At 40.3% G+C, this 104794-nt stretch overlaps 3 protein-coding genes across 12 annotated transcripts; 1 reads left to right on the forward strand and 2 right to left on the reverse strand.

The window, feature by feature from the left end:
* Positions 1 to 1042: 1042 nt before the first annotated feature.
* Tpmt (thiopurine S-methyltransferase) lies at positions 1043 to 19731 on the reverse strand. Of its 3 annotated transcripts, none has more exons than XM_026402192.2 (10): positions 19699 to 19731; positions 17235 to 17419; positions 15881 to 15973; positions 11304 to 11436; positions 7749 to 7801; positions 7053 to 7127; positions 4900 to 4998; positions 3687 to 3772; positions 2253 to 2297; positions 1043 to 1398 (listed from the first exon to the last, which is right to left on the reverse strand). In XM_026402192.2, the coding sequence occupies exons 2-10, from the start codon at positions 17372 to 17374 to the stop codon at positions 1286 to 1288; spliced, it is 837 nt and encodes a 278-aa protein (XP_026257977.2). In that variant the 5' UTR covers positions 17375 to 17419; positions 19699 to 19731; the 3' UTR covers positions 1043 to 1285. The 3 variants fall into 3 exon arrangements, with proteins under 3 accessions (XP_026257977.2, XP_026257978.2, XP_026257979.2); XM_026402193.2 differs by lacking the exon at positions 19699 to 19731 and adding an exon at positions 19474 to 19686; XM_026402194.2 differs by lacking the exon at positions 4900 to 4998.
* A 381-nt stretch (positions 19732 to 20112) lies between these two features.
* Kdm1b (lysine demethylase 1B) lies at positions 20113 to 65828 on the forward strand. Of its 3 annotated transcripts, XM_026402186.2 has the most exons (22): positions 20115 to 20193; positions 22966 to 23100; positions 23464 to 23560; positions 24309 to 24436; positions 25693 to 25782; positions 27107 to 27218; positions 30588 to 30704; positions 39138 to 39176; positions 41950 to 42160; positions 44085 to 44269; positions 47993 to 48169; positions 48470 to 48544; positions 50258 to 50395; positions 51591 to 51762; positions 54422 to 54549; positions 55452 to 55583; positions 56105 to 56179; positions 59137 to 59253; positions 59879 to 60004; positions 60824 to 60946; positions 62100 to 62252; positions 64095 to 65828. In XM_026402186.2, exons 3-22 carry the CDS (start codon positions 23477 to 23479, stop codon positions 64176 to 64178), a joined length of 2466 nt encoding a protein of 821 aa, XP_026257971.1. In that variant the 5' UTR covers positions 20115 to 20193; positions 22966 to 23100; positions 23464 to 23476; the 3' UTR covers positions 64179 to 65828. The 3 variants fall into 3 exon arrangements, with proteins under 3 accessions (XP_026257969.1, XP_026257971.1, XP_026257970.1); XM_026402184.2 differs by lacking the exon at positions 22966 to 23100 and having other exon boundaries at positions 20113 to 20193; XM_026402185.2 differs by lacking the exons at positions 20115 to 20193; positions 22966 to 23100 and adding an exon at positions 20267 to 20360.
* Positions 65829 to 66077: 249 nt separating this feature from the next.
* Positions 66078 to 96267, reverse strand: Dek (DEK proto-oncogene). 6 transcript variants are annotated; one of them, XR_013344137.1, is made up of 12 exons: positions 96063 to 96265; positions 95699 to 95850; positions 92672 to 92773; positions 92302 to 92411; positions 90610 to 90704; positions 89663 to 89783; positions 85199 to 85387; positions 72566 to 72701; positions 72085 to 72233; positions 68207 to 68275; positions 67640 to 67766; positions 66078 to 67127 (listed from the first exon to the last, which is right to left on the reverse strand). XR_013344137.1 is itself a non-coding variant. In XM_026402196.2 (11 exons), exons 2-11 carry the CDS (start codon positions 95841 to 95843, stop codon positions 67755 to 67757), a joined length of 1128 nt encoding a protein of 375 aa, XP_026257981.2. In that variant the 5' UTR covers positions 95844 to 95850; positions 96063 to 96265; the 3' UTR covers positions 66078 to 67754. The 6 variants fall into 6 exon arrangements, 5 of the variants coding, with proteins under 5 accessions (XP_026257981.2, XP_077657797.1, XP_026257982.2 ...); XM_026402196.2 differs by having other exon boundaries at positions 66078 to 67766; XM_077801671.1 differs by lacking the exon at positions 85199 to 85387 and having other exon boundaries at positions 66078 to 67766; positions 96063 to 96267.
* Between the last annotated feature and the right edge of the window lie 8527 nt (positions 96268 to 104794).

Below are 104794 nucleotides of genomic sequence, written 5' to 3' on the forward strand. Positions count from 1 at the left end.
CAGGTGAGCGCGCTTCTGCTTGAGCCACATCCCCAACCCTATATCTTCTATCTTGAGACTTTTAAAAAAGTTCTTCCAATGAGGACACATATTACATGAAAGATTGACTATATAAGATTATCTCATTTAAGATTCTTTGGGTACAAGTTACAGAAACCAACTCCAGCTCCTGCAGGAGAAGCGGGCATTATCACATGGCAGGACACTCTTCCACACCTCCTGGGAAGGTGAAAACAGGGACACAAGACACCTGTGGTCTCTCTCCTATTTGCGTCTCTGCTTTTTTTTTTTTTTTTCCATGTTACAGTTTCACCCTCTCTGCATTCAGCTTACTGTTTCAGCCCCAAGTCCAAAAAAATCTCAAAAGAGAATCAGATTGGCCCAGCTTGGGTCAGTGGTCCACTCTTGTTTCCCTCAACTGGCTGTGGTATGTGTGGGTATGTGTGGCTTCTGAGCCCACACTGTGGCCTGGGGGCAGGGCTCGGGGAAATGAGAATTTTTTTTTTTTTTTTTTTTTTGATACTGGGGATTGAATCCAGGGACACTTAACCTGTGATCCACATCCCCAGCCCTTTTTGTATTTTACTTAGAGACTGGGTCTTACTGAGTTGCTTAGGGCTTCACTGAGTTGTTTAGGGCCTCGGTAAGTTGCTAAGGCTGGCTTTGAACTTGCAATCCTCCTATCTCAGCCTCTGGAGCCACTGGATTATAGGCATGTGTCACTGTGCCAGCTCTTTTATAGTTTGGGGAAAGAAAACATTTGTCCCATATAGGTTGGTTTAATTAAGTTTTTAAAAAAATCTATTTCTTGATTTTGTTACATGTAGAGAAAAATGTTACAGTGAATTCTAGGATTTCAGGATAAGATAGGAGCTTAGAGTAAAAGCTCATCTTTTGCATAAGCTTTGTACTACTTTGAACCCTATTAAATCATTACATTTCTTCCATGATTCTAAATTTCATAAAAATGCAAAATTTTCTGTCAGTAGGTTATATGCATTATTTATTTTATTTTTTAATTATACAAGAAATACATGCTGGCTACAAAAAATATTCTTAAAATCTTTAAGACTCACAGGTTAACATTTTGCCCCCAGTTATATACTCCTCTGTAAAGGAGCTACTTTAACATTTAAGTACGAGTTTTCCTCTAAAAATTTATATGCACTTTTAGAGCAATGATCTATGATTTGGCTTATGAGAAATTTAAAAAATTTTAAAACATCTATTTTTAAGGCTTAGCATGATTTTCAAAAACATATGACTTATTTTAGTTATATTTCATTTACTTTTCGGTAAGTAGATACAATTTTTCAAAGATGTAGTCAATTCCCCAAGTTTTATGTCTTTCTTCAAAAGTGTCCACCTTCTCAAGGCAATGAAGATTGCATTTTGTACCTAAAACGAGAAAGGGTCACAGTCAAAATTCTGTGAAGCAATAGTTAAACTATAGAACCAGCCCAGGTGTCCATCAATGGACGGATGAATGAAGAAACTGTGATACATACACACATGGAGCTTATTCGGCCATAATGAAAAGAGAAATCACGCCATTTGCAGGGAAATGGATGGAACCTGAGAATATTATATTAAGTGAGATAAGCCAAACTCAGAAGGTCAAGGGTCGCGTGTTTTCTCATATGTGGAAGCTGGAGAGGAAAAAGGAGAAGAAAGGTGGTGGTGGGGGGATCTCATAAAATCAAAGGGAGATCAGCAGAGGAAAGGGACCGAGGGGAAGGAGGAGGAGAGGAAAGGGGACATGCTGGGGAGTGACGCTGGACAAATTACACTGACACATTGTGTGCACACACACGTGTGAATATGTAAGAGCAAGTCCCGCTCTTACATACAACTATATAAAAAAACGTGGGGAAAAACTGAAGAATGTCATGAGGGTGCTTCTAAAAACACTTCACATGATTTTAAAGGGAGTGTGCACTGAGGCTCTTTCTCTTCTGTTTAATGCAAAATAGGAAATGCTAAGGACAAACTCTGGGCTCTGAATTGTTATCAATCAAAACTCCCAGGAGCAACAGTGAACATACATCTCTGTGGAAGAGTTCAACTGTTTTAACACCAAGCATATAGCCAAAAAGCCATGTTATAGAGATTGGTTCCTTTTCTAGGAGACAACGGTTTTCAATAAAATGGTCTCTGTCTTTTAAATTTCATAGGCTTTAATCACGTACTAATAGTTTACTAACAGCTCAAAACAGTTAACCATGGACTTAAAAAGTTAGAGCCTAACTTACCAAACAACTTTTGAATTTCAGTATCTGGAACATAAAATGGTGGGCCTAGGAAAAAGAGAAACAGGGTGAAGAACGATTCCTATAAACAGGACTCTGAAGAGCAATGAGCGCCCCAGGCCTACCTCCACCTGTTCCCAGTGGCCCAGTTGTACCTGCTCTATACATAACTCCGTCATCCAAATAGGCGAAGATGTGCATGTTCTGTTTTTGTTGTTGTTGTTGTTGTTATTGTTGTTTTTTATATGTTTTTTTTTTTGCATATCTCATACAAAGAAGAAAGCTGAATTATTGTGGGAATGACCTTGTTACACATCCATTTGAGTGTATTTAAAATAGAGGCTGAGCCAGCATGGATCTTGAGAACATGGAAATCAGGGTGGAGTCCATTAGTAAATTCCTTTGGGGTTTCTTGTTTTCTGGGCACTGATTTTCTACCTCCTGCACCCACTCACTTTCTGTATGCTCCTCCTTCTCCGCTGTGGGGCACAGAGTTTACTAGGAACCTTCCCTTTGCCTTTTAAGAGAGGCTCCACCCCCAGACAGAGCCCGCTGTGTCTCCTTCCCACGGGCCCTTCTGAGGCCTCTGTTCATGAATGGAATTCAGATCAGATTAGCAGAACTAACTTCTGCCTCCAATAGCTTCTATTTCCATCCAACTGTCTCAGACTTAATTAGGGGCACTGGATCTCATCTCTTAATGAGTTTTTTTAGACCTAATTTATTAGGACAGAAAAAAAGACTAACATATGCAAATATTTATATAACAAGGCTCTTTTTAAAAAGCTCAACTAAAAATCTAAAAGGGGATTCTTAAAAATTAAAAGCCTGTGGATTTGGTCTCACTTCTCCCTGAAAATTAAAGCCCAGACAAGACAAATGTTAAGTTTCAGTGTCCAGACAAAATGCGTCTAGGAGAAAACATCCCGTTCAGAGATTCAAAACAAAGGGAGCCACAATGGGATGCAATAGATAAATTGTAAACTTTGGGTTGAGATTTTTCTTCCTGCCTGCTCTCCCCTAGGATCACTTCTTCCCCAGCTGGTCCTATGAGGGGGCACCTGTGTGTGTGCATAAGCACCTGCCTGGCAAACTACTACACCATGATGATATGGCTATATAATATCCATGGCAGGGTGACCAGGTCTCCCCTTCCTTCCAGTGCGTATGAGGTTTCTCTTGTATACGAGGATCATCCATTTTCCTTTCCCTAGTTTGAGTATGAATAGTAAACAAAATGGGAAAGGAATATATAAAAGCAATGTACAGTGTGGGAATAGAAAGAAAACATTCATCATTCCCATTAGCCCAAAATAGAATTATCTTCATGCATATAAGTAATACGTTTCCCATGAAATAAATAAGACCAAAAAATTCTTATTCATGTCAGAGAATTAAATCAGAATATTAGGGGGGAAAAAATAAAACCAGCTTTACCTGCATGTTTTGTTGGATCATAAGAAAGAACAGCCAGGAGGTACTGAAACTTTTCTCTCAGTAGGGACAACATGACATCCACATAGCTAAAGAGGACACAGAAAGGTTTAGGATACACTCCTCTGGGGACCTGAGGCAGGGCAGGAAGCCTGTGCTCATTTCCATCAACACACCCAAGTTAGTTCTCATTCTAAACGCAGGAAATGGGTCCAGCAAATTATGGCCCTGTCTAAAGTGGACGAGGAGAAAGAGCCAAGTTGCAGGCTGCTCCAAAGGACTGCGCTGCCTCAGTGCTCAAGGAGGTGGCTCCCAGGCCAGGTCAGGGCTCAGCACTCACTGAAAGGACAGATGCTGAGCTCTGTCCACAGGTTGACTCAGCAGGTTTGCTGTGAGGCCGAGGGTGCTGCAGTTTAACAAGTGTCCTGGGTGCCTGGCCCCTCCTCCAGGGCATATGTAGGAGATACAAACTCAACCCCTTTCCTCTAATCTGCTGGGAGAGACAAGACCTCCATGCAGGTAAAAACTCAAGGTGGGGCTGGGAAGAGCACATGCATGAGGCCCTTGGTTTGATTTCCCAGCACTGCCAAAACAAAAGAAAAAAAGAAAAAAACATTAAAGTGGGCACGGTGGCACACACTTGAAATCCCAGGGGCTTGGGAGGCTGCGGCAGGAGGATTGCAAGTGCAAAGCCAGCCTCAGTAATGGTGAGGCCCTGAGCAACTCAGTGAGACCCTGTCTCTGAAACACAAAATAGGGCTGGGGATGGGGCTCAGTGGCTGAGTGGCCCTGAGTTCAGTCCCCAGTACCCGCCACTCCCCGCCCCCCAAAAAGCATTCAAGGTGGCATGAGATTAAAGTCCTCCAACTGTGACACAAGCCATGAGTGCTACTGGAATGGTCCTTGCTGTAGGTGCCTCAGGGAGCAGGTGACACCACTTTCCAGCTATGTCTTGGTCCAGACGGGGGACAGGACCCCAACTGGCCCATCAGTAGATGAACCAGGAGCCAGGGCTGGGCCTGGGGCAGGATGGTGAGGGGAACAACCAGGTGGCCTCACTTGGGAACGGAATTAGGAGAGGAGGAAAGCTAGGTGGTGGTGCTTGGCAAGCGTGCATTGTGCTGCTGTGCACAGTGTTCTGTTTTATCAGAGAATCTTATTCACCGTAAGAATCACACCATGCCACACTCTGGGGAAAGAGCCGCACATGCCACACCTGGTCTGCCCTTGGCTTGCCCTTGGCATCCAGTTTGTTCCCCATTGCCTTGTGGGTTTCGCCAGGCAAACCAATGCCTCAAAGAAGAGGAGGCACATCCTGCCAGAGTGGGAAGTTTTGACATTTATCAGAATTGAGTTTAGTCCCTGAGAGTGGTGTTTTATGGAGAAGAAAGCATCTCAGGTGATGCTCTGAGTTGATAAAGGACACTTGAGTCCCATGTGAAAGGCAAAGCAGACATTGGAACTGTGGTGTAGATATTTGGGGGAAAGAACAGGGCTGGAAATATAAAAATCATAAGGGCAAAGGCCAGGTACCATTTATTCATTCATTTCCCCCAACACTGGACACAGTATAAATTTAGAGCATAGTAGGAACTGAACACACATTTATTGAACACATGAATGACAGTAATAGAACTGATCCACAAGGAGTCAGTACCTGAGAGGAAGCAGGGCGGGGTGTGGCTCAGTGGAGGAGGACCTGCCTAGCAGGTGCAGGGCCCTGGGTGCCATCTCCAAAAGGGTTGGGGCTTGGGGGAAGAAGGTGGCAATAGGCCTACGCTGGTTTGCTAGACACTTGTCTTTTTTCTTTCCAAAAAAGAAATGACTGATGACCGAGAAGGAAAAGCCAGAACATGAAAGAAAATTTCTGCTATCTTATATTCTAATTTAAAAACATCAGTGGGCTGGGGATGTGGCTCAGCGGTAGCGCGCTCGCCTGGCATGCGTGCGTCCCGGGTTCGATCCTCAGCACCACATACCAACAAAGATGTTGTGTCCGCCGAGAACTAAAAAAATAAATATTAAAAAATTCTCTCTCTCTCTCTCTCTCTCTCTCTCTCTCTCTCTCCTCTCTCACTGTCTCTTTAAAAAAAAAAATAATAAAAACATCAGGTTCGGCAATCAGCCTTCTCATGAGGTCAGTTTTTAAAAATCAAATTCTTATTTCGCTGATGTGGAGCCCAAACTTTCTGGACACATGTCAAAGAGTCTGTCGCCATACAATATTGACTCACTATCCAAGTAATAAGTGGTATTATTTGCATTGGAAAGTACGAGTCATGATCACATCTTCCTCATACGCCTTCTCAAATTTTAGTTTTTTTCCCTAGTAATATTAGGTATGATAAGAAACAAAACATCAATAACAAATGCTCTGGTAAAACATCAGCCAATATTTGATATTCTTTGAAGAGTTAAATAAGGCGCTTTCTACATATTTAATTTCCGTTAACACCCACACTTTGAGGTGGTTGGATGTAGGGTGTGGATTTTAAAGCCACAACAATGAGAGTTAGAGCTCAGCTCCACTAGCTGATGAGTAATTCAGTCTCTTTGAGTTTGGTCTCCTCATCACTGTAATGGAGTAAAGACAACGCATCCCTCCCAGACCTTTAGAGGGACTCATGGTTTGATCTGGAGTGTCCCCCAAAGCTCATGTGTTGGAGTCTGGGGCTCCAATGTGGCAATGTTGGGAGGAGGGGCCTTTGGAGGTGATTGGATCGCAAGGGCTCTGACCTCGGAGGGTTTATCATGTAGGAATTCGTAGCTTAATGGGCTACTGCTGGTGGTGGGAGCTTCAGGAAGTTGGGCCGCTGTGGAGGAAGTAGTTCGTTGTGGGTGTGCCCTTGAGCTGACCTCAGCCTCTTTGTCCTCTCTGCTTTCGAGGAGGTGAGCAGTTTTCCTCCACCACATGCTTTGTCATGATGTTTGCCTTACCACAGGTGTACAGGCAATCTGGCCAAGTGACCATGAACTGAGACCTTTGTGAGCCACAGTCAATCTTTCTTCCTTTGAATTGATTTATCTCAGGCATTTTGTCCTAGCAAAAGAAACCTGGCTAATACAGGTGAATTAAATATGTCAAACAACGCCTGACAGAGGGCAAGTGTCCAAGAGGTGTTACTGGGCAATGTTAGTGAGGCAATGAGGATGGTGTGCAGCGATATTCCATGTTTGCAGAGGAGTAAACACAGAGGCCAAGAGAAGTGAGTACTTTGACCAGGGCAACACAGCATAAAAGTGACAGAGCCACAGCCTTATACCTAGGTTCCTAGAGTGAAATCCTATAGTTTCCTGAAACTCAGTGGGTTTGTAAAAAAAAAAAAAAAAAGAAACAAACAAACAAAAAACAAAATCCAAATCACTTACCGTTTGCGATCACCTGGATTAATGGCCACTAATGATCCTCTATCCCAAATCCTGTCAAATTTGCCAATATTTGCTCTACCGGAAAGACAGAGGGAGAAATTGCAACATTTTATGTATGAAAAGTCAAATCCTGAACAAGATGTACCAGTTCCCCACGGCGCACGCTGGTGCTTCACCCAGCATCAAGGGATTAGGATCTCAGGTCTGCTTTTCTTCACGGACTCCAGGGGTAGTTGATCCGGGTGTGGGGGGCTGTCCATTTCCTTATAGTTTAAGAGCCTGTGGCAGCGGTTTCCCTATTCTTTTATGACTCAGAAACACAAGGAGAAATGAAGGACAATGTCTGACAACTCTGCTCCCAGCCTCTGGCTCAGCTATCAGAAATTTCAGCTGGGATCTTGCCTGTTGGTGAACCTGGCTGTTCACTTCTGCGCAGGCCAGGAACAGGGTAGAAGACACTATCTCACTCCCCCTACCTTTTCCTATTTGCCTGGGTTTGGGAGCTATCTTCTAGTTTGGGAGCTCTCCGAGAATATTAATGGACAGATAAGGAGTCTATAAGAAAAATAACTGCAGAACAGAGATTCAAATCAGTGCCTCATGGAGTTTACACCAACAGGTAGAAGTGACAAGAAGACCCCAGTCCCCCGCCAGCACCCACTGTTTTGAAAGCATAGATGTAGAATTCAGTCTTACCTGGGAAGGTCAAAAATGCTGCAACAGTACAATGAAATATTCCCAGAAGAACTCTGTAATGAAACAATGAAAAAATTTTTTCTACTTAGTTAAGGTGTATTTGAATGCCAAGGAAGAAAAAGAAGTTCCAAAAAAAGCAAAGGTGGCAGAGAATGAAATGCATAGTAAACACAGCAATTTTATTGTAGTTTAATTTACAATTAATTAATTTAATGTACCTTATTTACTATTTTAAAACCTGTGTTGGGTTCTTTAGGACCAACTCAAAGAGGAAAATCATAGAGTACAACCCTAAAGATCAGTGAGGTATTATATTTATATATATATTTAGTTGTAGATGGACACAATGCCTTTATTTAATTTATTTATTTTTATGTTGTGCTGAGGATCAAACCCAGTGCCTCACACATGCCAGGCGAGTGCTCTACCACTGAGCCACAACCCCGGCCCTGAGGTATTATATGTTTTGAGGTTAAAATTCTAGTAATGCTTACTTGAGTAGGGTCCTGACATTTTTGCCCCGCTACAAATAAATTTGCAGCTCCATCAGGCCTGCTGATATAGACAGATTTTTTAATTGGTGCATTATGGTTGTACACAGTGATGGAATTTGAGTTACCTGTTTGTACTTGCACCTAATATAACAGTACAATTTGGCCAATATCACTCCCCAGCAGTTCTCCCTTCCCTTCCCTTCTCCCACTCCCTGCTCTGATCTCCCTCCGATTTTCATAAAATCCACCCCCCACCACAACCATTCTTTCTCTTTTTCCTCTCTAGCTTCCACATATGAAAGAAAACACAACCCTTGACCTTCTGAGTTTGGCTTATTTCACTTAACATAATGGTCTCAAGTTCCATTCACTTTCCTGCCAGTGACGTACTCTCATTTTTCTTATGGCTGAATAAATACCACATTTTCTTTATCTAGTCATCTATTGACAAATACGTAGGTTGGTTCTATAGTTTGGCTATTGTGAATTGTGCTGCTATAAACATGGGTGTGCATGTACCTCAATAGTATGATGATTTTGATTCTTCAGGATAAATACCAAAGAGGGGGATAGCTGGTCATATGGGAGTTCCATGCCTAACCTTTTGAGAAACCTCAATACTGATCTCCACAGTGGTTATATTAATGTACAGTCCTACCAACAGTGTGAAAGTGCATTTATTATTGTTTGTTCTCTTGATGACTCCACTCATACATATTTAAAAAGTTATTCAGGAAAAGTGTGTTTGTGCTGCCTCCCCCATTTCTCAATCACTCCACATGAGCACTTGCTGACTGAGCACTTGGGGGACAGACAGGGACCTATCCTGAACTCGAGGTAATGCATGTGAGTTTGACTCAGTCTCCGACTGCAGAGAAACAGGATGACAGAGAAACAGATGGCCAGTTTGGTTATGGTGTGTGCCCGAGGACAATGTGAACACAGAAGACAGAGCAAGGGGCTTTCCGGGATCCTTGGGGCAGGTTGAACAAGAGGGAGCCTCAGATGGCGTCTTGATGTATCTACTGACATCAAAATGGGGGGCTGGGGGTGCACTCCAGGAAGAGCAACACAATGCAGACCTGAGAAGTCTGGGAGCTGGGAGTGCGGGGGAGGGCCGTGTAAGAAAGGTGCATCAGGATGCGCCAGATTCGATCGGAACCCAGGCACCAGTACAGGTTCCCAAGTAGAGGAGAGAAGGTCTTGAACACCAGCTTGGAAGCTCTGTGGGGGTCATCCAGAGGGTAGGGGACGCTAGAGGCTGGAAAAACAGCCAGTGGATCTCTACTTTGGTTGCAGACTGGAATCCCTGGGCAGCTTTAACCAGTATTGACGCTCCTGCCCAAGAAGACTCCAATTTAATTGACTTGGGTGAGACTTTGGAATTTTTAAAAGACTCATGGATGATTTTAAATGTGCAGCCAGGGCTGGAAAGCACTGCCCTAAGAGGGGGTCTGGAAGCAGGCCTAGCTTCTTTGGACTAAGCAAACTCCCAGAATTCCTATATGATTGAGAACGGGTTGGAGGTGGGGTAACTTTAAAGCAAAATGTTATCAAGTCTTGTACTGAACTGAGCAATAAATTTCAATATTTAGAAGAGAATTTGTGAGAGACTAGGTATACCAATGGACAATGGCCAGGCCGTTTATGACAACATGACTCTGAACCACAACCTGGGTCTACCTGGTTAATGACTGCCAGCTTCCCTGACACCTACCACAGCAAGTCAAATACACTCCCCAACCAGCCACGCAGGATGGCCATCCTAGACACCCACCTCGCACATCCCCAGGCCAACAGCCTCCGGTCAGTACACACCAGGAGGCCTTTCCCCCACTATCGTGTTTCCCTGCTCCTCTGCAGCCTTTGAGTCTCTGCTAAACACAAGTGGCTGACTCCCTCTTAAAATCAGCCTCTGCTGTCATCTGGGTGGGTTTGTTTATTTCTCCATTATTACTGCAAGCTAGAGGCAGAGTTCCACTGGATCAGGGTGATGACAACCCCAGAGCCATCGTCTCCAGCCCTAACACCACCCCTTTCCTATCCTTCAACTCATCATCCCCAGAATAGAACTCATTTTCTCTGCTCTTCAACTTGCTGCTTTATTCTCTACCACCTGACTAGTTACCTGAGCTAGAAATGGAACCCATCACCCCCTTATCCCCGCTCAGTCTCCAAACCCTGCCAGTGACACTGCAGATGTTGCTTTAATCCATCCTGTATGCTCTCCAGGCCTCATTCTCCTCCCCAGGCTTTCGAGATCTCCTTCCTGGGCCACTGCCACACCCTCCTACCTCATCTCTTGCTGGGAGGCTACCTCCCTTCAAGTAAATTCCCATGAAGGCATAAAGGGGATCCATCTCCAGTGGAAGCCTGGCCCTGTCCTGATCCTACTTAAACCCCACTGTGCAGAAGCAGTGCTGACTTCCTGGGCTTCTGAGGTCAGGGACTCAAGCCCTGCCTTTTCCCAGGCTTGTCACCATGAGTCAGTGTGTACCCCAAGCTGGGCTGGGTCACTCCCTGTCATTCCCCTAATCCCCTAGGTCTTTAAGTTTTGTTCCATGCATTATGTAGTTTCGTTTCTGTTTCTTTTTTCTCCTAAGCTAAGAGATTTTTTTAGGGCAGGGACTATATCATCTTTTATTTCTTCAATGTCTGATACAGGTTTTGCCACCTAATAGATTCTCAGAAAAGGAATATTAATTCAAAAAGAAGGAGGAGAAGGAGAAATAGGAAAAAAAAACAAAAAAGGTTAGGGGTATAGTTCAGTGGTAGAGCATTTGCCTAGCATACATGAGGCCCTGTGTTCCAGTCCAACACCTAGTGTGTATGTGCATGTGCGCATGCGCGCGCGCGCACACACACACACACACACACACACACACACACACACACAGACCAAACCAAACTGTGCAGCTCAGTGCAGTGGAGTACAGAGAGACTTTGACCTCAGCTTTTGTATTTCTCTATGCCTATATATATATATTTCGCTAGCTACCATCTATATTTTGAGGCCCTAGCTCCTTACAGTATATAATTACTTACCAAGATCAAAACAAACCTTAAATACTTTGGTACCAGGAATTTCAGCAATTGGTTCTTCTGAGTAAGAAAGGTTTTGCTCCATAAAAAATTCCCGTATCCCAAGTTCACTGATTTCCACACCAACTACACTGTGTCCCCGGTCAGCAAACCTGCAAAAAACAACATATTTATACTTACAGTCCAAATAAAATACTAAATAAAGGCAAATACTTCAATAAACATGTTTTCTTTAATTTTAAGGGATTTTATATATATATTTAGGTTCATGAGGTTCCACAAGACTTGAAAGACAGGGGGATCTATGTATTTTCAAACCTCCTGTTAAGTAGAATTCTGCAAAGTTGACTTATAAGACGTTAGTAAAAAATAAAATTTGGAATGTTGAATATTGATTTAAACCTATGTATCTGATTGGAGGAAATGCTTTCAATTTTCCCTAAATCCATGCTTTCCATTAAAACATTGCGTGTGGAGGACAGGTCTATGTCTGTGCGGCTCAGGGCAGTGGCCATTAACTCGTTGGCTACCGAACATCGGTCTGAAGGAGGAACTGAAATTTTTTTTGGGGGGAACTGATTTTTAAATTTTATTTAAACATATAAAGCCACTGTGATGAGTAGCTACTATATTGGAGCACACAGCTCTAGAACATTAGTTTCCGTTTCTATAATTATCTCATTTCCATTTATTTATAACAAATATCCTAAATTTTTAAAAATATTTATTTATTTATTTATTTTTAGTTCTCGGCGGACACAACATCTTTGTTGGTGTGTGGTGCTGAGGATGGAACCTGGGCCGCACGCATGCCAGGCGAGCGCGCTACCGCCTGAGCCACATTCCCAGCACCTAAATTTTTTTTTTATCAGCATATGCAACTAACATTTTCCTGCAAGCTAATTATAGAAATCACAGTTTTGGGATCTTGGACACTGGAGAAAATAGTATCAACTGCCGGGTTTCTGTTCTCTCGACTAAAAGGCTCAGGGGTCACTCCAGGTAAACTGGGCTGACTGGGCTGCACAAAATAACCACACAGGAGACACAAATACCTTTTTCTTTGGGGTCGCTGTAACGGCTCCTCTGACCTTAAGGGTCCTCAGGAAGAGAGACAGCGAGAGCACGTGCTGACCCTTTTATTGAGGAGAAGCTATTCAAATGAGGCAAGGGGTCAGGTTTCAGGGGGCTGAGTCTATCTTCATGATGTCCACTGTCAGCAGGTTGACTGACACCTGGGTAGGCCACACCCAAGGGCACAGTAAGAGAAGGGGACACACACAAGGCACTTCCAAGAAAGATTCTATCCTAAACAGGGCAAGGGGTTATATAACAAAGGAACAGGTGAGCATAGCTTCACCCACGGGGCTGTAGCAGGACACACCCATGCACTAGACACGGACCCTCGCACCCAAGAAGGGTGGGGAAAGCTCTGCCACATTTCTGTGCCTGAGCGCCTCAGCACCCAGCCAGGGAGTGTGACTCAGTCATGGGTGAGGTTGGTCTCCCACAATCAACAGCATGAATACCTTGGCACAGTAATAAGGTTAGGTCCAATTACATAAGAATAGTCAGTTCTGCTGCAGTGTGACACATGCTTTCCTAAAAATCGCTACGGTATGCAAAATTGTGCAGGCCATGCAGTCACAGGGCTGATGGAAATGTGGGGGTTAGGGAATGACATTTAAAAACTGTACAGTGCCACAGTAAACAGAAACAAGACAGGAACCTGACAATAATGGGTTCACACATGTGAAATGGTTAAGAATAAATACTGCCACATGGCACTTCCCCTTGAAAAAGACCTAAAGTTTTCTTGTAGAGGTGGGATTGGCAGGGCTTCGATTGGTGAATTATTGTGAAGTGATGGAGGAGTGTTACTGGAAACCAAATGGAAAGTTGCAGCACCTGGCGAGCACAACATAGGCTCATAGCACCTGGGGTAAACTGAGGCTGCAGGTGGTGCTGGGGTGTGTGCGCAGGCATGTGCTATCTGCTCAGCACACGTTGGAGCACTCTTCTGCTTTTGCCTAACGTTTCTTGCAGACGAAATCACCAGAAAGCAAATGGAAAAATCATACGGTCCTCTAATTGTTCCCCAGAATATCAGTTGAGTTAGAACAAAATTCACATTTTCAAAACAAGAACAAGACTGACTGTTACCTGTTATCTACACAAAAGCACACCCTTTCAACCAGGGCAGAGCATGAACTGTTTGCAGTTCCAAAATGAAACATACTAACTGCTTGTCTTGTATTTCCTAGGAAATTTGTGAACTAATACACAGGGAATACTTTTTCATTTTCCATACATTTTTTGAAAGTATCCAAATTGGCTACATTTTCCCCCTGATTCAACACAGAAAAATGAAGCATGTTCTACAATAGAGTGGCATTAAAACAAAACAAAATAAAACAAAACAAAAACAAAAGCCTAAATAGCTTAAACATTTCATTTTGATGCTTATGGTCAAGTTGATCTATTCACATCTAATGTCTATATAGATTTCGAACATGGACTAGTTAAATAAATGAAAATTTCTCTAATATAATAACTTACATGTCACCACAGTAGCTCAGTTCTGATATGTCATCATTATTATATTTTGCAGTGCTGGGGATTGAACCCAGGGTTTTGTGCATGCTAGCAAGTGCTCTACCACTGAGCTACAGTCCCAGCTCCAAATGGCTTTGGATCAAAAAATATTCAACAACCACACTTTAACTGGTTTATTCCTCATATTGTTTTCCTAATGTTGCCTAAAATCCCAGCTAGAGCTACACTGTACCATTTATTACAATATCAATAAGACAATCTGTTTATAGAGTTAATATAAACTATTTGCAAATAGTTTCCAAAGTAACTCTGTCTTCTGGTTCAGTGAGGTGGTCAACACCTACGTCTAACAATAGAGGGAAATGTTCTCAAGTTCATGACCACATCAGATCTTAAGCCACAGCACCCATTTAACATATTCTCTCTCTCTCTCCCCCTCCCTTTGTGGTGCTGGGAATTGAACCCAGGACCTTGTTCATGTGAGGCAAGCACTCTGCCAACTGAGGTATGTCCCCAGCCCTTAATATACACTCTTATCTATAAGTTGAAAGAGTGAGAGCTGTCAAAATTCTGCCATCTTTATTGGAAAACCAACTATAAATACACCTTTGCTCCATGGATAGTCACTGATGATAGAGGGAACAGAACATTTTTACTCTATTTTGCCTTTACTGTATTTTTCATTTAGTAGTCTTTTTTCTTTCCTGCTTAATGATCAAATTTCTCAACATTTAAGCTTAAAAATGAAGTTGTCTTGGCAGGTAAGCTTGTGTGTGTGTGTGTGTGTGTGTGTGTGTGTGTGTGTGTGTGTTATTAAAACAGAGTTCTGTACAGAAAACAAATTCCAGGTTCCTGACTTTAGGGTAACCCACAGTAACAGTGGCTTATTAATTAATGTGACTTATCTTTGTAGGAATTACTTACAAGGAATATTTTATGCATCACTGATTTTATAACAATGATTCATGATAAAAAAAAACTCTCTTTTTTGGACGGTGTGAGGATTGGACCCCAGGACTTCATACATGGCTAAGCAAATGCTCTACCCTTAAGCTACATCCCCAGTATCTTTTCCTTTTTTTTTTTTTCCTTGGTGGTGGGGTGGTACCAGGGATTGAACTCAGGGGCACTTGGCCATTAAGGCACATCCCCAGCCCTATTTTGTGTTTTATTTAGAGATAGTGTCTCACTGAGTTGCTTAGCGCCTCGCTATTGCTGAAGCTGGCTTTGAACTTGTGATCCTCCTGTCTCAGCCTCTGGAGCCACTGAGATTTACAGGCATGTAATCAGACACTCAGCCCCTCTCCCTTTTTATTCCTTAAAGACAGGGTCTCATTAAGCAGTTACCCTGGGTAGCCTCGAACTTTCAATCTTCCTGCCTCACCCTTCTGAGTAGCTGGATTGTAGGTGTATGCCACCACGCCTTGTCATTACAAAAATTTTTATTTGCTCATAGGGAGAGGGTGAGCTGAGCTGCACAGTGGACCATAAACACTGTCCTGCCAAAAAATTATAAGACATTTTGAATTTTTCTGTTCATCTCTATTTCAAATACCTAAAGTTAATTTAGGTTAATTCCTAAACTACCTACAATAATGAAACCATGCTCAAAGATACTGGGTTTTCTCCCCTGCTGGTTCCAAACTAATTTTTTTCCTTTGAAATGTAATGCAAAACACCTGTGTCTGCTTCCTTTATTACTGCTTGAAAATACTGCCTCTAATTACAAAACTATCAATAAGAGTCTACTAAAAATAAAGAATTCCTCTGCATTTCCTGATGATGATTTTTTTTTTTTTTTTTTGGTACTGGGGATTGAACCCATGGGTGCTCTCCCACTGAGCTACATCTCCAGCCCTTTTATTTTTTGAGACAGGGTTTCACTAAATTGCCCAGGCTGGCCTTGACCATCCTCCTGCCTCAGTCTCCCAAGTAGCTGGGATTACAGACATGTGCCACTCTTTAACCTATATCGTGTTAAATAGTCACTCAAAGAATTTATCGTGAAAGACCAGTATGTTGATGGAAATCTCCTCCTACCATTTCATCTCAACAGCTTTTCCACAAAGAGGAAAAAATACTCTTAGTCCACTCTCCCCTTTAAGAAAAGTATCCAAATGTTTCTTTAACAGCCTGCAGAGAGACAAAAAAAAAAAAAAAAAAAAACAGTTATTTGAATTAGAAGAAAGGCGTGTGATGTACAACACAGAAGACCTTTTATGCATCACCTCACTTAAAATTCTCTGAAGTCTTACTGAGTAGGTAATGTTATTATAACATTCACTTTACATATGAATGAACAGGACAGTTAAGTAACTGGTTTAGTCATCCTTCTAGTAATAAATGACTTACACACTGGGTTTTCCTGATCCGTAATTAAAATTTTTTAAAAATGTTTTTCTTTCTTGGTCAATGTGTTTTGAAAATTCTGTATTAATCTTCACATGTATACTTAACAAAGAAAGTGTTGTGGAGAGGGAGCCTCTGAACCTGTGGAGTTTTCAACATCTGTTTTATGGAAATTTCTCTAAATAACTTTAACTCTTGCAGTTTAATTTCCTCTAGGGACACGTAGCTCTTCTAAGGCCACCCCTAAGACAGAGGTGATCTATAACAATGTTCTGGGATGACACCTCAATTTCTATTCACTGTGAAAAAGTGATAATAATAATGACAATGAAAACAACATCTTTTGGATAGTGGGGTGTTGACCTAGAATAAGGATTGTCTATAATGATCACTTAACTCAAATGGGTTCCATAATTTGTCATTGCTTCTACAAAGACAAATACTGCTACTAAGAAGTTGCTTGATATTCTAGCTCCCATATTTTCTCTTCCTTTCTCTTCTTCACCATACAGAAGAACAATAGAATACATGTGACTGGAAATCTGTCAAAACACCCCCACTTTGGAGTATAGAGAGATGATACTTCAGCATCTGCTTTGTATGCGCCTGCATGACCATAGATAGATGCTACCAGCAATTTGTTTTTATATGTAGTTTTAGTTGTAGGTAGACACAATACCTTTATTTTACTTTCATGTGGATGTTGAGGATCAAACTCAGTGCCTCACACGGGCCAGGTGAGTGCTCTACCACTGAGCCATAGCCCCCCAGCCTTGCTACCAGCAATTTTTATAAAGAAAGACATATCATAAATCTAAGATGCCTTCAGTTATAAGTCACATCATTATTTGTACTCTATGGGAAGAAAACACATTGCCAATTCAGTTATGACATGCCATAGATGCATTCTGATTTCAGAATTGATACGTATGACAAACTAAAAATGTGCATCTTAAAAACCAGTCTAACAACTGATATTATTATTTCTGTTTCAAAAGCAGTGTGTGATACAGAATTTCTCTTTCATAGAACAAACATATCTTACTGATGTCCTTGTTCTTGATGAAATCCAATTTTGTGGGTCACCCACTTGTCTTGCCATTCTTCCAGGGTCAGTATTCGGTTTTTCTGTACCTCCCAATCGGGGTACTCTTCAATATCAAGTGAAGTTCTTGTATCACTCATTGTGTATAATAGACACCTTTGTCTACAAGCAGATATCTCCAATTCCTAAATGGAAAATATGTGCAATGTTGTCATTTAAAGACACTGCAATTCTACTACTAAACTCAATGAAAAACCTAGTATCCTTGGGAGTATGGCTTCTAACAAATATTTCACAATTCAACAGAAAGTCATGAAAAAAATTACTTTTCAGTGAGTCTGATGGTAGAGGCATAACTCATGTTACACATTAGGAAAGATCTTTAAATAAATTGAATTATACCTTAACACTACAGTAAAAGAGCAGGATTTAAGCTTCAAAAAGGTAGGAAAAAAAATCAGACATCACACAGTAACATTCATAAACTTAGAATTTTTTCTAGCATCTTAATTTTTAAAATTTTCATATTTATGTTTTAGTTTTCATCAGTATCATAGTATACAGTATCCTGAGGAGTTTAACAGATTTGCTATGAAATAAGCAGTCCTCTTTCCCCATGAGAGGCAACCATCTTTAACTCTTTTAGCTGGGTCATGCTATCTTAAATTTGCATGTTCATTTTGTATCTTCTTAATTTGTTCATTTCTAGGTAGCATCTAGAGAAGATGAGCATTTACCTCTCTTACAAATTCCAGGCACATATTCATTCTCCCACACACACACACACACACACACACACCCCACACCATCCTTCTCATCTTTCCTATCTTTCCAATATACTCGCAACATACTTTTGTTGAAATATTTGGTGCGTACATTATAACTAGGTAGGTTCAAAGTTGAACAATATAATATTCTATGATTACTTTTCCTTTTCTTTACGACTTTTGATTCTGTACTGGTTTCTCTCATTTATAAAATTTCCATGAACTCACTAATTCAACTCCAAGCTCTGCCAATTGTCCTGGTTTCCCATCAATATACTCTGAACTCTTAATCATCAGATATGAGGATTAAATTCTGATATTGGTGGGGTTTCAAGAAGGAGGCAAAATACATGCAGGGGTTCAGTATCTCATTTGTTCATCATAATCTGTATTTTTAAATAATTTTTCTCCTAGCTTATTTTTTTGCATGGGAAAATGCACACAAAGGGAACTGAGAAAAAGAACATATACCTGTAGGTCTATCAGAATGTATGAGGAAAATGTCCTTTCAATTTTGCAATATTAAGGACAAACACCACAATTCCAAAATTCCCTTTAAATCATTATGGAAGCTAATTTGGTTTGGATTGAACTAGCATGTTATTATTGGCAGCTCAAACTTAATGATTTATTCATGAAATAGCAAATTTGCATAAAAGCAAGAATTTCAGGAAAAAGTTCCCCTTTTGTTGCACAATTTGGCTTCAGTGTGCTTAGGATTAAAGGAAAAGGCATATTTCAGGATTCACTTTTCAACAAATACTTGTTAACAAGTGGCTTTTGCAAGGCCTTGAAGACATCAGAAGGGGACAGTTTTCTGAGAGGCCCTGGGAAGTGTTGGATTATATTGGGTACACAAAAGCAAGAGAGTTGCACTTTGTCATCTCTATTTCCCAGGAACTGGACCCCTGAGTCCAGAGATCCCTCCTACAGAAGTTCTTTACTGAAACTAAATGGGAAGCACAGTCTACATCATTCACTAGAGCAATCCGGAATTACAAGACTCCATTCCTTTTCCACAGACTTGAACTATATTAATATCATAAATATCATCACTTCTTAATTCTAACAGCTTCTTAACGTGTACTTCACTTGTCTGGGTCATTTCTTAAGAAATAATGTTTCTCAACACGATGTAAACGCAAAGTACCAGAATCAGAAAAGGCAAATTTCACAATGATCCCTTCTCATAAAAGTTAATTTCAAATGTGCTCATCGGTCGCCCAGGTCCTCCTTCACCTTAAAAAAATAAACCCTATTTCTACTTTAGTTACATTTTAATATTTTGTTGGATTGAGTAGCTTCCCTAAGTCACACAAATTTTGAGTAAGAGCTTGGTGAGACTTTTTACATATGCACACGCTAGGTAACACACCACTGAGCAGGCCTTAGAATATTCACGACTCCCAGCTTTCCCTGCCACAAGGGCACAAGTCACTATTTTGGCAGTTTTCTCTTTTCTTAAAACTCACCAATATAAACAGTGCTTCGTGGGTTCTCTTGAAATCTTGGATTCAAGGACCGTGCACTACCTGACCTCGTTAGTACTACTTCTCGCTTAGGTTCCTTGACCCCATTTCAGGGCGAGGATAGCATCCGCGCTCCCGGTTCTCGAATTCGGGAAGGCTTCCAGGGGCGCAGGCACTACTCCAGGCAACACTCTCCTCCCCGCTCGCTCAGGGCGCCCCAGGACTCACCTCTCGGGTCCCCGGCTGCCAGTGTCTGCCCGTCCCTCCTCCAGCGGGAGGGCCCCTCCTACTCCCCGAGGCCCCGCCCCTCCGGATAGCCCCTCCTCCTTCCGCGCCTCCTGCACCGCCCCGTCCCCGAGTGCCCCACCCTAGAGGCCACGCCCCTGAAGGGCCCCTGTCTTCCCTCGCCCCGCCCCCGAGCGCCCCTCCTGCCGGCGCTCCGCCCACTCCTCGCCCCTCTGGGCGCTCCTCCTTCCCCCGAACTTCGCCCCGCCCGCTCCTGAGCCCCGGCCTGCGCAGCCGCGGAAATGGCAGGGGCGGGGCGCGCGGCGGCGGCGGCGGCGGCGAGGGCGGGGCCTCGCGCGCTGTTTCTCCGGCTCCTCCCACTCCGGGTCACGCCGCGGTAGGGGCGGAAGCTGTGCGGCCGCGCGGGTGCTGGGTCCTGCGCGCGGCTCAGAGGGGTGCCGGCAGCCGGGCAGCGCGCACCGCGGCTGCCGCTGCGAGGTGGGGCTCGCGGCAGGGGGCGGGCGCGGGGGCGGCGGGGTGACAGCTCGGGTCGGCGGCGGGGCGGGTCGCGAGCCCTCCCCTCCCCTCCGCGGCGCGGCTCCTGCCGCCCGGGAGCGAAGCAAGGGGGCGTCCCGGGAGCTGAATGCGCCGCCGCCGAGGGCAAGGTTTGTGGGGCGGGGGTCTCCTCAGAGCGGGGGCATTTCCGGGCCGCGGTGTCGGGACCACCGGGTTCGCGGCGGGGCGCGGGGCGGCGAGCCTCCGGGCCTGACCGCGTCTCCTTCCCCCGGCGGTGCCCCTCCCCGGCTCGCCGCGCCTCCGAGCGCAGAGGTGAGCCCGGGGCGGCTTCTCTGCCGAGGGAGGGGACGGGGCTCCCCGCCGGGGCGGCCGCGGGACCCGGTGTGGCGGGAGCGCCCTCGCTCGCCCCGGGCCGCGCAGGTGTAGCGGGGCCGCGGCGCGGCGCCGGCGGAGCCCCGAGGAGCCGCGGCGGCTGCGCTCGCGCCCGGGGCCCCGCCGCGGAGAGCCCGGTGCTCGGCGCGGCTGGCGGGACTCCCCCGGCTCCCCGCTAGGCTCGCGGCGCACGGGTCGGCCAGTTTTGTTTTTGTTTTTAAAAATATTTCAGTGGAAGAAAGGCGAGTGGGAGGGAGGTTTCTTCAGGAGGCGCGCACCGGAGAAAATGACCATCAATAATTAATTGTCTCCCCGGCGGAGAAAGTGGTCAACAAAAGACGTCCGGGCGGGTGGGGATTCAGTGTTGCATTACTGAGTGGTTCAATGTTGAATCTAGTTCTGGGTCCGTATTCCTGAGAATTTGATTAGTGTAGGAGTAGTAAGGTATTAGTCTTGCCTTATTTTAAGTGGCCCAAAGGGAAATTATTCTTTCTTTGGTCTATGAAGAAGTTTCTAGTATTAGTTTGTTCTAATTTTAGAAATTATGCTGACTCTACTGTAAATTTGGAATCCTCTTGATTAACATTTTTGTGAATTCTGTGAGTATGTTTTAAGAAACAGTTCCTGAATAAGGTGGTTCAGAAACACCTGGGAATTATTTAAGTAGAAGTCTGGGTATTGATATAGCCACTTGTATGTTTATAGAAAACACCTGCTTTTTTTCTTTTAATCACATTAAAAGCAAACCAAAGCTGTGCATTTCAAATTAGGAAGAAACGTGCTCATAAAGTATTGAACATGAAACATTGTATTTACTTAGGTGTCTTTAAAGAACCAGATGTGAAAACTTTGAGTATCCTAGTTTATTTTAATGACACTTTGGTTAGTATTTCTAAGACGGTGTTTAAAAACATAGTCCTTACAACTTCGCTTATTTTTTCTCTTTTAAGACCCAGCAACAGTGAAAATAGGGATTATGTCAAGTGCTAAAAAAAGAATGGAGGTACATAATTGTATAATTAAAGGTGAAATGTACTATTTTAAAAACCTTTGATCAAATTTAATAATGGCCTTTATAGTTAGTGTTTCCATTTCGTATTTAACTACTTCTTGAATTATATTATTTTTTATTGCATTAAGAACGTTTTCAGTGGACAATTTGATTAAAATATTTGAAATTTCTGGAAACTCTGCTTTTAGGAAACACATTCCTAGGTGACAGAGTCAAATGTTGCACGAACCTTGGCTGATTTTTGTTCCTGAACCCCCCCCCCCTTCAGATATTTTGCTACAATACTATATGTACTGCTGGAGATGTAGCTCAGTGGTAGGATTCAGGAGGCTCTAAGTTCAGTCCCTGTACAAAAAAAAAATATGTATTATGCATAAAACTATATATTTTCACATTATTTTTTGTTTTTTTATGAATAATGTGAGATTTTTAAAATAAATATGTGAAGATTTATGTGTAAGAATTCATATTTATATATTCATATTTTTATGTATAGAGAGTTTTGTCAGACTTTTTGAAAACACAAATGAGACCCAGAAAGCCTTAGAGTATAACAACGATTAGGTAGGTACTATTATTAAATTACCAGCACTTTATCTAGCAGTATAAGGATGTTATAGAACTAAATGTCAACTTATTTATTTTGGTGCTGGGGATTGAACCCAGCTTCTCATGCATGAAAAACATTCGTTTTACCACTGAGCTACACCCTCAGGCCCCTAAGCGGTTATTTAATGCTTAAAGAAGTATAGTGCACTTCAGAATATGTATGGTTCATAGGTAAAATTATATTGTTTCTAAGAAAATGAAGACTAAGTCAAAGGAAAATTGTTGATAGAAAGGCTTCTCAGAATAAGGGTAGATGCCAAAGTTTTTCCGCATGATGTTAATAATCCATGAAAAGTACTCTTAAAGATGTTATTATAATTCATAAATATGAAACAGTAGAATTACAAGATCTTCAAAGCTTTTCTCCAAGATTACGTTTGTGTATATGGGATTTGTATTTTATGGTAGTACTTTTCTACTTTGAAATTCCTATCCATAGGTATGTCCTATTTATTTTTCATTTTATTATTTCATATATGTGTGCACACGTAGTAAAAACAATGGATCAGGAAAGGGAATGAATGACAATTACAGACTCCATATATTATTAATTACTTATGCTAAGTATTTTTCTATCCTTAATTGAAAAAATTCTAATAGCTTTCAGTTTTTCATATTACTATTCATTATTTATCTTGTAGTCTTTAGTTCTTATTGTTTGTTTAATCATGTTGTTGTTATTAATAGTTTGAGAATGCTTAAAATTGATCTAGTAGAAGATACCAGTGCTTCTATGTAATCCAGATTCCTGTGTTCAGTAGTTACTACACATTGTGCCTGATACTCATCTATTGAGTTTACTAAGAAGGAATGAGTAAGTTTTTAAAGGCATCAGAATTCAGGAACTGCTAAGAAGACACAGTGAGATGGAAAAAGGGGAACACAACAAAAACTAGGTATATTTCCCTACTGAATGTTACAAACAGTAGTGTAATTTGAATATTGATCATTCATGTGATATGTTTCTCATTTTAAAAGTGTACATAGTACTAATGGGTAGTATTTATTGAGTACTTCTGCCAGTGACTGGTGCTCTAAATTATCTTGTTTAATTTTCATGCCACCGATGTGGTACACCTTTACCATGCTCATTTTATCTGAGGACACTTGGGGAGGTTAAGTAATTCCGAAGTGATGGCTTTACACCCAAGCAGTCTAGTATGCCTTCATAGATACTAACTACATAATAACTTTACTCCACACAGTTGAAAATAATAGCAGATGCTAATATTGAGTGGCTTAATTTATTTTTTTGGCAGATTTTTTAATATAATGGCAACCCCCCGGGGAAGGTCAAAGAAAAGAACAGCTTATGATGGTTCAGATAGCCTTCCTTTGAGGAGCTCTGGCAGGCAGGTATGTTCATTTGTTCACTCAACCTCTTTGAGCATACAGGAATATTACGGTTGGGACTGGAAAATTAAAAGTGGGAAGACACACCTCTAGTCCTACTGTGGAGAAAATCACAGTAGTCGTGGTACAGCATGATAAAGGGAGAGGATGTAGAAATACTGCATCTCTGGTTGGGGGAACTGCAAGGATAAAGGCATGGCGTGCAGATGGGCATCAGAGAATTGCACTACGTGATGGGGCTCTGGCCGCATTATGCACGGCTTGGATGTCATTCAGAGGAATTTGGACTTCTGCTTATAGTCAGGTATTGCTTTTTTTTGGTAGTGCTTTTCTTTTTCATGAAAAAAATTGATAGAATTATCTCTCTAGAATTTTCCTGATTTTTTTAAAAAACAAAAGTCTGTAATACTGTAAGGGTTTAAGTCTTCTAAGAAAAAACGTCTTAATTTTGAGAATGACTTGTGTTTATTCTGAGCGGTGTCACTTTTTCCTGAGAAAGGCTCAGGTGAATTTGAGTTCCTAGGTGCCTACTATTAAAGTGCTGGTTCTGTATCTCTAGCCAGCCAGTGAACTGTGTGTGCAGTGAGTCATGAGGCAGTGGTTCCTGTGGCTCAGCCTCTGGGCCACTGCCAGGATGTTGTTGACCTTCACACTTGGAACTCGTAACGCATATGGTTTCAGTAGTAACACACCTTCCACCCCATCACCCTGGTCAGCCCAGTGATCCTCACCTCAGCTGACTCTCCCACAGGCAAAGAAGAAGGCAACAGAGACAGCAGATGAGGACGAGGATGGCGTATCAGAGAAGAAGTACAGGAAGTGCGAAAAGGCGGGCTGTACGGCCACCTGTCCTGTGTGCTTTGCAAGTGCCTCTGAAAGGTCTGTTTGGAAGGCGCATCTGGCCTTGAGTTGCTGCCCATGAGAGCAGTGTGCTTTGTGGGGACATCTTCCTAGAAGGTAGTTTTCCCAAAGACAGATGCCGGTCCTGAAAATCACCTAACGAGAGAGAGACATTGCTCATTCTCTACACTCCACATCTCCACAGAGCTCCTTGGCACTCCTGGACTAATGGGAGAGAGCACACCCATGCCAGCTCCGAAGTACAGTGCCCTCATATGCCACCAATCATAGCGGCTGGCGACACAGTGGGGAAGATCCTTGACCTTCCAGAGGAGACCAGCGAGTGATCACTGGTCACTGATTTTTCTCCCTTGTGTAACATGCCACCTCTTCACACATCTATGTAAAAGTCTCACAGAAACTACGTAGTTAACTGCAGTCGTGACATTTCCAGAGGAAAATCTTTAGTTAAGGCTTAAGATTCAATAAAATCTGGAAAACACATCCTGCTTATTTTGAAACATGCAGAGGTGGTGGGGGATGTGCTCCCAGTGGCAGGATTCCTCGTTCTGGTTCTGTTGCTGTATTATCATCTCTTTGGCAAGTTACGTGGCCAGATAGCCTGCTTGATATTCAGATTACAGCTGGCCGGATCCGTCCCTGTTCCGGATTGGGCCAGATGGGCTCCTGGAGTCCTCTGCACTAGCAAATCAAGTGCAGTGGCATGGATGCGTCATGGCATAAGCATCCGTGCTCCGGGTTGGCCCCGTCTGCCAGCTAGGCATGGGACCACTGGTCTAAGGCCTTGTGTCCCTGCTGTGTACTGCAGATAGAGCATCTCTAATCTGAAAGCCAAAATGCTTTAAAATCTGAAACTTTCTGAGTGCCAACATGATTCTACACCTGACCTCATGTGATGGCCTCAGTCAAAATGCAAATGCTATTAAAATTTTGTATGAAATTACCTTCAAGATATGTGTATAAAGTACATATGAAACAAATAAATTTATACTTAAGTTTGAGTTCCATCCCCAAAATGTTTTATATGTATGCCAAGATTCTAAAATCAAATTCTGAAATTCTTCAACTTCTGGTCTGAAGCATTTCAGATAAGGAATACTTGACTTGGTTCACTTTATATACTCCTGCATTCCAGTTTCCCCTGTTGTTGGCTTATGGCCATTAGGAGTCTTATGTGGAAATAATGTCAGTAGGATACCCTTGTTGAATTTTTTTTTTAAAGGGAAAATAAATGTTTATTTTTTACCAAAGTTACATGTTTTTGCTGTTTTCAGATGTGCCAAAAATGGCTACACATCCCGATGGTATCACCTTTCCTGTGGGGAGCATTTCTGTAATGAATGCTTTGACCATTATTACAGAAGGTTTGTTTGCTAATTGAACTGTCCATGGTGGGTGAGACGGTGGCAAGGGCAAGGGAGGGGATCAGGGTTAAGGCTTACTCCCTGGGCTCACTGAATTGTTGGACTGTTTTGGTCACACCTGTGACCACTTTTACTTGACCAGGACTTTGATGTGCCAGTTTGTATGTATGTTTTTTATATGTGCACACACTCAGGGCTCAAAAAATATCTGCCACTGATCTGCACATTCTGAAAGCTCTCAGAGCCGCTCTGCTATTCTGTCATAATATGCAGAGGGTGGGGTGCAGAAGTAGGGGAGAGGGATGCTGACGGGCAGAGTGCACTGGACAGCCAGCCATTCCTTTTTACTAATTTTATTGTGTTTTTTTTTTTTTTTCCCTTTTCTCCTCTGTTAATGTGGTTGGTGGCATAGGAGTTTTACTCAAAGAACTGATTCTTTGTTTTTATTTTCAATTTTTTTGTGCTCTCATTTTTATTATTCTAGTTGATTTAGGTTTAATTTTTTCTTTATCTAGTTTCCTAAGTTGGAAGCTTTAAGGTTATTAATTTTAGGTCTTTCTTCTAAGAAATGCATTTAATGCCATAAATTTCCCTCCAAATGATTTTCTTCCACAAATCTCAATAATTTTCATTCATTTAGTTCAAAGTATTTTTAAATTTCCCTTGAGTATTTCTCTTTGATCCAAGATTATTTACGTACAAGGCTCCAGCACCGAAATAAATAACTGATTTAATTTTCAACTGCTTTTAATTTATGTGTATGTATTATTCACATTTTAAGAAATTATTGACATAGTTGGATTGAAATACATTAATTGCTGGTTGTTTTCTTTATCTTGGTTCTCTCTTTTGCCTTCTCTGATTTTAATTGCACATTTTTTGATTATGTTACTTAATCTAGTGATGTAATTTTTAAGTGGCCACCCTAAGATTTACTGTGTACATTTGAAAATAATCTTTTTTTTTTTTTTGGTGGTTCTGGGTATAGAACTCGGGGTCTTGGCCATGTAAGTGCTCAACCACTGAGCTGTACCCCCAGTTCTTATATTTTAAAATATCCTAATTTCTCCTTTAGAGAATACTTTTCCCTTATTAGATTAACTTTTTTTTTTTAGTTGGTTCTTTTTGGTTACATACGTCCACAGAATTTGTTATGCTATCGTCATCGTACAAACGTGGAATAGAGAACACCCCTCCTGACCACATGCTGTATGGGTGCCATAGTAACTTACCTCTGTGTGAAAGACTGGGTTAGTCCTTCATGTAAGATTTACTGAACTGACTTGTGTTTTGACATGTAGCTTGGTATATTTATTGTTTGCAGCCATAAAGATGGATATGATAAGTATACCTCCTGGAAAAAAATATGGACCAGCAATGGCAAAACTGAACCTAGCCCCAAAGCATTCATGGCAGACCAGCAGCTCCCCTACTGGGTAAGAAAATGCATTTATTGAGCTAAAAGGAAGAGCAATGGATGAAACACCTGACTTTTAAAAAATCTTTCTTTTATTACTTCTGTTGTTCTGATTTATTTTGGGGGGTGGGTACTGGGGAGCTTAACCACTGAGCCAAATCCCCAGCCCTTTTTAATTTTTATTTTGAGATGGGGTCTCCCTAAGTTGTTTAGGGACTTACTAATTGCTCAGGCTGATTATAGAGAACTTGGTGATCCTCCTGCCTCAAAAGTGGTTGGGATTACAGGTGCACTCCACCATGACTCTCAGTTCTTTCTGATTATTATGGCAAATAAAATTTTTTATTTTTTATAGGAAGATAATATAATATGGGAGGAAACTAACGCCTCACACCTGCTGGTGATAGCTATTGCTAAGTTTGGTATATATCCTTCTAGTCTTTATTTTATTCATATTTTTGAGTTTGTTTAAACATACTCTTGTGCTTTATATACAAATCTTAATTAGGTTAAAAAAATTTGGATTTTTTTTACAACTCGTTTTAAATTTTTGGTACGAGGGATTGAACTCATGGTTGCTTAACCACTAAGCCATATTCCAGCCCCCTTCCCACCCCCACTTTTGTTTGTTTTGAGAAAGGGTCTCACTAAGATGCCTAGAGCCTCAGCCTCCCGAGTTGCTGGGATTATAGGTGTGCACCACTGCACCTGGCTCTAACTGGTTTTTTTAAATCTTACTTTTTATGATCCTTTTTCCATTTAGCCGTTCTTTGAAAATATATTTTAGTGATTGTATATATCATAAATCACCACTTAATAAATGATTTGCTTTTTTTTTTTAATACAAGTAATTCTGAGCTGCCTTGTACACACTTACACTTTTTATTGAAGTAGAAAGTCAAACAACAAAATTAACTATTTTAATGTTGTCTAATGAGTTTTTTTTTTGGAGGGGGTGGTGGGGGATTCAATTTTTTAAAAAATATTTTTAGTTGTAGATGGAACAACACCTTTATTTTGTTTATTTAGTTTTATGTGACGCTGGGGATCCAACCCAACCAGGGTCTTACACATGCTCTACCACTGAGCTACAACCCCATCCTGGGGATTCAGTCTTGATCTCAACATGCTAAATACATGCTCTTCCCCTAAGCCAAACCCTGAGATCTAACATTAACTATTTAAGGCATACAATTCAGTGGCATTTAGCATATTAACAGTGTTGTGCAACTGCCACCTCTGTATTATTCCAACTTGCTTTCATCACCCACAAAGGAAACCTTGTACATTAGGCAGTCACCCTCTAGTTCTCCCACTTTTCAGTCCCTGGAAACTGCTAATCTGCTTTCCATCTTTATGGATTTATCCAGCTAGGGTGTTTCCTATAAATGGAATCCTACTGCATGATAGCCTAATTATCCTTTCATCTTTTGATGGACACTTAGGTTGTTTTAAACCTTTAGCTATTGTGAATAGTGTGGCTATAAACACTCTTTTATAAATATTTGTTTGAATATCTGTTTATAGTTACTTTAGGGCTATTCCTAAGGAATAGAATTGGAGGGCCATATGGTAATTCTGTATTTGATTTTTTGAGGAACCTTCACACTCTTTTCCATAGCTGCCCCACCATTTTTCATTTCTGTGTGTAGGGGCTCAGATTCTCAATGCCCTCCCCAACTTTCATTTTGTTGTATTTTTTATCTACTGGCAATCTAAGTGGGTGTGAAGTGGTATCTCATTGTGGGTTTTTTTTTTTTTTAAATTACCTATAACTGTAGTTTGTCAGTGGACCTTTATTTTATTTATTTAAATGCAGTGCTGAGAATTGAACCCAGTAACTCATACATGCTAGGCAAGCGCTCTACCAGGAGCCACAGCCCAGCCCCTCGCTGTGGTTTTGATTTTCGTTTCTGTAACTAATGGCCGTTTGCACATCTTCTTTGGAGAAGTGTCTATTCAAATGGTTTACCTGTTTTTAAGTTGAGTTGTTTGTCTTTTTATTTTTGAGTTGTAGGAATTCTTTATACATTATATAAACTAAGCCCTTATCAGATCTTGGATTTGCAGATTTTTTTTTCCTGTATGTTGTCTTTTCACTTTGCTAGTGTCCTTTGATGCATGAAAGTTTTCAGTTTTATAAAGTTCAGTTTGTCTACTTTTTTCTTGTTTGTGGTTTTGGTATCACACCTAAGAATTCACTGCCAAATTTGAGGTCATAAAGATTAATCCCTGTGTGTTTTTTTTTTTTTTTTCTTTTTGGCTTGTACTTTTTTTTTTTTTTTTTTTTTTTTTATTAACATGACCCTAGACTATATTTTGACATACATACATGGAATAAAACCCCTTCCAATTAGGATTCCATTCAGTGTGTGTATACATAATGCCCTGTTTTCTTCTAAGTATTTTATTGAATTAGCAATTACATTTAGTTGTTTAATCCATTTTGAGTTAAATTTTATGTGTGAAGTTGAATCTGACTTCATTCTTCTGCATGTGGATATCTCCACACTTTTTTATTTTTTTTATTTTTATTTATTTATTTATTTTTTAAAGAGAGAGTGAGAGAGGAGAGAGAGAGAGAGAGAGAATTTTTAATATTTATTTTTTAGTTCTCGGCGGACACAACATCTTTGTTGGTATGTGGTGCGGAGGATCGAACCCGGGACGCACGCATGCCAGGCGAGCGCACTACCATTTGAGCCACATCCCCAGCCCCTATCCACACTTTTTAAAAAAAAAAATTTATTTTAGTTGTAGTTGGACACAATACCTTTATTTTTATGTGGTGCTGAGGATTGAACCCAGGGCCTCGCACGTGCTAGGCGAGCACTCTACCACTGAGCCACAACCCAGCCCTCTCCACACTTTTTAAAAATAACTTATTTTAGAATAATTTAACATGTACAGAAGGTTGCAGAGATAGCATAGAGATTTCTCATATATCTTTCACCCAGTTTGCTTAATGTAATCATCTTATGTACCATGATTATTTGTCAGACTGAGAAATTAACATTGGCAAGTGTAAATAATGACATTACAGATTTTGTTTAGATTTCATCTGTTTTTTCATCGAGTCGGTTTACTGTTCTGGGATCCAGCCCAGGATATCACATTATTTGCATTGAGTGTACTGACTTTTTGGACCAGTGATAACAAAATTCATCTCTGATTATTTCCTTAGTCTGAGCTGGAAAATCTTTCTGACAACAGTTCTTAGCTCCTCTGTGCTCTTTGTTGTTGCCTGAGCTAGTACTGAATCAGAAATTAGCCTAATGGGATAGAAGTGGATTATGTGGGGAATGGTGACACAGGATAAGTGGTGGAGGGTGGAAAAGTAGCTCAAGATTAGCCCACCTATTGATCTTGACCTCTCTTCTTTCCCTAGGTTCAGTGTACCAAACCAGAGTGTGGTAAGTGGCGGCAGCTTACCAAGGAAATCCAGCTCACTCCACAGGTAGCAAAGACGTATCGATGTGGTATGAAACCAAATACTGCTGTTAAGGTATGATTTCTGTTGGTGTTCCTTTTGAAGTAATGGATAACATTAATTTAGTTGTCAGTAAATAGTAAGGGTATGTATTTTTCGTTTTATCTGGGTTGTGTGAATGCATGTGACAACCCCAGCTGCAGGTGGTGTACTAATTAAGAATTTCACTTTTCTCTCGTTAAAAGTGGTTTGGAAATAGGCTGTCCAGAGTTGGTCATCTTCTTTCCAGTGCGTCTAGTCTATCCTTAGTTTGTCCTCCATCCTCAAGTTCATCAGGTGGTTGCTGTACCGCCAGCCACTGTGTCTAAATTCTACCAGAGAAAGGGCAAAGGGTGCGAGAGGTGCAACAGCTGACTCTATCCTGTTATTGGGAAACAGGATAGATATCTGTTTGTATCTTATTGGCTGGAACAGAATCATGCAGCTACTCTGGATTGCACTGAAGACAAAGGAAGAAAATGTTTTTACAACTGAGCATGTTGCAACTCCAAACGAAAGCAGGATCTCACCAGTAAGGAGGGACAGATGTGTGGCTGTTAGGAATTAGCCATCATTGGTATAATGTGCCTTCTTTGAAATTTGGCAATTAAGGTTTAAAAATGTGTAATTCTTTAACGTGTTAAAGGAATTAATCCATACAAATGTCACTAATGCTTTAAATAAGTTAAATAATGTTAAAAGTCATTCTGTCATAGTGGTTCACCCCTGTAACCCCAGTGACTCAGGAGGCTGAGGTAGAAGGATCACAAGCTCCAGGCACCTCAGTAACTCAGGTCCCGTCTCAAAATAGAGCTGGGGATGTAGCTCAGTAGTAAAGTCCCTCTGGGTTCAGTTCCTGTACTTAAAACAAAACAATTTTAGGAATCAAATTCCAGATTGAAAATACTATCTTTTTCAAAAAATTCAGAAATGATTTGCATATTATTTAAAATTTACCTTTTAAATAATATAATACAGTAGTTTGTAGTATACTCACAAAAATATGCAATTATTTCCAGCAAAACACTTAAATATTCTTCTTTTAAAGAACGAATGGAAAGTTTTATAAAGTTTATAGTCAAGTTTTAAAAACCTTGGATTAACATAAAAATATTGTTAAAGCAACACATAATTATTTCAAAATATCAATTTGATGTCTGGAGCCGTAGGTCAGTGGTAGAGGCCTTGCCTAACATGATTGAAGCCCTGATTTAGTCCTCCACACCACCAAAAAACATTGGAAGATTTTTGCAAGTGACAAAATGAGAAAGAGTATGAACATTTAGGAGTTAGAGTTTTTATTTTTTCATAAATAAGTTTTACGTAAGAATTTACTCTTGGGGCTGGGGCTCAGCAGCAAAGCACACGCCTAGCGTGTGCTAAGGTGCTGGGTTTTATCCTCAGCACCACATAAAAATAAATGAAGGTATTGTGCCCAACTACAACTAAAAAAAATAAAAAAAAAAAAGAATTTACTCTTAGGATAAAGTTAATTGAAAATACGTATGTACATATATAGTATACAACTAAAAAATGAAAGTTTTTCTTATCTCTTTCCTGTTTTGATGAGTAAGCTGTTAGTTAAGCTGTTAATGATTCATTTATCCTACTGTTTTTTTGGTAGTGCTGGGAATTGAAGTCTAGGTTGGTATGTGCTTGGCAAGCACTCTAAGACTGAGTCACATTTTTAGTCCCCCCCAGCTTTTTAGAAATGCCTTTGAATGTATTTATGAGGGCACATTATTTAAGACTATTGATATGAATATGCAAATTGCATTTTAAAGATCCAAAGACCCCAACTCAGAGTCATCATTATATCAAAATATTATCTGCATCAACTGGTGGTATTTTTAATTGATATAAAGTTGCATCTTATTTTTGTTTTTGAGCTGTGATTACATACTATAGTTATAGGAATAGCTCCTAAGTGAATTTCATTGAGTTTCAGAAGATGTCTACAGAATGAATTCATTATGCCAATAAAGATATACAATATTTCCATCACTCTAAAAAATTCTGGTTATTTCTCCTCTCCCCCAGAGGGATTTCTGGTGTCTATCATCATAGCTTAATTTTCCTTGTTCTTGAACTTTGTAAAAAATGAAATCAGGGGCTGGGGCTGTGTCTCAGTGAAACTATGAGAGGAGGGACAGATGTGTGGCTGTTAGGAATTAGCCATCATTGGTATAATGTGCGTTCTACGTGTGAGGCACTGGGTTCAATCATCAGCACCATGTAAAAATATATAAAAAAATGAGTGCTGGGGATATAGCTCAGTTGGTACAGTGCTTGCCTCACATGCACAAGGCCCTTAGTTCAGTCCCCAGTTCCACCAAAAAATGAAATCAGCCATATATATTGTGTAGTGTAGTGTTTGCTTTTTTTCACTAAGTAGGATTTGAGAATCACCTCATCACTGTCGTGATCAGTAGTTTCTTTTAATTGTCAAGTAAAATTGCATTGTAGGTATGCCCTGCAGTTTGTTTAACCATTGTCCCTGTGTTTTTGCTGTGTGAGAAAAGCTGTAGTGAGCATTCTGTGTAAGTGTTCTGTGGGCCTTTTCATTTCTTACAGGCAAATACACAAGAGTGACACTGCTGAGTCACGTAGTAGTTGTTTAATGTTAAGAAACTGCCAAATGGTGTTCCATGATTCTTGTGCCATGTTCCAACATTTGGTGGTGTTTTCTTTTTGGTTTTGTTGGTATAGTGGGTATGTTTTGGCATCTCATGGAGGCGTTGGTTTGCATTCCCCTGTTAACTGGTGAGGCTGAGCACCTTTTTTTCCCTAATTTTTAAATTTTTAGTTGAACATGGATACAATATCTTTTATCAAGTTAAAGGCTTTTGATATGAGGAATAGGACAAAATTCAATTTTTTCCATATAGGTACTTAGTTTTTCAGTACTATTTGTTGAAAAGATTATTCTTTTTTTCATTGAACTAACTTGATATCATTTTTTAAAAAAATCAGTTGACTGTACATGCAGTGTGTACCACATTCCATAGTTCCCATTGTTTATCCTTGACCAAAATGGTCTTGTCTTGATAATTGTATCTTTTTTAAGTCTTAAAATTAGTTAGTGGTAAGTTCTTCTAACCTTTTCTTTTTTAAGATTACGTATTCTAGGACCGTTATGTTTCCATGTATGTTTTCCATAAGCTTGTCCGTATCTACCCTCCAGGATTTTGATTGGAATGTGTTGACTCTGTGTATCTTTTGGAGGATAATGGACATTTTTCAGTTTTCTAATCCAGTTACTGCAAGTAATGGCTCATGAGTCAAATCTGGCCCTTTGCCTGTTTTTATAAATAATGTTTTTTGTTGGTGGTGGTGGTTTGTTTTAGTTATATATAACATTAGGATTCATTTTGACATAGTTATAAAAGCATGGAATATGATTTGCTCTAATTCAGACCCCAGGAGGTCCTTTTCCTACCTATCTCCCTCCCTCTGTTCCTTTCCCTCTCCTCTACTAATCTTTCAGCTATAAAGAAAGTTTTATTGGTGCACAGCATGCACTTTAATTATGGGAGTCACGATGGAGACTGCATGATCCACAGAGCCTAAAATATTTACTGTCTAGTCTTTGCAGAAATCATTTCCCAGGATTCCTTAATTTCTCCCAGCAGTGTTTTCTAGTTTTCACTGAGGATTTTTTTGTCAAATTTGTTTCTTGATTTTTTTTTCCCTGTAATTGTAAGGAGAATTTTGTCTTTTAATTTTCAAGTTGTTTGTAGCATTTGTATAGGAATATAGTTGACTTATATGTGCTGACTTTATACCCAGAGACTTTTTTGGCTTTCCTTATTAACTTTTATAAATCCTTTTGTAGATTCCTTTAGGTTGTCTACAAACTAATCATATCAACTGATATTCTTTTTTAAAAATATTTATTCTATTTTATTTTTTTTTAGTTTTTGGCGGACACAACATCTTTGTATGTGGTGCTGAGGATCGAACCCGGGCCGCCCGCATGCCAGGCGAGCACGCTACCGCTTGAGCCACATCCCCAGCCCCTGATATTCTTTCTTTTTCTCTTTTTCTTGCCTTATTGATTTGGGCAGGACCACCATTGACATACCATACAGAGGTGGTGAAAGCCAAGCCTCCTTGTCTTACTCCTGGCCTCAATCTGACTGGAGTACTCTGCTTATTGATATAGCTTCTTGTAGATGCCCCTTTGTCAGGGTGAGGAAGAAGGTCCTTTCTTCTCCTGCTTTGCTAAGAACTTTTATTCGAAATTTTGGTTGACTTTTGCCAAATATATTTTCTTCATCTATTACGGTGAACATGTGGGTTTTTTGTCCTTTAATCTGTTAATGGGATGAATCACACTGATTTTGAAATGTTGAAACAATTGGAAAAATTTCTCCCTTTTTTTCTAGTGTACTATGCTTTTAATGTATTGCTGGGTTTTATTATGTTTTGTTAAGGATTCTGGCATCTGTGTTCATAGTGATGCTGTCACAACTCTTACAGCATCCTTGTCAGGTTCTGCTGTCAGAGCTATGCTAGTTCCCCAAGAAGCAAATGGAGAATATGCCATGCTTTGTATTTTGTTAAACAGGGTGCATAAAGTCGGTATTAGTCCTTTTTTTAGTGTTTGGTTGACTCTTCTAGTCCAGGAGTTTGGGCCAGTATGTTTTAATTCGATTTCTTTAACAGATGTGTTATGATTCGGGTGGTTTGTGACTTGGAGGTGGTTTGGAGATGCTTCAGGGCCCATGTGCTTTTCATCTACGCTGTCAAATTTGTTGAAGTTGTTTATATTGTTCACTCTTCTTCTGTTAATGTCGGTGGCCTCTGTGGTATTCTCTCTTCTGTTCTTGTTGGTAATTTGGGAGTGAGGAATGGAAAGATCAGATCTGGGCCTAGTACCAGGTTCCTGGAATCGATGACTTGTTCTAAAATCTTTTAATTTAGCCCTTAATTATTCTTTTCAAAAAGTCATTTAATTTTAATTGACAAATGAAAAATATATGTTTGTTGTATGTAAGATGTTATTTTGAAATGCATGTGCATTGTGGAGTGGCTAAATCAAGCTAATTAATTTATATTTTACCTTATATATTGATTTTTTTATGGAGAGAACATTTAGAATATACTGTCTTTCATCTTCAAGATCCTCAACCTCTGCTTTAGAGTAGAAGAGAAAAAAGTGGGAGGGGGCTGAGGAATGCAGTGTGAGATTGTGGGGCAGGGGAAGCTTGTCTGGCCCAGGGGAACAGTGCCTTGGTTGCACTGAATTAACCAGCACCATGCCCCAGGTGACTTCTCAAGTGAACAAGAGGCAGGCATTTCATTGTAACATTGAGAGGGGACTGCAGCCGATCAGCAGTCAACAATAGAAGACTGCTTCATTAGAGTCTGGTGTTTGAACCATTTTCACATGATTTATGTAGGTAGTGTTTTAAGGTTGAACAGTTCATTTAAAAAGATTTTGGGTGAATCATTTAATAGTAGGTTATTAAATACGAGGTGTGATTTTTACATTTCTTTCTATGCTTTGACTAAAGAATAATTTGGAGCCATCCATAATTGCTCCTCTATTGCTCTCTCATAATTGAATGTACGACTTCAAATTCATCCCTGCTAATTGCTTACAGTGTTTGGGTGCGTCAGTATTTTTCCCCCCTTGGGTGGCAGTTGTCATTTTCAGCTTCTCTAACAAACTTAGTTTTTGAAAACTATAGGGTTTTCTTTGGAATGACTTTTTTTGTAGACAAATGATATGTGTCCATCATTGAAAACTTCAAAAGAAATATAGAAAAGAACAGAGATGCTAGCCAAGAAAATGCAACTTCCTGTTAAGGAATAGTGCCAACAAGATTTTTCTTTCTTTCTTTCTTTTTTTGACGGGGAGAGGGGAGTACTGGGGATTGAACCCAGAGGTGCTTGACCACTGAGCCACATCCCCAGCCCACCAACATGGTTTTTGTAACATGCATTTGAAATAAGAAAAAGAAGCCAGGCTGAAATAAGAAATTGCTGAGCATGGAGTAATTATTTCCCCACCCAAAGAAATAGTGGTTTCTAAAAACTCCCTAAAAATTGAAAAATACATTATGTGACTATTGAGTTAAAATCACTCTAACCTTAAAAAAAAATTCATAGTTCTATTAGAAGATACTAATCAACACCATGCTCTGAAATCAGTAAAAGTAATTCAGATCATATCACACTTCAGTCGACCTCCTTTTCCCCCTTCTTTCAAGTTTTTTAAATATCATTCTCCCCCATAACCACGTGCCCTCTGCCTTTCTCTCTCACTGCTGTAGTTCTGTGGATCCCCCGTTCCCTGTGGTTTCTTCTACTGTAGTGCCTTCCCTTCCAGGTTCTGCACTATGGTTTGTTACCTGGTTGGATGTATCTTAACATCGAGGACTTTTTTCCAGGAGGGTCTCAGAGGTGTTGGATCCCTTATGTTTTGGAAAACTTGCTTGCTTTTACTCTTAACCTTGCCCTACAATGGAAGCCTTTTTCATCTCCTTAGGGTCCCTTACCTCCTCAGTCACTCTCCTTTGATACCTGCCATCCTATTGTTCCTGTCTACTTGATTGCCATCCATAACCTGAACCATGGAAATGTTTATTTAAACAATGTTTACTGAGTCATCTTGGTATTTAGCCTGGTAACACTATCAAGGACCACGTTGAGGGTTTATTTGTGGAACAGCAGTAAGAAGAAAGGCAGCAAATTCCACGTGTTTTTGTCGTTTCCTTTTTCAGGAGGCTTCCATCTCGGTACATAAAGAACTTTCTTAGGTGACTCTGATGTTTAGTCCACAGAACAAATGTACCATGCTAAATTCGGGACTTAAGGGGCAGTTAGGTTATTTGTAGATGTTATTGTTTTTGTCAGTACTGTAGCAAATAGCTTTCTATTGATGCCATTTTTGAGTATTTTTGTAGCATCAGTTATTTTAAATGAAATTTTGGTATCAGAGTGTATGTTCAGTTTCAATATGATATAATTTAAAAGTGCAGAAGAGGATTTATAATTGTATGTAAAGCATTAAACCGTCCCCGCCCAGTTTACGAAGTAGAGCAGTGGCTTCCCACGTCCTGGGTGCTCCTGCAGCGCATCTCCTTTTCCTTTCTCTGTAAGGGCAAATGCTCTTTTGAATTTCATTGCTTTTTGTTTTATTAACTAACCTGTTGCAGAACATTTCAGTAACAGTGTTTTGCATATTTTTATCTCATCTTGCTTGTGTTCTGCTGCAACTTGCTCTTTCCACTTGACATTGAGGTTTCTGATGTGTATCTATGTTGATACCTAAACTCTGGTGTACTCGTTTTCTCTCCTGGGCAGTATTACCTTATGTGAGTCTGTCCCAGCATTTCTGTGTTCCTGTTGGTGGATATGAGGGTTGTTTCTAATTTTTGGCTGGTACATGCAGTGCTTTGTGGCGCATTCTTGCCTGGTATTGCTAGGTGTATTTGAACACACACGTGCAAGTTTCTTTGGAATATATTCCAAAGACTAGGCTTGCCAGGCCATGTGATATGTTAGTCTTTAGTTAGGTAACTTCAGGATGCATAGCTCAATGAATTCTCATAAACTGCACATTTATCTGGCTCTTAGTATAGAAATTGAATAGCCCCTCAGAATCCATCTGGTACTCCCTGTCTGTCACGGCCTCCAACCTTTCTTCCCTGTCTACTTATTATTCTAATTTGCAAGATTGTAGATTTTTTTCCTTGTTTGAGCTTTATATAAGTGGAATCATATGGTCTGATGGGTGCGGCTCGTTCTGCTCAACATTATGTTGTGTGTACAACATGAATACATCTCACAGATGTGTATGTTGTGTGTACAACATGAATACATCTCACAGACGTGTAGTAGCCTGTGGTTGTAGTTCACGCCCATTGTTGTGTAGCTTGTCATTGTTTAAATATAATATGGTCTATTTGTCCATTCCACTACTGAGAAATTTTGGGTTGTCTTTATCATTTTTCCTATTAACAAACCATGCTCCTTTGTACTTTTTTTTTTTTTTTTTTTTTTTGGAGGTGCTGGGGATTGAACCCAGGAACTTGTGCACGCCAGGGAAGCACTCCCCTAACTGAGCTATATCCCCAGCACTCCTTTGTATATTTTTTAATCTATCTGTTAGTGCACATGTTACAAGATTCTCTCTAGAAAATATATATAGGTTAGAATTGCTGGGTGTATCCTCTTTATACTCTAATGAATTGCTGGTGGTATCCTCAGTTATGAAGTCAAGTTACTATGCATTTAAAATCTCCATATTTTGTCAAATTGCTCTCCACAGTGGTATTCCTGCATGTTTTTACTAGGACATCCTCATGAACGTACTGTCTTCTGACACCCTCGCTCATGCAGGGTCTTAGCAAACTTTTTTGTTCGTTTAATCGGTGAAAAAGAGGTATTGAAGATAAATAGACAATTAAGGCTATGTTTTATAAGTAAACTTAATTAAAACTTGGGTTTCTTTTGCAGCCTGAGACCTCAGATCATTGTTCCCTCCCTGAAGATCTAGTGAGTATTTCTGAGTATCCTGGATCAGAGTTAATGTGCTTTTGATGATAAGTAAATGACAGCAACGTTTCATGAGTTTCTCGTCTTCATTTGCTTGCTGATCAAAGCCTTTCTGATGTAGCTTGGTAACTGTGTTATGAAAATGTCATCAGTGGTGTTATATGTGACCCACTCCCAACTTAAAAATGTATACTGCTTTATATTAAAAGGAAGTAAAGGCTCCCTTGCCTTGCCATAGGGCTCAGAATTACTGAACTTGTGTTTCAGGGATGACTTTATGACCCTTTCTCCACTTGAATCCTTCCCAGAAAAGAACAGGAGGGCCATAATTTGATTTTCTTGGCCTGGATTCAGCAGCAGGAGTGTCCCATGCATTTTGACTTCAATGTGACAGCTTTGTCCTGTCCATGACTAAATGTGGAAAGGGGAGTAGTATGTCTAGCTGGCAAGGACTGGCCACATTTCGGGTGTCTTCTTGAAGCTTAGCTCCCTGAGTTGGCAAGATCCGTGCAACCAGATCCAGTTTAAAATGATGTTTCAAAATTCTGGGCTTCTGAGTTCTCAAATTCTGAGAATTCTGAGTCATTCTGATTTTTAGTAATTCAGGATTAATTTGAGGTTGTTCCAGGTATCTGAAATACAGGGACCAAAATGGAATTTTTAGCAAAGGGAGAAACTGACATCTAGCTAATCTACTTTAAATCCATTCTGTTACTTGAGGAGTGGGGTGTATGTGTGTGTGTATGTAGACATACACATATATACATACATATTTTTAATAGGCTGGACCCTCATATATTCCCTTGGTATGGCAGTGGACCATATGATTTCTGGATTTGAGGTATAGACAGTATGAGATTATAGAAAGAAAGGAAAAATAACTTTAAATATTATATAATTGTTTATCCATCTGTCCCGTAACATTGAGACTATTTTGCAACCAGAAAAATCTGAACTCTTAAGATAGAAGCTGTTTATGAGATATAAGTATGTAAAAAAAAAATGGAAGAATTCTTGGAAATTGATCTGCTGGTTTTTGTGTTCAGTTGAGAGAGTCAGGTCGAGGTTGGTAGTGATGGTCATCTGCCTTACATTTTTAATGTTCCTGGGATTCTAGGGTCACAGCAGTTTCTAAGTTTTCAGTAAGTATCTTAGGTACCTGGAGCTTCTGTAGCAAGTTACCAGGATTCGCTGGAAGGCTTAGACAGTCGAGCGTGTTCTTCCACAGTTCTGGAGCTAGAAGTCCGAATCTGGGCGTCAGCCAAGCCGTGCTCCCTTTGCAGGCTCAAGGGGGAGGGTCCTCTTGGAGGTTGCCAGAAGTTGTTAGCATTCCTTGGCATGTGGCACACTGCTCTCATCCCTGCTTGCATCATCACCACCCCTTCCCCCGGCTCTTTCTTCTCTGTTTCTGGCTTCCACTAAGGACTCTAGTCATGGTGAATTTGGGGCTCCACTATGCCAGTATGAACTCATCATAACTAAGTACATCTATAAAGACCCTGTTTCCAAATAAGGTCATGTTGTAAGGTTCCGGGTGGACATAAAATTTTGGGGAACACTAACCTAGCACAGTGAGTATTTGATGATTGAATATGCTAATAGATTGACTATATTATCAAGTACGGGTTCTTCAGTGGTATGTGTATTAAAGTGAGGGAGGGATGTTTGTTGGTTTGTTTACAAAATTATAGGGTTCCAGGGTTGGCGACTAGCCAGAGCATGTACTAAGTACGAGTCCCATTGCTCCTACACCAGCAGAGTTCGGGTTGGTGTGTCTTCAGATGGGTTTCTAGGGAAATAATAGCTGGGGGACTAGAGCAAGATGCCAAGGCCTCTAGTGGTCCTGACTCATTTTGCCCACTGAGCTGCATGACCCAGGGAACAGAAGAGAATTGGAGCAGCCTGGGTTCATGTTTTCCAAGGCACTGCATTCCACCCTCTGCATAGTCCAGCTTGAGTGCCAAGAGCTGAATCTCCATTTGCTCTTGCTTCAGGATCGGGCCAGGAAGGTGGCTGCTAGAGACAGGCTGGTGTGCTGGGAAAGGAGCTGGAGTGCCCCTGGTTTTGGTACAGCGTGGGCCTGTCAAGGATAGGTAAACCTAAAGCAGGCGCTGAGAGCAGAGGTTGCAGGTGCATGTGGCTTCAGGGGCTGGGCATAGAAGGTGACTGAAGCAGTGGAGTATACTGTTGGGAATGTTGGGGCTCGTAGACAGTGAAAAATGTTCCAGATAGCCTCTTGTTCAGGTCTACGTTTGGCATCTTATTTGATGGTACTAGTGTACATTTACCTTCCAAAAGTTTTTTTTTTAAAGTAGTCTTTGGCTAAAAGCAGTAATGATAGACTAGTACTTGGAGAATTATTTTTTTATGTCCAATTTTAACTCTTTCAAAATCTTAAGTAAAAGGGAGCTGGATGATAGATAACTATGGAGCAGAAATAAATTTCCCTTTTGAAACTTAAAGCCAGGCTTGCAGGGTAGTAAGTGGGTGGCGCTCTAAAGATTTACCTGGCATTGGTGGGACTTTGGAGGGGGGAGACTGTCACTGTACATTAAGGCTATATTTTGCCTTACGAAGCATTGTGTGTATCATAATCCATTTCTGTTTTTAAATTTGTGTGTGCAGAACTCTGGTATAGAATTGTTAAGTCTAGTGTGGGGGGGTAGAATAAAGGGCTAAGGATGAATGAAATGAAGATGGCCCTCTGTCCTTGGCACCACCCGCATGTCCGTTTCTCTCTGCTGTTCTCTCTTTCTCTGCTGGTACATTTCAGAGAGTGTCAGAAGTTTCCAACCAGTGGTGGTACTCCATGCTCATCCTACCTCCTTTGCTGAAAGACAGCGTAGCAGCACCCCTGCTGTCTGCCTACTACCCTGACTGCGTTGGCATGAGCCCTTCCTGTACCAGCACGAATCGTGCTGCCACTGCTGGGGATACCAGCCCTGGGAAGCTGGAGGCCTCCAAGGTGGCTCCCTCTGCACTTGGTAAGAGCTGGTCCTGCTACTCCCTCCTTTCCAACCCTTACCGCTGCCCCCGAAGAAAAGTAGGGGTGAGCAAAATGCAAAAGAATTCTTAGAAAACATAAGGAGGCATGATACAGGGCACATAATTATTCATGCATCTGGTTATATAGTCAGCCCTCCACATCCACAGTCCTGGATCCACAAATCCAACTAACCATGGTTAGAAAACATTTGGGGAAAAAAAATTGTGTTGAGTATGTATAGACCTTTAATTCTTGTCCTTATTCCCTAAACAATATAGAACAGCTATTTACATAGCATTTGCATTTTGGGGGGGAGTGTAAGTCACCTAGAGGTGATTTAGAGCACACAGGAGGGTGTATGTGGATTATATGTAAATATTACACCATCTTGGCGAAGGGACTTAAGTGTGCATAGATTTAGGTGTCCTGGGGTGGGGTAGGGCTTGGAACTAATACCCTGAGGATGTTGAGGGATAACTGTACTGTGGACCTGTCACACCATTAGTTTACAGTGTACAGTTAACTTTTCCCTCAGTAATTTGGGAACCCTTCACATTAATCTGAACATTGGATAGTGTGTGGAGGACATGCACTCTGAACTACCAGAAGAAAGCTCTGAACTCTGTGAGCAGTACCTTTTTCTCGTTTCTATCTTTCTCCTCTAATGATGCCATGGGTGATCCACTCTCAGAAAGGTGTAGAGCCTCAGGGTAGGCATGTTACTGACTACCGACTAGAAAGAATCTTCAAGATTCTCCATCTTTTACTGTCTGTGCACACAGACAAACTGCATATTTTATGGTGCAAATAGATGTTTACATTGTTTTTATTTTTCCATAAGTTTTTATTTTTATTTTTCCATAAGTTTTTAACTAATAACACTGATCCCTCTTAAAATGTAGATATGACGGAGATCAAACCTAAAGTGGTAATTCCCAGTGTTAATGAAGGTGTCATGAAATAGGTGCTCAAATCCTGTTGGAGGGTACATTTGTGAAGGACATGTTGGCAGTGTGCATCAAAAATCTTAAAACAGGTACCCTTAAATGCAGCAGTGCCATTTCTAGGACTTTTTTCTGAATACCTATTGTATGAGTAAGTCCAAAGATATATACAGAAAGGAATTTGTTTTGGAATTGTGTACAACAGTGAAAAATTGAATGAAATTTAAATGCTCAGAATAGGGGAATGGCTAAGTAATAGGAAAATATATAACCATTGAAGTCATGTGTAATGACATGAAAAAGTGTTCATAATATTCTAAATTCTAAAAAGCAAATTAGAAAATAGCACCTCTAGCATTTTCCCCAGCTTTGTAACAAAAGAAGTATCTGTTATATTAATATTCCTCATTTGTCAAAGCAGAATAATAGAGCATGCCCCTCAATGTAACCCCACCACTAGGACACCAACAAGGGTTAGTGATTATTCTATTTTTTTGTGTGTGTGCCAAAAAACATATCTTGAGGCTGAGGCTGTGGCTCAGTGGTAGAGTGCTTGCCTAGCACATGCGAGGCCCTGGGTTCAATCCTCAGCACCACATAAAAATAAATAAAATTAAGATATTGTGTCTAGGTACAACTAATATATATATATATATCTTTATGAGGAGTTGTTTTATGGGTATAGAGCTTCAGTCTTGCAAGATGAGAAAGTCTCGTAGCTCTGTTGCACAACAGTGTTTTTTAAAAAATCAAAATTTTCATGCCACAGACACTAGGGTTGTGAATAACTTGTGAAGTAAGAGTGGGAAACTGTTTAGTTCATGGACATTTTATCCATTGGGTGCAAGAAGCAGAAGTTGTGCGGGATAGACTGTGGGGCTCTCCCAGGTTGTGCTTTTGGGTTTGTTTTTGCTCTTTAATTCTTCTGGATTTGGAAGTGACAGCCTGCAGGAGTTGCCTGTTTGTGTCACCTGTCAGTTCCAGGCATGAACCGGTACTTCCAGCCTTTCTACCAGCCCAATGAATGTGGCAAAGCCCTCTGTGTGAGGCCTGATGTGATGGAGCTGGACGAGCTTTATGAGTTTCCAGAGTACTCCCGGGACCCCACAATGTACCTGGCTTTGAGAAACCTCATCCTTGCCCTGTGGTATACGAATTGCAAAGTAAGTAAGCATGGCCAGCTAGCAGCAAGGGGACAGAGGACCTCCTTGCAGGAGAGTGAGGCCCTCTGTGGGGATGGAAGCCTCAGACCAGGGCTTCTCAGCCTCAGCACTGTGGCGTCTTGGGCATGCCGCCATTTGGGTGCCAGGGGGTCCATCCTATGTGCTGCAGGATTCTGAACAACAGCCCTGGCCTCTGCCCACTCTGTCAGCAACACTTCCCAGTCATGACAGCCAGATACACACTGAGGATCCCTTATCCAAAATGCTTGGGACCAGATATGTTTCCAGTTTGGGTTCTTTTCAGATATTAGGATATTTACTTGAAACTTTATCGGTCAAACTCTCTGATCCAAAAGTTAGGAATGCTCCAAAATTCTTTGAGCACTGTATTAACACTCAGATTTTGAAGCATTTCGGATTCTTGAATTATAGATGCTCAGCCTGTATGTTTCTGGACATTTCCAAAAGGGAATAGAACCACCACTTAGACCATATGTACATTAGAGTGCTCAGTCTAGGAATGGGAATGAGGTGCAAGACTTGGTCCAAAGAGTTCCGGCAGCACTGCCAGGAGGGAGATAAAAACAAATCAAAGATTGGATTATAAGAGAGCAGGTCTCCTTACCTCAGTGTTTTCAACCAACCAAGATGGTGATTTTCGCTCTGATGGAACTGAATAAACGTTGGGAGCACCACACAGGACCACCTTGAAAGGCGTGAACATAAGCTGGGGGTAGGGGGAGTAAGAATGCCAGTAGTTTTGTTTTTGTTTTTAACAAAGACAAACTCTCTTGGCCCTAGTATTTTTCTGATTTATTATTTCTTCAGCACTTATTTGAGTCACTGTTAGATACAGAATGTTGTGGGAGACTGCCACAGTGGTCTTGATTAAAGAAAGATATTCTGACTTCACTCTGATCTTTCACTGGATTAGAATCTAGTGTGAAATGAGTTGACCCAGTTAAATTCTGGATTAATACAGTTTATATGAATTACACCCAGGTGAGTATGCTGGGCAAGGTAGACATTCACTAAATTATATAAAGTTGTGGTCAGAATTTTCTGTAAATAAGTAATATACATTTCAGAAACAACCTTGGATTTATTGTTTGTTACATTTCTTTGATTTTGAAATTTGATAGGGCTGGGCACGGTGGTGCACATCTGTAATCCCAGTGGCCCCAGAGGCTGGGGCAGGAAGATCACAAGTTCAAGGCCAGCCTCAGCATCTTGGCAAAGCCCTAAGCAACTTAGCGAGACATTTCTCAAAAAATAAAAAGGGCTAGGGATGTAACTTAGTAGTTAAGTGCCCCTGGGTTCTATCCCTGGTAACAAAAACCCCGAAAATTTGGTAGAGGGGAAGAATTTAATAAAAGTCCTTGGTATTTGTATGTAGTTTATGGGTTTTTATTAGGAAGGGATACTGGGATTGAACCCAGGGGCATTTAACCACTGAGCTACATTTGAGCCATTTTTATATTTTATTTAGAGACAGGGTCTTGTTAGGTTGCTTAGACCTTTGCTAAGTTGCTGAGGCTGGCTTTGAACTCAAGATCCTCCTGCCTCCACCTCCTGAACCACTGGGATTACAGGTGTGTGCCGCTGTATCTGGTTCTGTAGTTTAGGTTCTAATAAGAGTATTTATTATTTATATAGGAAATAATTTGGTTAAAACAAATTTAAAAGAATTGAAGACTTTGCAGTGCTTTTTCTAAACTTTATGAGCACAAATGTCTCTCTTCAGCAGCCCCAGCAGCGTGCTGCATGTTGTTTGAGTCTTCCAGCCACACTGTCATCCCAGTCTGATTGATAGTGGAGCCAGATGTTGGTGACAAGTAGAGGATCCTGTCCTCAGCTTCCTGTCCTGGGCTCGGGAAGTGGACCAAGGAAAGCTAGTGTCTTTTTTTTTTTTCCTTATAAGTTCATGACATCACTCATGAGCCAGCTTTTGCTGCTGGTACCAATTGCAGCCCGGGTTTCTGTAAGGTCCTCTTGAGTCAGAAGGGTAATGTGTTATGCCACCACATTCCCTCGTAGCAGTCCTTCTCAGTGAGAAGAAACGTGGATGCTCAAGTATAAACTGCTGAGTCCTCTCTCCCTTCCTCCTCTTATTCCCTCCAGCATACCCCTTCTGTCCTTCCTGTCTTGCTGATAAATGGTGGATGCAAATTATCCCTAGAGGCTTTTCTTCATTATGATAAAATAAACATAATTTACCATGTTTACCATTTTAGTCATTGTGGAATGTACAGTTCATCACCACCGTCGAGTTCCAGAACTTTCTCAGTATCCCAAGAAGAAGCCCCATACCTGGTCACTCTTTCCTGTCCCCCACCAGCCCTCAGTAATTGCTAATTTACTTTCTGTCTTTGTGGATTTGCCTGTTCTGGATGTTGCTTATAAATGGAATCATGTAATATGTGGCCTTTTGTGACTGGCTTTCACTTAGCATGGTTATTTTCAAGATTCACCAATATTGTTGCATGTATCAGAACTTCATTCCATTTTATAGTGGAAGAATAGTTCATTGTTTGAGGATATACATATGTGTGTATCTATAGATGTAGATATGTAGACAAATATGAATGGATATGTTTATTTATCCATTGATGGACATTGGTTTTCACTGCTTGGCTCTTTGAATACTTCTGCTATGAACATTGTATCTAAACATGTTTTTAATTCTAGGTCATGTAATGCTGGGTCATATGATGATTTTCTGCTTAACTCTTTGAGAAATCAAAAGATTTAAAACTTATTTTTAAATTGACAAAAATTGTATCTGCTTATGATATATAATACAATGTTTTGAAAAATGTGTACTTAAAGGGGCTGGGGTGGTAGAGCACTTGCCTAGTATGTGTGAGACACTGGGTTTGATCCTCAGCACTGCATTTAAATAAATAAAAATCCATTAGCAACTAAAAAGGAGTTAAAAAAAAAAGAAATGTGTGTACTTTTGGAATGGCTAAACCAAGCTAATTAATATCTGCAAATTTTTTTTTTGTGGTGAGAACACTTTGGCCAGTGTCTCCCCACCCCACCCCACCCCACTAGTCCCTGGTCCCTTCTACACTCTCTCGAGTTCAGCTCTTTCAGATTTCACATACACGTAGGTGAGATTGTGCCGCTTTGCTGTCTATTCATCTGTTGTCACATTTCTCAGCTCTTGTGAAAGGTGCTGCACTGAACGTGGGAGCATAGACCTTGACACTGATTTCATTCCTTTTGGAAACTGACCCAGTGGTGGGATTGCTAGATGGCATGATAGTCTGTTTTTAATTCTTAAGGAAGAACTATATCATTTTGCAGGATGGCTGTGTTGATTTCCATTCCCACCCACAGTGTGCAGAGCTCCCTTTCCTCCGCCTCTTGTCCCTCTTACTTATGCCCTTTGGTAAAGGCTGTTAGCTGGATGAGGTGATATACCGCATTATAGTTTGAATTTGTGTCTCCCTGGTGATTAATGAGCTTGAGCATTTTATCATGTACCCGTTGGCCACTGGTACATCTTTTGAGAAATGTCCCGTTAGGTCATTTTCTCATTTTTTCTGGTGCCGAGAAAGGAACAGGGCCGTGCACATATTAGCCAAAGTGCTTTACCACTGAGCCACATCCCCAGCTGCTATTTTGTCCATTTTTAAATTGGATTGTTTCTTGCTATTCATTCATTTTGAGTTCCTTGAGGTTTTTCTTAACACTTGGTCTCATTTCCAAACACAGGAAGCTCTTACTCCTCAGAAATGCATTCCTCACATCATCGTCCGGGGTCTCGTCCGCATCCGGTGCGTTCAGGAAGTGGAGAGGATACTTTATTTCATGACGAGGAAAGGTCTCATCAACACAGGCGTTCTCACAGTGGCAGCTGACCAGTACCTGCTTCCTAAAGACTACCACAACGTAGGTGCCGCTCTGCCCTGTGCTGTGGAGCCCGTGTGTCTCTGTGGGGATACCCAGCAGACCATGGCATCACCATAGAACTCACTTGAGGACTGTGTGGAGTGTTCCCCCCACGAGGAGGGTGCCCAGCTGTCCCCACACTGAGGAAGAGGGGAGGGATTGCTTCAGACAAGTAGCACCATGTGCTTGAGGAAAATAATTTTCTAAGAGAATTAAAAAAAAACAGTAGGTGAAGTCAGAAAAGTGGAACATGCATTGTTGCCGTTGCTCTAATTTGAGTTTTGTTTTGTTTTGTTAAAGAAATCCGTCGCCATTGTTGGGGCTGGTCCAGCAGGATTAGCAGCTGCTAGGCAATTGCATAACTTTGGAATTAAGGTAAGATTTCTGGGATATGTAGGTGGAAACAGATGGTTATCTGCTTCTTTGGTCTAAATTTTCTAAGACATAGAAACCAGTTCTAATTTTAGTAGAGAATCTAAATGTGTTACCTCTTTACACTAGATCCTAGAATAGTCATAGCATTTGACATTGATTCAATAAAAGAAGGGTGGAGAAAGGTAGAAATCCTCCCAGCTTTGGAGGGAGTTTCAGACCCCATTGAGCAAGTCAGGAGAAACTCTAACTTGGAGTTAAAATAGAAGCTCTTGATAGATTTCCTTCGCACAGAGGCCAAGGGGAAGCCCTTGCTTCTGTTGATAGTTTGAGACGACAAAGGACAGCCCTGCAATTCGTTTCTTGGAAGTTCCTGAAATACTCATGTAGATTTTCTTAGGCAAATAAATCAAAGGCACTCTTTGGATCTTATTCAAAAACACAAACCTTTGCTTTTGGAAGGAAGACTAAATTGATTGATTGCTTGAGGTAGAACTGTGTGATTTCCATAGTCCTGCAGGTATGTAAGGGGGCTTGCTCCCCTGAGGAGGGGTGGGCCACGTGCTGTTGCCAGACTCTTGCCTTAAACCAGTTCATATTGAGCCATAATAGAGACTGACAAAAACATCTGTGTGATTCATTGTCCGATTCCATTAAATTGGTTTTAGTGAAAAATGAGAAATTTGTAGAATTAAATTAGCCTTTTTACTCTTCTCTACTTGGCTAAAAGAAGTGACTTTTTTTTTTTTTTTCAATATCTTCTCTGGGATGATTTTTAGAAGTTCCAGAGTTTCAGAGAAAATTTTTCAAAAGCTGTGCCTAAAAGATTTTCTTCCTGGTTGGATGGAAGACCCATGTCATGGATCATTATATAGTTGGCAAAACAGAAGATTCTGAGATGGATTTATAGGACATGTGCTTGCATTTTGAAATATTTTCTGTGTGGTAGTATACTAGAAAGTATTTTAATTGATTATTTCAGCATTGGGTATTAGAGCCAGCTTTTTTGTTTGTGTTTTACTTGGGAAACCTACAGATTATATTTCAGAGAAGGTTATTAATATCCAAAGTCTAGGGAGGGGCTGTCTTTAATATTCAGCCTTCCTCTTACATTAAAAAGAAACTAAAGTGTTAAAGTCGGAGGAAGATGGTGAGTAGCATGGAGCCACACAGTGTAGCCTTCCTGGTTAGAGGAATTGAGGAATTTAGGTCTGGGGTCCCCTGCCACTTTCCTCTAATTCTTCCCAAGTGATGAAGGAGACAGCCAGGAGACCATCCATTCCCCTTGAGGTTAGAAAACTGATTCTTGTCTTAGGGAAAAGTTAAGGCCTATTTGTAGTGCTAAAGGGATTTTGCTATACATATAGACATTTCATAGGAAAATCAACTTTTTATCCTAATTTTAAATATAGGTTATGGAACTACTTAGTGATAGCTTTCAAAGTACATCTCACGTACTAACTTATCAAATCTTATTATCTGATTTGAGAGGAAACAGTGAGATCCCTTTAGCAGATCACTCAGATCGCTCTTCTCGGATATTTGGGTTGTTTGAACATCTGCTTTGCCTTCTGTTCACCCTCAACTGAAGTTGTTTCTTTAAAAGTATATAATAAATGAAATATGGAGATTCTTTATCAGTATCATTCTGTATTTTTAAAATATTGTCTGATATGACTATTCTGTCCTGTTTAGATTCCCTGGTTGTCTTTTTAGGTGACTGTTCTGGAAGCCAAAGACAGAATTGGAGGCCGGGTATGGGATGATAAATCTTTTAAAGGTGTCACAGTGGGAAGAGGACCTCAGATTGTCAATGGCTGTATTAATAACCCAGTAGCACTAATGTGTGAGCAAGTGAGTTTCTTTGAGATCTGTATTGTGAACAAAGTAAAGAAAAATGTTTCATTTCCTTATTGATAGTATTAATGTGGCTGGGGTGTAGCTCAGTGGTAGAGGACTTGTCTAGCATGTTTGAGGTCCTGGGTTTGATTCCCAAACTGAAAAAAAAAAATAGTGTTAATATGCTTCTAAAGTAAGTAATATTCAACAGTCTCCTCATCCCTTTTGCAAGGTAAATAAAACAGTTACCCTTCTGTCTTCCCAAGAAGGTATTTAAAAAGGTTTTTTTTTTTTTTTCTTTTTCCCAGATCTTTAATTTTGTATGTTATTTGCAGGCTACTTGTTCATAATCTTAGGGCAGCTGATCAGCAGTTAAGAATACAGGATTCTTATTTAAAAATTTTTTTTTAAAGAATGATTTTTTTAAGTTGTTAATATATCTTTATTTTATTTACTTATTTATATATGGTGCTGAGATTTGAACCCAGGGCTTCACATATGCCAGGCAAGTGCTCTACTGCTGAGCCACAACCCAAGCCCCTCTTATTTGACTTTCAGATAAGCAGTCATTTTTTAGTGTAGATGTGTCTCATATTACATGGAATATTTTGTCATGTTTGAGCATACTTAATTCTTTAAAAAGTTTGTTATTTATCTGGAAGTCAATTACTGGGGCATTCTATTTATTATCCGGTAACTTGCGAGGCCCAAGAATTTATCTGAAACTTTTTTGGGGGGATGGGGGGTGCTGAGGATAGAACCTAGGGCCTCACGCATGCTAGGCAAGTACTCTGCCACTGAGTTAGAGGAATTGAGGAATTTAGGTCCTCCAACATTGATTGACAGTACACTCAGTTTCAGCTTCTATGAGTGTTTGTGTGTGTTGTGTTCATTTACATGAGGGTCCAAAGGGGGGCAGAAGGGTCGATGAGGACAGGAGTCCACAGCATCTCAAAGAGTGGCAGGGGTTAGAGTTCACAGCGCAGAAACTATTGCTGTCCCCCTCACATTCTCCTAAAATTAAGGCATTCTCCAGTTCACGCTGTTTTCTCGCTACGTCACTTTGCTGCCATTGTGTGTTAAGCACGCCCAGCTTTATTTTTGCCTTTAGACCCTCTTCTCCATGAGAGGTCTGTCTGATTTCAGCTTAGAACCTGTAAATATTTTTTCCAGGGAAGATTTTCACCTTCTTATTCTTATTATTTTGAAGCTTGGCATCAGCATGCATAAGTTTGGAGAAAGATGTGACTTAATTCAGGAAGGTGGAAGAATAACTGACCCCACTATTGACAAGCGCATGGATTTTCATTTTAATGCTCTCTTGGATGTTGTCTCTGAGTGGAGGAAGGATAAGACTCAGCTCCAAGATGTCCCTTTAGGAGGTATGGGGAGAATGGCATTCTGATTGTTCCATCTTCTGTCACTCTGACCTTAGCAGGAGCAGCGTTCACTCGGCAGGCTCCGCGTCCATGGTAGGGGCAGAGCTTATGCATGTTTCCTGGGGATTAGTGGACTCTGCAGACTGGTCCTCGGAGGGGGCAGAGTTTCCTTGGGGGTCCTGTCCATGCTCGTGTGCATATGTGCATAGGGACCTTATTTTTCATGATAGCTGGTGTTTTACGAAGTTACCTAAATGTTCAATTTTTAATTTCCCAGGGGAGCTTTCTTTTAAGGAAACCTCTGGTAAGCCCTGTGTTGTTAAATCCTCAGCCCGTAATGTCTAGATGAATGTTTCCGTATACCAGGATTTCTTTAGGCAGTATATTTAAGGTTTCTTTTTTTCTTTTTTTTTTTCAGTGTATTTTGCTTAGGAATGTTATAATTTAAGAATTTTAACTCAGAATCCTTCAGCTTTGGTACTTAAATAAGTAGTTTAACCACAACTCTGTAGCATGCCTGACTGCCTGTAGTGACTCATTTCCATGAGGGGGCTGGCCGAGATTTCCTGCACTGCTTCTTAAATTGATATTTATGTATCCTACAATCTTATGACCTTGGAGGCATGTCTGTATTTCTTGAAGTGTGAATGTTTGTACTCAGTTTGTAAGACATTAATTTTCTCCAGCTGTGCGTGTCTGTGCATGGGTTCTCAGTTCTTCAGGCGGGATAGCGCTTCATCTGCTTGGGCTGTTGGGCAGAAACAGTCTTTTTCTCCTTCTCCACTACCTCTAAGAGATGGACCCACTCTGATCACCCTTGGAAAGGGTTGACTGACAGACCATAGCAGAACATGTTACAGAGATAGACTCCAGTGAGCAGGGACCGTTTCATCCCGTCTTGTGTGTAGAGCAGGTGGTGGGTTATTAAATTTTCTGGGGTTGAAAACTATTAGTCTCACTTGCAGGGTAGTCTCAGGATTTGGTTAGTGTTCTGCATCTGTGGGGTAGTTGCTGGCTGGGGTTTTCTTTACACTTCTTTCAGAGTTACAAAAAAAAAAAAAAAGATTGCTTTGTCTTGGCCTTATTTTTAAAAAGTCATTGAAGGCTGGGGTGTGACTGACTCAGTGGTAGGGCAGTTGCCTAGCACATGCCTGACCCTGGGTTTCATCCCAGCACTGCAAAAAAAAAAAAAAAAAAAGAAGAAGAAGAAGAAGAAGAAACAAAAAGGCCTAGTGATACTGTATAAGTCATTTTTCATCTTTATATTTAATTAGAAAATTCCTTAATAGTACACACACCTCTGTATAAGGTTATAGATACTTTCTGCGTTTCTGGATCTCAGCTGAGATCTCACCGTAGTGTAGCGCATAGCTGGAAAAAACAAATATACATACTGAGAAGCTGGAATTCATTTCACAAAGCATGTAGACTGAAGCTTTTAAATATCACAAGAAAATTGCAGTAAGGCCTTTCCTAGTCTATTCATTCTTAATTTTGTATTCTAAAAACCATGATTCTTTCTCCACAAAACAGGAAAGTAGAACTGGTATCAGCAGGGGCCTGGGACTACCAGGAGGGCACTGGCAATGGCAGAAAGCCAAGGGTTGAAAACCTAGCATAAATCCAGAGGTCCTTTGGACATCCCCATGTTACAGTCTTGTGTGAGAATAAATTCTAATGAGAACCTTGATTGGAAGTTAGCTGCTCCTTAGTTGATTCTAGCAAGGCAAGGACACAGTGTTTACTGGATGCTTGGGGTCTGTGATGTACCTGTTGGGCAGCTGTAGTTCACAGTGGGTGCTTGAAATTAGACATGTGGTCACATGCCTCCCTGTGGGTCCTCCGGGGATTGTTTCATAGGGCTGTGTCTGCAGGGTTAGACTCCAGGTGAACGGGGTAGATGAGTGCTGGGGGCGAGAACAGAGAGCTGCGGGGCCTTGGAGTGGCTGGGTGATGCTGGGCTGTTAAGTCATGGGTGGGGAGGACAGTCCCATGAGGGAGAGTGGGTGTGGGCCCTGCAGGGCTGGACTCCACCAGGAAAAGTGTCAGAAGCAGCAAGGCCACACCTGTAAATGGACAGGCAGCAGTTGCTACCTTAAAAAAAGCTAACATGCTAGCTGTGGCTTTTGGAATTTAGTATCCAACAGGAGCCAGTAATTAAAGATACTGAAACAGAAGGGTGACGTGACAAAAGGACTTAGTGGACTGTTCTTGTTTGGGAGAGAATGTTGCCAATGGTTAGTCTTCTGTGGTGTCTTACTTGAAGTGAGATGTTAAGAGAACTTGACTTTAAGGCATTGGCAGTAGGACCAGAGAAGTACTCTTCTTTTTGTGTGTACTTACATGTGTGTGTGTGTGTGTGTGTGTGTGTATTGGAGGGAGGGGTACTTTTTTCTGCATCTTGGGCATAGGAAGAAATGATTTCTTAACTCAGCATTAATGAAACATTTTGAAGGTATCAAATCCCATAGCTTTGTTTCCATTAAGATAAGCTTTTGCCTCCTAAGAAAAATCAACCTGAGAAATCCCTCCCCAAGATTACTTAGGGAGAGACTTGAGAAGTTTTGGGTTTTGCCAGGTGAAGAAGATTGAGAGCAAAGGATAAGGAACTAGACAGAATCATGTAAATGCTGTTTTTTTCTGCTTTGATCCATTATCACAGAGAAGATAGATGAGATCTACAAAGCTTTCGTTAAGGAGTCCGGGATCCAGTTCAGCGAGCTGGAAGGGCAGGTGCTGCAGTTCCACCTGGGCAACCTGGAGTACGCATGTGGCAGCACCCTCCACCAGGTGCGCCTGGCCTTGGGAACGGGCTTGGAAATGCTGTCATGGGGGGCGGGGGGCGTCTTATGTTTAAACATCCACTCAGGCTGGTTTGGATGAGCAGGGAAGAATGGCTGAGTTACCCAGAAGATTGACAACCAGATTTCAGACCATATGAACCCTACAGTGATTTAGAAAAGCAAGAGAAACCCCAATTCAGTTAATGCCCATGAGGCCAATCTATAAAACCCCAGAAAGGAGCATGGCAGGCTGAATTCTGATTCAGGGGGCCAGGAGCCTTGCCCTCTGCAGAAACTCCTGAGTCACCTTTGGAGAGAGTGGAATCTCAAAGGGCCTTTCTCAAGAAACCAAAATAAAGCATCCTTGCAATTTTGGCCCATTTATCTTGTAAAAATAAATTTAAGATTTCCTTGCTCATCGAACCAGCTGTGAACCTAACACTCCAGTGTTGCACATTTTGAAAGGAAACCCATAGATGGTTTGGTCTGCTCTCCTGGGGGCTCCTTTCCCGTTCAGTGCTGCAGTACAATTGAATTCCATGCTGAGTTCAGTCTCTGTAGAGTTTTATGTTGAGGAAACTTGCAGGCATATATGTAGAGCTCATCAGAAGCAGTTTCACGCCCAGGGAATTCTTCTTTGCCAGAGTTGTCTATGTATAAAATCAACTTTTATTATCTTAAGAATGGTCCCCATGCCCACGTTGTGTAGGCCTTTTGTTCTGTGGAAGGCTTTCCTCTGCACTCTGGAGGGAGATCTTCTCTGGTGGTGGCATCTCCCTGGCTGGTCAGATTGTCCTCTTCCTTGATGTTTGCGGTGGGCTGGTAGCCTGCCCTCCCACCTCGCTTTGCGTAGGTGTAGGCTTAAGGATTTACATTGCCAGGTTCCCAGCATCCCCTTATATTTCCCAGGTGTCTGCTCGCTCCTGGGACCACAATGAGTTCTTTGCCCAATTTGCTGGTGACCACACTCTCCTGAGTCCTGGGTACTCTGCAATCATTGACAAGCTGGCTGAAGGGCTAGACATCCGGCTCAACTCTCCAGTGAGTATGGGCCAGAGTGGGGACTCTAGTTCTGCCTTGTTTTACGAGAGTATGAAGTTTGGGGCATGGGCCCTCAGGGGACAGGTGTGGTTGCTGTCTCCCAACTCTGTGGGGTGGTGGCATTACCACGTTGGGCGCTTGCTGTTGCAAATGGTAGCAGCCGTGTGTGTTAATCAAAGTGGTCAGGCTGCTTGCCCCTCCAGCTCAGTGCAGTTATTTTCACCTTAAGTTTCCCTTCAATCTTTATCCCAACAGGTTTATATTGTACATTGTAAAAACAGAGATGAAGCATATCTTCATAATGAAGCATAAAGTGAAACATATATTATCATTATGAAGATTTTCCGTATTCTAACAAGTTTATAAAGTTCAATTCTGAGTTCAGCTGTAGCTATTTAGCTCTGAATGCCAGGAAATGGTTTCCCCTGGCCTTAGAGAAGTGAGCTCACCTGGTAGGAGAATTGGAAAAGACTGAGGTTCCAGGTCTCATTTTCTTTCCGTAATTGCTTGTCCTGAGCCAGGTGCAAAGCATTGATTACACTGGTGATGACGTGCAGATCAGGACGACAGACGGCACTGGGTTCTCTGCACAGAAGGTAAGTGTCAGGCCTGCGCCAGGCCTGAGGGGAGGAGTCAAGGGCTTTTTCTATCATGTCGTTTGCCTTTGGCAGTCTGTCCAGGGCCTCGTTGGACTTCTCATGAATTAGGTCTGTCCACTTGGTTGTCTGTAGATGTGCGAATCTGTTCTGCTTGGTGGATGCCCATCTAGATGCAGGGTGGATGCAGTTCTGACCAGTGTTCCTCAGGTGGGTTCTGTGGCACCGTGGTCCTGGGAGCAGGAAGTGTGCACGTGTGTGTTTACGTTCCCAGATTGTGCTGGGGTTGAACCGAGAGCCTTGCACATGCTAGGCAAGAGCTGTACCTTTGAGGTAGGCCCCTGTCCTTGGGACACTCTTTGGGCTGAGAAGAGCATAGTAGAGGTTCTGGAAAGTCCTGCATTGAAGAAATCCGTTTTACTTAATTTTGTGCTTTTTACTATGGAACCTTTTTCAGATAAAATTCTGTTTTCATCCTGAAGCTACTTTTCTATAACTTAAATACTTGTACATAACTCAAAGACAACCTGGAGTCACACTGAGATGTCCCTAGTCCTGGAAAACAAGGGCCCATGCTTGGGGTGGAGGGGATTATAAATAATGGAAGTTCAGTCATGCCTCAAGTGATACCAGAAAATATCATGGTCTAACAGCCACTGGTTCCCAGATAGCTGTGCTTTCTACTCTGCAGTGATCTCACATCAGTCCCAGTCTTTGGTGTCATACAGATATAAAGGCTTGTGTGTCGCTTGGGAAGAAAGGGCCCAGAGATGAGGTGGGGTAATACTGCTGTTGCCACTAACTAGCTGGGAGACTGGACTAGCAGTGCTTCTCAGTCTCGGCTGCAGGTCAGAATCACCTGGGAAGTGCTTTTGAAGAAAGGTACAAAACCTCCCTCCCAAGAGAGTCGTGGTTTCCAAGCCTCCCAGGTGATTCCAGGGTTGCAGCCTGGCTGGGAACCACTGGGCTGCGGTGTCTAAGCTTAATGTCTAAGGCTTTTCCTAGTGTTTTTTTTTTTAAAAAACAAAAATCATCTTCTAAAATTTCAAGTCAGCTGATGGTTCAGGCTTTGGCATTCTGCGCTCTGCCTCTTTTTGTCCAGGACCACACCCTTGCTGTGCTGACCCTGCCTAGTCACCCTCCCCTGACCTGACTGGGCACATGCACCATCCTGTCTTCATCTTCTGGCCTTCCAGAGAAGTTAAGGCAGAGCTGTAGGCTGCGTTTTGAAATGTTTAAAGCAAATATTTCATTTTTCTGTAGCTAGCACTCACTGCAGTTTGAAGTCTCCCTGGATGCGTGAGGGAAAGCTTTCCAGCCCAACACCATAGACCCGCAGCCTTTAACCAACTAACTCAATCCAGGCCGCTTCCACTGTGTCTGAGTGGCAGTTCTCAGCCAGGGTGTGTCTGTGTCATTTGTTTACCCAAGTTCTTATGCTTTGGGAAACTTTTCTCAGTAAGAAGACATCTAGACTTCATTTCCTTTCAGTTCTTATTCATAGCTCAGTGGCTAATTTCTGCTTGATGGTTTTAGTCACATGGTAGCTGTTATTTATAAACAGACTGAACTTCTTAAGGATGAGAAGGACATGTTTTATAAAATTTTCATGCAGAAAAAAAAAATCACAGGAATAACTGTGAGATTTGTGGTCCTGAGTTGAGGGTTCAGCTGCGTTAGCACAGGAGCTCTGGGGTGGGTGGGTGGGTGGGGTGCTTGCTGCTCAGCTCCACCGGCTTTCCTTCGTGTGGTGCTGGCTGCGGGGTTAGGAACACACACCCTCTTCCCGGGCCCCCTGTGGCTGAGGTCAGCCTGGCCAGCCACATGCCCTGCATGGGGTCTGGAGGCTATGGCTTCCTTGGCACCTCCTCTGCTGACAAGTGGTCAGTGTTTTGTTTCTGGAGCACAGAGCAGAGGTCCTGGGGCTGTGTGTGGTGGCGGGGCGGTTCTGGGTGGGCTGGGTTCTGGATCTGGCTGCAGCAGCGGCAGCTTCCTCGTAGCAGCGTGGTTCTGGAGCCAGAACTGCCTGAGGTATGGCGAGGCATCACCTTTGATGGCTGGATTTTGTGATGTGGCCTTGAGAATTGTTCTTGGAGGCTCAGCTTAGCATCTGTTTCACCAACCCTTCTAAATGATTTTTTTAGAACCATATGAGACTTTTTACTTTCAGCTTAAAAAAAATTTCATTGTGACCGGGTAGGCTGGTGCATGAGTGGAATCCCAGCAACTTGGAAGGCTGAGGCAGGAGGATCATGAGTTCAAAGCCAGCCGCAGCAATTTAGCAAGGCCCCAAGCAACTCAGGGAGACCCTGTCCCATATTTTATACAAAGAAGGGCTGGGGATGTGGCTCAGAGGTTAAGCGCCCCTGGGTTCAATTCCTAGTACCAAAAACCAAAACTAACAAAAACATGGCTTTACACAATACTATCACTCTAATCCCTGACATTTGTAATGTGCTCCATCATTTATGAAGCATATTAACATATCTTATTTTTAATCTTGAGCATCAAGTGGTCCTGACATTAATAGGGCAGGTATTTTCTTCATTTTATAGATGCCTGGTCGAGATGAGTGACAGAGCTTGACCACACATTAGAATTTATCAGAAACAATAGAAAAAGTTCTCCCGGCCCCATATTTTGGACAATGTTCTTTTATAGCATTACTTTTCAGGGCTGGGATCTGCCATCTCTTCTGACCCAGGATTATTGTAAGTTTTCAGGACCTTTATGCAAATTCCTCCATGTGGATCTCCCTTCTCTGCCAAGTATCCTTGTAGTGAACAAACTGCACAATCACACATGGCAGCCCTTATTTTCATAACAAGATGGGATACTGATGATCTTTTGATTGGAAATGGGGAGAATGTTCAAGTGTTGATCTTCTAGGAAATAAACCCACTGAGTAGTTGTGTTAGTTCAGTTGCTGTGTGTTTACCATTAATTATTTCCCACAGGTATTAGTCACTGTACCACTGGCCATACTGCAGAAAGGTGCCATTCAGTTTAATCCACCGTTGTCAGAGAAGAAGATGAAGGCTATCAATAGCTTGGGGGCAGGCATCATTGAAAAGGTGACGAGACCTAACTTATTTATCCTCAGAGCTCAAGCAATTTATGTCAAATGATATGGAGAAGTAGTGGGTCATGTTTTAATCCAAATACAACTCAGAGATTTCCTTTTTATTTGAATAGTTGTTCATGAAGAATAAAAGGAACATTAACAAAACAAAAGGCTATCTGAAGCCTCAGTTTTGACTTTTAGGAGAATGAATCTTGTTCTTCAAAATTTGGATTTGCTATGAGCAATTCTTATATTTTCTGCTTTCATGTTCCACCCCCCACTCATTTGTCCCAAAGAGGACTGTGGTCTACTTCCTCTCCCTTAGAATCCCCTGTAGAAGGCTGCCAGGGCTGCAGTGGATCTCTGCACACAGGAGGAGTGGGTGATCGTGACATGCTGCCTTAAGACCCCCATCAGGAGGGCTGTGCATCTTTAGATTAGCCTGTGGATTAGCAGGCAGGCAACTTTATCCAGGGGAGTGTAGAACCGGGTGGCAGAAGGCAGGAAGCTCACAGGTGAGAGGAGTGGAGAGGGTGTTGACCAGGGTGTGTTTTGGCATGAGCTGCAGGTGGCTTGGAGGCTGCATGTGATTTGGGTGCAGGAAGCACTTCATCTCTCCTCTGCTTGCTTTCCAGATCGCCTTGCAATTTCCATATAGATTTTGGGACAGTAAAGTTCAAGGGGCTGACTTTTTTGGTCATGTTCCTCCCAGTGCCAGCCAGCGAGGGCTCTTTGCTGTATACTATGACATGGATCCCCAGGTAAAAATCATGTGTGAAGTGTGGTTCAAAATCTCCAGGTTTAGAATGTGGTAATTAATTATTCACGTGTCAGGCTCAGGAATGAACGAACATTGCGGAGATTCTTGATAGTTCCTTTCTGGGAGGTCACCTGGCCTGGGACATTTTCCAGTGGAAAGGAACCCTGATATTTGCTGTTTTCTGAAGGACTAATGTTGCTTTTTTGGGCATGAGTTGTTGCTTGTAGAAACGAGCACTGCAGGCTCAGGGGGACATCCTCTAGGTAAAGTTGGTGGCAGCATAGTCAAGAGTGAACTTGACCCTTCCTAAGGGTCTTGCGGTGGGTACAGAGGGCAGGAGGTGGTTGGTCTGTTGGGGGTGGGGGGGGCACACCTGGAGTGAGCAGTTGCTGGACTCCCTTGCAGCTGCCACACACTGGTCACAGCTGTCATTTCCTGTTCTCTCAGTTCCAAGAGACTTTCTCTTAAGGTTTCACGTGGGAGCCAAGGGCAAGCTTCTATTACCACTTGTTTTCTTCTCATTGTTTTGTAATTTCCCCTCAATCTCTTCCTACTCCTTCTGAAGCAAGGTTTTGTATGTGAACAGCAAAAGGAACCCTAAATGTTATTTTTACAGTATTTCCTGTCCCACCAGGGAACAGTGGAACAGGTGGATGAGTAGCATATGTTTGAGGAGAATGGATAGGAGATTGGAGGGAGGATAAGGGACAGTTGAAGTTATAAAATTGAGCTTGGAGGATGAGGCCCTTGTCTGGAACTGAGCCTTAAACATTTGTACCAGAAGCAAAACACTTCAACTGCTGTTCCTTCCTGCCTCCAGAAGCAGCAAAGCGTGCTGATGTCAGTGATCGCAGGAGAGGCAGTAGCATCCGTGAGGACCCTGGATGACAAGCAGGTGCTGCAGCAGTGCATGGCCACCCTCCGGGAGCTGTTCAAGGAGCAGGTCAGAGAAGCCTTCTTGAAGAAGGACCTGCTTTTCCTAGTGGGAGGGACCCAGTGCTGTTGAATAGCTAAGGATGCAGGGAACCCAGGCAGGGGGCCCCATTCTTTCTCCACTTAAGTGCCTGGGTGAGTTTGCCAGGACTGACCTAACAGGAAATCACAGGACCGTGGCTTAGCAACAGAAAGTTACTTGTACAGTTCTGGAGACTGGAAATCCAAGATCAAGGTGACAGCAGACTTGGGCTTTAGATGCCTTTTTCCGAGGCTTGCTGATGGCCATCCACTCGCTGGGTCCTGTTGTGCTCTTCCCTCTGTAGTATGTGTTGTCATCTCCCCTTTTTATAAGGACATACACCAGTTACACTGGATTAGGCCCACAACAACAACCTCATTTTAACTTCTCATTAAAGACCCAGTTTCCAAATAGAGTCACACTGTCCAAATAATCACACAAGAGACAGAAATACCTTTTTCCCTGGGTCCTGTGACACCTCCTTTGACCTCAAGGGTCCCTGGATAGAGAGGGCGAGCACGTGCTGAACCCTTTTACTGGAGAGAAGCCATTCAAATGAGGCAAGGGGTCAGGTTTCAGAAGGTTGAATCTAGGGTCATGTCTGCTGTCAACAGATTAACTGACATCTAAGAAGGCCACACCCAAAGGCAGAGCGAGAGAAGGGAGTTTCCATGGAACATTCTATCCCAAACAGGGGGAAGGGGTAGGATTACAAGAGAATAGGTGAGTGTAGCTGAACCCCAGAGTATGCCGACTCAGAAGACTGGCCTTGCTATCCGAGCGGGGGTAAGGATCTTTCAGATCCCCGTGGTGTGTCTTGACTGGAAGGCCCGGTAACTCATTGTGGCTCCCCACATGTGCCAAGCATTGGCCCAGGGTGACTTGAACTCTTGACCACTGGTGCTAGCACCCAGAAGGTAGGCAGATGTCGTCTCTGGCAGGGTGAAGTGTGGAAGCAAGGGAGTTGTGTGTGGCTGGGCAGGGAATACGTTTATGGGGTAGGAGGAACATGGATGTTCATAGTGCTAGAGGATGAAGGCAGGCCACACCCTGAGGGAGAAATGTCCTTTTATAATTGGGGGTACACTGTGCCCAAGTTCTTCCTTGATCCTGTTTTATGATTCCTTTCTGTTGGACATAGGAGGTCCCAGAGCCCACAAAGTATTTTGTCACTCGGTGGAGCACAGAGCCATGGATCCAGATGGCATACAGTTTTGTGAAGACCTTTGGAAGTGGTGAGGCCTATGATATCATTGCTGAAGATATACAAGGAACTGTCTTTTTTGCGGGTGAGGTGTGTGTCTCAATTCAAAATTCAGTTATATTTTGATTTTTATTAGAATTAAAACAATAGCCGACCAGAGTTTAAAGACTATTATGTCAAATACTGTTCAGCATCTTAAAGACAACAAATGGAAGCCTTATCACACTCCCAGAGGCAGTCATTTTAAACTCTTCTAGCCATTTTTCCAGGACTTTCCTTCCTATGTTAAAATTATGTTTATATCGCTGTCTTCTGATTTAACATTAGACAGAAGTGTTTATTGACTAGCTGTCAGATTAAAGATTCAACACATTTAGTCTGCACCACTTCAGTTAGATTGGTGCATGTTTCTATGCAAATGTGTGCTGCTGAGCCAGGGTGTCTTTGGTCATTATCCTGTTTTGGTCCCTGTCCCCTTCACACATCTGATTTCAGTCCAATCTGAGCTGGCCTGTTACTTCAGCCTCTGACCTCCCCCTCCCGCAGTCCTTCCTGGTTCCAGTCTGGGGGCTTGCTGTAGGGCCTGCTGAGTCTTTTAACCACTCTGTGTTGGGCTTTTGCTCCAAGATCTGCTTTTCTGATTCTGGTCCTGTCTTTTTTTCATTTCTTGTAATCTAGAAACACTTGTCTTTCAATCCTCATTTTATTTCTGATCATTCTCTCTCCAGTTTTTACTTTTACTATTAGATCTGGTGTCCTGGAACTCAGATTTAACTGATATTTCTCTTTATTGTTCTTCGTTTCTTTTCTGCTTTGGGGAATTTTGGAGGGGAGTGTGGGTGTGATGGTATCAACCTGCTGTTAAATTGGCTCTTATATTTCACTGAGTGCTTTCTTGTTCTCAGTGCCCTCTTCTTGCTCCATAGCTTGTTTCTTAACTAAGGTTATTAAGACTTGGTTTTTGACTTCTTCCTGGAGTTTCCTCAGACTTTCTATTCTGTGTGCTGTAGTCTACCTGCTGTGTGTCCAAGTGCCCCACCCTTGACTTTAAGCTTAGATTTGATAGCTTCAGCAAGCTCATCAACTGGTGGTTGGACTCCACATCAGTGCCTTGGGACATTTAGTTTGTGTGGTGGAAGCAGGAACCTCTTAGGTTATGCCAGTTTCCAAGTGACATAAGGGGTCTCTTGAAGAGTGGTCTTGTGAGGGGCTTTTGCCAGTCTTTACACCAATCCTGTTTTCCTCTCAAACTACTCTCTGCCTCCATGGTTCCTCATGCCCCCTAACAGCTGAGGTTTTCTTGGGTTTCTTTGAGGAACCATTTTGCAGTCATTACATTTATTATATTACAGTTTAGGGTTACATGTCTCCCTGTTTATTTTAGAAAACAGTTGATGGTGTTTTTTTCCTGTGATTTTTGGGTAATTATAAAAGAATGTCATCTTAAACCCAGACGGATTGACTACTCTTGGGCCTCTGAGGAGCCCGCGGCTGCACACAGACAATGGTCAGCCATTTGCAAGACATGGCTATTTTAGGGTAAGGTATATTTAAGGGTCACAAGCAGGATTTAGGCTGTTCTAGCTTTCCTTTGATGACTATCATAACTCACCCACTAAAAACCCATTTCCCTAAGGCCTGTGTTGCTACCCCCCACCAGTATTCATTGTTTTCAATCCAGTACCTCACACAGATACCTAATATTTTAATGAATGCCACACAGGACAGAATGTTGTAGAATTAGCAAGTTTGGCAAAGCATGGCAAGATAACCAAAGAAGTTCAAATGCTGTGATGGGTGAGAAGTGTTATTGTGAGCACACAGACTGGGACAGGAGTCTTACTTTAGGAAGATCAGAGAAAGTATAAGCTTATATTGAACTCTACATAGTAATTTGAACTCGTGCATGAAATTTTTTTTTTTTTTTAATAGGCGACAAACAGGCATTTTCCACAAACTGTTACAGGGGCATATTTGAGTGGTGTTCGAGAAGCAAGCAAGATTGCAGCCTTTTGAAGAGAATTTGTTTGGACCCTGCTTTTCTTTCTGTATCCCAAGTGGGAAAGTTTGAAACATATGTTCAACCTCAATTTTATAAGGGGGAGCTCTTGATAGGTGCAAACCCATGCCACCACTCTGAAAGCATGAGCTCCCCCCAAATCCTTATGAGCACTTACATTTAATTGCATCTTCTGTAGGTCCAAATAGTGCTGTGTCTTCTGGGTTTCAGAGTAAGGCAGAATATAACCTTAAGTTGATACCTAGAGTGTGGTTCTTCCATGATTGGAGGTTCCCTTCAGATTTGACAAGTTTTTTTGGCTGATCAGTTTTCATACATTGTGAAACCAAGTTAAACAAGCAGGAAAAACAACATACTAGATAAAACCATGTGTCTGTCTTCTGTGAAAATTTATCAGTATCTTTACCAATGAGCCTTAATATTTTTATATGGATCCAATATTGAACTTAAACTTTTTTTGATACATTAATTTCCAGTTAAAGTTAAATGAAGCTTCTATTTTATAACATTTCTCCCCATTTGAAAATTCAAAAGAAAAATTCAGTTTATCTTTGGAGATATCTTAGAGATTTGCATAATCATTGGCAAAACAAAAATCTTAATCCCTTAGAATAGCACCCCCCCCCCCCGTTTAGAATGGGGTGTAGTGTGTGATCTTCACACCATGACACAGGATATAGCTATTTTTCTTAAAGTGCTACACATTCAAATCTGGAGTATCCTTAATTTTGGCAATCACTATTATTCAGTATTATGATTCAGGAATCATAAAACAGATTCATAATTTTTGTATAATTATGTTTAGTTTTCCATAGGCAGGTCCATTGGAAAACTGCAAAAAATGTGAGTTATCCTGGTAAATATTACATTTATAAAAGCCTACAACACGGTAAGTATTTACTTTTTCCACTTAAATTGATAAATAAACATGGGTTTTAAGGTCTTCAAGATACCTATTTTGTCAAGAAACTTTAGTTTACAGGTTGAAAATAAGCTTATTTAAAAGTTTTTGAACAACTCTTTGAATTATATTGGTCTGCTTTTAAAGCCACTTTTAAAAAAACTAGGAACTTTTCAAATTTAAAATCACTTTGTAAGAACAAAGAATATCATTCAAACAGTGTACAGTGAACTTCAGACACACACATACACACCACCCCCTCCTCAAAGTATGATACAAACAAAGCCAAGAGCTATATGTTTCAAAAATTAGGAAACATTGATGTTTGAGACTCATTGGTACTGATTAGGAGGTATTCTGCTTTAAAGTATTATGTTTTAAATGTTTAAACGGCATGCATTATGTTAAGTGATGATAAATGCAAAATGTTGGAAATGGTTCACAGTAAATTATTACTTTAGTTTCTGAGCACTTAAGGCTACTGTGCTACAAGTAGGAAAAACCCTACTTAAAAGATGGTAAATGTGTATTTAAAATAACTTTGTCTTAAATGACCTATATTTTGACATTTTGTTCTTTAAGAAGATATGGTACTTTTCTTAAATTGAGTTACTTTGAATGTTTTTCAGTGTTGTCCCAAGATTTTGTAATTGAGTAGCAGCGAATACACACTTTTACAGTAATTTAACTTGCTGATCACGAATAGCTGGTTGTGTAAAACTGCTTAATAAAAACTAGACTTTTTCAAATATGCTCTGTGTCTGTGCTGCAGTGGTAAATGCTCTAACTGGGCATTTCATCACCAAGAACTCACACCCACCTCAGTCCCCTCACCTGCGCGCACACATTCTTATCCCCTTTATAGTAATGGGTTATGAAATAGTTAACTGTAGTGCTCATCAAATTATGTTATGGGGCTAAATCCATTTAAAAACTTACTATAAGGGGGAAACGACACGTAAACACATAAGTTAAAACATCAAATTCAAGAGACTTAAAACATCACTATTTTTATTGACAAGGTTTGTAAGAACAGATATTTAAAATCAAAGGTCAATTTTTAGGTCTTTGTTGCTTATTCCATTCACTCGTATTAAGTATCCTTTCCCCTAATGTCCTAACTTTATTAAGAAACTAACCTGTGAAAATACCTGTTAAATCACTTATATACATTTCTATGATGCAAAGATTTTTAAACACTTCAATTGGTACATCAAATATCTGTCATAGGCAGCACGTTTAAACTGATTAAGACCATTAATTTAAAAGACAATTTAGTCTTATAATTCAGGAGTGGGTTGAGTACAGTGATGAAAGCCTATAATCCCAGCTACTAGGAGGCTGAGGCAGGAGGATCACAAGTTTGAGACCAATCTAGGCAACTTGGTAACATCCTGTCTCAAAAAGGGCTGAGGATATAACTCAGTGTTGGAGCACCCCTGGGTTCCATCCCCAGTACAGGGTGGTTTGGGGGGGGGGGGGAGACATGGATATGACCAGGAGTGGTCCACATGTTGATCACTTTGAATCTTGATTGGCCAAAATTTAAAACCCAAGAGCCCTGATTCCACATTAAATTTCTTTAATGTTAAAAATATTGAGAAATTGTCAGGTATCTGCTATTACCTACACATTATCTTCTGGCATTACACCTTGTACTTTTGTCATAATTATGGAGGTGGCCATTTTCTGTAAATATCAGCATTTTATATGGTCAAAATCAGTTAATAAAATCAGTTCATTTACTATAAGCCAAATGTCCTTGTACTCAAACCCACCCTTTCCCAAAGTTTTTGAAGTTTTGATGTGTTGATTTTGGTCTGTCCTTAATATAAAATGCATCCACAGACACTTTTGCAGAGTTAACACAAACTATAGATGGATGACACTTTGGAGGCATAGCAGAACTAGACAGTTCCTTCAGCGTTCCCATCACTGGATTCTGACTTCCCCTGCTCTGTCAGTCCATCTCGCCAAACACTGATATTTCATAGTTTACAAGTGTAAATAAAGGTCCCTACCTATGTTGAATTTAAAAACTGATCTGCACAAAAGAAATAAAAAAAACTTTATGTACAACAAATTGGTTTTTTAAAAATACAAAAATAACATCTGTCATTTCTGTCATGCTGACAATTTGACATATATACACATGCAGAAGAAAGTTCCAATTTAGTCACTTGGCTAGCTGTAGCTTGTTAAAGATGAGCACACCGCCATTGAGTTTTCACACTGACAGAAGAAAATGTGTATTCAAAATATATAGTAAATACTGCAAGTCTCTGCATGTATAAATGCTGGCTATAATAGTTTTGTTCTACTTGATTAAAATATGTCTTAAGCAGTCTAATGTTAAGTGCACTAAAACCCACAACAGTTCAGGAATCTATGACCTTATATAAAGAAATCCAAAATGTACAAAGTACAACTATAAAAGCAAGGAACAATTACTGCCATGCAAGATTTTAAACTAAAACTGCATAGAAATGCAATTTAAAGCGGCAAACTGATTTATGTAACACTCAAGATAAAAAAAAGGTCAGCAGTAAGTCCTACCAACACAATCCTTAACGAGAATTTAGAAAAGGAAATACATTCTCTTTGCTGGTATAATGGTATAAATCAGATCTTCAAATCTATGGGAACAAGTCATCTGTCTCTGTCCTGTATCTCAAGAAATTAGCTGTAATGAAAGAAAAACATTATTTTACCTTGTCCAACACAGAAATTAAGTATACATAAATTATAAAACTTGACCCCATTTTTGTTTTTAACATGTTTTATTACTGTGACCTTGGAAAATCAGGTGGGTCAACATAAAACTGCAACTACTATGGATCTCCCCTACCTTGTACTAGCCAGAAGAATTTGCCCTGACATTTTTTGAGCAACTCTTGAGATGCCTCACTACTAGGTACACTGTGAATTCACATCTAATCTGAGTTCAGATTCTATCACTAATTGTTCAAACTTTATTAAATATATATTCCCATCTATTCTGAATAAATGAGGATCAAATGTGATATTTAATGATAAAAATATGCTAGAAAAATATACAAATTAATATTTATTTTGTCTTCTATGTCCCAAATGATCAAACTATGAAAAGACTAAAATATTTACCTCTTTTACAGTTGTTTTTATGAAGTCTTTTCTCTCAGTTAAATCATAAGCAGGATAATTTTCATATACCTATAGCAAAAAGGAAAAAAACATTTAAAGAATTTTAAATCCAAGATTCTGTCTCTGAATATGCACAAACAGCTGCATGTATATTTGAAGAGTACTCATTTGTATTGCAAATAAGCACTTTTGGAACATGGTACACAAAGAAAATGAACATGCAGACATTCTCAGTGCTTTATAAACTGGCAGTATGGGCATTAAATATGGGTTAAGAAAACATTTCTGTTAACTTCTTTAACTAATCATCTGTAATATTGCTTTTTTCTTTTTTCTGTACAGGGGACTAAACCTAGGGGTGGTTTACCATTGGTTTACCTCCTCGGATCTTCATCTTTTTAAAATTTTTTTGAGACAGGGCTTCATAAGCTGCTAAAGCTGGCCTTGAACTTGTGAGTTTCCTGCCTTAGCCTCCCAAGTAACTGGGATTACAGGTGTGTATCACAGTGCCTGGCTCTGTGAACCATCTTTTGATATATCCTTTCTTCTCTGTTAACATCAGCCAACATTTTATCTGTAATTCCACAATTTGAGCTTCAGCCTCTCTAATCCATTGAATCCTCTCCCTGGTAAATTCACTAACATTCAAGAGGTCTCAGCAGTCCTCAACCCCTAAAAATGACTAAATTTCAATCTCATTTGTCAAGTTTCTTTCTCAGTCCCATTATACCTGCTACTTGACTTCTAAGCCCAACACCAATTTCTCACAATCTTATAAGCATCCTTCTGCTTAATTTCTATTACAGTTCAGGGCCAGAAACTTTTTTTTGGTAAAGTATTATAATGTAAATAGTTTCAGCTCTCTCCAACTATTAAGAAAACCAAGTGGTATGATGGATTTAGTTCATAGGTTGTAGCTGACCAACCTTTGCAAATATAGTCCATCATTTAAGTTACCCTCATGTCCCTTGTTCTTCCCCTGTAAGCCACAACTCTGAATTGGTCTAATTACCCATTTCTCTATGGTTAGGCTGAGGCCAGAGGTTACTTTGGAAAATTATTAACAACTTTGAAGTGACTGGCTGCCTTAGCCTTCTAGCAACTGCTAGTCTCAGGTCAGGTTCTCCCTTGTATTCTCTGCACTGGCAGTTTCATCTCCTTACTGCTTTTACTCAAGAAGCTATTATCGTGTCAACTTTCTGACATATCCATTTTCCCTCCATTTTACCTGCATTCTTAATGATTCCCATTTCCTTTACCTCCACGGGGATCTATCCCTCAGCTCCCCTGTAGCTCCACCTTCTCTTTTCCCTGCACTTGCCCCCTGGCTCTTCTCTGGTCCCTTTAGAAATATTTTCTCACCAACTTGAAGCTGCTTGAAACAACATTTAATTCATTCATGTTCCTCCCAATTAATTCTTGAGATGATGAAATTCGTTTTATTAACCCTCAAATTTACTATTATATGATCATTTCCTAATTACTGTCTGAAAAAAAAATACCAAGTCTTTCTTTCCCAACCTCTCCTTGTTATTAATGCCTTTTAAAAAATGCACAAATTGACAGAAATCCTTCAAATGGCCTATCTAATCTCTCTTCAAATTCTTCTGCACTCTGCCCTCATTTAGTTTGGGACACTCAAACACATATAAATAGCAATATAGTTTTTCTGTATGGTATTCTATATTTAAAAAAATTTAACATTACTTGGAAGATTCTTCCATGTTATTCTGAACTGCTACACAGTAGTCCAAACAATATGAATGTACCAGTTTAAACATTTCTCTACTGATGGCCATTTCTGATTTTTCAGTATTATAGGCATTAATAAATACAATTAACATTATTGTAAACATTTTTGTACAGATGTAACTATGTCTTTAGGACACAGACCTAGGAATGAAATTGCTGGGTTAAAGGGGATTTGCAATTTAAATTTTAAGATGCTACCTAAGTGTCTTCTAAAAAAGTTGTTACAGTGAAAACTAATTTTCTTCAATCTAATAAGTAAAAATATTTCCTTTCCAATTTTTATTTCCCTGAGTAGAAGGATAAATGCTTTTGTATATTTGCAAATCTATTCTGTTTTTTTTCCTTGGTGCTACCTCTTTCTTGAAACTCCGTCTCTTGACTTTCCTAGCCCCGTTCCCCTGACCTTTCTTCTTCTACTCTATTTTCTTATATTTTATAGAAATTACTTCTCAACTCTGTGTTGGTGGTTGTTAGGACTGTTTTACTTTTCTTACCCTTTATCTTCCCTTGGCTACTTTATTTATATTCCTGGTTAACTCTTAGCAATATCCTGGTCTAGATTTCTTTCCTAAAATGGAGAATCACAACATTCTTAATTTTGTACACTTAGTTATGCTAAGCACTCCAACTCAAAATATCTAAAAACAAAAACCCCCACATATTCTCCTAGAATATTCTTCCTGTTCTATTTTCTATTCTGAGAATGCTGTCTAAGCTCTTATACCCCAATGAAGCAACCTCTGATGAGGCTCTCTTCTGACCTGGATTATAGCAACCCTGTTGATTTGTTGTAGCACTACAGATCAAATCCAAGGCCTTGAGCATGCTAGGCAAGCTACCAGTGACAACACCTGTTGTTCTGGTTGTGATATAAAACTGGGTTTCCTGACTGTCTCATCCTTTGTCAGGCTTCCTTCATGATTTCCTTGGGATAACTTTAAAAAATAAAATGATTTCTTTATGCTCTTGACAAATATTTCTATCTATCCAGCATCCTGATTCCCCACTAGTTTCAAGTGGTGGCACAACCCTATAATCCCAGCAGCTCAGAAAACTGAGGCAGGAGGATTGCCAAGTTCAAAGCCAATCTCAGCAATACATTGAGGCATTAAGCAAGTTAGTGAGACCCTGTCTAATTTTTTTTTTAATTTAAATAATGGGGGGAGTTGGGGATGTGTCTTAGCACCCCTGGGTTTAATCCCTGGGGTGAGGAAAAAAAAAAAAAAAAAAACCCAGACCAAAAACACAACACTCCCCCCACCACCAAACAAAACCCCCCAAATTTAGTAATAAGGCATATATAAGATCTGCCAGAGTGTTTTAGTCGTTGTTCCTCAACTGTATGGAAAAGCTGATACACTACAAAGAACTTAGTTAAAAATTCTTCCAGATGCTTTTTTAGACTCTTCCAAACTCCTTCCCTCAATCCTAAGTAGTAAGTTGGTTCTGTGGTGCTGCAGCTTTTTCAGTACTGTTTTAACATGGCCCTCACATACAGCACTCTTACTGGAATACTTGTCTATCCCACCGAACCACAAGCACTATTTAAAGGCAAATAATGGCTTCTCTACTCCATCTGTAACATCTAGCGTTGTGCCTGATATGTTGAATGGTTCAATAGGAATACACCAATAATCTGTTTTCTTAAAAAGTATGGGATATTTTACCTTTGGTACATTTCAAAGTTTGGATTTCATATTGCCACAAAAACATCGACTATAAAGTCTCCCAATTTAGATCTAGGATATGGAATTCCTATGAAATCACACTCAAGGCTACAATGTTTATTTTCTGTGAAATCTTAGAAGAACTTCACAGAAGTGTAAGAACCTAATCTTTAACAGCTCATTTACCATACTATCAAGGGAATAAGGTGCCCAGTAGATTGTTTTTTAAAACTAACACAATCTAAGCTAACACAATCTAAGAATATACTGGCAATTTCCAAATCTGGAAAGTTTCCTATGCAGTTTGAAACAAATCATCCAAATTTCGTTTACTGACTTTAAATACTTATCCAAAGAATAAATGCACAAAGGAATGTAGCTTCAGATTAAGGAATAGGTGAAAGAAAATTTTAAGGCAAAAAAAAAAAAAAAAAAGGATTAAAACATTTGTCTAATTACCTCTTTGCAAATCTGCTTCATTGTGACTTCCTCCAAGTTGGCATTGGCCAATAATTTCTTCACTGTTTCTTTTATCTCTTCATCTGTAGGTGGTTTCTTCAACTTTTTAATTAAAGGTTCATCATCTGAACTATCCTCAGATTCACTTTCTAAATGTAAGATAATTAAATATGAATTGAAAAGTAATTTAATATTTAAGGCAAGGCTGGAAGAATTTTATAAGCTTTCAGAATTTGCAAGGGAGTACTGGACCCCCAAATTATAAATCACCAACTTAAAATTTTAATTTTTAATAAAAATTACAATTTATCACAATAAGCTACTTATAAAACATGCATTAAAATTTCATGTTGATTTTGAATTTTTTTTAAGTTTTAAAAAACCTCTTTGCAGTTTACTTGTTTTCCACACACATTTAAATATTATGCACAAAATATATTTTGTACCTTTAAAATTGCTAATAATGTCATTTCTAACTTACCTTTTTTAGAACTGTTTTGATTCTTCTTGGTGGTACTACTATCTGCCTTCTTAACATTTGCACTCTTTACAGACTTTTTATTTTTAGGAGTAGCTTTCTGTTTCGCTTTTTCTTTTTTAGAAGTCTTTTTTGGTGGCTGTTGGAAAGGAAAGCAAAGTATATATACTGATGTGATTCACTACTATTCCTCTATGCCTCTCAATATTAGAAAACATTAACATTAGGTTACATCAAATTATTAATTATCAATTTTTGAGAGATGACTAATACACTGAACACAATTATATCCCAATATAAGTCTAAGTATAAATAAAAAAACAGTTACAAAAAATAAAAGATGCCCACATTTATTCTGCTGGATGGGTAGAAAACCCCTATTTAATCCTGGGGAAAAAAATTCAAATCCTAAAATATATAGTATCGTCTCTTATTTACTTTCTCTTTCTTCCAACTATAAGTTCCATGAAAAGGCCCCCCTCCCTCTGTCTACCAATATATTTCTAATTCCTAAAATAGTGCCTGCTATATAGTAGTAACTGCTCAATAAACATTTATGACTGTATGAGAAAACTACAGGCTCAGTGTGAGGTTATCTTGTCTACTGTCACATTAATAAAGAGCCAAGATTCAAATATAGATCTGATTTCAAAGTGTTTTCAAATATCCGTATCTGATTAAACAGAAGTAAAATGCATATCTAAAGAGACTAAAATGACAAAATTATAGTTTATCGTTATTTTGCCTCAACCAGCTTCTCTGAAATTAGAAAACATTAATTCTTCATTTAGTTAACATTCTCAAAGGCAGAGCATTCCTATAAACTAATGCCCTAAGATAAATTAAAATCACCTCTACATACTACATAATTTTCAATAACTTGAAGAATGTTCCTCAAATATTTATTCTCAAGTTAAATTATACATCATCTTTTCCTTTAAAAAATACAAACACTGTGCATCCTTCAGATTTAAGTGTACAGAACAATTTATTCCAGAAAAATTAGTCTGAGCTCAGACTATTTCTAAGTGCAGTTCATTGGATTTTAGTGTCTATTTCTTGTAACAAAGTTTACAAGAAATATTAAAAGAAAAGTTTACACATTTACAAGTAACAGTGTCTATTGTAACAAATTACAATACTATCATTGTACATATCTATATAAGCTTAATATTACCTGCACTACTACTTAAGTGATGTACCCTTGGCTAGGAACTAGCTAACACATCTAGTTTGGTTGCTACTAAAAAATCCACTCAAGATCAAGGTGCTGACATCCTTCTCCAAGTACATGAGCTTTACCATGAATTTTTGCTCTTCAGAAGCCATTGTTACTTCCTAATTCTGATGTTCCAAATAGTAGGGACTGTGGGACAAGAATTAATGGTTTTATCTTTCCTATAATTATCTTAAAGTTTTATTAGGAGTCCGCCTAGTTCACACAAGCTACATCAGGCTCCATGAGGAAATACTAAAAGTCCATAAATTCTGTTGACACACTTAATACACAGAATAAAATAATCACTATATCACTATTTAGTCAAGGGCTAATAAAATCTGGACGGTAGGTAAAAGAAACTAAATTATCATTCAAAGACTTGGGGAAGATGAGCAACAAATGATACTTGAGCCCCATTCAAATTACATCCCATTAAAATACATCCAGAGGCTGGGCACAATGATGCATGCCTGTAATCCCAGCTGAGGCAGGAGGATCGTGAGTTCAGAGCCAGCCTCAGCAATTTATTGAGACCCCATCTCTAAATATAATATAAAAAGGGCTGGGGATGTGGCTCCGTGGTTAAGCATCCTTGGGTTCAATCCCTGGCACCAAAAAACAAGACCAACCAACCAACCAAAAAAAACATCCAGAGCCTTTTATCATTTAAATTTTAGCAGTCACAAATAATATGGTGCCATTTTTAAACCTATAAATTCATAATGGTTAATAATTTCACAAAGCAATAAACATTTGCAGTGATCTACATAACATTTTACCGACAAACACATAAACCTTTACATCTTTCTATATTTAACACCATCTTTTAGAAAGAACAATGTTCTACAGTCTAAGCGACAACTAGCCTATTACCTAGTAACAAAATTTCTAAAAAACATACAATCACCATAGAAAAAGATACAAAACACAGTTCATAGTGTGGGCTCTTGAGGCAAGCTGGCCTGCTTTCAAATTGCAAGCCCCAGTATATCTCTGGGCCCTATTTTCCTTATATACTCAGAGAGCAAGATTACCTATGGTCTTATGAATGATAAATGCATTAATGCAGGAAAGTATTCTTAATTGTGCCCGGCACACAGGAAACACTCAAATTAGTTATTATTACTTTTATGAGTGGTTTCTTTTGTAGTGAGAAATTCTTTCATTATGCAAATGTATTTTTTTCTAATAACTTCAAGTTTTTAAGTGTTCTTTAAAAGCAGGGCAGATTACAGAATAAAAATTTAAAAAGCACCCAGACATTCTCAAGAACACTTGTATTAACTAACCACAATATATCATACTCTTTTCATATATTATGGTAGATATAACCTGACCCCAAAATACCAGAATCTCATTGTTATTCATACTGGATTTCATTTATCTTCAATAACCATTCACCCAATTTTCTGTGACAAACTTCAAGTAGGAATTCAGTATATTTTTAGGTTGATTTGTGTTAACTTGAGAAAGAGCGAAACAACTAAACCTTGGATGTAGTATCTTAGGCAGAGTAGTAGGATAGCTGATGAATTCTTATTGTGGCCGAAGTCCTGTGGGTGTTTAGAATCCCTTCTCCTACCCTGAAGATAAGCTATTAGGTATGGATAACTTGGAAAATGGAGACATTTCAAAGAACATACCTCAGTATTGGGACACAGTGGACAGGTTTTTGCAGTTAAGGCAAACATGGATCTCATTATTTAGAAGTTTAAAAAAAAAAAAAAACTGGGAAAATTGAGAAGGCAAGTTAAACCATGTCCGCTTTAATTTTACATAAACTTTCCAAAGTACTACTTTCGTTCCTTTCCTCTACTTAGTAAAATCTTGCTCATACTTCTAAATCCAGCTGAGAAATTATCTCTTTAAATCTTTCACAATACCATCAATGTAACTACACCACATTCCCAACATACCTGGCTTAAATTCATTAATCCCAACTATGTGGAAAGTATCCTCAAGCAGTGAATAAGAATATGGGTTTACAATCAAATCATCTGGTCCAAACCCTGACTCCACCACTAATTTTGTATTCCCAGGCAAATCACCCTTTATCTGCATGTTTCCTTATCTGTGAACATGGAAATAATAATGGCACCACCTCTTATCATTTTCATCTCTCTGACATTGGGGTACACTTTACAATCTACATAACAATTTCTTACAGGCATCATGGATTTGATTAACTATGGTCATATCTAAGAAATTCTGAGGATGAGTTAATCCAACACATGGTAGCAAAGAAAATAGGTATTTAATATTTGTTTAACAATAGTTATTTTCCTATTTCTCCACTACACTTTAAGCTTAAAGGGAGATCTGACTATCTCCACAAGAATAGACACGGATTACCTTTATTTAGCACTATCATTCCCTAAGCACCTAAAAAAGTGTTGTTTACAATCACACTTGTAGTACAGCACTCACACATAATGTCATCAGCTTAAAAAAAACAAAACAACAACAGACTAAGCCAACTGATACAACATATTTATCACATGCTAATTTTTCCCCCATTGCATACAAATATTACAGATGATAACCCCAAATTTAAAATGTTGGCTAAAAATACAGAATGGCAACAAGGGAAAACAAATTCTGCATAAGGGCCATCTCTGGCCCTTACAGTCCAAACTTTGTACTGGCTCCAGGATTCTTTCTCTCTGTTTTACAGCTCTTATGTTCTACTGCAATTCTCCCCCACCCCCACCCCCCGAATCTTTGACCTCTCTCCTCCCATCTACTCAACTGAAATGCATAAGGATAAAGACCTTGTTCATTATTTATTCATATGTAGCACTAATGATTATTTGGAAAACTGAAATGGAAAAAATACTTGGGGACAAGATAACGTTTAAAGATCTCTTTCAACCCTGAAGTTCTACTTTATTAAAATTATCCTGATGCCAAGACAAAGATATATCCCATCAACAGCAACCAAACCTCTTGATTTTTAATAATGGCACTCTCTGACACAATTTACCTATATAGGTTGTACATTTGAAAGTGGGGGGGAAGACCATTAGATCAGACCATCAAGATTAAGGGCACCTGCACCTACACACACACACACATTTTGGTCACCAGGGATTGAACCCAGGGGCACTTAACCATTGAGCCACAACCCTAGCCCATTATATTTTATTTAGAGACAGGGTCTCATCAAGTTGCTTAAGGCCTTACTAAGTCGATGAGGCTTGCTTTGAACTTGTAATCCTCCTGCCTCAGCTTCCTGAGCCTCTGGGATTACAGGTGGGTGCCACAATGCCTAGCATAACTATATATTATTTTTAAGTCCCACAGCTGACTTATCTAGCTATACCATATAAAATGAGAAATATATTTATAGTATAGCCATGTCACCAAGTTTTCTCCATAAAGTGCCAAATAGTAAATATTTCAGACTTTGCCAACTACATACAATCTCTGTTGCATACTCTTAATTTTTTAAATAATCATTTTAAAATGGAAAAAAACACATTCAGCTTATGGGCTATATAAAACAAGCACGGGCTCAATTTGGTGTACAGGTCAGAGTTTTTTGATTCCAAGACTAGATTTCGAATTATTAGAGATTTATACATATAAGGAAGGAACCAGATAAGACATTCAAAAGGATAATTTCTTAAGTTACAACATTTATGTTAACAGCCTTTAGAGTTTTAAGTTTTGAGAATTAGATTCTGTTCTCTTACTCAATACAAAAATAAATAAATTAGAAACTCTAGAAAAATAAAAAAAGCACTTAAAAAGGTCATTATATATTTATCATAGCTTTAAGTACAAAAGTGAGGCGCTCTCTCTCATGAGTAAAAAATAAATGAGATATAAGATGCACACAGAACATAGTAGGTTCCATTTCTGTATCAATAAATGCATACTGAATGAGTACTATTTCTACCTAGGTAGAAGTCTCCCCCCCCCAAACTTAGCAAAATGCTTAAGTATAAAGACAATCATTTTCAATAAATAAAAGTGATAAATCTATCTCAAGATTGCATTAGTCACAATGGTGCCCAAGTTCACCTTCACCACTCCAACTTTGCCTCACTGCCCTACTTCTGTGGCACAAAAAAAGCACTCCTGCTCTGTTCCCTACTTTTGTTCACACATCCAACTTTCCCCTATTTTACCAATGTCAACTTGAATTGGTTGCTTCTTCTGTATCTCCCTTAAGCCTTCTCTCAGATAAAGTATTAAGTATCAAATGGCATATGGGTAGAAAGTATCTTCTGTAATTCCAATGGCACTTAGTATATCCCCAATTTATTGAATCAATCAAAATGTGGTTATATTAGAAATTATATATTGGCCCTTCAAGTCTCTTTTAAAATATTCTAAAAACTAGTAATTATAGTAAAAACATTATTTATGGGGGAAAACATTAGGTAACAAGTTTGGATAAAAAAGAATAAAGAAAAAACTCGTTTCCCAAATTGTCAGGATTTATTTTCAAAGATTTTGGTTTGTTCTCTCTGAATGTTCTCTCTGAATATATGCTTGTGGTTCAATCAGGACCATCTAGGGGAACAGATAAAATTGATGACCACCATTAATTTCAGATAGTACAATGTATTATAGTTTAAATTTTTAAAGATTAGTTGTATACAAAAATTTAAAGATTTTCCATGTCTGATTACCATGAAGGTTCAGAATCAGAGGAACAAGACACTTTTTGAAGGCAAACTTGGGAGATTTAGGCTTACCTATCTTTTATAGGCAGCAGGGCTCTTGAAGGAGGGTCACCAAAAAAGAAGCCTGTCAGAGCCAGAATTCTGTCCTCACGGAGAAAGGTTGGACTGGGTAAATAGATGAACAAAATAAACATTAGCTTAAAATACACTATTCTTTTAATAACTTGGCTGAAAAAATCCAGAATGCCAAGAGAAAAGAATGTGCCAGTATAGTTGTATTTCACAAAAGATAATAAAAGCAAGTTTAAGTCAAGATGGATTTTATTATGGTGATCAATGAACTTTGCCTTCCAACATAATTGATCATTATGGTGATCAATGAACTTTGCCTTCCTCCGAACAAATGATGAGATTTCTCAGTTTTAAAAAAAATATAACGAAGCCAGGTACAGTTGCACATGCCTGTAATCCCTTGGGAGGCTGAGGCAAGAGGACTGAGAGTTCAAAGCCAGCCTCAGCAATTTTAGTGAGGCCCAAAGCAACTCAGGGCCTCACTAAGTAAAATATAGAAAAGGCCTGGGGTTGTGGCTCATGATTAAGCACCCCTTGGTTAAATCCCCTGTACCCAAAGCAAAAAACAAAACAAAACAAAAAAACATTAAGAACAAAATGTTCATATTCACCCTCCTATTACTACCAAAAAAATTCCTTCAATAGCCCAAATAGATAAGCCTTCCAATAACTGAGTTTCTATGATTTGTAGGATGGCTCACTCAACAACCTGCTTTTGATCTGCAGTCTTCCTATGAAGTCAAGAAAGCTAATATCTGGATCTCACAGCTTTCTTGCAGCTAAGCAGCCACGTGACATAGTTCTGGCCAAAGTCATGTACATGGAGATATCTGATAAAAGGCATCATGGGGGAGTGGGGGGGGGGGAATGACATCAATGGGAAAATGTCCTTTGCTCTTTCTTGTCTGGAATATGAATACAATGTCTAAAGCTAAAACAACCCTGTGGATCATGTTAAATGCTATATACTAGCTCAGGAAGAGAAGGCATTCAAATTCTTTCCTGAGTTGCCCTACTGGCCCAGAACTACCTATCTGTGCACTTTTTTATCATGAAAGGTAAATGAAGTCCTGTTTTGGACATTGGTAAGGTTGTTAATTATCTCAGCTGAAAATATTCCTGACACATAGGGAAGAGTCAGATAAATACTAGGAAACAAAAAGTAAAGAAAAAGTTACTAGGATAAATTGAAAAAGAAACAAAGTATATTTTTAAGGTGTAAAGACTACCCCCCCATGGGCAATGTTTCCCCCTTTTTCTTTATAACAACAATGTCTCTGATCCTGTTAATACATGCAAGTAGCAGAAAAGAGTATGATTTAATCTTACTTGCTCATTTAAGCAATCTTCCCCTAAAGATACCAATCCAATATGGGAATCAGATGGTTTTCAAAATCAGTTTATAGAAAATAACAACTTGTTGATATTCACATTTTCTCATTTTGAAGAAACTTCACCTACCAGTTTCTTCATTGTTTCCAATTGTTCATCTTGTTGTCCTAAAAAGTCAATGTCAAGAAAGAAATCAAAGGGATACGAATAGGCAAAGAAGGACTCAAACTATCACCATTTGCTGATGACAGGATTCTATATTTAGAAGATCCAAAAAATTCCACCAGAAAACTTTTAGAACTAAAAAATGAATTCAGCAAAGTAGCAGTATACAAAATCAGCACTTATAAATCAAATGTATTTCTATACATAAGTGATCAAGCCACTAAAAGAGAAATTAGAAAAACTACCCTTTTCAAAATAGCCTTTAAAAAAAAAAAAAAAAGGCTTGGTAATCAATCTAACAAAAGAGGTGAAAGACCTCTACAATGAAAACTACAGAACATTAAAGAAAGAAACTGAAGAAGACCTTAGAAGAAGAAAAGATCTGCCATGCTCTTGGATAGGAAGAATTAATACTGTCAAAATTGCCATACTAACAAAACTGTTATATAGATTTAATGCAATTTCTATTAAAAATCCCAATGACATTCTTCATAGAAATAGAAAAAGCAATGATAAAATTGCTTTTACCCCAAAATAGCCAAAGCAATTCTTAGCAAGAAGAGTGACAGAGGGGGCATCACAATATCAGACCTTAAACTACACTACAGAGCAACAGTAACAAAAACAGCATGGTACTGGCCCCAAAACAGAAATGTAGACCAATGATACAAAACAGAAGACACAGGGACAAACCCACATAAATACAGTTATTTCATACTAGAAAAGGCGCTGAAAACATACACTGGGGAAATGACAGCCTATTCAACAACCGGTGCTGGGAAAATTAGAAATCCATATGTAACAAAGTGAAATTGAACCCCTATCTCTCACCCTGCACAAAAATCAAAGTGGAGCAAAGACTTAGGACTAGAATAGAGACCCTGCACTTAATAAAGGAAAAACTAGGCCCAAATCTTCACAACATGCTAGCTTAGGACCTGACTTCCTTAACAAGACTCCTAAAGCACCAGAAGTAAAATTAAGAATCAATAAATGAAATGGAGTCAAACTAAAAAGCTGCTTTCTCAGCAAAGGAAACAATCAACAATGTGAAGAGAGAGTCTACAGAATGGGAAAAAGTCTTTATACCACACACACCTCAGATAGTCTCAAGGATATATAAAGAACTAAAAAAACTGAACACCAAAAAACACAAATAAACCGATCAATAAGTGAGCAACAGAACTGAACACACACTTCACAGAAGAAATATAATCAATCAAGAAACATGAAAAAATTCTCACCATCTCTAGCAATTAGAGAAATGCAAATCAAAACTAAGATTTCTTCCCACTCTAGTCAGAATGGCAATTATCAAGAGTACAAATAATAATAAGAAGGATGTGGGGGAAAATGTTCATTCATACATTGCTGGTGGGACTGCAAATTGGTGCTACTACTATGGAAAGGAGTATGGAGATTTCTCAGAAAACTTGAAATGGAACCACCCTTTGACCCAGCAATCCCACTCCTTGATTTATACTCAATGGACTTAAAATCAGCATACTACAGTGATGCAGCTACATCAATGTTTATAGAAGCTCAATTCACAAAAGCTAAACTATGGAACCAACATTCAACAGATGAATGGATAAAGAAAATGTATATATACAATGGAATCTTACTCAGCCTTAAAGAATAAAATGATGGCATTTGCCCGTAAATGGATGGAACTAGAGAATATTATGCAAAGTAAAATATGCTAATTCCAAAAAAAAACCCAAAGGCTTAACATTTTCTGATAAGTGGATGTGCTGATCCATAGTGGGGAGGAGGTAAGTAGGGAAGAATGAAGGAACTCTGGATTGTGCAGAAGAGAGTGAGGGGAGGGGATGGGTGGTAGGGATGGGAAGGACAGTAGAATAAGACAGACATTATTACCCTGAAAACATAAATGATTACACTACTGTGACTCAGCACCATGTACAGTCAGAGCAATGAGAAATTGGGCTCCATTTATGTACAATGTGTCAAAATGCATTATACTGTCATGTATAACTAGAATAAATTTTAAAAAAATAATTGCACCCAAAACCAAAGTAGAAACCGTGATGAAAGAGGTCTATAATAAATATATGACACTCATCAAAAAAAAAAAAAAGTCAATGTCAAGAGCCAAACTAATAGGCAAATCCAGTGAAGTTCTTTTATAAAGGCATTAATTACCAAAGCTACTCTTAATAAGCATCCTCTTGATGAGGATTATAAAACTTTTGTGAATTATTCACTGTATATCATAGAAACAGGTACAGAATAGAAAACTTCAAACAAACGCTTTAGCAAGTATCAGTCCATATGCTAAAGCTTACATCTGTTTTTTTTTAAAAGAAGACTTTATAAGCTGTCAATTGTTAGCTGTTTAGATTTCAGTGGCTTCCTGATTCTCTTGCACAGATAAATATGAAAATCAGCAAGTGAATAATATTCAACCTCACATAATCTGCTGGAGAACTATAATTTGAATTAGACTTCTATCTAAAACTTCTAATGTTATCATACAGATTAAATTTTGATTGTAGTCAAATTACCAAATTTACAGAGGAAACTGGTTAAGATAAAATTAATCTCCCTAAGTTCACAGTTTATTCTAAGATATTAAAATAGAAATTTTAAATTAGCTTCTTGGCTAATTTAAATGAAGTTAATCCTAATGAAAAGAAACATTTCAGGAAATAATCAAAACTAATTTAGTAATTTTCTATTTTAAAAAATGTATAAGCAAAATTGGCGCAGTAGCACATGCCTATCATCCCAACAATTTAGGAGGCTGAGGTGGGAGAATTGAAGCTCAAAGCCAGCCTCAGTGATTTACAGGGAGGGGTGAGGGAGTGGGATCACTTAGGGAGGCTCTATGCAACTTAGCAAGACTGTGTTTCAAAACAAAATACAAAAAGGCTGGGAATGTGGTCCTGCGGTTAAGCCCCTCTGGGTTCAATCCCTGGTACAAAAAAGAAAACATAGGCAATCCATAACTTTCCTGATTAACCTGCAACTTTTTTCTTAATGGCCTTTTATAAAAGAGGTCCTTTTGCAGTAATGACCCAAAATACTTTCATTTATGAAGTACCTAACACAGTTTCCACTTTACCAAGACGCCGTGAAATAAAGAAAACAAAGTGGCCAAAGAAATATCATTCCTCCCACTAGAACTTACTTTCAAAGGCCACCAGACCCTTTCACATAAACTCAAATTAGCAATAGTTTTTGAGACCAGTCCTAAATTTTTACCAAGCCTTGTTGGAGCAAAGTTTGGCAGGGGGTTGAGGAGTGTTCTTAATCTAGACTTTATGGAATCGTATCTTATGAAATCTGTCAGGACCAATCCAAGCAGGAAAAGTCCCTCTAATAAAATGTAATATAGATTTTATCTTGTGGTTCTTATACAGCTTATGTTTGTAAAAGCATTATCTCCCATCCTTGTGGATATCCACCATTTGACCAGGGTTTCTAGCAACAGATCTTGGTTTATGTCACTGTAAAGCTTTGATTTGTAGTGGGATATTTCCACACGTGATCATTATCCAAGAATAAATATAATTACGAATATAGAGTTCAACTACTTAGAACAATCTGGAAAACAAATAAACCCAGTTTCTAAGGCCCATGGTTTGTCTCCATGAAAAAATGAAATGTTAACATTCTATGACAAGAGTTTAGGGGCACTGGGGTTGTGGCTCAGTGGTACAGCACTTGCCTACCATATGCGAGGCACTGAATTCTATCCTCAGCACCACATAAAAATAGATAAAATAGGGGTTGGGCTGTAGCTCAGTGGTAATGCACTTGCCTGGCTTGTGAGGCACTGGGTTAGATTCTTAGCACTGCATATAAATAAATAAAGGCCTGTCAACAACTAAAAATAAATAAAAGTATTATATCCAACTACAATTAAAAATAAATATTTATTAAAAAATACAACAGCTTAGGATACAGTAAACAGAACACCATAGATGACCAGAAATCTGAATGCAGAATAAAATTTAAAAGTCACAATTAGCCAGATGCAGTGGCCTACACCTGTCATAGCAACAACTTAGGAGGCTGAGGCAGGAGGATCCCAAGTCCAAGGTTAGCAACTTAGGAAGACCTTGTCTTTGCAGGGGGTGAGGACCAAGATATGGCTCAGTTGTTAAGCACCCTTGGGTTCAATAAAGGAACAAGAAAACCTGTCTCATGTTTTCCTCTCAGATGTCCAATCCATAGAAATGTTAAAGCTCAGATTATTCATCTTCCTTTTTGTCAAAACAAAACAAAAACCCTTAAGATATTTGTGAAGCACCTGCTAGACGGATGTAACCAACCATCTTTTAAAATTATAAAGCAGTTCATACTTCATTTGACATTAAACCAAGGATGAATTTTAAATACCTCAAGACTAATAAACACTAAACACACACAAAAAATAGTTTACTACTTTTTAATCCCTCTAATTCTGTAGTGCTCAATCTCCTCTCCCCAGGGAACACCTGGCAATGTCTGAAGATATTTCCAGTTATCACAACTAGGAACTAGAAGTGCACCACAAAAAGAATTATCTAGCCCAAAATGTCAACCCAGCATTAACTAAGTCCCTAAGACAGGGGAATTTACACACAATTTATAAAGCAAGTTCTGACTGCTAAAGGAAAACACCAAAACAAAATTAAATACTCTCTACCTGAACATCATTAACAACAGGAATGTACAGATACATCTTCTGTACCTGTTCTCCCTTATCTACCTGACTGAGGATGTATATCAAAAGTTTAATCTTGTAACTTCATCAGTTTACCTCCTTCCTGAAGCCTCAGGTTGGAAGATAAGTATTCTCAATGTTTTACAAATACTCCCAAGTAAAAAATGACAGACATTTCTAATTCCTATAAAACTTACTCACCAAACTTCAAACAATGTCATCCTCATTAAATAATGCCCAACACACACACACAAATGATGACCCTTAAACACCTTACTTTTTGCACTAATTGGCTCAAGTTAATGATATACCATGAAACAAAATCTCGGAGAATCTGCTCCAATGTGCTCCTTTTCAGGATAAGCATCCTTCCAGCTTCTCGGACCATTTACCTATTCTAGACTCAAGTAAACATTTCAAATTCAGGACATTCAGACTATTATATTCCAACTTTTATACTCTGGGTTGGCAATAAAACTAGATGCTCTATAAGGGAAAGAAATAGGTTTATACTTAATTTAAAAAACAGAACACTTTACCTCCTCTTCACTTTCTTTATCTTCTTCATCAGAAGACTCTTCCTTGTTTTTCTTTTCATCTTCATCACTACTAGATTCATCTGACAGAATTTCAGGACATTTGGTTCGCTTTGCCTTCCTTGCCATTCCAGAACTATTCCGTTCTTTTTTACTGCCTTTGCTAGAAGTTTTTTTAGATTTTGGCAATGGCTGTATAAAACATTCATAATAATAACACCAATAAGGAATTAGATTTCCAAGTCAACCAACTGTTTCTGATAACTACTTCTCAATTTCATCTCTCAAAAAATACAAGCTTTGTGGCTTTTTTTTTTTAATTGAGTCAGGTGAACCTAAAACTGTATTACCAATACTCTATTCATATTCTAAACACCTAAAAAGACTTCCCAAAAGTTGAGAGAGATGTATTCTAGGTTATGATATGGAACCAGAAATGCAGTGCATGCAGACAGTTGATACTTTATCATAATTGTTTTAAGAAATTTTATTTCATTTTTATAAGCATTAAAATTGTTGCTGCTAGGAGTCCTTGCTTTTAGAGGGCTCATGAATCAAAAGGAATGGGAGGCACTATTAAAAAAGAACATAAAACCTTATCATCAATTATACATCTCGAATTTTTGAATGAACTATCATATTGCCTTTAGGCTCTATTTTCAATAATGCCAGGATCATATTTTGGCTGATGCTTCTGAATATGCAATAAACACTGGGTACGTTAATTACAAAACTAATTAAGAACCACAAAATAGGTGCACTACAATCACTCTAATATTCAATTAAACCATACAATTATCTTTTATATTCTTTTATTTTTGCCCGTGTTACATTATATTCGGCAATAAGCAAAAACACTAGGGTAAAATACAATAATGCAAAGTATGGGTTGAGCATCCCTATTCTTCAAAATCTAGAGCTGACATTTACCACAAATGGGAAAATCCACATGTGGACTCATGTGATACATGGCACAGTCAAAATGCAGGCACACACTTGAGCTGGGTGTGATTCTAAAGGCAGACTGGGAAACACAACTTAGATCACTCCAGAAAGTGGCTCAATCAAAAACATTTCTCAGAGATGATTCTCTATTAAAAAAGCAAAAAACAAACTAACAAAAAACCTTCCTTGAGGTTGAACATGGTGGCACACACCTGAAATCCCAGCTACCTGGGAAGCTGAGGCAAGAGGACCCCAAATTGGAGGCCAGCCAGGGCATCTCAGGGAGACTATCTCAAAAAGGACTGGGACTGTAGCTCAGAGCCAGAGTATGTATGTACAAAGCCCCAGGTTTAATCCCTAGTACTCAAAAAAAAAAAAATCCTTTAACATATACAGGTATCCTTGATCCTTGTTATGTGAACTACTACCAACAAGACCCAATTCCCATTTACATTAATTCTTTGATAGCACTATTTAGAGAAAAAGTGACACTCATTGTCCAAACTTCTACTGTTCACTATATGAATGCCAAGTCTCAAATGTATTAGAATAATGTGACATCCTTTACTATCTCAGCTCAGGAACCAGATTCAGGTAGTATTCTCTACACAGAATTAATAGCAATGGGAAAAGAATGGGTGCTGGATAAATCTATAAAGAAAAGTGAAAGAGGGGCTGGGGATGTGGCTCAAGTGGTAGAGTGCTCGCCTAGCATGCATGAGGCACTGGGTTCGATTCTCAGCACCACAGTAGTACTTTGTAATCTCAAGGACTCAGGAGGCTGAGCCAAGAGGATCCCAAGTTCAAGTCCAGCCTTAGCAACTTAGCAAAGCCTTAAACAACTTAGTAAGATCCTTCTCAAAATTTTTTTAAAATTACTTAAGCAAAAAGGACTGTGGACTCAGCTCAGTGTTAGTAAAGCCACCCTGAGTTAAATCTCTAGTACCAAAATTCTCTCAAAATGTGGCTCATGGATTCTGGGGTTCCCTGAGACCATTTTAAGACTCTATACAGTCAACTATTTTCACAATAATATTAACATATTACTTATTTGTTCTTTTTATGGTGTTGACATTTGCACTGAGGGCTGGGGTTATGGATCAGTGGTAGAATGCTTGCCTAGCACATGTGAGGCTCTAGGTTCAATCCTCAACACCACAAATAAATAAATAAATAAATAAATAAATAAATAAATAAATAAATAAATAAAGGTGTTGTGTCCACTACAAAAAATATTTAAAAAAGAAAGAAATTTTCACAAAGCATAGGTGGGTATTAACCAAGACACCTTCATATCAATCAATGCAACAAAATATACTAGCAGTCACTGTATCCCTCACAACTACATATCAATAGAAAAAAAAAAAAGGAAAAATTGCTCTACTAAGAATGTCCTTGATGAAACCATAATATTACTTGCATTGTCCTTTTAATATCTGTGACAAAATGGGAAATACACCACATAAAACACTCTGGCTTCACATTGACATTCAATGGTTTTCTCCAGGAAAGTATTTGTGCAATTCTTTGAGATGTGAGCTAAACTAGCTGGTTTTTTCATGGAACATCATTTTTATTTTTGGCAATGCTGGGAATCAAATCCCGGGCCTTGCACATGCTAGGCAAGCACTCTACCCACAACGACACCCCAAGCTCTGGAACATAATTTTTAAAAGAACTGACAAACACAGACATTCAGAATTTAGGTATTTGATAGACATGTTTTCAAAAGCAAGCAGGTAAAACTGTTACTTCAAGGAAAACAACTGACAGTATTTACTGCCAATAAATTTTACAAAACTAAGCAGAAATTGCAATTTGGAAAAAACACTTCTACTACTGTGAATGCGGTAATTTCCTAGTATCTAAAGATTTTTCTGACAAAATAGTGTATATATTGACAAACGTGACTTTTGACATACTTCATGAAATGTGTCAGTATTTGGAAGATCTGCATTATGTAAGCCAGGAAAGTATTATTTCCCAAATGGTAAAGGCATGATGTTACAAAAACATACATGGGTAAAAGACCCATGCTCATTCACATGTCTCCAGATCTACATTAAAAATTACAACTAATCTCCAAGAAACTACCAACTGCAGATTTTTTTTGTTGTTATCAAAAGAAAATACCCACCATCATCTAAGAGGATTTTAAAAAATATTTCTTGTCCTAACTACATACATGTGTGAGGCTGAATTTTCTTTGTATATTTCAAGCAAAACAGTAAATTGTAAGAGACTGAATGAGAAGCAAAAGAGAATTGAGCTGTTTTCTCTTAAGCCAATATTAACTAGATGGCACAAAAACAAGATAATGCCACTCTTCTAATTCTTTTGAAAATGTTTTGCACAAAATATTTGTTAATATTACTTGAAAATTAAACTGTTCATAAACCAAAGCTCTTGAGTTGTCTCATTAATTTTCAAAGAATGGGCTGGGGTTGTGGCTCAGTGGTACAGCACTTGCCATGCACATGGGAGGCACTGGGTTCAATCCTCAGCACCACATAAAAGTTAGTTAGTAATTGCTTCTGGGATCAACCTGCCATACAAAATCCTTAAGAAACACAAGTATAGGTATAAAATTAGAAAATAAAATCTGTCTTCAAGTAAGCCAAACTAATGTAACAAAAAAAATCATACCCCTTGGGTTAGTAGCTGCTTAATTGAAGTAGCAGCTTGACTATCCTTTATCTGTCCCTGTACAGCTAATGGAGAGTGGGATCAAGAGCAGGCAAACCAAAGCTCCAGAGCTGTTATTCTTAATTTTGATTCTTCATGCTCTCCACACCCCCCCACCCCCTGTGAACTCCTTTACAGGCCTGCTAGACCTCTTTACACTTCTTTTCCTATGGAAATGAGAAAGGAATATGGAACACTGGCCAACAGACCTAAAACAAGCTGAAAATGCAAGATCATATAAGTAACATTTCAACAGACATTTTGAGTCACCAATGTCATTGATTACTGTTGAATAATTAAGGTAAACTTAAAATTTAAGAAGTATGGGAAAATTACATGGTTGTTTTACTTCCCTACCCAGCTCCTAGAGCTCTGATGATTCTAGAAACTCAATCCAGGAAACTTGTTTTTCAGCTTTTTTGTCACTTTCTCATAACTTTATTCCAGGATCTAGAAAACAACCAGTTCATCTCATCCTTTCTATCCTTAGTACAAGATTATACTCCCATCCCTGGCCCGATGCAACACCTCATACTCAACCTGTTTCTGTTCTTCAAGGACCTTCTAGACACACAACCCTAGTTTTGTATTTTTTGTCCTATCTAACATATACTTTTCTTAATCTTACACCCGTCATAATTGACACCAGTGCACATATTCCTATTCCTTCCATATTAGTTCTATCTTGAAGTGTTGCAGTTTTATCAATGGAAGGTATATTCTTTATAAAAGCAACTATTACTGAATGCCAAGTGCAAAACTACTGTTCAATTATACTGTTTCATAGAAAAGAGAAAGTAAAGAAAGACCATTAAAATAGTAAAAACTGATCCTCACTTTGCCAGAAGGCTTTGGATGCATTAGGAAATTCAAGATCCTCTTCACTAGTTCACTATTTACACCAGATCTCTCCAAATCAAGAACTTCACAGATGCTCTTTAACATGGCATTTCTAAATCTGAAACAGAAAATGGGAAAAACCAAGGTGATTATATAGGAGTTTATAAACATTCCCCACAATACAATGGCAACAGCCAACAGAACTGGTTGTCAGATACATTGAAAAACAAACAGCCAATGTTTCTCTGAATCTTACTCTTAATACTTTTAGCTAGTGTAGAACCACATGAGCATTAGAACACTGAAACTGCCATTTACCAGTTAAGTTTAAAGGCATAAAAGAATAAATTAAGTAAACTTACTGGAAAATTATGTAAAAGATTCTCACCTATAAAATTAAAGAATTTGATAATTCTTCTGGCTAGTAATTAAATTTATACTTCTCCTTCGGCATTTAGACTATGACAATGTTTCAAAGAAGAACTCAGTAATCATTTTTATTAATTATTTAAACTACAGGCATTTAAAAAAACAAAAACTCTGAAAGCACATCAACTTATTTCATTATGAAGAACACTGTTTCTATGAAGTGATCATCTTCAAAATAGTTTAAATGGTTTAAAAGAAACAAAGTAGCTGACAAGGATAGGAACTGGAAAGATTTTTTTCACTACATTTCCTTTAGAGTTTTGGACCCTCTGAATAATCAATCTGTATCATTTCTTCTAGAAATAAAAATTTAAGGCTTTTCAATAATCTTGATAATTCCTATTCACTAGAAACTAACAAACATCCCAAGTTAGCACCATGAAAATAAGTTAAATCATAGCACCTAAACATGTTTAAGTGTTCATGTTTAAGTATATTTACATAAGTATTATAATTAAATATTAAAACAAGAAAGTACAGTGATTAAAACATGATTATTTACAAAAATGACTTACTTTTTCAACATTTCTTCTTTCTTTTTGTATTGGATACTCCCTTTTTCAAATGGAAATCCACTGAACTGCCCCACATTCTTCTTTAATGAGGACACCTGAAAATGTTCTTATTATTGATATTTATTATCTAGCAATGTACAAAAAAAATTCAAAGCCAACATCTTAATTTTCCTGTCTTTAAGTTACAATATATTCAAAATTGAAAAATATTACTAATGTTACCATTATAACAATTACTTTTCATTTGGGGACTTTTAACAAAACTGTTATCTAATAGTCCCAGGAAATTTGGAAATTTACTGATTAAAAAGACATCTGTTGCTGGGCATGGTGGTACATGCCTGTAATCCCAGTGTCTCAGGAGGCTGAGACAAGAGGATCACAAGTTCAAAGCCAGCCTCAGCAACAATGAGGCTGGGTGGTTGAATGCCCCTGGGTTCAATCCCCGGTACCAATAAAGAAAGAAAGAAAGCCCCTGAGTTCAATCCCAGGTACCAATAAATAAATAAATGGGCATCTGTTCTGTCAGGTGTGGTTGCACACACCTATAATCCCAGCTACTCAGGAGGTTGAGGCAGGAAGACTGTATTTTCAAGGCCAAGTTGGACAATTTATAGATACTGTCTCAAAATATTTTTTTTTTTTAAGGGCTAGGAAAGAAGCCCAGTGGTAAGAGTGCTTGCTTGCCTAATACACACAAGCCCCTGGGTTAACCTCAGTAACACACATACAGATGTCCTTTCCATAAGCAATACAAGTTACTACTCATAATTCTTATTTTCCAAATCAGAAGTCAAGGACTTTACTCTTTGAAAAGTAAAGCTACTCTTTGGTATTCCAAAGTTAATACCATTTACTAGTTATGAGAATTGTGTAAATTAATATTGTTGTGATGATTAAAAGAGATTAACACATGAGGAAATAAATTATGTCAGGCTTCAGACATTCTATTCTAATAACACCAAACTTTTACTTTCCCCATGTACAACACAAAATAAAGTTGCCTTAATTGTATAGAACACTGAGTTGTATATAGTATTAAGTTTCTTTGGCAAAGAAGTACCACCCACATTGCTATCAGGTATTTGTACAAAATGAGATACAATTATACTGAATTATTTATTCTCAAAGGCCAGAATATCCAAAAAATAAAATTTCTGACCAGGCATGGTAGCACACACCTGTAATCCTAGCCACTCAGAGTGAGGCAGGAGGATCCCAAGTTTGAGGCCACCCTTTGCAACTTAGTGAGACCCTATATCAAAATAACAAGGGATAATAATGTAGCTCAGTGATTGAGCACCCCTGGATTCAATCCCTAGTACTTCAAAAAAAAAAACAAAAATCTTTAAATATATTACATTAGGGTTGTAATATATTTAAAGATTATCTTTAAATATATTACAACCCTAATGTAATATATTTAAAGATTACTAAAATAATCATACTTTAAAATTTCAGTTAGGAATAAGAAACAACCACAAAGAGCCCTGAATATTATAGTCCTAATTGTTACTATCCAACTATGTGACCTGTGACAAGTAATAGCAAGTATGTGTGTCAGTGTGCTCAACTGTACAGAAATGAAATTATCAACCAGTTTTGCAAAACTAAAATTATGGTCCTATCATTAAAGCATTTTAATACACAAAAGAGAAAACAGATTAAAGGTTATTTTTAAAAAGGTCTTACAGTGCCTGGTCTGTTGTAAAGCAGTTTGTGTAGATTTCTAAGTTCGTCCGTTTTTTTCTTGCTCAGAAAGAAATGTATCCTTTCAATTTCACAAAGTTTCTGCCCCTTTCCTTAAAACAAAATAAAACAGCAAACCAACAAAAAACACATAAATACCCCTTAATTAATACATTTATAAAATTGTTTTATTGACAATTATTTTACAGCATAATTTACATATAACTTTGCTTTAATGAGGCAAATAAAATTAAGTCAAGAATATATTACTATTTACTTAAGGCTAAATACCCTGCTAATAACAAGCAAGGCTAACCATATTTTTGCATATTTGGGCATTTTCACCATAAAATGAAAAAAATAATAAACTCACCTTGTGCAATTGTAAATGGCTCTCTTTGTAAGGAAGACACTTGCATTGTCAGCCTCTCTACTTTTTTCTTTTCCCTCTTGCCTTCCACAATGAGACTTTTTTCTAGATAGAAAATTAATTTTGAGAAGTAAATGACATAAAAGATGAAACATCACAGAAATTTTTTACTTCGCTTTTGCCAAGGCTGGCTTTGAACTCACGATCCTCTTGCCTCAGCCTTCCAAGCTGCTGGGATTACAGGCATGCGCCCAGCAATTTTAAGCTTATTTTTAATTTTTCTTTTCATAATTGTACTTATTTCCAAGGTGTACTGTGATAATTCAATATGCACATACAATGTGTAATGATCTAATTATAATTATTACTATTTTCATTTCATCATTTCTTTGCGTTTGGGGCCATTGAACTTCTCTCTTCTTATTCTTCATAAAATACACAATACCTTGTTACAAACTGCTGTAGACTTAACTATATTTTGGTGCCTGTTACCTGTTGTCAGATAATGTAAGTTTAAATATACAATCGACTGGCCAACCCTTAACGTGATGTGATATAAATAATGTTCATAATGATGGCCCGTAAATCACTCTGAAAAAAAAAAAAAAATGAGTTCTATTTAGTCGAGACTGTCTTTAAAAAGAAGAAGAAAAATTTGGCTGGGCACAGTAGTGTACACCTATAATCTCAGCTACTCCAGAGGATAAGGCAGGAGAATCACAAGTTGGACTTCACCTGGGCAACTTGGTAAGACTCTGTCTCAAAATAAAAAATAAAAAAGGGTTGGAGAATGTAGCTCAGAGTAGTTCCATACCACACTCCAAACAGGAAATACATAATATATACAAAAACATTATTTAAAATCGTGTTTAAAACGCTACTTATCTAAAACTATTAACCACTGGTTAAAATAGAAGGAAATTTTTAAAAACTGCATATTGTTGAAGATTCTTTCATTGGAATAAATGCCTATTTTGTGCAACACTGCACATGATACTAAGGGGATGAACAGATGATGAAGACACTGAACATTTTTTTGAAAGAGATCATGTCTACCATATCATGCTGTAATGCAGAAGATGATAAAACACCTTTAAAAAGATACAAATAAGTTATTTGAGTAAAGAAGGTATTATTTTTTTGACTAAGAAAACAAGATCGAACATTAGTGCTGGCTCTGAAGGATAAATAAAATTTAGGGATATAAAAATTTGCACATAAAGCATCAGAAAGGGATGCTAGCAGGTATTCTGGAACCAGGGCTATGAAGCCACCCTATTATCAACAGACTGTCTCATACCTGGTGACTTACACCATTTGCTTCTGATTATCATCTACCCAGTGTAACTCTAGGCAGAGTGTTCTTCTGAGATTCAGATCAACTAATACACACCTAGCTACCATAGCTCTACTTCACGTCCTATGGGTACTGGGACTCAATACATCCAAAATGTAAGTCATAATCATCTCCAAACTTGCTGACCTCTGCAAATTTTTTCAGAAAATACCTATTTGCCAAAGAAAGCAAACTACAAGTCATCTTTCTACCAGTCAACTCACTCATTTTTCTCCCTAAGTCATTGACATTTTGGGCTAGTCTAACCCCTTATTTGACACACACTTCATCAATTTCAATGCCTTGCTTCCAAGATGACTCTGTACTAAAGTATTCAGGGGTACATACAGGTGTTCCAGAAACATTACAAATGAGTAAAAAGGTACTACTCAGAATATCATAAAATTGTTAGGAGATAAACTTTATACTAAACTATGTTCTTAAAAAAAAAAAAAGTCACAAGAGCTCAGTGACAGATGCTTGTTTAGCATGAGCAGGGCCCTGGGTTCAAGCTCCAGCGCCATAAACATAAACTATATTAAGCTTTCCTCCATGGGGCATGCTTGTAATCCCAGCAGCTGGGACTGAGGCAGGAGTATCAAAGCCAGCCTCAGAAACTTATTGAGGAGCTAAGCAGTTCACTGAGATCTTGTCTCTAAGTAAAATACAAAAAAGGGCTGGGGATGTGGCTCAGTGGTTGAGTGCCCTCCCACTTTAATCCCAGTACCTAAAACAAACAAAAACCCCCAAACAACAACAAAACATTAAAACCCAACTATTTCTTTAGAACAAAATCTGGCATTTTTCTGAACTATCACCAGCCTTCCAAGCACCACTATTTTGGCCATTCACAGTATATTTATATAAGTTCTGTAATTCTTTTTTCTTGACCAAAACAAACGACCATTTCTGTGGTATGTCAACCCAGCCACTCTAGAAAGACTGAAAAATAAACAAAAGATCAGAGGAAAAAATGCCAAGAAAGTTTTGGTTAACAGATGTATCACAGCCCAGTGTCGCTTATCACAAATAACAAAACTATTCAGCAATAATTCATGTTAAAACTCATAATCAAATGCAGACTGTGGTTAAATACAAACACACCCCTACCCTGGGGCATAAAAAAGGCTCACAATCCTCAACCACCAGGCGTTATAAAATGCTGGCCGTGGCGGATTCAGACTTACAGAAACGGTCAAATACGGGTTTGTTTGCAAAGCTTCAAACTTGGGTGCCCTCCCAGGGACTCCAGGTAGAGAGGAAGCTGGACAGGGCTCCCGGCAAAGGCTGCGGGGCCGGGCCTCGGAGTCCCGCCGGAGCGTCCCCGGGAGCGGGCCACCTCCCCGGGCTGCGGCTGGCCGCGGCCCCGCTGCACGGAACTTTCGCGGCGCCCTTTCGCTGGAGCCACTTTCTCCGGCAGCGACAGCTCTCGGGGGCCAGGCGCCGCTCGGCGGGGGAGGGCCTCCGCTCGCGCTCAGCCAATGCACGGCCGGTCTGCGGGCGCGACGGCACCTCGGGACTGTCGCCGACGACGCGAGCCGCGACCACAACTTCGCGCCGCAGAGATGCGCCCGGAGACCCGCGGGGCGCCGACGGCGGGGCCGCCGCACCGCAGCCCCGGGGCCGCCGCACCGCAGCCCGCCCGGTCCCGCCCGCAGCGCCGTGGGGCGCCTGCGGGTCCGCGCGGCTCCCACCTTTCTCCTCCTCGTCCTCGTCGTCGTCGTCGTCCTCCTCCTCCTCCTCGCTCTCCGCTCTGGGGTCGGGCAGGTCGGGCTCCTTCTCGGACTCGGGCTGGGCGGGGGCGCCGTCTCCGTCCGCGGCAGAGGCCGAGGCGGACATGCTGGACCTGCGGGCGGGGAGAAAGCCGGGCGCCTCGGACGCTCGCTCCAGGACGGGGCGGCCGCGCGCTCCCCGCCGCCGCCGCCGCCGCCGCCGCCCTCCCGGCCCCGGGCGCCCGCGTCCCCTCCCCCGCGCAGGCCGCCGTCCAAATGGCCGCGTCCCTCCCCCTCCGGCCGCAGCACCCCGGCCCGGCCTCCCGCGGCCCGCCGCAGCCCTCACCGCAGGTCGCGGCCGCCGCAGGCCTGGAGCGCGAGAGCACGAGGCGGCGGCAGAAGGCGGCGGGGCCGACGCCGACGGGAAGGCGCGCGGGTCGCTGTCTGGCGTGACGCTCGCGCCGCGCGCGCCGCTCCACAGAATCAACAAGATTTTCAAAATGGCGGTTCGGGAAGGAGAGCGGGAAGGCGGCGGCCAATCAGAGCCGCGGGCTGCGAGTTGGCGGGCGCGGGGCGGGGCGGGGCGGCGGGCTTCCGCTGGCCGCGGGGCGCACGGGCGGGGCGCGAGGGGTCTCCCGGCCGCGGGCGGAGGGGGCGGCGCCGGGGGCGCGGGTGGGGCGCGCCCCGAGCGGCGGGCGGAGCGGGCGGCGAGCCGGCCCGGCGCGCAGAGCGGACGGAAGGACGCTAGGGGGCCTGCGTGCTGGTCCTCGCCACGGTGGGTTCCCGGAAAAGAGGATGAGCGGTCCCGGGCCGGGGCGGGGGCGGCGGGGGGGCGGGGGCAGAGAAGTTCGCGAATCCCCGAAGTCGCCCTCGGCAGCCCTTCCCCGAGGCGGGTCACTCCAGGGCGACTTCCGGACCCGGTCGGGGAAGGACTCCCGGGTCTGCCTCCGAGGGTCCCGTCACTGGTACGTGCACTGTCAGGAAAAAGATCCCGCGCCCTTAGGGGTTCCCTGCACCCGCCACTCGAGTGGATTGCAGCCGGTCCAGGTGGCGGGCCCTCCCTCCCTCCAGTCACCGAGGAAGCCCCGAGTTCCTGCAGCCGAGCCCCGGCGCACCTCCGCAGGCACCTAAACGCCGTGCTCCAAAAGCCATGCAGTGTCTCCCCTTCCAGTGGCCCCCTTCCGTTGGTGATGGCCACCGTTTTCTCCCAGCTCCCCAGCCAATAGCTGCCCAAGGATTCCTTTACTCGATGGCTTTAATCGGGGCAGAAATTAGACATCTTCCTTGGCTCCTTTCTTGTCCTTTTGTGCAGCTATCCCGGACACACGCAAATCCTGTCCTTCCTACTCGCGAATTTCATTTCCCTCTCGACGGTCTGGGCTCGAATCCTGTGCACTCTCTTCTGCTGGGAAGCCTGTCACTAAATCGCACCTTCCTATGGCTGACGCCTAATCCCCCCCCCTACTCACGCAACAGCCAAAGTGAGCTTTCTAAAAAATTTTCAAATTAGGTACTCTCTTGCTGGAAAACTCTCCAGTGGATCCCCATCATACTTGGAATAAAATGCAGAATTCTTGTCCTGGTTGATAAAACTCTGTGTAATTCGGTTGCCGACGACCTCTCTCCTCTGGTCTCTGACAAGGTTGGATGTTGCAAAGCCACATAAGCCTTTTTTTTTTTTTTTTTTTTTTTTTAATGCTCCATGAGGCCAAGTTCATTTTCACTTTGGGGCCTTACACTTGCTAGTTTTTTGTTTTGTTTTGTGTTTGCTAGGACTGCTTTGCTCTTTGAGTTCTCAGATGACTGCCTCCTTCCCATTTAGCTCTTTACTCGAGTCATTTTCCATCCAAGACCCACCAATAGTTCCTTACCCTTTCTTCTCATTCATTCAAGAATATTAATTGAGCCAGGCAAGGTGGCTCATGCCTGTAATCCCAGCTGCCTGGGAGGCTGAGGCAGGACAATTCTAAATTTGAGGCCAGCCTGAGCAACTTCGCCTAGACCCTGTCTCAAAATAAAAAACAAAGGATGCAGCTCATTGGTAGAGCGCCCCCTGGTTAGAGCGATACGAAGTACCTGCCGTCTAGAAGCTGACATTATTGTGGAGACAGTGAACAACTCAGCGAATATATTTTGTGACAAATAGTTATAAAAATCAGATTAAAGGAGATAAGAGGTAACATTAAGGTGGATTATATTTTATTTTATATATTTGATGATTAATGAAGATCTTAATCCTTGCATTAAGGAAGATGACATTTGAAAAGAGAACTTAAGAAAATGAGAGTAGTGGAGAGAGACTAGACACCGTCTGAAGAATTCTCTAACATATTGTATGTGGGGGTTAGAATCAGGGCCAAGTCACCCATGCAGGGCTTTCTTTTTTTTCTTCAGGGGAGGGACCTGTGGGAACCAGTTGTGTTGTCTTAAGCATGTTAGGTTTGAGATTTTGGTGAGCATATAAATGGAAATTCTGAATAGGCAGTTGGATATAAGAGCCTGGCATTCAAGGACACGGCTCTAGCTCAAGATGTAAACGTAGTAGCTCTGAGACTAGATGAGATCATGGACAGTGAATACAGGTGGCCAGTGAGGAGAGAGGTTCAAGATTGTACCCCGAGTCCTGCAGTGTTTGCAGCTTCTGGAGAGAGAGGAGCCAAAAAAGGAGATGAGAAGATCAACTAAACCAGTGAAGTCGGGGGAGGCTCAAATAGAAGCTGTGTCCCAGAAGCCAAGTGACAAAGGAGTGTCTTCTGAGGGGAGGGTGATTGACTGGGTCAGGTGCTGCTCTAGGTCAGATGAGATGTGAACTGGGAGTGAGCATTGGATACAACAGTGTTGTGTTGTCAGCGACGCAGATGAGCTGTCTCTGTGGGGTGGTCAGTGTGAGGTGCTAGGTATGGGGTGCAAGGAATGCATGTGGACACTCTATCTGGGAATTTGGTTAACAGGAAAGAGACAAATTGTAGGGCAAAGCAAGTTTAGTTCTTTTTTTTAGGAAGGGAGATGTTACTGTGTATTTGTATGATGATGGAAATGAATCAGGAGAAAGGGGAAAGTTCAGAACTGGGCACCGAGGTGCAGCCTATGATGCCAGCCACTCAGGAGGCTAGGGCAGGAAGATTGCAAGTTGCAGGCAAACCTGGCCAACTTTGTGAGATGCTGTCTCAAAACAACACATAAAAATGGGGGGAGGATGTAGCTAAGTGGTAGAGCATGCCTGGGTTCAGTCCATAGTATCACAGACACACACAAAAAGGGTATCTTACAGAAGCCAGGTGTGCTGGTTCACACTTGTCATCCCAGCAACTTGGAGGCAATTTAGTGAGTCCCAGCTCCAGAATTTTATTTTATTTGGTATCAAGAGATTGAAACAAGGGGTGCTTAACTACTGAGCCATAATCCCTAACCTTTTTATTTTTTTTTTATTTTGAGACAGGGTCTCACTAAGTTTCTGAGGGCCTCACTAAATTGCTAAGGCTGGCTTTGAACTCATGATCCTCCTGTCTCAGCCTACCTAGCCACTGGGATTACAGGCATGAACCACTGTGCCCAGCTAGCTCAGTCTCAGAATTTAAAAAATAAAATAAAAAGTGCTGAAGATGTACCTCATGGTAAATCACCCCAGGTTCAATTCCAAGTATTGCAAAAGAGAGAAAATTCGGTGATGGGAGAGAGGCAGGGGTCATAAGCAGGAGCCAACTTAAAGTAGGTATGTCAGGTTGGGTTTTCTGTAAGCAGATGCTGAAGAAGAATTTGGGGTACCAAGTGTTTTCTGTATTGTTGCTGAATGAACAATGCTCTGCACTGAGAGGAAAGGAGAGGAAATGAGACGGGGCAGAGGAATAGGTCAGACTGCAAAGCTGACCTGACAACACTCAGCCAACCCCTGGGGAGCTGTGCAGCGAGCACTGCTTCTATGTGTCCTGAATGACTGGGCTTTTATTCCCCACACTGTGCAGGCACTGCATGTAGGCTGCCCAGGAACAGCGTGACCTCCTTGAAGGGACCGCAGCTTTGGCAGATCCGGAAGGAGCTGACAGTGGGGGCTGTCTGCCTACTGCAGGCTGTGGAGGAAGGATCTGGGGGACAGGAGATGGGATCTAGTGCACAGGGGGAATTGTCCTTCATTGGGCAGTGAACGGTTTCTTCACATCTCTTAATCTGTTTTCTCTTGTTATAACAAAAATACCAAAGACGTGGTAATTTAAAGGAATAGAGGAGAGTTGTAGAGTTTGCATAGCTGTTCTGGAGGCTGGGAAGTCCAAGGGCATGGTGCCAAGATCTGCTGAGTCCCTGGGGAGGGCCTTCCTGCTGCATGCTAATAGAGGGCCTCAGGTGCTGAGACAGAGCAAACTTGGGCCAGCTCAGGTCTGGCCTCCTCTACTTAGATAGCTACCAATTCCATCCTGGGAGCCTCATGCCTACCATATTACCGAACCCTAATTACATCCTTAAAGGCCTCATCCCCAAATACCAACAGCATATGAATTTGGGGATTAAGTTTCCAACATGTGAAGTTTGGGGACATATTCAAACATAGCAACAGATTAATGGGAGGGAAGACAACATACGAATGCATATGTGGGGTGGAGGTTGGCAGAGATAGTGGGAATTTTACTAGTTCTTATTCCTTTAAATTTCTCATTGGAATCAGGAGCAAAACCATTGACTGTGAGTATGGAAGAAGACTATTAGAGGTTTCAAGAAAGAGAAAATGTGAGCTGAATGAGGGAGATACAGGAGTAGTGTTGCCAGGCAGCTGGGAGTGAATGGGAGACAGAGGAGTAGGGCTGCCAGGCAGCTGCGAGGACCCATTGAGGTTTGTGCCTCAAACTGAGACCAGTTAGCATTAGTGTTTTCTCCAGCCACGTTCAGCTGCCTGGGAGTAGGTGCAAAATGGAAAAGGCCGGCAAGCAGGCAGGGGTTTAAAGGAGAGAAGGGTAACAGTGAATATAGTGACAGACCATGGAGTCTGCTGAGTAAGGAGGGAAGAAGGGACATGAGAAGGACAAGCTTAGTCAGAGGGGGCAGGATTACCAAGTAAGGTCTTTTCCCCTTTGCTGCATTTATCACTACCTGAAGCTCCCCACTAAAACAAGCTCCCGAGGCAGCAGGCTTCCTTTTTCTTGGTCATCACTCTATTCTCAGTGCCAAAGGCAGTGCCTAATTCAGAGTAGGGGTCAGTAATTATTTGCCTAATGAATGAATGCAAGCCAAAATAAACTCTTATTATGAAGATCCAGCATTTTCTTATTAATGTGATCAGAAAGTGTATTAGGATAGATAGCCTATTTCAGTGGCTTAAAAGTCAGTTATACATTTTTGCTCTATGAAGCTCTCTGGTCAGTTCAGGCAGCTCTTCCCCAGCTTCCTTCCATTCACTCGGTTTACTCATTGCTCCAGGCCACTTTGATCCTGAGAACCTATCACCTCAACACAGTCCTTCATGTTCATGGTGGTGAGGAAGAGAGCAGGAGAACTCACACCCAAGGCCCTTCTATTAGTCTTTCCAGTGGTCAATGGCCAGATCAGGCAGAGGATTCCCCCTGAGGGCGCAGAGGGAATCCGTAATGAGTACTGCTGCCCCTGCTGTGGAAGGAGCCAGTAATTGCAACCTTGTCTGGACCAATTGGAATGAACAAAGGATGTGCCTGAAAATACCTGTTGGCTTTATTTTAGTAATCATTAAAACACCAGTTCTTAAAATTTCTCTCATTTTGCCTTTGAAAAGTTTTTACATTCATTGCATGCACCTGCCAATCTTTCTCACACACATATCTAGCTCTTGTATGAACATATCTATCTATTCCAGGCTGTGAGCTTCATGAAGGGTTTCATTATGCTCTCCCAATGCTTGGCACAGTGCCTGACATATAGTAAACGCTCTAAAAATATTGGTCTAATTGAAATGCACCCTGTTTTGGTTCTTAGACAGTGGTATGCATCTGTTGTCTACATGCTATTTAGAGACTATCTAGCAATATCCACTCAGTAAATTAATGTGGCTTGAATAAGCTGATGGCCAGAACTTTTTTAAACCAGGTCATAATTATAAATACAGTGACACTTATAAATACAGTGACATTTGGTTCTTCTAAAAACAAGATATCATACTCTATTTTGGTAGAAAGAGTTAGCCCAAGTACATAGTTTGGTAATTTGAGATTAGGCTTGAGAATATCTGAATGCAACAGTGACCAGTTGGTTGATGATAAACTGGATACGCTTGCCTGAAAATGGCCAAGTAAGCAGCTAGAGAAGAGGAGGGAAATGGTAGTGAGACTAGAAAACTTGGAGAACAAAGGATGAGTGGTTACCCAGCTTCTGCCCTAGTGAAATTAGTCAATTTCACTCTAAACTTTATAGGTATCATTTGTAACACATTTCATTAATATATCTTATCAGCTGTTCCATGTAATGAAACCAAACAGAGAAGCTTTGGTAGGTGTTTATTTGCTGTAAAATAAAGAGATCATCTCAGCAGGAGGGGCTTTTCTGCATATGGTGTATTTAATGTCATCATGGTGGCTAGATCATACCACTAAAGTGGGCTAGATGTCCTCAACAGTTACCGGACTCAAAATGAAGTATTATCTTAGAAAATAGATATGTCTAACTCTAAGATAGTCTTATAAGTTTATTTTGAATCTAGACTTTTATAAATAAAATATTGTAATTTATTCTTTAAGGGAACTATGGAGGGTTTGAGTATGTACATGTCCCACAGGCAACTTGGGTTTAAGAAATTAAATTTAGAGTAAGGAGATATTTTCAAATTACAAAAAGAAAAAAAAAAGATGATGCCACCTCCTAAAATATTTTTTGAGAAATATACTTATTGTATCTCTCTCCTATGCATGTCTGTGTTAGTGAACTGTCACTGTAACAAATACCTGAGATAATCAACTCAGGACAGTTTCATTTTGGATCACACTTTTGGAGGTTTCCGTTCGTGGTGGATCGTCCCTGTTGCTTTGGGGTCTGTGGTGAGGCATGGCATTATGGCACAGCCGAACCACTTACCTCATAGCAGAGAAAGGAAAGAGAGATCAGTGTCCCACAGTCTCCTTTAAGGGCACACCGGCAATGAAGGCCTCCTGCTAGGCCCCACCCCTAGAAGTTCTCATCCCCAAGCTGGGGACCAATCCTCGAACTTGTGGGCCTGTGTGAGACACCCAGGATCCAGTATAGTACAGTGGGTCTGAGGTGTGTAGGGGCACCCTTCCCCCATAGTGAACTCTGTCACTACAGCTCAGTGACAGAGTGCTTGCCTAGTGCTGCGGGTGCGCGGCTGTGGTACTGTCCCCAGCACCACAAAAGAAAACAAAACTGGGGAGAGGTGTTACTGACATTAGTGAGTAGAGGCCATGGGTGCTGTTAACAAGCCCAGGGCAGCCCCACACAGCAAGGAATCACCTGGTACCAAACTCAGTAGTGCTAAGAGTGAGAAGCTTTCATCTGCAGTGATGCACTGTCATTGCCCACCATTCCAGTAAAAATGCTCTCAGAGATGAACAAAGACCTCCAATAGTCAAAGTGAAAGGCTTTTATTCTTTTTCTTTTTGAACTAGGGATTGAACCCAGGGGTATTTTTGCACTGAGCTACATCCCTGGTCCATTTTTTTTTTTTTTTTTTTTTTGTACTAGGATGCATAACTACTGAGCCACATCATCCCCAGTCATTTTTATTTTATATTTTGAGAAAGGGTCTCAATAAGTTCCCGAGGGCCTCGCTTTATATTTTGAGACTGGGTATCACTGAGTTAGGGCTTGGCCATGTTGCTTAGGGCTTGGCTAAGTTGCCGAGCCTGGCTTTGATCTTGCAGTCCTCCTACCTCAGCCTCCCAAGTCGCTGGGATTACAGGTGCTTTGAAGGCCTCTTGAATTCTCCTCTGATATCAGGTCCACACAGCATTTCACGCTGTTTCCCTCTCCTTCTTGCAAACAGTTACTTTCTCTTGACTTCCAGGACATTGCTCTCTCTTGCTTCTCCTCCTTTGCTAGCTCTCCTGTCTGGCGTGCTCTCATCATGAAGAGCCCTTAGCTCTTTCCTTATACCTGATTTCCACGGCTGATCTCATCATACTCACGATATCAATGGGCCTGGATTTATAAAAAACAAGTCAATACATTCAACAAAATACTCTTTCTTTGAGCATCACACTAATAACAAACGCTTATTGAATACTTTCACTCAATATCTCAACAATATTTGAAAGTCTACATTATAAAAAACTTAATTTATTCTGTAGTAAATATCTTCCCTTTTACTGATTTTATTTAATCTCGTTATTGTCTACCTTGTAGTTTGAGCTTAACAATTTGAAGTCATCTCTGACATCTCCTTGTTTTCAACTCCTCACATCAAGAAATCTGGATTCTACACCCCTAAATATCTCTCATATCCACCCCATTTTATTTCAGGCCATATCAGCTCTCGATTGAACTGAATAGTCTCCTACTGCTCTTTCCCTGAAGTCTCTGCTTTCCCTTTTCTTACCAAAAAACTAGTCTACCAAACAAGGAAAAAAATCCTATAGACTAGCTGTATGACAGGCAAGCAGATTAATCTAGGAAGATTCAAAACATTGTCTTCTATTTTCTTTTTCTTTTTTTCCTTCTCTTCTTAAACACTGTTTTGAATGGAGCCTTCCTCCTGTCTCTGAAGCCGAGACACTGGTCCCTCCCTTCACTGTGCCCCTTAGTGCTCTGCTCATGTCTTTACTGTGGTGCTAATTGCATGTCTGCCCTTAGAGCAAACAGATACTGAGTTGTCTTGCTGAAGTGCAGTTTCTGAAGAGCTGTCCTTCCCCTTGGCCTCCTGAAATACTCTTCCGTCCCCATTCCCAATCCAGTATCCACCCTCCATACAGATAGATGAAGAATTCTTGTAGGCGTGTTATTTTTTTTTAAATTTTTTTTAGTTTAGTTGTTGATGGACCTTTATTTTACTCATTTTATTCTATATGTGGCGCTGAGAGTCAAACCCAGTGCCTCACACATGCTAGGCAAGTGCTCTACCATTGAGCCACAACCCCAGCCCCCTGTAGGCATGTTTTTACATCATGATTCTTA

The sequence above is a fragment of the Urocitellus parryii genome, chromosome 8 (assembly GCF_045843805.1).
Source record: "Urocitellus parryii isolate mUroPar1 chromosome 8, mUroPar1.hap1, whole genome shotgun sequence".
In the NCBI taxonomy this organism is placed as follows: Eukaryota; Metazoa; Chordata; class Mammalia; order Rodentia; family Sciuridae; genus Urocitellus; species Urocitellus parryii.

Coding starts and splice junctions, on each gene's coding strand:
- Tpmt (XM_026402192.2), bottom strand. CDS start 17,374: ATGAGTGATACAAGAACTTCACTTGATATTGAAGAGTACCCCGATTGG. Junction 15,974..17,234: donor CATCAAGAACAAGGACATCA/GTAAGATATGTT, acceptor GTCTCTCTGCAG/GCTGTTAAAGAAACATTTGG. Junction 3,773..4,899: donor GCAAGCCAAGGGCAGACCAG/GTGTGGCATGTG, acceptor TGTCCTCTTTAG/CTATGTGGATGTCATGTTGT.
- Kdm1b (XM_026402184.2), top strand. CDS start 23,477: ATGGCAACCCCCCGGGGAAGGTCAAAGAAAAGAACAGCTTATGATGGT. Junction 48,545..50,257: donor TGCATAACTTTGGAATTAAG/GTAAGATTTCTG, acceptor TTGTCTTTTTAG/GTGACTGTTCTGGAAGCCAA. Junction 59,254..59,878: donor GGGCAGGCATCATTGAAAAG/GTGACGAGACCT, acceptor CTTGCTTTCCAG/ATCGCCTTGCAATTTCCATA.
- Dek (XM_026402196.2), bottom strand. CDS start 95,843: ATGTCCGCCTCGGCCTCTGCCGCGGACGGAGACGGCGCCCCCGCCCAG. Junction 92,412..92,671: donor GCCATTTACAATTGCACAAG/GTGAGTTTATTA, acceptor TTTTGTTTTAAG/GAAAGGGGCAGAAACTTTGT. Junction 72,702..85,198: donor ATAAAGAAAGTGAAGAGGAG/GTAAAGTGTTCT, acceptor CCTTTCCAACAG/CCACCAAAAAAGACTTCTAA.